Source organism: Bufo gargarizans, chromosome 10 (genome assembly GCF_014858855.1).
Source record: "Bufo gargarizans isolate SCDJY-AF-19 chromosome 10, ASM1485885v1, whole genome shotgun sequence".
Classification (NCBI taxonomy): Eukaryota; Metazoa; Chordata; class Amphibia; order Anura; family Bufonidae; genus Bufo; species Bufo gargarizans.
The window spans coordinates 124,335,751-124,479,929 of record NC_058089.1 but is presented as its reverse complement, the minus strand read 5'-3'; the positions used below and the strand labels follow the sequence as shown (position 1 = coordinate 124,479,929).

The 144,179-nt window shown below is 43.6% G+C and overlaps 2 protein-coding genes across 2 annotated transcripts; both read right to left on the bottom strand.

Annotated features, from left to right (window-relative positions):
- Window positions 1-28,971: 28,971 nt before the first annotated feature.
- Window positions 28,972-50,260, bottom strand: CTSF (cathepsin F). Its single transcript, XM_044270845.1, has 14 exons — window positions 50,011-50,260; window positions 49,020-49,133; window positions 46,744-46,825; window positions 46,618-46,670; window positions 46,465-46,540; window positions 46,259-46,372; window positions 44,643-44,788; window positions 44,230-44,326; window positions 40,155-40,235; window positions 37,800-37,919; window positions 35,985-36,049; window positions 31,246-31,336; window positions 31,108-31,166; window positions 28,972-29,400 (listed from the first exon to the last, which is right to left on the bottom strand). The coding sequence occupies exons 1-14, from the start codon at window positions 50,206-50,208 to the stop codon at window positions 29,326-29,328; spliced, it is 1,371 nt and encodes a 456-aa protein (XP_044126780.1). The 5' UTR covers window positions 50,209-50,260; the 3' UTR covers window positions 28,972-29,325.
- A 10,757-nt stretch (window positions 50,261-61,017) lies between these two features.
- Window positions 61,018-136,373, bottom strand: ACTN3 (actinin alpha 3). The gene is made up of 21 exons (XM_044269664.1): window positions 136,044-136,373; window positions 97,432-97,546; window positions 93,146-93,265; window positions 88,636-88,722; window positions 85,116-85,203; window positions 78,764-78,842; window positions 75,952-76,033; window positions 75,785-75,870; window positions 74,569-74,661; window positions 71,519-71,749; window positions 71,242-71,389; window positions 68,951-69,101; window positions 68,248-68,356; window positions 67,991-68,131; window positions 65,477-65,659; window positions 65,262-65,396; window positions 64,435-64,614; window positions 63,656-63,802; window positions 63,299-63,364; window positions 63,043-63,201; window positions 61,018-62,067 (listed from the first exon to the last, which is right to left on the bottom strand). The coding sequence occupies exons 1-21, from the start codon at window positions 136,173-136,175 to the stop codon at window positions 61,909-61,911; spliced, it is 2,691 nt and encodes an 896-aa protein (XP_044125599.1). The 5' UTR covers window positions 136,176-136,373; the 3' UTR covers window positions 61,018-61,908.
- Window positions 136,374-144,179: the final 7,806 nt, after the last annotated feature.

The window sequence follows — 144,179 nt, the reverse complement described above, 5'->3', positions numbered from 1 at the left end:
TTTCCATCCACAGGCAGCATTCTGGTGCACATGTGAGGCCCGGGCTATATCAGCCAGTCTTGGGTGGGGCTCAGAGCTCTCTGCCTCCTCCCATTGTATGCATGGTCACATGCTGGAGGTTACTGGGAGATTGCTTTGAGTCGGACCTTGCGCACCTGTAATTCGCCCACTGGCTCCTGGTATTGCCCATACGGCCCAGGTAGGTTTAGCGTTAGGTTCCCGAGCTACTTGAGAAACCTTGGCGTGGTGCTCGGGCTCAGACATGTCCTCCAAGCAGGATATGTTGGCTAATTCTCAATTTTACATCAGTATGAGGGTTAGTAAGACCACATAGTGCACCTGTCTCTGTTTTTGTTATGTTATTTTGACTGTTTATCACATCCACACAATTGCTATCCTGTGTAGGATGTCCATTGTGGTACTTGTGGTCCGCTGCAGGCATCCTCCATTGTATGCATTTTTGCTGGGGATTGCCATTAGCAACGGGCCACAAGTGCAGGATCTGCCCCCCCAGTATAGATGCACTACTGCATATGGGGTTGAGCACTTCCTGCCTTTTAATACCACACCAATTTGTAGTTTGTATTCTGAATTTCTGGAGGTGTAGAAACTCCTAGTCTGAATGTGCCTTTATTTCCATCCACAGGCAGCATTCTGGTGCACATGTGAGGCCCGGGCTATATCAGCCAGTCTTGGGTGGGGCTCAGAGCTCTCTGCCTCCTCCCATTGTATGCATGGTCACATGCTGGAGGTTACTGGGAGATTGCTTTGAGTCGGACCTTGCGCACCTGTAATTCGCCCACTGGCTCCTGGTATTGCCCATACGGCCCAGGTAGGTTTAGCGTTAGGTTCCCGAGCTACTTGAGAAACCTTGGCGTGGTGCTCGGGCTCAGACATGTCCTCCAAGCAGGATATGTTGGCTAATTCTCAATTTTACATCAGTATGAGGGTTAGTAAGACCACATAGTGCACCTGTCTCTGTTTTTGTTATGTTATTTTGACTGTTTATCACATCCACACAATTGCTATCCTGTGTAGGATGTCCATTGTGGTACTTGTGGTCCGCTGCAGGCATCCTCCATTGTATGCATTTTTGCTGGGGATTGCCATTAGCAACGGGCCACAAGTGCAGGATCTGCCCCCCCAGTATAGATGCACTACTGCATATGGGGTTGAGCACTTCCTGCCTTTTAATACCACACCAATTTGTAGTTTGTATTCTGAATTTCTGGAGGTGTAGAAACTCCTAGTCTGAATGTGCCTTTATTTCCATCCACAGGCAGCATTCTGGTGCACATGTGAGGCCCGGGCTATATCAGCCAGTCTTGGGTGGGGCTCAGAGCTCTCTGCCTCCTCCCATTGTATGCATGGTCACATGCTGGAGGTTACTGGGAGATTGCTTTGAGTCGGACCTTGCGCACCTGTAATTCGCCCACTGGCTCCTGGTATTGCCCATACGGCCCAGGTAGGTTTAGCGTTAGGTTCCCGAGCTACTTGAGAAACCTTGGCGTGGTGCTCGGGCTCAGACATGTCCTCCAAGCAGGATATGTTGGCTAATTCTCAATTTTACATCAGTATGAGGGTTAGTAAGACCACATAGTGCACCTGTCTCTGTTTTTGTTATGTTATTTTGACTGTTTATCACATCCACACAATTGCTATCCTGTGTAGGATGTCCATTGTGGTACTTGTGGTCCGCTGCAGGCATCCTCCATTGTATGCATTTTTGCTGGGGATTGCCATTAGCAACGGGCCACAAGTGCAGGATCTGCCCCCCCAGTATAGATGCACTACTGCATATGGGGTTGAGCACTTCCTGCCTTTTAATACCACACCAATTTGTAGTTTGTATTCTGAATTTCTGGAGGTGTAGAAACTCCTAGTCTGAATGTGCCTTTATTTCCATCCACAGGCAGCATTCTGGTGCACATGTGAGGCCCGGGCTATATCAGCCAGTCTTGGGTGGGGCTCAGAGCTCTCTGCCTCCTCCCATTGTATGCATGGTCACATGCTGGAGGTTACTGGGAGATTGCTTTGAGTCGGACCTTGCGCACCTGTAATTCGCCCACTGGCTCCTGGTATTGCCCATACGGCCCAGGTAGGTTTAGCGTTAGGTTCCCGAGCTACTTGAGAAACCTTGGCGTGGTGCTCGGGCTCAGACATGTCCTCCAAGCAGGATATGTTGGCTAATTCTCAATTTTACATCAGTATGAGGGTTAGTAAGACCACATAGTGCACCTGTCTCTGTTTTTGTTATGTTATTTTGACTGTTTATCACATCCACACAATTGCTATCCTGTGTAGGATGTCCATTGTGGTACTTGTGGTCCGCTGCAGGCATCCTCCATTGTATGCATTTTTGCTGGGGATTGCCATTAGCAACGGGCCACAAGTGCAGGATCTGCCCCCCCAGTATAGATGCACTACTGCATATGGGGTTGAGCACTTCCTGCCTTTTAATACCACACCAATTTGTAGTTTGTATTCTGAATTTCTGGAGGTGTAGAAACTCCTAGTCTGAATGTGCCTTTATTTCCATCCACAGGCAGCATTCTGGTGCACATGTGAGGCCCGGGCTATATCAGCCAGTCTTGGGTGGGGCTCAGAGCTCTCTGCCTCCTCCCATTGTATGCATGGTCACATGCTGGAGGTTACTGGGAGATTGCTTTGAGTCGGACCTTGCGCACCTGTAATTCGCCCACTGGCTCCTGGTATTGCCCATACGGCCCAGGTAGGTTTAGCGTTAGGTTCCCGAGCTACTTGAGAAACCTTGGCGTGGTGCTCGGGCTCAGACATGTCCTCCAAGCAGGATATGTTGGCTAATTCTCAATTTTACATCAGTATGAGGGTTAGTAAGACCACATAGTGCACCTGTCTCTGTTTTTGTTATGTTATTTTGACTGTTTATCACATCCACACAATTGCTATCCTGTGTAGGATGTCCATTGTGGTACTTGTGGTCCGCTGCAGGCATCCTCCATTGTATGCATTTTTGCTGGGGATTGCCATTAGCAACGGGCCACAAGTGCAGGATCTGCCCCCCCAGTATAGATGCACTACTGCATATGGGGTTGAGCACTTCCTGCCTTTTAATACCACACCAATTTGTAGTTTGTATTCAGTCCACTTCTACAAAGAGGGGAAGGTGGTTAGCCCTGTTCCTGCCAACCATTGCCAATCATTACCTCCCCTGTTGAAATAAATGGCATAGTATCACATTACATTACATAACATTGCTTGTAAAACATTACACAATTAAATGTGAATGAAAGGAAGTGTTTTTTCTATGCAGAAAATATTTATTGCTCTCAAGTTAACCATAGTTTATGATCTATATTACTGTAAAGTGATTCAACGTCTAGACTTGCCAATAAGGTTTTTTCGTTAAGGACTATATCATCAATTCTGGTGACCGCATCCCCAGTGTCACATGTACGAGGGCAGGGAGGTGACGAAGGGCCTCAGGATCACATTGATATATTCACTGGCTGGTTCGGTCAAAGCATCATTACCTGAGACTATTGGTCCCCCGGTATGGGTACCTTGTTCTTAAGCACTTTGGGCAATGCATAAAAAAGTGGCCACTGTTGGGTATTTGTTATATAGCTAATCTAATTTTTCTTTAGATATTAGCCCATCCTTTTTAGCTTTTTTAAGAATATTGAATAGTTCTTTAAGGTAATCCATCAGTGGATTGCTAGGTAAGATGGAATACATTTCAATCACCACATTGCCTCCTTTATCACTTGATTTTATTATTACAGAGTCATTTTTTTTAACTCATCAAGGGCTGCCTACATTTCAATAGTAAGATTAAGTATCTCCTGAGGTCTCTTGGTTGACAGCTTCTCGATGTCACCACACACCAAATCGACAAACATCTCAACATTTTTAAATTGTGAGAAGGGCGGAGTCCATCTTGATCCCTGCTTCAAATTGGTTAAAGGGAGGTCAATGTCTATAATATGTCCCTCCCCCTCCATTTGCAGTGTCTCAAGAGTCAAAAAAATCACTAAAAAATAAAGATACAAAACATCCTGCACGATATAATAGTAAATATGCAGAAAATAATGCACTAAAACATGAATAGAAGCTTCTATCCTGGGAGTAGCATTCATGTGCACTTTTGCTCCACCTATCTAATAGGTGACCTTGATTAGGTGGTACATATAGCTGTGCGTGCTTCTCCTCTCAACGGTTGCTCGATGCACACAGAGGTAACTAGGAGAAGCACACTATATGTGCAGGGTCTGTTCTCCTGAATATAGATGCACAACGAAATAGGTAGGTTTAGCTTAGGACCTGCCTGACTGAGACCACCGTGGCGCGGGTAGGCGGGCACAGATGTGTTTTGATCAAAATATATTGGCTAAGAGCCTTAGATTTTATCAATAGAGTGAGGGCTTAGTCCATATATTATATTGGCATCTATTGTTTTAGTGCATTATTTTTTGTGACTGTCTAAAGAGTCACTAGAATTCTTTTGTCCTTATCAAGGCGTTTACCAAAGTCCTGTGTATCTTTACTATGTTGTTTATGTAAAACTAATTTACGTGAAAATTCACATATTTGATCCATGTGAAGTTATCAAATGTTACTATGGGTGTAAATGACAAGCCCTTTTGTAGTAGTGAAACCTGTGCTGACCTTAGTTCTGTGGTGGAGAGATTAAGTATTTGTGTTATATTGTTACTTTCCTTATCAGGTGGGGTCACTGGGTTTGATCAAGTTAGGGATCACTTCACATTGTACACCCGCCTTACTCTGTCCCTCAATTGGACACCCTGCTACCCTAAAAAAAAAGGAGGGGAAATAGGTAGGCCTCAAACAGGGTTCATTGATGGGGGTCCTGAACTTACTCCTCCCATGTTTAGCTGAGAGAGTGGGTAAATAAGAAAATCGGTTGGGGGCACTCAAATATCAGTATCTACATGGACCACTAGAACATAATTTAGTTAAAAAATAGGAGGTTCATTTAATATTAAAAAAGAAGTGGCACATATAATAAGAATAGATGTGGGTTTAGACAATTAGATGTTGGCTAAATCATATATACATACACTCACCTAAAGAATTATTAGGAACACCATACTAATACGGTGTTGGACCCCCTTTTGCCTTCAGAACTGCTCAGGTAGCCCGTGGCATTTAAACAATGCCAATTGGCACTAAGGGGCCTAAAGTGTGCCCAGAAAACATCCCCCACACCATTACACCACCACCACCAGCCTGCACAGTAGTAACAAGGCATGATGGATACAGGTTCTCATTCTGTTTACGTCAAATTCGGACTCTACCATTTGAATGTCTCAACAGAAATCGAGACTCATCAGACCAGGCAACATTTTTCCAGTCTTCAACAGTCCAATTTAGGTGAGCTTGTGTAAATTGTAGCCTCTTTTTCCTATTTGTAGTGGAGATGAGTGGTACCCGGTTGGGTCTTCTGCTGTTGTAGCCCATCCGCCTCAAGGTTGTGCGTGTTGTGGCTTCACAAATGCTTTGCTGCATACCTCGGTTGTAACGAGTGGTTATTTCAGTCAACGTTGCTCTTCTATCAGCTTGAATCAGTCGGCCCATTCTCCTCTGACCTCTAGCATCAACAAGGCATTTTCGCCCACAAGACTGCCGCATACTGGATGTTTTTCCCTTTTCACACCATTCTTTGTAAACCCTAGAAATGGTTGTGCATGAAAATCCCAGTAACTGAGCAGATTGTGAAATACTCAGACCGGCCGTCTGGCACCAACAACCATGCCACGCTCAAAATTGCTTAAATCACCTTTCTTTCCCATTCTGACATTCAGTTTGGAGTTCAGGAGATTGTCTTGACCAGGACTACAACCCTAGGTGCATTAAAGCAACTGCCATGCGATTGGTTGACTAGATAATCACATTAATGAGAAATAGAACAGGTGTTCCTAATAATTCTTTAGGTGAGTGTATAATACGACTAAAAACATAAGACAGATTACACAGGCTAAAGAACTCAAGGCTGCAGACAAGTTAAAATGAAAGACATAGTCGGATAAAATGGAAATGGACAAAAAATATGGGCATAAAATATATTTAAAAAGCGCAGTTGTGCATATGGTAGTGCCCAAACATCAAAGGAAGAAACTGCAGAGAACCTATCCGGACTGAAATAATAGTTCTTAAATTTTAGATATAGAGGGAGAGGGTTCCGTTCAGCGGTTAGTACTGGCTTGTTTGTGGTCCATCAGAGCTATAATCCGCTCTAGTGCGGATATCAACAGTTCGCACAATTATTGCAAAAGGAAAGAACAAGGATTATGTCTATTGATTGTTCAGCAGGTCAATAATCCCCTACTAGTACTTAGGGTAACAGCGTGTTATTAGTAAACAGTCATTTCCAGTTTAAAAGAAATCAAACAGAAGCAAGACTCATTGATTAAGCTGCATCAACTATTACTTATACCCCAAGTAGTCAATCATGTACCATATCGCTGGGCCAGATTACCATAAAATCAGAGGTTTAGTACTTTACTGCTCCTAAAGGTTTTCTCTGGCGCTTGGTAGCTGGATTCAGGGATCGTGGCTTCCCACGTGTCCCTGACGTCATACGTGGCATCCCACATGATGTGAATGGTAGAAGATTACTGGTTCCTTGCAAGCGGGCTTGTTTGAATCGTAGAGGTCGGCTTGGGCGAGCCTGACAGGGGTGGAGAAGATGATAGTCTTCAATAGGAACACATATAAAACTTGTTCTTTGGAGTTTTCATATGTCACTGTTAAGGTCACCAAACGCGTTTCGGAGCCACAATGCTCCTTCCTCAGTGGTCAACAGTGAGTATTTGGAGACCTCCTTTTATAGGAAGTTAAATAGGTGGGAGGTTCCTTTCAGTAAACATTAGAGACCTTAAAAAAGCGGACTGGATCTGTCTGAAATATGTGTGCTCTCAATGAAAGTACCTAAATAGGCAATTTCGATGGCATATCTTCTAGTGCTTGCCCAGTAGGTGGATCATATATTTCAGTCTCAACACATGTAGAGCTTTAAAACTTTACAAGAAGTCCAATGCAAATACTAAAAATTGCACGGAAATACAAAAGGAACGTACATAAAAACATAGAAATAACATTTAAATGCAATTGTTGTCAAGAAACGCAGTAGGAGAAAGAAAAATGCACATGCGGTTTAGGTGCATTTTGCCTGCGTTTTCCATGATTTTCACTTCATTAGTTAAAGGGGTTCTGCACCTTAATTTAACTGATGATCTATCCTCTGGATAGATCATCAGCTTCTGATCGGCGGGGGTCCGACACCCGGGACCCCCGCCGATCAGCTGTTTGAGAAGGCAGTGGCGCTCCAGCAGCGTCGCTGCCTTCTCACTGTTTACCGCCGGGCCGCCCGCCCACTGACGTCACGACTTGTATCAGCTAGAGTGGGCGCGGCTAAGCTCTGTTCACTTGAATGGAGCTTAGCCGCGCCCACTCTAGTTGATACAAGTCGTGACGTCAGTGGGCGGGCGGCCCGGCGGTAAACAGTGAGAAGGCAGTGGCGCTGCTGGAGCGCCACTGCCTTCTCAAACAGCTGATCGGCGGGGGTCCCGGGTGTCGGACCCCCGCCGATCAGAAGCTGATGATCTATCCAGAGGATAGATCATCAGTTAAATAAAAGTGCAGAACCCCTTTAAGTTGAAGAAGTCAAATATTGCATACTGATACCAAATAATTATAAAAATCTGTGGATAGTGGAGTTGTTGAAGATATATATATATATTTATATATATATATATATATATATATATATATATATATAAAGAACACTGGTGGGTGTCCTCACCAGTATGTATAAAGCACTGTATAGTTCTAAAATAAAGGAGGAGACATGGATATGGGAGAAAGCATGAATAGGCAGCGTAGAAGTAGGAATGTAGATACAGGGACTAGGTCCAGCCGGAAAGGAGAGATTGACGTACTGGTAAAAACAGACTGACGTTGATGTCTCATCTCCGACCGACCCAAGGCCCAAATTTAAAGGAAACCAAAAAGTTCAATTTCGGAGTTGAGGTCTATCGAAATCATGGTGTCAAAATCGAATATCCTCTTGGACTCTCGTCTTGACATGTTGGCAATGTGATTGCCCCTCCTCCATGGTCTATTAATCTTCTCTAAGGCTGTGTATTTCAGTGTCCAGGGGTCACTATTATGATAGTCTCTGTAGTGTTTTGAGACAGAATGCACTTCAAAGCCCTTCCTAATGTTGGCCGTATGCGATCCTTCTTTTGAGAGGATGTTTCGTCCTCCCGACATACTGTTTGTGACAAGGACATTCTAGTAAGTATATAACGTCCTTAGAGTCACAGGAGAGACTATCTTTAATCTCCAGGACAAAAGTATTGTGTGTGGATGAACCCTAGTAGTTTTTTTTCGGAATGTTGTAGTCCTACAGTTCTGGCAACGTCCGCATCTATCAAAACCTTTGAATGACAGCCAATTAGATGTAGTGGCGGGTGGCTTCTTGACACTTGGGTCTATTTGCAGGCCTAGGTTTGGGACTTTTTTATACACTATTGTTGGAGTACTCAAAAGTCAGGGACCCATGATTTTATCCATTAGTAAATGATGCCAGTGTTTATTGATAATTCTTTCCACAGTTCTATATTGGGAGTGGAATGGTAAAATAATTTTAAGGGTGTCATCCGATTTGGTTTATGTCCTAGATATAAAGAAGTCTTCCCTATTCATGGACCTCACTCTTTCGAGTGCATTATCAATGATGTGGTCTGGATAGTTATTTTCCAAGAATTGTTTGAGATCCCTAGCTTCACATTCTAACTGTTCTTCATGTGTACAGTTACATTTATTTCTTCTAAACTGGCTAACGGGTATATTTAGGAGCCATCTGGGAAGGTGGCAGCTGGTGAAGAGAATGTAACAGTTTTTCATCACGGTTTTACGGTAAGGGTTACATATTAGTCGCTGATTGTTTATTTTAATTGTTAAGTCTAGAGATTCTACATTTGTTTTCTGATGGTGGATGTAAATCTCAGATTTCTATCATAGATGTTTATGTATTTTAGAAACACTGACAAGTTTTCCTCTGTATCCTGCCAAATTAAGATGGTGTCGTCTATATAACACCTCCATAGCACCAGACCTGTCCCCAGTCTCGGTGTAATCATATCTGCCTCCCATTGGGCCATAAAAAGGTTTGCATAATTGGGGGCAATATCTGTGGTATCTTTGATGTAAGATGGAATTGTTCTCATTATTGGTTGTAGTAGTCTATCGATATACTGGGATAGGTTAGAGGTTATGGAACCTATACCCGATATAATCAGTCTATCTGGCGGGTTATTGTAGTTCTTATGTATTTTCGGTAGGCAGTAAAAAATAGATATCCTTTTTTGAGACTCAACTATATATCTTAGTTCCTGTTCTAGTAGAATACCTTTATCTAGATCTATATTGCCATCTAGAGCTTGTTTCAATCTATCGTAAGTGTCCCTGTCATTCAGTTGTCTTCTGCATTCTAGTAGATATTTTTCAGTGTCTTGGATAACTATGGTTAGGAACGTTCAGCACTTTCAACCTTGCAAGACGCCCGCAGGGGAAGGGAAGATCCACAATGTAGCAAAGAAATCCCAGCGGGTGCTAATTCTTCAGTTCATGTATCCTTTATTTCATCTTGGTAACAATGGACGCATTTCGTCCATTGTTACTAAGATGAAATAAAGGATACATGAATTGAAGAATCAGAGCCCGCTGGGATTTCTTTGCTACATCTTGGGTAACTATCCCCCCCCCCCTCCCTTTGTCTTCAGGTCTAACTGTAATATTGTTATATGATTGTAATTGCTTTATAGCCTCTATCTCCTTTTTGGTTAGGTTTCTCCTTGTTTTGGTGTTCCTCAGCCTTCTTAAGTCAGTTTCTACATTCTTAAATGTCGCTATTTCCTGGCTAATTTCCTGTTTAGGATATTTTTTTTATTTCACTTTCAAATCTGTGTGTTCATATAGATCATGATTATTGATCTCTCTTTCTATCAGATTTTTAATGTAATATTTTCTTAAACACAGTAGACTGAAAAATTTCTCAATTCTGATGTGTGCGGAGAATTTATCTATTGTGGTAGTAGGTGCAAATTTGAGACCTTTGTTGAGTAATGATGTCTGTGCATCGGTTAATTGAATTTGACTTAGATTCACTATTGTTGACGTGTCTCGGGCTGTCTGTGTGGGTATCTTCTTGTTTGAGTCGCTTCCCCTACGTATCCTTATCTGTTGTCGTGTGCTCGTGTCCTTATTGGGGCCCTCGTGTTGTGCTCTTATGTTTGAGAGTAGTGATTCTAATTTGGCCTCTGTGTGGACTCCTCATTGTGTTATCTATGTGGTTGTGTTGGCGTTGCCTCAAGTTGTAATCGTGGGTGTACTAGGGAGTTCTCTTTTTTTTTCCTAATTGGGGTCGGGTAACCTGATTGTCTTAGTCTTACCCTGTGATGTGGAGGGGTCTGATAAAAAAAAAAAAAGGTGAAGTAAAATTTTCATATCTGTTGGATATGGGTACATTATATAAATTGGGGGGTCTGTCCCTAGGTGTTTCTTTAGTATGTTGTGTTTTTGATGTCACTTGTGAGAGGTCTTCATTGGTATGTGTCCGTTTGTTGTTTATCTGGCTCCTCTGTCTGAACTTTTTAGATTTTTAGTTCATTATTTCCTTTTCTAGCGAGTCTAAATTCCTACATATCTTTTCTTGCCATTTTTTAACTGAGTCGTCTTGTGGAAATGTATCAGTTAATCTGGAGATCTGATCCATAATATCTTCCAGAATCTGTGTACGTCTGTTGATAATAATCTGAATTAGGGCAAGTGATTGGGTTTCAAGAAAAATGTCCCATTCTTTCCTGAAGGTCTCATTTACCAGATCCTGTGCAGATTCTTTGTTTAGCATTAGACCTTTCGGTACAATACCACTATGTAGGAACTGCCTTAATGATTTAATCTCCCATCTATTTCTAAGTTGTTTATGTAGGAGTTTTTTTAATTCCTTGAATGTGTCATCTATTGTTCTCAAAGAGTTATTGGTATCTTGCGTAGTCACCTCAAAAGAATATGTCTCTATCATCTTACATTTAGCATCCATGAAGTCCCAGATATCCATATTGGTCGGAGTAGTTGCTGTCATCTACCGAATGAAAAAAAAAGAATCTAGTAGTAATTGTGTACAAGACAACCCGTTTCAGCTCACAGCTACTGTTAAAGGAGTTTTCCGAGTTATGAAAAAAAATATATAGCACAGAAAATCTGATATATAACTGAGCTAAGCAAGGGTTCTTTTCTGGCCCTTTGTTTACATGCAATAAAAACAATCTCTGCCCCTCCCCCTGCTCTGCTAAGGGAGTGAATACAAGAGCTGCCCTGAGTGACATGTCTGCCTGCTGGGAGACTCTGCAGCATGTTGTATGTGTAGGACTACAAGTCCCAGCTGTATAATGACACTGCTAAGGGAGTGAATACAAGTGCTGCCCTGAGTGACATGTCTGCCTGCTGGGAGACTCTGCAGCATGTAGTATGTGTAGGACTACAAGTCCCAGCTGTATAATGACACTGCTAAGGGAGTGGATACAAGAGCTGCCCTGAGTGACATGTCTGCCTGCTGGGAGACTCTGCAGCATGTTGTATGTGTAGGACTACAAGTCCCAGCTGTATAATGACACTGCTAATACACACAGGATCTTCCCCCTACCTTCTTGTGCAATGCTCTCTCTAGTCATTCAGCTCCAGTGCGCAGCATTATGTCCTCACTGCCTGAAGAGCTGTGCAGCTGAAGGGGTTAAGAATCCTAGCAGAGAGTAGACGGCAGTGAAGGGGGGCGTGGCCAGCACAGTGACGTCTCGTTTACAGGCTTGTAAACGACCTTTATCAGAGCAGGGAGAGAAGCTGACATCACAGGTCATGTGACCCTCAGTGAAATCTGAGAAACCAGCCACTGGAGATAAAGGGAGTGAATTGGAAAGCTGCTACATTTGCTTAGTTAGGAACATAGAAAGAACAAAAAAATAACTCGGATAACCCCTTTAATGGCCCAGGTATAAAATGGAAACCTCAATTTAGAAAACCGGTCATGTTTTTAGGATTTCCTTAGTATTCAGCAGATGATACAATTAGTGTTGATGCATCAGGACTTACCTCAGGCATTCATTCTGTGGGATATTCTCAAATCATGACCGGTAGGTGGGCCCTCAGGACTGGAGTTGGGGAGCACTGGTCTAAATGACTTCATTGAGGTAGGGTCCTGCCTTTGCTTTTTAAAGGCATACTTAATCACTGGCTGCAGTGGATAACGTGTCCCTGTGTCGGGCTGTTGTCGCTGCTGCAGTAAGTAGAGAATGGCGGGGGATTGTTATTTTAATTTTCACCCCTCTGAACAGCTGGGTGGTTAATTTCCCCATTTTGACACTGGCGATGCTGATCGCCAAATTTCCCAAAATGGCACATATGCATGTGTTTCACGTCCTCCCCCTTCCTTTCCTGGTTTGGGTTGAGTTGGCTTGGCACCAGTTATTGGGAGGAGTTGACCGTCTTCCTCATGTTTATGACCTGCAGATACGAGCATCGGTGCGATGAGCACATTGTGTACACGGCCAGTCAGTACATGTGTATTTGAACAGTCCAGTCTAGGACCCTCTCTCTTACCATACCACACACACATCATGTCTGCAGATGGTCCCTAAGGGTAACTGCACACGGTGCAGTGATGTGCATCTGCACTGATGTTTGTTCATAGAAACGTCAGCAAAATATAGTACCAGCAAAGTGAACGAGATTTGACAAATTTCATGAAACTGACCTGACGTGTAGATTTTAAAATCTGCATGTCAATTGTTTCAGCGATTCTGTAGTGTGGTTTTCCCCATAGGCTTCAATGGTGTAGTTAACATAAACAGAAAATCTGCAACAAAAAACATAAAAACTGCACACAAAAAACACAAACAATAAATAATGCAGATTTGTGTGTGTTTTTCGTGCGGTTTGGTGTGGATTTCATGCAGATTTTCTGCACACATACATATGCCCCGTGTACAGGTACCCTAAGAAGGACCTGGGACCTGGGCGCACTTGTTTATGATGAACCCTATGGTCCACTGACAGGCCCTATACTGTACCATCTCTGGTCACGGACCCTGTATCTGCTGTACAATCATGTCCCCATCATATCCACGCTCCAGTCTTTAGATGCATGACAAATACGGCATAGGAAAGCACAACATTTGCCCTGTTGCACAGGTTTAAACCTGTGAAGTTGCCTAAAACAAATTATTAAGTTATTTATATAAACAAAATAGAGAATTTATTTGTGTCTTGGACATGTTTTATAAAAAATAAAATCAAAATTATAATTGATCAGCCATAAAGATGAAAGAACTCGTTCAAAAGATGTAGATTGTAATGCAGCAAATTTATGAGAGGATTCGTAGTATAACAGCAATTATAGAGCAGAAAAGTGAAACCACCTCTGACCATAATGTAAAGCCAAGATTGTATTACTGCTTCTCTAATTGTTTTATTCTGTGGTTGCTTCTAACAAGTTTCTCCGGCTCGGCAGATTTGCGATGGGGTTAAGGTCAGGGCTACTTCCAGGACATCCGAGCAGTGTAATATTATCCTATTTTGCACACAGCAGCCACATGACATGGAGCTGAACCGGGTGAAATAGAAGAGCTTCTTTACTTCAGAAAAGATCACGTGCAGAAGGATTTCATTTATGTATTTTCCGCCATGGACAGTCCCATTACTCGTACATTCTGCCCACACTTTTCCATACTTCTCCAGATCATAACACGGACTGGGTGCTTCATGGGAGCGGTAATGCAGTTTGGGTACAAATCTCATACAGTTCATCTCATTACTCCAGATCATTCTGTCCATTCTTCCTCTGTCCAGCTAACATGGGTTATAGCCCACTGTAATCTTTTCAATCTTTTTTTTGGGGGGTAAATTATAGCTTTTACACCAAATTTTTCCTGCCTGCCCAGAACAGTCTTTGCGCTCAACTTCTAACCACATTGTGACAGTTCACTTTGTATAGACACAGATGATTATCTTCTGTTGCCCAGACACAGTCTTCCTATATACAAAGTACCTCCTTTGGTGAGGTTTCCTCTTTTCTGCTAATCTCATCATGAGAATAGCCTTGTTCGCAGAAAATTACTATTTTACATCTGTTTCTGCATGATCAGTCAGCTCTTTTCCCCATTAGGGTACTTTCACACTTTTCTGGCATAGAGTTCCGTCCTAGGGGCTCAATACCGGAAAAGAACTGATCAGTTTTATCCCCATGCATTCTGAATGGAGAAGTAATCCGGATGCAGCAGGATGTCATCAGTTCAGTCTTTTTGCCTGTTCAGGACAGAGATAATACCGCAGCATGCTACGGTTTTATCTCTGGACCAAAAAATGGAACACTTGCCTGATTGCTGATCCGGCATTTTTTTTCCATAGGAATGTATTAGTGCCGGAATATACCACAATGCCGGATCCGTCCTTCCGGTCTGCGCAACGACAAATGGACAGACGGATCTGTTCTTGCAATGCATTTGTGAGATGGATCCGGATCCGTCTACAAATGCTGTCCGGTTGCATGCAGACGGAACTGCTTGCTGGATCACTCTGCCGCAAGTGTGAAAGTAGCCTTAGTTTTTCATTTTACCAAGTTCTATAAGCTCAAAGAAAAACAAAACAAAAAAAACAACTTGACGATTGCACAATTTGTTCCTAATAGGACACATGACTATAAAAGGGTAACAAGACACTGTGCAATAGCTCGGCAGGATGACAAGTGCAGGAAGTACTTTTATATAATGTTACATAAGCACGTTATGGTTTATAGCACATTTTGGAAATTAATAGGATGTGCTTTGTTTAAAATAGGCCGAGGTAGCTTGCTTGTAATAAAGAAGATATGCGGATACACTAAGTTCTCCTAGGTATATACCATGACATGAAGCCAGAAGCATTTGGATCTTCTTAGTAATGTGCTGCCACCTCATGGTCACATTGTGCGCCGTGTCCCTGCATGGTGCTGCACAGTGACTGTTCCACCGCAGAGCACATTACAATGAAAGGTTGACTTAATAAAAATGTTTTCTTTTTAAATGTAGGCAGAGATAACCCACCGCAGTCCACAATGAGAGTACATGAAAGGGGTCAACAGATATGACCATTAGACAGTTGGGGTTTTCACTCAGGAAGTGGAAGATACTGTCTGCAGGTACTGTTCCAGCTGCTTAGATCCCACGACGATCTGAGTGGCTAGTATAGGCATCCACCCTTCATGGAGCACAGCCTATCCCTACTTTTGTGACTATAAAACAATGCCCTCTGCCTCTTAGAACAGCCAAGGAGAAGAGACTGTGCACCCTCCGCCCCAGGGTCCTCTCTGCCTCTGTACCAGTCTAGTAATAACTTAATCTTCATTGTATTTCTTTTACATTAGATGTACAGCACATGGGAATTAATGGCACTTTCAGGTACACAATAATAAGCCTACCAGAGGTGAGATGCCGGTAAGTACAAACCGGATTCCAAAAAAGTTGGGACACTATACAAATTGTGAATAAAAACTGAATGCAATGATGTGGACATGGCAAATGTCAATATTTTATTTGTAATAGAACGTAGATGACAGATCAAACGTTTAATCCGAGTAAATGTATCATTTTAAAGGAAAAATACGTTGATTCAAATTTTCACGGTGTCAACAAATCCCCAAAAAGTTGGGACAAGTAGCAATAAGAGGCTGGAAAAAGTAAATTTGAGCATAACAAAGAGCTGGAAGACCAATTAACACTAATTAGGTCAATTGGCAACATGATTGGGTGTAAAAAGAGCTTCTCAGAGTGGCAGTGTCTCTCAGAAGCCAAGATGGGTAGAGGATCACCAATTCCCACAATGTTGCGCAGAAAGATAGTGGAGCAATATCAGAGAGGTGTTACCCAGCGAAAAATTGCAAAGACTTTGCATCTATCATCATCAACTGTGCATAACATCATCCAAAGATTCAGAGAATCTGGAACAATCTCTGTGCGTAAGGGTCAAGGCCGTAAAACCATACTGGATGCCCGTGATCTCCGGGCCCTTAAACGACACTGTACCACAAACAGGAATGCTACTGTAAAGGAAATCACAGAATGGGCTCGGGAATACTTCCAGAAACCATTGTCAGTGAACACAATCCACCGTGCCATCCGCCGTTGCCAGCTGAAACTCTACAGTGCAAAGAAGAAGCCATTTCTAAGCAAGATCCACAAGCTCAGGCGTTTTCACTGGGCCAGGGATCATTTAAAATGGAGTGTGGCAAAATGGAAGACTGTTCTGTGGTCAGACGAGTCACGATTCAAAGTTCTTTTTGGAAATCTGGGACGCCATGTCATCCGGACCAAAGAGGACAAGGACAACCCAAGTTGTTATCAACGCTCAGTTCAGAAGCCTGCATCTCTGATGGTATGGGGTTGCATGAGTGTGGCATGGGCAGCTTGCATGTCTGGAAAGGCACCATCAATGCAGAAAAATATATTCAGGTTCTAGAACAACATATGCTCCCATCCAGACGTCATCTCTTTCAGGGAAGACCCTGCATTTTTCAACAAGATAATGCCAGACCACATTCTGCATCAATCACAACATCATGGCTGCGTAGGAGAAGGATCCGGGTACTGAAATGGCCAGTCTGCAGTCCAGATCTTTCACCTATAGAGAACATTTGGCGCATCATAAAGAGGAAGGTGCAACAAAGAAGGCCCAAGACGATTGAACAGTTAGAGGCCTGTATTAGACAAGAATGGGAGAGCATTCCTATTTCTAAACTTAAGAAACTGGTCTCCTCGGTCCCCAGACGTCTGTTGAGTGTTGTAAGAAGAAGGGGAGATGCCACACAGTGGTGAAAATGGCCTTGTCCCAACTTTTTGGGGATTTGTTGACACCATGAAATTCTGATTCAACATATTTTTCCCTTAGGCTACTTTCACACTTGCGTTCAGTACGGATCCGTCTGCATTATATTGTTAAAAAAATTCTAAGTGTGAAAGTAGCCTCAGACGGATCCGTCCAGACTTTACATTGAAAGTCAATGGGGGACGGATCCGTTTGAAAATTGAGCCATAGTGTGTAATTTTCAAACGGATCCGTCCCCATTGACTTACATTGTAAGTCTGGACGGATCCGCTTGCCTCCGCACGGCCAGGCTGCAAGCAGCGTTCAGGTGTCCGCCTGATGAGCGGAGGCCAAACGCTGCCAGACTGATGCATTCTGAGCGGATCCGCATCCACTCAGAATGCATTAGGGCTGGACGGATGCGTTCGGGGCCGCTTGTGAGAGCCTTCAAACGGAACTCACAAGCGGACACCTGAACGCTAGTCTGAAAGTAGCCTTAAAATGGTACATTTTCTCAATTTAAACTTTTGTTCAGTGATTTATGTTCTATTCTGAATACATTTTTGGAATCCGGTTTGTACATATATTACTTTCTCTGTAAAAAATGTAAGTTGTTACGTCCTTCCACTTTCAATGCAAATAGAATACCGTTTTCAAGTAACTCACAAATATCAATTCTCATCAATGCAAGTGTACCAGAACACAACGCGCGACGAGTCAGTTAACGTTCCCCGTATCATCATTTACTGGATGTGCTATTTGGCAATGTTCTTTATGTCCGTATGTAGTGAGTAGATGTGCTTTTATATGTTGGAAGTGCGGGCTCTGGGGCACACTGCCAATGAAGCAAGGTGAGGCGAGTGATTCAGGTGGCGTCAAGTAAAGACAAGTTGGTGGCAGCTGCAGGGCCGTGGGCAATGCAAGCTTCCATTGTGGAATCGCTCATCTTTCTATATTCAACTGTTCAATGCTGTGGCGGAGCATGTCTCCCTGCCCCGCTGTTATAGGCACTAGGCCTACACATGGTGTGCTGTCCGCATCTTTTGCAACCCCATTGAAATTAATGTGTCCGCACTAATTCTGCTAAATTGCGGAGCAGATGCACACCCATTAATGCGGTGGTATGTAGTGTTTAGTGAATGCTTTATGTCTGTATAATTTTGGGACATGCCAGTAATAGCACGGTGCTGTATGTGGTGGTAATATTTAAGCAGTGTATATTGACATTATGTCAGTATTATTATTTGTATGACTTTTTGGTGGTATTTACGGTAAGCAGCGGTTATGGTATGGCCGATATATCACACTATGGGATAAACAGTATGTAGCAATTTTGAAAACTCCCAATATCATGCTATTTTGGCTGTGTCCAAGCCATCATAGAAAGATTTTGGTTTAGGTGCAACTCGGGCCCCTGCAGTAGTGATTTGCGCCATTGTTTCTCTGGCGGGTTGTGAATGGACATTGGACCGGTTCTTTTCTCGTGTATTGCAGGTATTTCCGACTGCTTGTTTGGCACAGACACTGCTTTATAATCATCACTTAGTATACACTACTACCTTATGATCTTACCTATTAGATATAATGGGATTTTCAGTTGTCCCGACAAGAAGCCTGAGAGAAGACAGCAGGATCATTACACAGCGTGCAACACTAAGACACTAATACTGCATCCAATTACCTGTAATTACACTGGGGTGGGAGTGTATAGGAAAAAGACTCACTGTTCTCTTATGAACTTGTAAACCTTTCAGGAAAATGGCACAATAAACGTCAGCCGAACCCCAACAGATCAAGTGGCGTGAGCCCTGCATGCTGCTTGGGTAGGATTACTTATAATTACCCTTTGTGCCACTCTGCCGCCCCTATGTGCTCCTCATCCGTGCAGCAAGTGGCCTTGACCTCAGCAACAGCCTATGTGGGGGGCAGACTACAGCTCCCATCATCCATTGCTATGTATAGGACAGGCTGTTCTCACCCCCCTGGCTGCTGTACATTAATTCCTCCACCCCAACCCCGTGTGTTTTATACTGCGCTCCCTCACTGCTGTGAGTTATTGCCTCTCGTGACTCCCTAGTACTAGAACTGAGCATGCTCGACCAGAGAAATGAAGCCAGCTGAACTACAGGACATAGACCTAGGCAGCAAGCTAGAAAAATCTTATTTTGGGCCAGTAAGTCATGAACGATTATGCGGGGAGACAAGTGAAAAAATTTAGGCCCTGATTTATTAACGGAGGACAATTTGAAAGTTGTCTTCACATTTGTCTATTGGTATAAAGGTAAAGGCCTGTGAGAGAAATGTATGAAAGTGGCACACAACACTTGTTGAATAATTTAGAATTATTTCCACCTGCCACAGCTATGACCGGTAAGGAGGGGAGTGCAGTTTAGAATTTTTGAGACAATTCTTATGATTAAAAAAAAGCCAAAAACCAATGTGCTCCACAGGAATGCCCACAAACACCTGGACATCTGAAGCTGGAGCAGAAAATAATTTTGGCCTGTAACACGCTGTTGCTGAATGTGTTTAACAAGTAAATTGAAGGAAAAGTCAGAATTTATCCCAAAATAAAGACAAAACCAGTTTGATATACAGTTGCAAGAAAAAGTATGTGAACCCTTTGGAATTATATGGATTTCTGCACAAATTGGTCATAAAATATGATCTAATCTTCATGTAAGTCAGACAATCACAGTCTGCTTAAACCAGGCATGCTCAACCTGCAGCCCTCCAGCTGTTTCAAAACTACAACTCCCATCATTCCCTGACAGCCTACAGCTATCATCCTACAGAAAGGCATCGTGGGATTTATAGTTTTACAACAGCTGGAGGCCCGCAGGTTGAGCATCCCTGTCTTAAACTAATAACACAAAGAATTACATGTTACCATGCTTTTATTGAACACACCATGTAAACATTCACAGTACAGGTGGAAAAAGTATGTGAACCCTTGGATTTAATAACTAGTTGAACCTCCTTTGGCAGCAATAACTTCAACCAAACGTTTCCTGTAGTTGCAGATCAGACGTGCACAACGGTCAGGAGTAATTCTTGACCATTCCTCTTTACAGAACTGTTTCAGTTCAGCAATATTCCTGGGATGTCTGGTGTGAATCGCTTTCTTGAGGTCATGCCACAGCATCTCAATCGGGTTGAGGTCAGGACTCTGACTAGGCCACTCCAGAAGGCGTATTTTCTTCTGTTTAAGCCATTCTGTTGTTGATTTACTTCTATGCTTTGGGTCGTTGTCCTGTTGCAACACCCATCTTCTGTTGAGCTTCAGCTGGTGGACAGATGGCCTTAAGTTCTCCTGAAAAATGTCTCGATAAACTTGGGAGTTCATTTTTCCTTCGATGATATCCGTCCAAGGCCTGATGCAGCAAAGCAGCCCAAAACCATGATGCCCCCACCACCATACTTCACAGTTGGGATGAGGTTTTGATGTTGCTGTGCCTCTTTTTCTCCACACATAGTGTTGTGTGTTTCTTCCAAACAACTCAACTTTGGTTTCATCTGTCCACAGAATATTTTGCCAGTACTGCTGTGGAACATACAGGTGCTCTTGTGCAAGCTGTAAACGTGCAGCAATGTTTTGTTTGGACAGCAGTGGCTTCCTCTGTGGTATCCTCCAATGAAATCCATTCTTGTTTAGTGTTTTACATATCGTAGATTCGCTAACAGGGATGTTAGCATATGCCAGAGACTTTTGTAAGTCTTTAGCTGACACTCTAGGATTCTTCTTCACCTCATTGAGCAGTCTGCGCTGTGCTCTTGCAGTCATCTTTACAGGACGGCCACTCCTAGAGAGAGTAGTAGCAGTGCTGAACTTTCTCCATTTATAGACAATGGGCCAGATTTATCATGACTCTGACAGCTCACTCCACTTTAACATATGGCTAAAGTCAGTTTTAGCCAAGTCAGATTTATGATTTATCCGTCAGTAAGCAGCTTTACAAAAGTCACACATCTTTACAAAAAGGTTGCACGTTTTTTTTATGAAAAAGTCACATGTTCTATTAAAAAGTCTCATAAGATAAGCATGGGCCTCACTGGAGTGAAATTGCGACTTTTTTTAAATAGTCCCAATAGTCTAGAGATTCATTTACATAAGAAAAATCGCCCACTTTCAGAAAACTGGCGAGCATAGTGCAGAGCAGAAAAAAAGTCACAAATTTGTGCGCAGTTTTAGCGTTTGGGACTTTTTTACTCCATTATTCTGACCTGAGCTAATGATAAATCTAGCCCAATTTGTCTTACCGTGGACTGATGAACAGCAGGGCTTTTGGAGATACTTTTATAACCCTTTCCAGCTTTTTGCAAGTCAACAATTCAAACAATAACACCTCCAATCTCATCTCATTGATTGGACTCCAGTTGGCTGACACCTCACTCCAATTAGCTCTTAAAGATGTCATTAGTCTAGGGGTTCACATACTTTTTCCACCTGCACTGTGAATGTTTACATGGTGTGTTCAATAAAAACATGGTAACATGTAATTCTTTGTGTGCTATTAGTTTAAGCAGACTGTGATTGTCTATTGTTGTGGCTTAGATGAAGATCAGATCACATTTTATGACCAATTTGTTCAGAAATCCATATTGTGCTGCTACACAGTTAAATTTATATAGTTTATTTCGTTGAACCATTCATATATTTTATATTTGGTCATATGCTCCCATCTAGTGGTCGTTCTTGGTATTGCACTTTGTTTTTCTGTTCATGATCAGTTGTTTCTTTCTTTGCTCCACCCCTTCTTCTGTGTACCTCACTTCCTGTATATTCATTCTGCTCCAGGGATTCAACAGGTACACATGTATTCTCATTCAAGCATCATCTTTTGACCGCACAATATCGGAATCAATCTGTTCTGCTGTACTCTGTTATCTGGCTACAGAATAAAGCAACTTACCCGGTGTTGGTGAGTTCAAGCTATCTGATAAGGATTGTCCGCAGTGATTATATCTGCTTATACAGGCCAGGCATAGAGGTCGCACTAGGGATAAATCGCTATTACAACAATCAGAATATATCATTCCAAAGGGTTAACATACTTTTTCTTGCAACTGTATCAGGGCATTAAGCCCTTAAAGATCAGTTTTGCTCCTTTATCCCCACCTTCCAAGATCCGTAACTTTTTTTTACCGTGACCATCAACATAACCTGGTGAGTTTTTTTTTTTTTTTATCAAGAGAAATTGACTTTTTTAATGGCAGTAATTAATGTCCTATCGCATTTGTGAAATAGTATTTGTGGGTGAAATGAGGCAAAATTTTGTTTTTGGAAGTTTGCTTTCTTACATTGTTGACCGTACATCACCGAGTGCCAGATTACAGTTCCCCTGGTTTTCTGACAAGAGGGCATGAACCTGGTGTAGTCTAGTATCTGCAAAGTTTTATCCAATACCTCTCACACACTGCAACGTCATACTGGTCAGAGCCACATATGACCAAAGTGTGGTCTTCTTGATGGGCATGTCTAGCGTGTCACAAATTACCTACAGGCTCCCGTGATCGACATTTACTACTAGAGCTTACTAATAATATGTTACATGGACATAATATTAGAAATGGAAGCCCCAGCCCAGAGGATAGTACTTCTCATTTATAGGCAAAATAACTTACAGTCTATGCTTTATATAAAAATCTTGTACAACCCCTTTAAGACAATTGGTCAATCTTCCCTGAAAATTGAAATAAACAAGTCAAAGAGGCAAATGTATTTTATTGCAACGTTAAGTGTGAAGGAAGACCATTTGCTATAACTTAAGACCACAAATGTTAAAAGTAATAACGTATAATCACTGAGGTACACACCAGAATGTAGCTTATACCGTACAATACCCAAACCCGTTTTGTGCAGTTAGAAAGGTTTTAGTTTGTTTGCATAATGCAAAGCTTTATTACAGTTATATCACCTAGGTAGCATTGTGCAAGACAGCCATACATGTAACCTACGTGGCCATATACAATTATTTCTTGTAGCTACTAAACATCATTTGAAGGAGCCAAACAATTTGGGAGAACGCTTCTTGTTAATGGCAGTATGAGCTCCTACGTACGTCCTTTGTGCAGTCTAAACTATCAAAATGTCTGTGCATAAAACTAATAAACGCTTCTTTTCGGTCTTAAATACATAAAATTATGACTTTCTTCAGACATGTTGGAACTTCATTCACACTGAGGTCTGACCAAGCTGTAATATCCAGTAACAGGATGTGCGTACTGCTGATGTATCCTTAGGGCAGAGGCACACCCAGCGCTGAACAGCAGAAACCACGTAACTCCAGAGGGGCGCTTCCAAATATAGGGGTTATGCTATACGAAGAGAGGTTCCCTAAAGCTGGTCATACACCACGTGTGTTGGGCTCACACATTTTCAGTTGATCGGCCTGTGTAATCAGGGATCTGCTGATCATAAAGCAATGATTCTCTACGGGACGAGCGATTGCAGCAGTGATTTCTTGTTCCCATACAGAGGAGATGACTGCAGCTGTCAGCTCCTCTGATGAGCAAGCAATTATCAGGAATGACCAGATTGTTCCCAATAATTGCCTGCTGAGTCAGCCCGTAGGATATGGTCCCACGGTGTGGATTTCCAGTAAAACTGTGCAGCCACTGGCTGTCAAACATGAGCATGGCTTGGCCACATACAACACTCTATACAACTACTTTATGGAAGTTTTATTAGGTTTTTTCAGGTCTGACCAAGCTGTAATATCCAGTAACAGGATGTGCGTACTGCTGATGTATCCTTAGGGCAGAGGCACACCCAGCGCTGTACCCTTGAGTACTTGCACATGGGTGTGCAGAAAACACACAGAAATTTCTACGCAGATTTCTGTACGTTTCTGCACCCAAAGCGAACCAAAAACTGGAATTTCTAATTATGTCTGTGTTGCGGATTTGATCCGGATTCTGCTGCAATAAAACCCACAAACATAACTGACATGCTGCAGATTTGGAAATTACCATACAGAAAAAAAAGCCGCAAAGTGTACATAAGATTTGTTTAATCTCATACACTTTGCTGGTACTGCGCTACGCTGCGGTTTGTCCACACCGGAATCTGTCCACTTCAGTCAGTCACTTCTCACATAAAAAAAGTCAAAAAAGACAAACAACTTTACCTGAATAGTTTAACCAAACTTTATTAAATCAGATTCTAAATGTACTAAAATATATTTTTTGCGATACACTTTATATATTTTTTACTTTACCATGCAAAATAGGCACTTGAAGTTCAGGTGCCTATTCGCGCTTTAGAATCCGTACTATCATACAGCGCTGTGTATGGGAATACAGACTCCACTGCAGCCGCACTTAGCGCTAGTACAGGCAGGAGCACCGATACAGAATCTATATTTAAGTGCATTACAAAAATTATTTTTAGGACATTTAATAAAGTTTCGTTAAAAGGGGTTTTCCCACCTCAGACATTGGGGGCACATCGCTAGGTTATGTCCCCAATGTTGATGTGCGGGTACCATCTCCGAAACCCGCACCTATACTTAGAACCGAGCCTGCGAAGTGCTGGAGGGCGCACCGTGCATGCGCAACTGCCCTCTATTCATTCCTATGGAGGTGCTGAATATAGCTGAGCGGTGCGTGCTCCGTTCTAAAGATAGGTGCGGGACCTACACCTATCAGACATTGGGGGCATATCCTATCAATATGCCCCCAATGTTTGAGATAAGACAACCCCTTTAAAGGTTTAGGCACACTTTAAACGCACTTCAAACCTGACATGAAGTCTCAGCCATCCTTTTTTCGCAGGTTTTGTGTAATCCCTGCAGAATCTTGTTCTGTTTAATGGTTATTTGTTCTGGAGAGATGCTACTATGTCTTCTGTGCATCACTGGTCATGGATGTGATTTATAATGGGACCAGTTGGGAATTGCTGCGCGGTTCTGATATGCGTTAATGAATAATAAGCATCGTAATAAATTAATGCTGGCACTAGCAAAATGCTTTAATGACTGTAGATGAAGCGTTCAGCGCTGCCGTACCTTTCTTGTTATTCAATGCAGTGGAAAAATGAGCAACACATGTTACACTGGTGGATGAAAAATGAATGTGTCTCCTTAGTGTATAATTACACGGGTTCTGACTGTGTCGTGGGACGGCTACATGGAAATATCTGCAGCCATACACACTACATGACCAACACTCTACTCATTGATTCATTTTATCTGAGCAGCTGCAGCTGCAAGGGTTTTTCCAGCGGAACAAAAAAAATAAAAAATAAATCAATATTAAATGAAAACTATTTATTTATTTTTTTGCATTTTTCTTTTACATTTCGTAATGACATTAAAAATTCAATAAAAAAAAATATATATTCTCCTTCTGTAGCAGTCAACACAAATGATAAGACTTCCTATAAAGATTGGGAATAATGCTTTTGTAAGTGGAAGATATTATCTGAAGGGTAATCCTCGTGATAATAGTACATGTAAAATCTGAATAACAGTATGACAGCTCTGTTGTTCTCTTGTTCGGGGTAGATAGAGATGCCCACAGGGGAGCAGTGCCTTGGTGAAACTTATAGTACATGGGTAGATAATCGTTCAGATCATCGATAACAAGCATTCGTATGAACACTCATAAGCGACAAGCTGGCAGTGTGATACTGCAGCCGATTACCCGATATAAATAAAAAATCAAATGATTGCTTGCCGGCGGCAGGCAGTGCTGTGTAATCAAGATCTGCTGTTGGCAAGTGATTCAGTATGGGGCGATTGATGGCATTAACGATCTCTACTCCCTATACTGAGGAGGAGATTGCTTCATGTAATAGCAGCAGTCTCCTCTGTTGACGAGCAGGCGATTGCCTTGAAGATTTGCGAGTCTAATATAAGCCTTAAAGGGTTTCTATCAGCAGAGAAATGGGTATTAACCTGGCTGACATTAGTGATGTGCTAATGAACATAACTTTATTAGGCCCATGTCACTATGTGCCGCCGTTATTTAGAAAAAATAACTTTTATAATATGCAAATTAGCCTCTAGGAGCAGGAAGGGGCTCCTAGAGGCTCCGCTCTCCCACATCTGGGTACGCCCTGCTACACTTGAACGACAGGGCCAGGCCGCGTTTATGTCCTCCTGCCTGGCCCTGAGTTCGGGTGCAATCTTCAGCCGTTTAGTATGCGGTGCAGGCATGGTGAAGAAGGGATGCTCGTCGGCTGTGGACTTCCTTACTGCGCCACGTACATCGCAGTACACCCGGAAGAAGAGCGTTGCTGGCATCAATGAAGGAGAGGGTGTACTGTGATGTAAGCGGCTGAAGATTTCATCCAAACTCAGGGCCAGGCTGGAGCACGTAAACGCTGCCTGGCCCTGTCAATCAAGTGTAGCAGGGTGTGGCCAGAGGTGGGGGAATGGAGCCTCTAGGAGCAACCAGCAATATCCAGAAAACTATCAATTTTTTTTATTGAAAAAACAACAGAATATTCACATATAAGCTATTAATATGTGATAAAATTTTTGATGGAAGTTTCTATTTAATGGCATTCTCAGAGTGGCTTAAAAACATAAGTACTAATACTCACCTGCACTGTCCCAATGCTGCAGAGTACCCGTTGCTCTCTACTTCCTGCCATACAGGAAATGCCCACTCAGCCATTCAGTGGCCACAGTGATGACCCACCTCAGCCAGTGGTTGTCTAGAGAGAGCAGCAGGGAATTGGTTAGGTGAGGAATCAGTTCTTTTATGGTTTTAGACCACTCAGCCTGGTGCCACAACTTTTTGTTGGGCTGGAAAAACCATTTATGCAACTCCGCACTGATGCGCTTCCAGAGTTTTTGTTATTCCTGTTGTAAACGCAATAAGACTATGCAGCGGTAAGGGTGTCTGAGGTCATTAAAGCAAATGTCTTATACCGATGACCTATCCTCGGCCACTTGACGGCGCTCACTGGAGGCCTCCTCAAACAGCTGGAGTATTAGTTTGTAAGCCCTTGCATTACTTTTCATACATAAGTGCCAATGTTTTTATACACATAGCAGCTATTGTAAAAGGATCTGGGTCCCTCAACACTATGGAGCATACGGTGGGAAGAAAAATGTGCTGAAAAGTGGTAGTCACCCAGTGTGTAGGCCATATATGTCTGGACCATAAGGGTACAAGCTCATGGGGCAGAGTTTCCACTACTGAACTGCTGCATGCAATCTGTGGCTAAGTCAGCATGTGTTACATACAGATTTGTGGTGGATTTTGGTGCATACTTGATCCTATGAATTGCAAAGGGTAAAACCCGCAGCATGAATTGACACACTGTTGATTCAAAAGCGTTTTCTAGTTTCAGGAAGAAACTGAACAACATATGGGATCCTCCTGGTAAGAAGAACCGAGCGTTACTCACCTGACAGATCCCAGGCTACTGATCTGCTTCTCTCAGCCAGGCCAGGTTTACCCCGCTACAACAGTGACGTCACATCAACAACATGTGACAACTGCAGCCAATCACTGGCCTCTTTGGTACACTGCTAATGCCTCTGATAGGTTGTAGCGGTCATGTGATGTCGATGTGACATCACTGCTGCAGCCGGGATCTGCTAGCTATGTAACCTTCAGTTCTTTTTTACAGGAGGAGCCCATTTGTTGTCCGGTTTCTTCCTGAACACGGACGGCCCAATTAAACTCTTAAAATCTCATCCACTTTGCTGCCACAATCTGCAGCGTATCCATCCAGTGTAAATGTAAGCCAAAAATACCTTTTATCAGGCTGTTATAAAAGAACATTTATAGTTTTCAAGCAAGTTCCCAAATAAGTCTGACTAGATCCACACTGGATTGCTCCATCTCCATGGATTGTGTAACGGACAGCCAATGGTAGGTTCTTTACAGTGTAATGCCTGGATCACTTGACCAGCATACCCAAATGTTTGTCACCATTATATCTATCCCACAGCATTAATATAATATAATATATATTTTTTAATTTGTTTTAGCTTATGCAAAGATTTGATCCTTTTTTTATGACGACTGTCTGCCCGGTGGACAACCATGAAGGCCTCTCTTGTCCTTGTTTTGTTCCAGTATCAGAGACCACACAGGAAAGAGCCATCATGGATGCTATATCCTCTCATACACTTTACATTATGGCAGCAGCCCTTCCATTTACATGGCCGTTGTGCTGCAGAAAAGATGCCATCAGCCATCAAGCATCTGCTCATTTCATGGCTGATTGGGGCAACAATGGGAAATAAGCGCTCCCGGGACTGGCTTTCCAAATCAGATTGACACACGGCACCCCTGCCAATCAGCAGTTTGGGAATAGTTCCATCGCCAAAAACAGGGTCTGGAACTACAAAGCTCTGTCCATTGTACAGCTACTGCAGTACTGCTCCCATTCACTTCCCAAACAGCTGATCGGATATCCTCTGCTGATCAGATATTGCTGGCATACCCTGATGATCAGCCATCAATATGAAAATCCAGGAAAACCCCTTTGAAAGGCATCTGTTGGCAGATTTGTACCTATGACACTGGCTGACCTGTTCCATGTGCACTTGGCATCTGTGTTGGTCCCATGTTCACATGTGCCCGCATTGCTGAGAAAAATGTTTTTAAGATGTTTTAATGTATGCAAATGATCCTCTAGGAGCAATGGGGGTGTTGCCGTTACACCTGGAGGCTCTGCTCTCTCTGCAACTGCTGTGGCCTCTGCCTTTTCAATGACTAGGAGAAGTCAGAGCCAGGTGCGATGATGCTTTCACTGTGTGGCCCTGTCAAAATGCAGAGGGTGCAGAGAGAATGGGGCCTCTAGGAGTAATGGCAATGCCCCCATTGCACTTAGAGGCTCATTTGCATACATTTAAAACCTCATTTTTCTCAGTAATACAGGTACATATGAACATGGGACCAACACAGATGCCTTCAGCTGCACATGTAACAGGTCAGCCAGTGTCATAGGAATAAATCTGCCAACAGATGCCCTTCAGCATCTAGACAAAATGCAGATCATACATGGATCATGTTCGAGCCATTCAGAACCACCCAAGACAATTACGGGTACATATATAAAAACAGATTGCATTTTAAAAGATAAAACAGATTTGCTTGAACAATACACAACGTATATGGAATATATATTATACCTGAGCCCACTTATGACCGCTATCTGCTGCTACATACAATAAATCTGACACTTCATAGCTGACATACCCAATTCTGCTACGTGTAGCCCGCAGAAGACATCAACATTGAAGTCATTTAAAATTACAAAATATTAAAAACATATAGTAAAATATATTAGTTAAATTCATTCAGTGCTATTGTTAAAACAGACTATTAGTGAAGAATTGATAACCAGAGGTATATACATCACTATAATCACACCCTGTGGGGAACCTTAGCCTAGTATGCTGAAGTACACACTCATCCATGTTGGCTGGAAGATCAGTAGGATTCCTTCTGGAGAGGACTCTAACCTATTACCGCAGAGCTGCACATGGTGTTCATTCCACATGACCCAGTCCCACGATGCAGATAATAATAACCCTACAAAAGACAGAGTAGCAAAATATTTTCTGATTAAAGAATGTAAAAACGGAAATCTTATAATAAAAAGGCACGGCACTTGTTGGGAAACCCGAACTTGGATCCTCACTGAGGTAACGGCGCTGATGTATTTGTTCATCATAGAAGTCTCTGTCATAAGCCCAAAACTGAACCTACAGATGGCCACAGATGTTTCACCGTGTGTAACATCCCACAGTATGTCACTAAACTCTGTTTCCCTGCTACAACATGTCAGGTGTATATTTATTACCATCTTGTGTAATCTAACCTTGCATTTCCCTGTATATATTATATTCTATGCCTGTTTCATATATCATGCTGTAATTTCCCTGTACACCAGCAGGTGGCAGCAATATGTTCAGCAGACCATAGCCAGTTTAGCATATCTAGACTGGAATAGTACATTCCGGTCTAGTCTCCCCTGTGTGAGCAGAAGTGGGCTGTTCTCATGTCCTGTCTCATGAGGAGGAGAAGGAAGTTAGTTAGTGTACCAGCCACCCCTGCTGGGGGTAGGTTGTGTTGGTAGGAGCTCCCAGCTACAGGGATCCCAACCTAGGATCCAGCCTCGGCTGAGGCCAAGGATCACTCTTCCCAGCCTGAGCCATCTACCTCAGCTGGTGACAAGCAAGCAACCCTTCCAGAACTACAGATCTCCAGGAAGAATCATTCCCTGCGAGCAGTCCTGTGAGTACTTATCCAGAGTCCAGGAGAAGCCAAATTCCTTCTCAGCTAGTCAGGCCCACATCAAGCAGAGGACAGACAGAGCAGAAGATAAATACCTGCCAGATTCTCTAGGCATATGACAAGCAGCAGAATATATATAGCTTCCTGCCCATATTGCCAATACCTGCTGGGACCTAATGACTATTGCTGTACTCGTATGGATTTATGTTGCCATCATCAAGTAAAGACAAGCTGCATTATACTTCAAGTCTGGATCACATTCATTCCTCAATTACTCCTATTAACAACACTCAATTTATTGCAAGTGAGCCAGGATCCAGGAGTCCAGCCGTACCAAGGTAGGAGACAACGTTGACACTACAATACCTACTACACAGAGACATTATCCCCCTCTGGCATTCCTCACCTGGTACGTGAGCTATAACATCTTAAAAGGGCCCTGCTACAGTACCTGCACAAGCTGCAATTGGCGTCACGAACTACTCAGACTTTCATACACATATCCTGACCTACTGCATTGTACTAGTGTCCTGCTCATTGCACGTGTCTGCTGAGGGAACTGCTGCTCTAGGAGTTAAAAGGGTTTGTCCAATCTCACCATTTCCATGGCAAGATGGGCCAACATGCCGGCCATGGGGGCCAGAGCTCAGAAGACAGCCAAGAGTCGGTGTAACTTGCAGTCTCTCAGCCATTTTCGTCTCACTGGCCAGTGCTTAGTCCCTTCTCAGCCATGGAAATGGCAAGATGGGACAAACCCTCTAAGGTCAGACACACATGAGCGAGTTCAACGCGAGAAACTCGCTGCGTGCGACCCCGTTCAGTCCTCTGACAGGATCGCACAGCATTAAACTGATTTATAAGGCTGTGTCCCCCTGTGAGACCTGGGATCTACTGAACTAAACGGACATAATGCTGCCTGTGAACATGCCCCGATGTATGTTGTGTGAATTATGACCGAAATAGAAAACCTTGGCTCCACAGCTCAGTAAGCAGATGGATTACCTCCTCTCCCCAGTCTGTTCCCCAGCTGTTTTTGATCGCCCAGAAAGGCTTGCCGTCACCTATAGAGACATAAAGGTGAACTGTAATAAAGAGCACACTGTATCGATAGGAGAATAAAAGGCAGAAATTACCACTTACGATCTCCATAGCCCACTAAAAGAACAGCATGGTCGATCATCCAAGGGTTACAAAGTATGCGGAATGGATAGGATATGCCTTTACGATAAAACTGAAACAAGTAAGAGAACAGAAAAGCATCAGTAATGGGACCAGTAGTCGTTCTGGAGTGGAGAGCTGTATACTGGATTGTGGAGGACGCATCAATGTACAGAACGGCTTTTACTGTGTAGATGCTGAGAATGGAGGGGGTGGAGCGGTAATTTACTAATGGAGGGGCAAATAGGTCATCACAAATTGGCAGTATTTGCATACAGGAGTAGTACTGAAGATAAAGACTCCAGACCGGTGCGTTTTATTTTCAAGCTGTCCCATCTGTCTAAATATCTGTAAAGAATAAATCAAGACAACTGGACTTACTGTAGATTTCTTGAAAACGTTTCCCTCGTTCTTCCAACGAGCTTTCTCAATTCTGAATTGAAGAACGAGGGAAACGTTTTCAAGAAATCTACAGTAAGTCCAGTTGTCTTGATTTATTCTTTACAGATATACCATGACCTGGATGAAGGAGAACCTTCACAGACACCTGTCTGTCTAAGGCTACTTTCACACTAGCACTTCTATTGTCCGGTATTGAGATCCGTCATAGGATCTCAATACTGGAGAAATACGCTTCCATTTTGTCCCCATTCATGGTCAATGGGGAAAAAACGCAACTGAACTGCTCCAAAAAGCATGCCGGTCCATTACGATAAAACTGAAACCGCATGCTGCGGTTTGCTTTCCGTCCTAAGATGTGGAGCAAGATGGATCAGTCATGACCCACAATGCAAGTCAATGGGGACGGATCCGTTTAACTCTGACACAATAGAAAACGGATCCATCCCCCATTGACTTTCAATAGAGTTCATGACGGATCCGTTAAAGATAATATTACCGGATCCATTCATAACGGATGCAGATGGTTGTATTATCAGTAACGGAAGCATTTTTTGGTAAACCCTGCCGGATCCAGCAAAAACGCTAGTGTGAAAGTAGCTTTAAAGCGGCTCTGAAATCCACGGTCCAAACTGCTGAGCTTGCGCACAGAAACGAGGGGACTCCTCAGCCGAGTTCAGCAGTCCGGAACAATGTACAGCTGCGTAGCGTTGAATGGGGAGGGGGAGCAGGCTGAAGATAAAACACATAGCGATCTGGACTCCTTACCTGCAGTGCTACTCCTGTATTACTGCAAATAATACTCGGAAATTGTGGGGACAGATTTCCTTTAAGGCGTTTTCCAGGTTATAACATTGATGGCCTTTCCTTATACAGTGAACACTGAAATGTTTTAAGGGTCAATGTACTTAAACATACTTATATGATTAAAGAAGATCAACAGAAAAATATAAAAAAAATGTTCTGAAGTTAGCAAAGCTTAAAAACAGATCACTAAAAGGAATCTGTCTTCGAGAAACCCACTATTAAACCAGGCAAGCAGCCTTGTAGGGCCGGCTCAGATGAATGTAATCCATGGCTGCATTCTGGAGAAAAGGTACAATTAACTGATACGCAAATTAGCAATTAAGTGCACCAAGGGCGGTCCCAGGCCACTCTGTGCACCCTTGCTCCTCCTGTTTCCTGTCAGCCCCTCCCTCTTTCCAGATTGACAGGGCAATAGCAATTGCTAGTTCTCATACTGTGGAGGTGATCGCAGCATGTAGACACAGTGCATCACCTCTACCGAACGAGCAGCCAGTTGTCAGCTGCCTTAAGGGGTAACGGGGAAGATTGTGTAAATGTCATTACGCGTAGAGACCGGTTTACACGGTCCTAGGAGAAGCTGATTATTGGGAAGGAAGCATTTCTTTCTGACAACCAGCTGCTCTTTCAGTGTAGGGTAAACAGCTCCATTTCCATGCGGTGATCACCTCCACAGTATGAGAACGAGTGACGTCTACCGTGATGGCTCATCCTCATACAGCTGCATGGTTTCTGGGCAGACCGCTGGTTAGACAGCATGGTCTGCTGCCCAGAAACCATATATTACTAGTCTGCACAAGCGTCTGGCTCGTTTATCAGGCGATCGGCTGCACCTTTAGCCGGGCAGATTATCAGGAATGAGCACTCGTAGGAATGTTTGTCCCTGATAATCTGCCCGACAACGGGCCATGTAAACCCACCATTCGCCAGATGTTTTCTTCCCAGGTTTTTCTCCTGGATCAGATAGCCAAATCCGAGGATGAAGTGAATGTGACCATATAATGTGTTTTATGCAGAATCCCACTATTTCTATACTCATCGTCTCCTTTTTAGGAGCACAGTACTACTAGGAAAACAATAGTGACAGGAAAAAACTACACTACTAAACGACACTTTTTCACAAAAGAGATTTTCAGAACGAGGCCCATTAGATCTCCCCTCACCAACGTGGAAGCCCAAAAACACCTACGGGGTAACTATTCACTGATTGTACTACAAATCAATCCTGCAAAAAGTGGCTTCTCTTCTAGCAGAACGAAATGTGATGAATTCTCCCGCAAGACGAAGAGAAGTGCAAGGTTAGGGTCCATTTACACGTCCGTAGAATGGGTCCGGATCAGTTCAGCAATGTTGAGGAACAAATCCGGACCCATAAAAGGGTGAATAGCTTTTAAGCACTTAGGGGCACGTTTATTAAGACCAGCGTTTTAGACACCAGTTTTTAATAAAGGCCCAAAGTTATCCAGGCATCCAGACCAGTTCTAAATGTGAGACAGCTTCCGAGCTATCTTACATTTAGACCATTTTCTATGACTAGAAAACAGGTGTAGAAAATGTTGAACAAGACAGGCCTGCCGCCATTTGCACCTGAAATACGCCTAATTTAGGCGTATTTCAGATTTGTAAATGGCCCCCTTAGTGCTGCAGACAGTTCCGGCCTTTAGGACACAGTGATTCTTTTTGCTTTTCATGTGAGGGCTTGTTTTTTTTGCAGGATGACAGTTTTTATTGATAGAATTTTGTGGTACATACAACTTTATCACTTTTCATTTTTGGAGGTGGGCTAAATGAAAAAAAAAAATCTTATCCAAGTTGGAACTTGGGCTACTACCAAATGCACAGTGTGCATCAGGTAGTCTGGGAAGTGGTGGGACCCTCCTGGATGACAGAAAAGGAGACAGGGAATTTGAGGATTTGCAGCTAAAATGATGAAAAGGAGGTCAACATATAAGTGCTCCCCAGTTAAAGGGGTTGTCCGGGATTTTACTATTGATGACCTATCCTCAGGATAAGTCATCAATATCAGATCATCGGGGGTCCGACACCCAGCACCCCTGCCAATCAGCTGTATGAGGAGACTAACACACATGCAGTCTCCCTTCTCTCTTCCTGTCCACTGTTGCTGTCTATGGTCTTTGCCATAGACAGTAGCAGTGAACAGGAAGAGAGACAAAGGATTGCACGCAAGCACTGCGTGAGCCGTCTCCTCATACAGCTGGTCAGCAGTGGTGTCAGCCCCCCGCCAATCTGATATTAATGACCTATCTTGAGGGTAGGTCATCAATAGTAAAAGCCCGGACAACCCCTTTAATGTGAATTCTTTTTCTTGAACCTGAGGTTCACTTTAAGGTCTTGCCACAGCAGTGGGATTCAGTTCAGGACTTTGATTTGGCCACTCCAAACCCTTAATTTTGTTTCTTTTGAGCCAGACGTCAACTTGCTTGTCCATGATCATGACCATGGATACCATTTTTGTCCAGAGTCTTTCTTTCTGTGTACAGAATTGTGTACAATGACCTTAAATAAGGCAAGTGAGGCCTGCAGTTCTTCTGATGTTCATCTGGGTTCTTTTGTGACCTTCTAGAGTCAATGTGCTCTCTGTGAAATTCTGCTGCGGTGGCCAATCATGGCAAGGTTCACCACGGTCCTAAGTTTTCTTTATGTGGATAATGGCTTTCATTGTGGTTTCCTGGAATCCCAGTGCCTTATCATTGACTCCGTAACCCTTTCCAGACTAGTAGAGTTCAATGATTTTGTTTTGCATCTGTATTTTAATCTCTTGAAATGGAACTGAATTGCACTCTTGGTGAAATTTTGGTAGGCCTGGGAAGGTTCTATTTGTAGATAATGGCTCTCACTGTGGTGTGCTGGAGTCACAGCAGATTTTTATGTTTCACATCTTTCTCTGAATCTCTTTAGAACGGGGCATCAAGTGCTGCTGTTTGAGACCTTCCAGCCTGTTTCACATTACCAGACAGGTTCTTTTAACATAATCTCAATCTCTTTAGAACGGGGCATCAAGTGCTGCTGTTTGAGACCTTCCAGCCTGTTTCACATTACCAGACAGGTTCTTTTAACATAATCTCAATGCCTGCCCCCGGGACTCTGCGCCTGGGATATTTACTGGAGGCTCTGCCAATTCCCAGCATCCTTTCAATATATGAATTAGAGCTCATTCAGATGACTGTATGTTCTTTTGCTGTCCGCAAAAAAATAAATAAAATGATTGCATTCCGCATTTTTACGGACCCATAGACTTCAATGGGACAAATTGCAGATCATATGTGGAAAGCAAAATACGGCCATCTGAATGAGCCCCTATAATTGGCGTATTGTGTAACCTCATATTTACTGCTGAGGAACTGTAAATGTGATTATAGTTTTCACTGAACTAATCATCAAGCTCCAGCCGATTGACTCAACCAGAAAACTTTATTTTCTATGTTAAAGAAGCATAAACTGAAAGATGTAGGAGCCAAGGCAATAATACAAAAAAAAATGCATTCGGAGGGTCTTACCTGCATTGCAAAAGCATTGAGAGCTATGGATATCGGCCCATTTTGTGCCAACCAGGCTGCAATCTCTGAGAAGAAATGACACCATGACATAAAAGAATACTTATTGCAGGATAAGCTGTGTGTACATGAGATATAGCCCTAAATATGCCCATTAGATGACGTATATGGAACTTTCACCAGTTCCCCCCTCTGCAGGCTCCATCTCTTACTCAGTTGACTCTGAGCTGGTGATTGGAGACTAGATGTAATGATGTCTCCCATACACTGCACACATAGATCTATCTCTCTGCAGCACATCCTCAGAAGCGGCATGGAGGATATTATACAGCAGTAATGAGCCGTACTGCTGTGAATCTAGTACAGGGAAGAGACAGTAGAAGCTGATGTGCGTCTCTTGTTTTCTGCAACTGCTACCTCCCCATCTCTATAGACTTCTATGGGCAGCAAATGTTACCTGATTTCTGAATGTATGGACTTTCGTGTCTGGATTTTATTAGTGGATTGCAAATGAGTGATCAGTGCGGAAGGCAAGGTGAAGAAAGAGGAGTCTGATAAGTAAAGAATAATTTTTTTGTAATAAAATATATTACAAAGTTTCTTATCTTTGCTTATACTATTGATTTCTGAAAATAAATGATATCTTTTAAAGGGCTTAACCCAAGAAAAGTGTTTTTATGCAATGGATAGGGCATTTCAATTGAAGTATTATATACCATTTTGCCATGTATTAGTGGAATTGCTGGAGCTGTGTATGGAGGACTATTTTCTATGCAGGAGAGGAAGAGGTTAACGAGAGCTGACTGCAATGCACTCCTGGGAGATACATGTACCTGACGGTCACATGGGGTGACAGCTGCTGCCCTCCCACAAAAACTGAATAGACAAGACTTCAGAAAGGAGAGTAAGGCTTCTTTCACACGGTCAGTATTTTGCATCAGTATTTGTGAGCCAGAACCAGAAGTGGAATCTACAGAGAAGAGGTATAATAGAAATATTTGTGCCTCTTTTGTGTTTTGGACCGACACCTGGTTTTGGCTTACAAACAACGATGCAAAAATACTGACCAAATACTGACCGTGTGAAAGAGGCCTAAGGGGGAAGTTACACTACAGTTTTTTGTACTAATGTAGTTACAGCTATTGACTTCCAGGCTACTTTTGACCAATGCGTATGTAAGGCGATTATATGACACTTTTACTAATATAGCCTTTGTTGATGTTCTGTGCCGTTTGCTATACTTCATAAGTCATGTCCCCTTGTTGGGCAAATCGTCACAGAAGTCCTGTCCATAAGAGGCAAGCAAAAATAACTCCAGACACATCACTCAACCTTCTCGGCTCAAATTCAACATATATGCCCTCTACACTTGCACTTTTGAGAGTTTAGTGCAGGTGTGGTTTATTTTAATGGTGGAGACTGACCGATTTGCCTGGTCACATGATCCTCCATCAGCAGCCATTTTATGGACAGGACTCCTGTGTGGACAGCACAAAAGACCCAGCCAACAAGGGAGAATACCTTATGAAATATAGAAAATGCCACAGGCTTTATTAGTAAGTGCCATATAATCATCTTACAAACACATTGGTCATCAGTAGCCAGAAAGTGGCCAACCCCTTTAAAATAATCCTGTGCAGTACTCTGCATATTGCTACTTTTTAATTCCTGGTATAAGCCCTTTAAGTAAGAGTCGTTTTCTGTGAAGGAGGATCTGGGTTCTGTAAACAGACTTCCACCTTCTCATCAATAATACTCAGGTCTTAGCTATTAGAATGTCTATTTCCAACCCAGGAGCACGAGGCACCTTCTACTTACGGGTCTCATCTTTTGGGATCTCCACGGAGCTGTTGATATAAGCAGAGACCTTGTTGGTGGAGAAGCTGCACTGTTCCTTGTGGCCCAGGTAGCTGTAGTCTTGTTCTGACTCAAGCCCTCCTACATAATACAAAGGAATATACTGTGAGAGGGCGGCCATGGAATACCGAGATGTAAACCCCCAGACAATACTGAAATGACACAGTTATGGTGGTTGAAAACCCAGTTATATTCAGACAACGGTTTTTCCAGCTGGATTTTAGGTGCATATTTGCCATAAAATCCGCAATGCATGGTTCTCAATGGGAATCCGCATTGCTGTTTGTTTAGATGCAAATTTTTTCTGCGCAGATTTCTTCTTGATGAGGTTTCTGAGGGGGATGTGGAGGGTTAGCCACATGTGGTTTTTTTTCCATTGAATGGGCCAAATCCATGTCCGGACCCACAGCACTTCAAACTGCAAATCTGCAGACGGGCTTCTGTCGCAGATTCCATGTCGGATTTTTCCAAACGACATAATATTCTTGCAAATATACACTATCGTTCCTGTTCTCTGCTGGAAACCGGAATTATCCATGGATCAACATTCTACATTCATAACCTTGTATATCTGCTGTTACAAGGAAGATTTTGCTATATTAACACTTGGGAAACCAATGTGTGTGTTCGATAGCTAATTACTGTGTCGTGTGATTTGGGTTTTCAATGTCATGCCATACTGTTAAGACCCGAAACAGGTAGGCGACTCAATGTGTCCATGATGTTCCCGGTTTGGTTTTCAGGACCCACAATAAAGTCCCCATGGTCTTTTCACCGGATGCTGGACTTTGCTGCTGTAGTTTCTTAGATGGCGTCACTTTTATGGAGTTTCTACTCTAGGGGTGCATCAGGGAGGCTTTGGTTTTCAGGACCCACAATAAAGTCTCCATGGTCTTTTCACCGGATGCACCCCTAGAGTGCATCCGGTGAGCAATGTAGTGGGACTGGGGGAGGAATGGATGGTTGCAGCTGTGCTTTCCTACATTCTCTGTGCATCCGGGACGGTGTAGCAGGCGAGCTGTATAAATACTTTTCTGAGAAGTCAATCTTTAATATGATGTAGGGATAGGAATATTAACATTTTTGTAATATACTTTATTAGTAAAATAGATTTCTTTTCACTAGAAAACAAGGAGAGCCCATCTTCAGTCTTTAGCATTCTACTGAGCGCTGAAGACGCCGGGGTGTAACCTACAGAGGTTTCCAGCCTGTCTCCTGTCACTACCCCAGTCCCTGCCTCGCTATATGGGCCCTATCTCTACTGTGTCCTTGTCTGACGTGCGACCAGCACTAACTGCTGGCAGCTCCGAAGTTTAGGTCTCTCTCCCTTGTGCTTCTCTGTTAGCAAGTGCGGGGAAGAGGGGGGCTTCCAGCCTTCAGCGATGAGAGTAGGTGTACAGTAACGTAGCACATCTACTGTCAGTGCAGAATGCTGCAGTCCCGCTCCACTCCCTACCTTCCCAGGAGCACGGGCGCAGCGTTCTACGCCGACAGTAAGCGTGCTATGTTTCTATATACTTACCAAAAGGCAGCATTCATAGCAACGCTGTTTACTTCCACTCTCCTGCTCTGTTCTAGGAGCAGATGATTTGAATGGCGCCAAATGAAATCCACTGAATATTACGGGTTCCATTCTGGAGCACAGAACTTGAGCAGACAAAAAGCCCTGCATGGAGGACTTTTGTCTCATCTCCGGTATTTTAAAAGGAATTTGCAAAAGGCCCAAATGGAGCCTCTGGCGCAGATGTGAACTGTCCTTAGATGGCTGGCTGGTCAAGATTAGATAATTACCAATTTCAGTGGGACCAACAGGCCAGCGAATGTGTAGGTGGGCCTCCAGACTCTCCCTATCGCACATGTCAGGGGAGGACATTTGAATTTCAACTTGATCCTTTTGCAAAGCCACTGCTAGGGGTGTCTGATCACAGCCTGTATCCCTCTCCCCATTATATATGATGCTCGGCCTAGCCTAACAAGTATGTGTATGGGGTCGTCGGGAGAGATAGCTGTCCCACCAACACATTTAGCCGACAGCTAATAAGTATGACCAGCCCAACATACAGGACCAAGAACTGTTCATGCTGCTCCCAAAATATTGGACCTGGAAAGTGGAGCCTAATATCATTTAAAAGCTTATTGCAGCCATGTCAAGCATGAGAAGTTCTGAAGAATTTGTCATAACATCAGACCACGTCTGTAAGATTCAAATTAGTGAGGGTTTGAACAAGTCTGGCGTTAGGACAGATAGCCTTTATAGAGATCAATATGTGTCCTGCCCACTCAAGGATTACCGTGATATGTGACATGGGCACCTACCCAGCTTCTCAATAGCTTCATATGCATTTGATGGGAGACCTCCTCCACAGGCCATATCCACACCATCACAATCCACCAGCTCTGAAAGAAAGAACGCATAGGATTTGCAGTCAGTGGCATTACAAGTATCCGGTAATGGATTGTACAACCCAACTACAGAAATGATGACAAGGTCTGGTCGCTCTGGTTTTAGTCACGGTTACTGCTCCAGTGATCTGAAGGTAAGCTCGTGGATCTATTATGACGGATTGGGAACCATGTTCCATGAAAGCAAAAATATCACGGAGTCTGCATAATTCACTGCACGTTACCACGAAAGCTACTTATGTGAAATCAGTTTAAAGAAAGAAAAAAATAAATAAGAAAACAGAGGGCGGCTCCTTTTCACACCTGTGTTCGGTGCAGATCCGTCTTGTATCTGCACAGACGGATCCGCACCGATAATGCAAACGCTTGTATCCATTCAGAACACATCCGTTTGCATAATCCGTCATGACTTACATTGAAAGTCAATGGGGGACGAATCCATTTTCAATTGCACCATATTGTGTCAGTAAAAACTGATCCGTCCCCATTGACTTACATTGTAAGTCAGGACGGATCCGTTTTGGTGTCCGCCTGACGATGCAGAGCCAAACGCTGCAAGCTACATTTTAGTGTCCACCTCAAAAGCGGAACACAGACCAAACGCAGCCAAATTGATGCATTCTGAACGGATCCTTATCCATTCAGGATGCATTGGGGCGGAACTGATCCGTTTTGGGCCGCGTGTGAGAGCCCTGAAACGGATCTCACAAGCGGACCCAGAAACGCCAGTGTAAAAGTAGCCTCATGCGTCACGTCTCTTCCTCCAATCTTAAAGGGTTATTTCCGCCTCAGCCTTTCACTGCTATGGGAGCTACAGTATCAGCATAGAACAGCCCAGTTTCCATAACTCCGGATGGGGCCCTGTCAGCTCTGTAGTTTGTGGTCCTTACTAACTGCTGAATATACAAAGGGCAGATGTACTAATGTGGTCTTAGACCGTATAGACTTAGAACAGACAATCTATGTGCCAGGTTTATCACAGTGGCTGATGGTGGATGATACATTTGGTGCTCCTTTACACCACCTAATAGTGTCACAATCTTTGCGCAATTTCGGTGCACATTATTGAATCTTAGGTCACACCCCTTTCCATCAGACCATACTATTAGGTAAAAAGATGACTGAGGCAAAAAGGTTGCCCAAAACACTAAAAGATTCTGGCTATACATGAGCAAATCTATTCTAAAATAATCAAAATCGACTCGAATTTTCCCAAAATTTAGGTCAAATCCGAATCAGGCAAATTTCAAAATGGTATCAGCAGTTTCTTTATAAAGAGCCTGTTTCCTACTACCTGCAGCCATCCGCTTACCATAGCCATATACAGTGGACATAAAAAGTCTACACACCCCTGTTAAAATGTCAGGTTTCTGTGCTGTAAAAATAAATAAAAAAATGATCTTTAATGTGACCTATAAACTGTACAACTGAAATCTTTTAGGTGGCGGGAAGAAAACAAAAAAACTAAAATAATGTGGTTGCATAAGTGTGCACACCCTCTTATAACTGGGGATGTAGCTGTGTTCAGAATTAAGCAATCACATTCAAAATCCTGTTAAATAGGAGTCAGCATACACCTGCCATCATTTAAAGTGCCTCTGATAAACCCCAAATACAGTTCAGCTCCTCTAGTTGGTCTTTGCTGAAATTCTCTTAGTCGCATCCCACAGCAAAAGCCATGGTCCACAGAGAGCTTCCAAAGCATCAGAGGGATATCATTGTTAAAAGGTATCAGTCAGGAGAAGGATACAAAAGAATTTCCAAGGCATTAGATATACCATGGAACACAGTGAAGACATCATCAAGTGGAGAAAATATGGCACAACAGTGACATTACCAAGAACTGGACGTCCCTCCAAAATTTATGAAAATACTAGAAGAAAACTGGTCCGGGAGGCTACCAAGAGGCCTACAGCAACATTAAAGGAGCTGCAGGAATATCTGGCAAGTACTGTCTGTGTGGTACATGTGACAACAATCTCCCGTATTCTCTATGGGGTAGAGTGGCAAGACGAAAGCCTTTTCTTGCAAAGAAAAACATCCAAGCCAGGCTACATTTTGCGAAAAAACATCTGAAGTCTCCCAAAAGCATGTGGGAAAAGGTGTTATGGTCTGATGAAACCAAGGTTGAACTTTTTGGCCATAATTCCAAAAGATATGTTTGGCCCAAAAACAACACCGCACATCACCAAAAGAACACCATACCCACATTGAAGCATGGTGGTGGCAGCATCATATTTTGGGGCAGGAACTGGGGCCTTAGTTAAGCTAGAGAGAATTATGAACAGTTACGAATAATATTGGCACAAAACCTTCAGGCTTCTGCTAGAAAGCTGAACATGAAGAGGAACTTCATCTTTCAGCATGACAACGACCCAAAGCATACATCCAAATCAGCAAAGGAATAGCTTCACCAGAAGAAGATTCAAGTTTTGGAATGGCCCAGCCAGAGCCCAGACCTGAATCCGATTGAAAGTCTGTGGGGTGATCGGAAGAGGGCTGTGCACAGGAGATGCCTTTGCAATCTGACAGATTTGGAGTGTTTTTGCAAAGAAGAGTGGGCAAATCTTGCCAAGTCAAAAAGACCGAGTGCTGTAATAAAATCAAAAGGTGCTTTAACAAAGCATTAGTTTAAGGGTGTGCACACTTATGCAACCATATTATTTTATTTTTCTATTTTTTCGCCCTCTACCTAAAGATTTCAGTTTGTTTTTCAATTGAGTTGTACAGTTTATAGGTCACATTAAAAGGTGGAAAAAGTTCTGAAATGATTTATCTTTGTCTCATATTTTTTTACATCACAGAAACCTGACATTTTAACAGGGGTGTGTAGACTTTTTATATCCACTGTATATTGCAGTCTCTTTAAGGTTACTAATGCTGTCTTGGCGCTAAAGAGCTTCAAATAATTTGCGTAGAGTCCTAGGAGACCTCAGGGTGTCACACACAACTTTTAAGGGCAATTAGAGCACTTTTGATTAGGGTCAAATGTATTTGAACTTGAATCAAATCTCCTGACAGATTCAGCTACATTGAATGTCAAGGACTTCGCTCATCACTAATTCCATTAGTTAATCTCCTCTGTGTCTTACAATATTTAAAATGCTGTCTCTCACAGGTAATCTGTTCCGATCACTGAGGCACATCCCAGTGACACCGATCTGTTGACCACACATGACTGGTGGCTTTAATATGTCCTCTGCATTCATTTTATTTTAAAGGGTCACTGAGTTTTCACAAAACTCATAGCGACAGTGGGACTGAGTGCGGAGACCCCCACCGATCTCTAGAAGAAGGAGAGAGAAGCACTCACACAGCAGCGTCTTTCTTCTCGCTGCAGAAGAGGAAGAGAGATGGACTCGCTAGAAAGTCTATGAGCCCCTTATGCTTCCGTCTTCAGCAGCGACCAGAGAGAGCGAGTTATGCGTGTGCTTCTCTCTCCTTGTTCTAGTCTCAGTACTCAGGCCACCACTGGTCAAAGCATATCAAAAGTTTTGCGAAAGCTCAGTGACCCTTTAATAAACAGGCAGTAAAAATAATGTAGTATACTATTGCAGTCTATGGTATAAGCATTGGACAATAGCATACTCAAGTCCCCTAAGGGGACTACAAATTAAAGGGAGCAAAAAAAAAGTGGAGGTCATATATTTTAATAGGTTGGAGTCCAGGTGCTATGAGGGGGCAGAATCATTCCGTTTAGAGCTGCAACCCCCTCCCCCTGTTTTTTCAGACAGTAGTCTACTGGCTACAGAAAGTATATAGCCCAAACATCGCTGAACCCCACCTCTTGGAGAGGAAAATTCATAAAAGGCAAAGTGTTAAATACTTCCACCCCTTCATTCTAGCAATTTGTGTGGATTTCAGCACAGACCCTACTGATTAAAACGTTTGACATGTCTCTATGACTTGCCAGAAGTTGAAATAAAAAGATGTGTACACTCTAAATGCTAAGGGAACATTTGTGCCATTGATTTCACTCTTACAGTACCTTGCTCAGAGAGGGAGATGAGTGACCCCTTCTTCAAAAACCACTGCCCCTCAATATTTCCAGTTACGGAGAATGCCCAGCATGAGCCACACATGCCCTGTACAGGAAGAAGACAGACACTGGTAGCCATACAGTAACATAGGACGATGCAGAGAAGTAATAAAGAACTCACAGGGACATGATTTCCCCTTTCTTCTGCATGTGCTCTATAGTTGATGCAACGCGAGAACGTTAAGAACTGATTGCAAGACAACTGTCCAAACAGCAAAGCTGTGCAAGTCCTTACACAACGCGGTTTATGTAACGGTTGTGAAAGGAATAAAGAAGCAAAACAAAGAAAATGTCTAAAACTGACCTAATGCCCAACCTTTGTCAAGATATAAGAATCGATGTGTCAGAAATGTGGGAACTACCTGGTTCTTCACTTCGGTTACCGCTCCATGTTCTCTCCAATCCCACTGTGCAGGAGGCGGATCGGTTGGCGCCAGAGCCATCTTCATAGGACGAGAAGGCTGGCTAGACAGCAATGGATTCAGATACAGAGTCCTGAACTCTTCCTCTAAAAGTTATAGACAGTTCATGTGAGTAACACAGGTTATGGATTCAGGTCCTACCAGACCAGCCGCTCTGCTTATTTCAGGGGCTGCCCTGTTCTTGGGATTGGTTGTGATTCTATTTACATTACTCCTCCCCGGCCTCTTCCTTGGCCCGCCCTGCAAGTCCCTTGTGTCATACACAGGACCGGCCGATATACTGTGCGTGCGCAGTGCACCGCCGGCGCGAGCATGCGCACTGTGATGCCCACTGTGGGCACGGCATCGCTACATGTAGTGCGCATGCACCGGCCTCCACTCCACCTGTTTGCTTCTGGTCCGCCCTCTAGTCACTGGTTTCATTCCTGTGCTGGCGCATGCGCACTACATGTAGCAATGCCGTGCCCACAATTGGCATCACAGTGCGCATGCTCGCGCCGGCGGTGCACTGCGCACGCACGGTATATCGGCCAGTCCTGTGTATGACACAAGGGACTCGCAGGGCGGGCCAAGGAACAGGCCGGGGAGGAGTAATGTAAAAAGAAGGCAGAGCAGCCTGGGCACCTACACAGCGAATGCCGCCCCTGGGCACTTGCAAGGGCTCATTTGCATATGGATTAAAATGCGTTTTTCCTGCTGGTGAAACTCAAAAGAAAATTACAAAGGTACCATTTGAATCATGGATAGGTGTGCTAGAGAGCCATGTAAGTGGTGTACAATGTCATATTTTGGTGACAGACTCCCTTTAAGTTATCCACTATCCACAGAATAGGGTTAAACTAGCTGATCACTTTGGTTCAACCACTGGGACCCCCACCGATCACAACAGGGGTCCCCTTCCCCCGTTCTGATGAAGCAGCAGGTCGTGCATGCACACCGACGGTCCATTCATTGTCTATAGGAGCGCCGGAGGTAACAGCTGTACTCACTATTTCTGGCGCTCCTCTAGAAAATGAATGGAGCGGCCGTGTGCATGCACGACCTGCTGCTCCATCAGAATGGGACCTTTGTTCTTCTGATTGGTCGGGGTCCCAGCAGTGATTAGCTAGTTATGTCCTATCCTGTGGATAGGGGATACATTGAAGACTTGGCACTAAGCCTTTAAAATGTTCCTGTTATTTGGAAAAACATAGAAACATATCAAAGATTTGAATCGGTGGAGGGTCTGAGAGCTGAGAAGCCCACCAATCACTACAATGACGAGAGACAAGCGCTCATGTAGACCGCTTTCTCTTGACTGCAGGAGATGGTCTACTCTTGACTAGGTCTCCTGCAGTGAGGAGACAGCTCTATAACGCGAGTGCTTCTCTCTTCTCATTCTCGTGACTGGTGGTCTAAGCACTCAGGCCCCCATTGATCAAACCCTTTGACACGTCAAACGTTTTTTCAAAGTATAGGGACAGTTTAACTAACATCACTACTGGCGGGGTATTGCAGCATTTCCTATTTTCTCTGTAGTCTACTGTCTTCTCCTCCAGAGGGTATCCAGTTCCTACCTGTGAGGTCACTGAATTTAGTGACACCATATTCAGCAGTTCCCTGGTCCTTTTCCTGAATCTCCTTTGCTTTTTTGAAATTTTGAGAAAATATCTGTAGCCTCATCAAAGCCTCTAAAAAAACAAGATTAGAAATGTGAAGAAATCAAATTATAGCAATGGATCCGGAAACATGACAAACGAATCCAAGATGCCGGGGTGCTCACCTTCATCATCTTTGTATTTCTTATTGTAGGTTGTCACAAAGTCCTTGAATAAAGATAACGTTTCCAGCAGCTCGTCCTAAAACAGGAATCACCAATGTAAAGTCCACCACAGAGAGATATCAGGGTAGGGAACATGGGTATGTTGGACTGTACCTCTGGTTTCATGGAATCCACGTCCTGGTCAGAGGAGGGTTCAGCGCTAACACCTACAGAAGGAGAGTCATGAGATTACACAGGAGAGGACACTGATTGCACATGTGGACATGGAGATCTACAGACCTTCTTCAGAACATGTATGCTCCAGCACTTTAGTCTCATTCACCCATGGAAACACCAACATGGAATATCTGCACTGTATTTCCTAGAAAACAAACCATTCAGTTCATCAACCCCCAGTAAAGAGCCGGACACCTGAAGAGTGAAGACCCCATTACTCTCCATATAAAACCAGTAACTAGAAGCTGCTGAAAACCGCACATCCTATTACATTCCTATTAAATGGAAAACAAGCTTTGTTTAGATCAAGTTTTTATGTTAAAATTATTTTTGGTGACCGTTTCATTAAATTTTCCATGTCATTATAGAAAAAAAAATTGACATTTTGCAGTTTTTATTCTGGCCACTCAGCCGTACCAAAGGGTGACACTTATGGGGTTATTTATCAAACTGGTGTAAAGTAGAACTGGCTTAGTTGTCCGTAGCAGCCAATCAGATTCCACAGCTCCTTTGGAAAATGAAAGATGGAATCTGATTGGCTGCTAGGTGCAACTAAGCCAGTTCTACTTTACACCAGTTTTAATAGATCTTCCCTTTAGTGTTCTGTAGAGATCTCTTTTCAGTAGTCATCCCATTATCACCACAGGCAGAATTACAATGACAGATAACACTTATATTATAGATCTGGAGGCAGATAACATAGGATCCACTACTGACAATAGGTGACGGTGACAGATCATCTCCTCCCTGCACAATGACCTCTACATAGGTCACAGAGCATGCCTACAACACTCTCCCACAGATGTCTATCAGCCATATCCAGGCTACAGGTTTCTATGGTTCAGGTGGATGCTGTAAGACTAATCTAAAACTCAATATTAATCTACAATCAGATATTAAAATCAGATTTAAAAAAAGAATATGTATTTGGTTTTAATTATTAAAAATATAGATGACACTCCCTTTAAAGTGTGTCGCCAATATTACTCCCCCCCCCCCCCCCCTCCAATATTCAGGGCATGGGGAGATGCAACTGCATGCTGGGTAGTACAACTCCTGGCGATACTGTGCTCGGATCCTATTCAGATTCATAAGCGCCCACACAACACTGGGTATGGTATGCCAAGGCTGCTGCACCACCCAGCATGTGAGCCCGATATTACAGTATAACATTGGGGGGACACGGTGAGCCTCCAGGGACCCACACGCCTCCATGTTTGTTCATGTCCTTAAAGGGGTTGTCCGGGTTCAGAGCAGACCCCGGACATACCCATAATTTCACCCAGACAGCCCCCCTGTTGTTAGCATTAGAGCATTTCATGCTCCGATGCTCTCCCTTGCCCTGTGCTGGATCGTGCAGGGCAAGGGCTCTTATTTACAATGCCACACTGCCGGGAGGAGGCTTCGGCCCAGCAGTGTGTTCGGTGACGTCACCAGCTCTGATGGGCAGGCTTTAGCGCTGCCCTAGCCGTTTTACAGGCTAGGGCAGCTGTAAAGCCCGTCCATCAGTGCCAGTGACGTCACAGGGCTCACTGCTGGGCAGAAGCCTCCGCCCAGCAGCCCCATGGAGAGCCCGGTTCATCACTGGAACTTAAAAAATGCCTTTGCCCTGTGTGATTTAGCGCAGGGCAAAGGAGAGCATTGGAGCATGAACTGCTCCGATGCTCAAGTCGGGGGGGCTGCCGGGGTGAAAATGGGGATATGTCCGGGTTCAGCTCTAAACCTCGACAACCCCTTTAACATGAGTAAGGCTTACTTCACACCTGTGTTGACTGCTCCTCAGTCAATAATTTCGGCAGATTTGTTGGGAAGAATAGTAATGCATGGATCTTCTCATCAAAACAGAACCCGACAGGCCCCTTTATATAAAAAAGGTATCGGTGGTATATCACCGATCCAGCACTGACACCACAAGGCAGATAGGAAGTCCCTTCTGGGACAATTGTTTGATGAAATGAATGTAAGAGCACAAAATACTGGGGGTAAATGATCAGAACTAAATAGGCGCACCCCTAGCTGTCAGTATTAAAGGGGAAAACGTGCAGGGGCATCCATTTTTCTCCGTACTGTGTAAAAGGATCTGCACCCATACCCAGAGTACCAGCAGGCGATCGCTGAACACTGACTCTTATCGCAGTCGGCATGTTCAGACGCCACCTGATGTTTGCAGTCCCTCCCAGAGACTGAAAAAAGTCCACATTCCACAAGTCACCAGACCATCAGCTGACACGAGTGGTGAGGATGAGCCCAGGATCAGGCGTGACCAGTTATGCTGCACTGTCACTCCCAGCCTTTGCTTTATGTAAGCAGCCGACGGGCGGCCAGATCTCGTGACTTACCATCAGTGACGCCAAGCTGTGGAGACTACAATTATCCAGGACCTCCTCGTCTTCCTTCTTACACAATGTACGTCCCAGGAAGACAGTGAAATCGTACCTTATACCTGACACCAACTGCAAAACACAACAAGAAGATGGTCTCAGATAGAAGTAATATCGCACTATATAATACCGTATATAACACTAGCAGAAGTCAGGAGCATTCACCACCGCCTCGTACACTGCATGTACTGGTATTAGAGGGGCAGCTGATCCCCAAACTGAACCCACAGCGCTTCTTAAAGGAATTAGAGGGGCAGCTTATCCCCTATCCACAGGATAGAGGACTATAGAAGGGTGGGGGTCCTACCCCATTATATGAAAATGAGTCCTTCGGATGTCAGTGGTATCCGTTATGCGACAGATCATGAGAACGTGGGTCCCGTACCCCGTGGAATCCCCTGAAATGGACAGAGCGGCTAGTTGGAAATGCACATCGCCGTTCCATTCATTTCTATGGAGATAGCCGAGCACTGTAACGGGCGCTCCCATAGAAATCAATAGAGCAGTGGCACAAATTTCTAACCAGCTGCTCTGTCGGTTTCAGGGAAGGTACGGGGACCCATTCACATGACTGGGGGGGCACCAGCTGTAGGGCCCCCACCGAAGTAATATCCTCTAGCCTGTGGTTAGGGGCTAACTTTCTCTAACCAGAGCACCCCTTTAATATCTGGGGTGGGGTTCCTTCCACTGTGCAGGGAAGAAGAGACCGGACGGATCCGGCATACCGGACACCACTGGGGGATGCAACCGGCTTCTCGTACAGACTACGGCTGCAGCAATGTTCGGTTCAGGACTTTTGCAGATGAAATCCATGTTTAGGCTCCGTTCACACCAGCGTCTATTGCAGAAGCCATGACAGTGTGACAGAGCCATGGGTGACACTCCGGTACAGCATGCCCCTTCTCTATAGTAAGCGTGCATGCTGGGAGTTGTAGTGCCGGCTGATCACCTGTCTGCGGAGGTCGCGGAGGCGCAGTGCCCGGTACACGTCCTCCCGGCCGCTCACGCGGTTGTACTCCCGCTCCGCCAGTCTCAGCACCGTCTTCATCTCGGTGTCCTCGGGGTCTTCCTGCAGCCACCGCACCGGGGGGAGCCCGCTCACCAGCCCCAGCAGCAGGAGCAGCAGCCAGCAGCCGCCCGCAGCCATCGTCACACAGATCCGCCGCCGGCAACTGTGCACAGAGGATGTAAACAGCGGTCATGTGACAGCGTCATGTGACCTACTTGTGGGCGTAGACGTGCTATACATGGGGCTGGCGGTACAGCAGGGTACAGCGTGTGCGGCTCAATAAAATACAAATGCGATTCTACGTTTCGCCGCTAGGTGGCAGCGTTGTCGCCGTAATAGTAATAAGGCTTTTATTCAGACGACAACATTTACGGCCTGTGTACCCGAGCTGTACCGCATACACAGGTGCGGGGGGCACTTTACTTGTTCCTTTTATGGCCGAGACTCATTCATGTATTTTTTTATCATTTATTTTACACACTTGTATAGCACTGACGTATTCCGTAGCGCTTTACAGATTAGCATCACTCACTGGGGCACATTTATTATACAAGTTGCAACTATTTTAGTCGGAAAATAGTTGCAAGTCCCCTTTTTAAATATTATCGAGCGGCAGTTTTTATAACATTTACTAACATTTAGGCATCTTTCACACTTGCGTTATCCGGATCCGGCGTGTACTCCACTTGCCGGAATTACACGCCGGATCCGGAAAAACGCAAGTGTACTGAAAGCATTTGAAGACGGATCCGTCTTCAAAATGCTTTCAGTGTTACTATGGCACCCAGGACGCTATTAAAGTCCTGGTTGCCATAGTAGTAGTGGGGAGCGGAGGAGCGGTATACTTACAGTCCGTGCGGCTCCCGGGGCGCTCCAGAATGACGTCAGAGCGCCCCATGCGCATGGATGACGTGCCATGCGATCACGTGATCCATGCGCTTGGGGCACCCTGACGTCACTCTGGAGCGCCCCGGGAGCCGCACGGACGGTAAGTATGCTGCTCCCCGCTACACTTTACCATGGCTGCCAGGACTTTAGCGTCCCGGCAGCCATGGTAACCACTCTAAAAAAGCGAAACGTCGGATCCGGCAATGCGCCGAAACGACGTTTAGCTTAAGGCCTTCAATGGGCATTCATTCCGGATCCGGCCTTGCGGCAAGTCTTCAGTTTTTTTGGCCGGATCAAAAAGCGCAGCATGCTGCGGTATTTTCTCCGGCCAAAAAACGTTCCGTTCCGGAACTGAAGACATCCTGAACGGATTTCACTCCATTCAGAATGCATTAGGATAATCCTGATCAGGATTCTTCCGGCATAGAGCCCCGACGACGGAACTCTATGCCGGAAGACAATAACGCAGGTGTGAAAGAGCCCTTACACCTGGAAACAAGCGTAAATGTTGGTTAAAAAAAACAACGCCAGCCCCTGTTTTATCGCCAGGCACAAGGACCAATCTTATGGCAGCAGAAGACGGGCATAAAAAGGCAGTCTTAGTAAATGCGCCCCATTGTCCCCAGTGGGGCTCACAATCTAAGGTCCCTATCAGTATGTGTTTGGAGTGTGGGAGGAAACCCACGCAAACACGGGAAGAACATACAAACTTCTTGCAGATGGTGTCCTTGGTTGGATTTGTATAAATCACTGAAAAAAGGTGCACGACAATAATATGCGACTGACCATACCGGCTAGACCCTCACGCTGATGTTAAAAGCTGAGACTTTAGCCAATATCAGTCAGGAACATATCGGACCCCTGCGCACCCCGTCAAGGTATCTCAGAGTACCACTAAACTACCTATCGTGTGTGAACACAGTCTGATAGGTGCTGAGGACCGACTCACAGCCGAGCTCCTACATAGTAAGATCCCTAACACAATGGGAGGGAGGAGGAGGCTGCGAGCCCACCTATAACCGGCCACGTGACACAGGCTGCCAGGTGCACCACAAATCAATGACAAGCATTAGCCCATTCAATACATGTAGAGAAAGATCACTGAATAAAGTGGCCTAATCGGGGGAGCAACCTTTTTTCAGTGATTTATGTATTTTTATATTTGCATCCACACACTACTCCATCTTGTGTAGGATGCCATTGTGGTGCATGTGTCCGCTGCCGACATCCTCCATTGTATGCATTTTTGCTGGGGATTGCCGTTAGCAACGGATCACATGCAGAGGAATTGCTCCCCCGGTTATAAACACGCCACAGTGTTTGGTTTGAGCATTTCCTCCCATTTAGGCCACTTTATTTTGTGATTTTTCTTTACATGTATTGAATGGGCTAATGCTTGTCATTGATTTGTGGTGCACCAAGTATCCTGTGTCACATGGCCGGTTATAAATGGGGCTCGCAGCCTCCTCCTCCCTCCCATTGTATTTGGGATCTTACTATGGAGGTATGTAGGAGCTTGGCTGTGAGTCGGTCCTTAGCACCTATTAGACTGTGTTCATACACGATAGGTAGTTTAGCGGTAGGACCGACGCCACACTGAGATACCTTGACGTGGTGCACAGGGCTCTGATATGTTCCTGACTGACTGATATTGGCTAAAGTCTCAGCTTTTAACATCAGCGTGAAGGTCTAGCCAGTATGGTCAGGTGCATATTATTGTGGTGCACCTTTTTTCAGTGATTTATGTATTTTTATATTTTCCTCCACACATTATATCATCTTGTGTAGGATGTTTTTCTGGTGCATGTGGTCCGCTGCAGGTATTCTCCATTGTACGCATTTTTGCTGGGGATTGCCATTGGCAACGGATCACATGCGGAGGAATTGCTCCCCCGGTTATAAACACGCCACAGTGTTTGGGGTTGAGTATTTCCTCCCATTTAGGCCACTTTATTCAGTGATCTTTCTTTACATTGTTGGATTTGGACCTAGGACCCCATAGAAGTAATGCTAACCACTGAGCCACCGTGCTGCCTTTAAATGAATTCCTCTGGATGCCATAAAGACTTCAAGATTAGAGATTGATCGGATTCACGTTTGGATTCTGGATAACTTGGGGGAGATTTTTTCCAAGTGTGGCGTTTTACACCAGTCTTTGAAAGCTCCTGTGTTGCCGGAGGATGGGCACATCATGCGCCAGAATGAAATCTATGGCAGCTCAGAGCTGCCCTAGTTTTCTGTCTTTATTTGCACCAGAAAACTAGCACATATGAAGATAAATGTGCCAGGTCCGCTTGCCGCTCCCCTTCCTGGCCTCACCATGCCCCCATTTTGGAAAATAAGGTGGCTTAAAAACACAACTTGTGACAAATTTTTGCTACTGGTGCAGTGAGATGATAAATCTCCCCCTTGTATCAAGAGCATGGGTTTAATGACCTTACTGCACCACAGCATATGGATCTAACCATTGGGCTGGGACAACTTATACAATTTGGATGTGTGAATTAAGCCTAAATGTTGCCTTGTGGGTCAGTTTGATACATATAAACCCCTAAGTGGGGCTGCTTTAAACTTTCTCAGCTAGAAATATGGGCTTTGTATGGAAGCTAACAATCTAAGCTTTAAAACAAGACCAGGATCTAAGCATTACCTGCAATAGGTAAAGAGATATAGCATTTAGAAATCGAGTCGGGAGTGGAAGCAGCTGAAATCTGCTTTTACTTTCAGCTGCTATCACTCCCAACCTGATTTCTAAAGGCTATATCTTCTGATTTAAAGGACATAATGCTGCGTTCCTGGTCTTGTTGTACAGCTTTGATTGAAATCTTTCAACAAGACCAGCTACACAGCCCCTGTTATGAAGGGTTAAAACAACCCCCCCATCCTGTTGCTCGAGCCCAAGCAGAGTGTGTGCAAAACTGCTTAGTTGGGTCAGGGTGCACACACATGCTGTATATTTTTTTTTTTGCAGAAATATAAATTCCATTCACCGGAACAAAGCTTGCAGAAATCCACGTGCTTGCTGCCCCATTCAAATAAATTGAACTGATTTTCAGTCGCAGAATTTCAGCAACACAGTCCACAGCTTGTGAGTGCACCCTTATTACTAAGGCCACTGATTGGCTAAACAGGCCTTTGCTGGCATTTACGGCATGTCGATCCAGGGAATGGAGCAGAGGAGACCAGAGCAGCATCAGCGTGGCAGAGGCAGCAGACAATGCTTTTTTGCAGTTTTTAACAGTCTGGCCATTTTTTTTATTTTCTCCTTGGAAAACCCTTTGCTATTCATTTATTTGTAGAAAGCTTCAATAGAAAAAATAATTTTACAACAAAGCATTTTTTATAACATTTGAGTACAATATTATTATTATTTTTTACATTAATTGACATTACATGACTCCTATTGTCTCCCTCTGACGCAGTTCACATTACCATTGTGATGCATTCCCTCGTGTAAAAGGCTAAAATAAGTGTTGTCCACATTCATTCCTATGATTAAGGACATGTAATATGTCCAAAACGTGTTTACAGTCGGAGTGCCGTGATTATTTGTATGTGCTTGCTGTACTCAAAAATAAAGGATCGTCACAGCTTTTAAGAAGGTGCTGGTTTTTACTTTATGATAAACATGCAATGCCTCAGACACTTCTGATGCCCATCAACAAATGAATTGTACTGTTCTCTACCTGGACACCAGGTGAACCCAGCTTCATTTTATTTTTCTGATACATTGTATACTGTATGGGATCCTGAATAAGATCCTGTCCTCATCATAGAAAGGGATTTAAAGCTTTCAGCATCTATTCCTGATTTTTGCATGTAATTTTTTCGCTCGACAAGGTGCACTCCCCCCCCCCCCCCCATGACAGATTGTCTTATGGAACGAATACTAATGACCGAGGCGCAAGAAGCGATGAGTGTAGTGCTGTTCTGGCTCCGCACTGCACGTGTCCTGTCTGCATACAGCGTCAGGGCATAGTGCACAAAGGCACCCACCAAAAACTGATACTGTGTGACGTCAGGTCACATTGCAGCTTTAGGCTGGCTTGGGGATCTTATCTGAGGTCTGAGGAAGAATGGGAGTATGATCTGAGGTCTGATGGAGCTTGGGGTCTGATCTGAGGTCTGATGGAGCTTGGGGGTCTGATCTGAGGTCTGAGGAAGAATGGTGGTATGATCTGAGGTCTGAGAAGGAATGTGGTTCTGATACAAAGGTCTGATGGAGCTTGGGAGTCTAATCTGAGATCTAAGGAAGGTTATAATGGGGGTCTGATCTTGGGAGGAATAAGGTTCTGATACAGAGGTCTGATGGAGCTTGTGAATGTGCTCTGAGGTATGATGGAGCTTTGGGGGTATGGTCGGAGGTCTGATGGAGCTTGGGGATATGATTTGAGTTCTGCTAAAAATATTTTTTATATTATTTTCCTCCAATATATACTATGGTCTAGTGCGTCTTATGGAGCGAAAAATATGGTACCTGCTTTATCCGTGTCCATTATCTGTATATTATTCCTTAATCTTCATTTTCTCGTACCTTAGAATAACATTTTGGGGCTTTGGAACCAATTACTATTTTTCAATACAATTATGGTCTCAAGTTAAAATATAAATTGAGGGACCACTTGTATTGTTATGAAAAGCAATGAGAGGTGGTGATATTAGAATTAGGTAAGTTATGAATGTCAAGGAAGGAGCGATGATTGATCCGTTATGACATTTTTGTGGTGAGGGGGAAAGAGGATCATTACAATGTTGCTCTGTTGACATGCCAAAATCCCATCCATCAAGAACATTGCTGAAAATGGATGCAGAGGAATTTAAAGCATTAGATGCTAAAAGATTCTGTTAACTCATGGGGTGTACGTATCTCCTCAAAAAAGCTTCTTAATTGGCATATCTTCATCACATGTATGGCCCAAATGCTGAACTCTAAAAATAGATCTTCATTCCTGTCTATTATTTTAAACCATGGTCCAAATCACAGATCCTCAGTAAACCCTTTAGTCTGAACAACCCAATAAAATGTATCCAACTTAATGGAGGCTGAGTACAGGGCCAGCTCGAGGTATATGAGGGCTCTTGAGTCTCAGTCACAGGGGGCACCTAGTTTACCCTACTTTTTGCTTGATAAGTGGAGTGTTTAACGTGTCTTGTGGCCCATTGGGCTCTGGTATCTGCCCAGATGTACCAAATGATAGCCCTGGATATGTGCATCAGAGAATTCTGAGAGGTATCATGGGTTGCAAGGGCCTACATGAAGCTGAAGTGGCACAAAATCACTTTGATTGATGTAACACTACAGGAAAATAAATAACCTACCAGTGTTTCCGTTTGGGTTGGTTTCACAGACATACTACTATTCAGGGGCGTAGCTATAGGGGGTGCAGAGGTAGAAGTCGCTACCGAGCCCAGGAGCCTTAGGGGGCCCAAAAACCCTTGTGCCACATAAGACACTGGCATTATAGAAAGTGCATGCTGGTCAATTTACACCTCTGGCTGGAGGGAAGGGGTTAGGTCAAGAATTTAGATTGCGGGGGTGCCCTTTCAATGTTTGCTTCCAGCAGAAGGAAGGCTATGTGCTCCCCTGCCCCCTTGCCAACAAGCACTAAGGGAAGGGGGGCCCAAGCTGAACTCTTGCACCAGGGCCCATGAGCCTTTAGCTACACCCCCGCTACTATTGCACATCACAAATTCAGAAATGTTTCCACAAAACTACAATTTATGTGATGCAGCAAATAATATTCAAAATTTTTCATACCAGCGCCTGGATCTGATTACTATTGTAATTACATGTAATTAAAAATTGAGTACAGTACTGCAAATATGCCGAGAAGTGGCCAGACAAAAACCGCTGGAACGAGTAAAGCCAGTGTGAAACAGGCCTTAGATGCTGAAAAGGCCTTTGATCATCTGAATTGGTCTTTTATGTTCTGGTCCCTTCATTGGCTAACACAATGGTCAGTCACGTAGGAGATTGAGCCATGTGTTGCAGGTGAGTCGCGACTAGGAATAACAGAGTTCAGCAGAGAGGTATAGAACTCATGGATGGATCAAGCCCCTTTATTTATACACCTTCCAACAGGGTGTGACGGGTGTAACTTCTCAAAGTATCATCATAATTGGTTAATACTGAAGCCATAATTTGCATAATTCATTATGGCTAATTAGCCTATTACTAATACTAACACAGCTTTTAAGCAAGTCACTCAAACTAGCAGGTGGACAGTCGCCATCTTCTTATTGGGCACTAAGAAATTAAACACAAAATTCTGTCTTGAACCAGAGTCTCTAAAATGGCTGCCAGAGGAAAGCTGAAAACTTCTTTATCACAACCATATGATCTTTGTACTCCCTCCCTACGGCAGCCATAAAACTTCCTCATGCAACGTCCTGCCCATTTAGAATTTATAACAATACTTGGCAGGGTTGCCCTTCCCCCCTTGTTTTCATTTTATGTATTTAGCCACTGGAGTGCTGCGGTACGCCTACATTCTGATATACAAGGGGTTCTGGTGCAAGACAAGGAACTTAAACTTTCTCTTTTTGCTGACGATGTTCTCCTCTCCCTCACTAATCCACATGTCACTGTACCTAACTTACCTTCTATCTTAGATAAAGTTGGCTTTCTGGTTATAAAGTGAACACAACTTCCAAAATGGAAGCTCTACCTTTAAATCTACCAGCCAATCAATTAACCTCTTTGAAACATTATTTTCATTCCCATTGATGTGACCAGTCCTCCCACTACTTGGACATCCTCATATGACATGCCCATAACGTTCCATCTTTGTTTACTGAGATTAGACGGCTTCTTGACAGATGGAATGCTTTGCCGCTTTCATAATTGGGCTGCATATCTTCGGATGAGATGTCTCTTTGAAACTCTTCTCATTGCAGTACCACTGAAAGATTTAAAGGCAATTCAGGTATCCATCCTCCGTTTTATTTGGGCTGGTAAGAGGTACAGAATATCACGATTAGCGCTCTTGTCCCCCAAATCTGAGGGTGGTCTAGCTGATATTCTTAAATATTATTGGGCCACACATCTCTGGAGAATTAAGGCTTGGTTGGCCCTTTTAGCTTACACGAAATGGATGGAGATTGAGAAACTTTGAAATTCTCCTGTACATCCTAACTTTTTATTATGGGGACTATTGTGTACAATGCGAAGACTCCTACTGTTAGGTCCCATGACTTTTATGTGTGCGACGCATCTTCCAACACATTTGTAGGGCGCTCACTGGCTGCCGACTTTCTTACTGCGCCTGCGTGAGATTTACCATGCACTCGGGGCCTGCAGGAGGATGCCAACGCTGCCTGGGCCTCTCAAATAAGACTTGGAGAGAAGTGACAGAGGTGGGAGAGCGGAGCCTCTAGGAGCAGGAGCAACGCCCCCCCCCCCCCCCCCCCCCCTGCTCCTAGAGGCTAATTATCATATTATAAAAGTTACATTTATGGAGTAACGGGGGGGGGGGGGGGTGGATAAAACTAGGAATAGGCTAATTAGGTTCAGCTGACATTAGCACTTCACTAATGCCAGCCAGTTTAATTTAGGTATTTCTGGTGGCAGAAACCCTTTAAACATTTTTTTATCACTCTAATTGGGGGACAACCTGTACCTTTGGAAAGCTTTGTAAGATGTATACTTCTACCAAAGGCCTGATTTCAGCTATATATAATATTCTTACTTTTCCCTTTTTCAGATCGTCTCCCTAGACATTACTATATGACCAAGTGAGAGACCTCCCCGGGTTGTACTCTTCCCCCAGACATGTGGTGCTTTATTTGGAGATGAGCAGCTAAGGCTACTATCACACTGGCGTTTTGGTTTCCGTTTGTGAGATCCATTCAGGGCTCTCACAACAAGCGGTCCAAAACGGATCAGTTTGCCCTAATGCATTCTGAATGGAAAAGGATCCGCTCAGAATGCATCAGTTTGCCTCCGATCAGTCTCCATTCCGCTCTGGAGACTGACACCAGAACGCTGCTTGCAGCGTTTTGTTCTCCGTCTGATGAAACTGAGCCAAACGGATCCGTCCTGACACACAATGTAAGTCAATGGGGACGGATCCGTTTTCACTGACACAATCTGGCACAATAGAAAATGGATCCGTCCTCCATTGACTTTCAATAGTGTTCAAGACGGATCCATCTTGGCAATGTTACAGATAATACAAACGGATCCGTTCAGAACGGATGCAGACGGTTGTATTATCATGACGGATCCGCACAAAACGCAAGTGTGAAAGTAGCCTAAGACTTCGCTGTGTTCCACCTAGAGGGATAATCAATATAAATTGGTAATGTTTTGGTACCAGATTCACCTAATCGTTTACACCATCTACAATTCTGGATATTTGCTGGAGTTGTGGTGTGTCTGGGGACCACTCCCTAATTTCTTTTGGTGATGCCCATTGATTCCTTCATTTTGGAGTGAGGTGAAAGGGCTTATCAGTCAAGTAGTACAGGTGAATCCCCCACTCACTCCCCTAAACTATCTTTTTGATATTTGCACAGAAATCACAGCAGTTTTATTCTGCATATTGTTACTGCAGACAGTAACAATCGGCCACTACCAAGCATGAGTTATGGTTTGGAATAACGGATGAAGTATATTCCTTATGGGATAATTATCTGATATTACATGCTGATGATGCAACCCTCTAACTTGTGCCAGTTCCTGTATCTAAGGCTCCTTTCACATCACCGTTTCTCTCCTTTCCGTCCTCCGGCTCCGTTGAGGAGCAGGAGAACGGAAAGGATGGATTCTGCAGATAACTGACACCTAACTGAGCGCAACGGAGCCTAAAGACCCCATAGACTATTATGGGGTCCGTTTGGTGTCCGCTCAGAACATGATTTTTGAGCGGAGACGAAAGTCCTCCAATATTTCTGCCAATAAATGTGTTTTTCAGCAGAACTATCTTTTTCTTTAATGTTTCTTTTTCTTTGTGGGAACATTTATTTCAGTGGTCTGTATAGTCAAAGTTTCAGACATTTCCCATTTACTTGTCACCATGCTTTGTAGCTTTATGTGGGGGCTGATATAGGTAGACATTATTCATTTGTGGTTTCATGTTCATATGTAAATAGACGATAATAGTGGCAAACGGGCTGGCACTCGTATCTTCAAGTGAGGAGTATTGGAGCCCAAACTGAATATAACCTGTAGGCAAATATTACATGTCAGTCTTCCTTTGCACATTGTTTTGACTTTTTTTTTGGGTAGAGTTTTATTGAGGCAGTGTTTACCATGCATTTTTTTTTCAGGCTTTTTTCAAGCCCAATGGTCAAGCCTATCGTGGGACACCTGAAAAAACTCCACACCTAGAGCATGCTGCAATTTAAAAAAAAAACACCACAGACCAAAAAGTGCTGGAAAATGCAGGAAAAATGCAGCATGTTTATTTTTGGAAAAAGCTATTTGTGAACCCACATACACTTAAAGGGGTATTCTGATTACATCAAGTAATCCCCTATGACCTGGATAGTTGAAAATTATTAGACTGATGGGGGTCTGACTGCTGCAAGCTCCACTGATGATGGCAACAAGGGGCACTTATCCCAGGAGAACCCTCAAAATGAAGGGAGCGGCAGATTGAGCATGCGCCCTCCTGCTTTATACATCTCTGTGGGAATGCTGCACATAGCCAAGTGCTTGTAGTCGGCTATCTCCCATAGTCCCATAGAAAGGAGCGACATTGCCAATGTTCAGTTCATTTTGGGATCCCCACAGTGTATAAAGCACCTGTTCTTATTATCAGTGGGGTTCCCAGTGGTTGCACCCCCACCAAGCTAATCGTTATCCTATAGCCTGTGGATAGGGGTAACTTGATGTAACCAGAATACCTTTCTAATGATATTTTATTCTGTGTTACCATCCTGACGAAGCACATACCGATACTTGTCTTGCTTTCCTACTAACCACAATTCTAGTCTGTCATCTTCATGTCGCCATTCTATAAATTTGTGTTCCTATTATATAATAATTATCCCCAGTGACGTAGGCAGCTCATTTGTCTGGACGATTGGTCTTTAAAGAAGAACAATACAATCGACAACCATTAAATATTCACATTTATTTCCTCTGATATTTAGAGGAGGTTTTCGGAGAGTAGGTCAGAGAAATGGTTGACAATGTTATGTTTTTAAAAAAATGAGTTCCCGAACCATAAGCACACCACACTGGGTAAACAGGCGCATTACTAATAGGTATTGGCTCAGCGAGAGTTCACCAACCTGGATACTAAGTCCCACTCTTTTTATCACTTTCAATAACCTCTGTTGCTTCAAGGATTTGTGCACATTATAAAAGTATCATTTATGCTTGCCGGAAAAGCCAAACTACAAAATCTACCTTCATGAAAATACAGCAATCCTTGATTTAAAATGTATATATACACTTATGGGGTTCAGATAATTCATTCTGTAGACATGGTGCCCTAGAGAACTCCAAATAGCAGCACAGTCCAACATTTATTTGGATCATTTCCAGTCATTACCATTTGGATGAGAGCAGTAACACAGCCTGGTGCACATTCTGGTGATACCATAAATAATTTGAGATGACTAATGTAATATGTTTTTATATTTTTTGGAAATAGGTAGAACTATGATAATGAATAAAGGTGCATCCAGGTTTGGTGGTTCTGGAACATAAGACTGTAGAATAATCTTAAGAATGTCAAATATGTCTAAAATTGATAATGCCACAGTGTTAAACTCCATTGAGCATGAAAATGAACAGAATAAATACCCTAAATGATAAACCTTTCATTTAATGATGTTTTGATGATATATGAGGTTGACATATTTTGTTTAGTAAAGTGTATATATACATTTTATTTGGTTCTTTGCTACACTTTAGGAAGGTCATTTTGTCTTTAGATAAATGACTGAGATACAGGGAAGGGGAGTAGAGCTTGGGAACAGTCAAGGGGAAAGGTGTTTTTAAAGATCACTCTCTCCGTAAAGAGCACTGGAGAAGGACATATAATCTAGAGATCCAGAAACACTATCGGAACCCATGTATTTTGTCATGCGGCTGATGCAATATTCGGCTTGTTCGGGGGGCAGCTCTCTGCGAAGTTCTTCGATGGTGATGTAGCTCTGAAAATCAAAGAAGATAAGTCAGACTAATGTAACGCTGCCAACCACCAGTTTTTTAACAGATAAGCTCATTTATTTGCTCACTTCACGTACATCTTACCCATACTTTTTTTTCCAATTTGGAGTATCCTGGCCCGTAAACCAATCCCTCTGGTTTTTTTCCATCCTGTATGTAGCCCTTCCTGATGCTGTATCCAACCAAACCCATGATACACTCCCCCTTTCTCTGCCACATCTGATATGGCAGTCTGATCTAAAGTCTGACATGAGGATCCAAGGTATAACATGGGGGTCTCATCTGATATGGATATCTGAGGTCTGATGTGGGGGTCTGATCTGATGTGGGGGTCTGATCTGATATAAGGGTCTGATCTGAGATCTGATGTGGGGGTCTGATCTAAAGCCTGATATGGGGATTTGATCTGAGGTCTGATATGGGAGTGTGATCTAAGGTCTGATGTGGGGGCCTGATCTGACGTCTAATATGAAGGTCTGATATGGGGGGACTGATCTGAAGTCTGATGAAGATTTGGGGTCTAATTTGTGAATTTGATAAATATGGCAGTCTGTTCTGATGAAAAATATTTTTTTCCTATTTTCCTCCTCTAAAACTAGGGTGTGTCTTATCATCAGATACATTACAAAATTACAGCTAGTTTCTTAATTATTTTAAAGGATGTTAATGCAAACCAGAAAACCCCCTTAATGTATGAGCGATTAATGTTTGTGTATTGAGTGTGAGTTGTAGATTTTTTTTTTAGCCACCTTTACTCAGGCCCTAAGTAAAAAAGTTGGAACACAATAAAGTTTATTTGTTTTTAAGCATTAATTTTGTTGGTCTGATGCGTTAAATGTTAAAATATTTTGAAAAGGTTTGGCTAAAAGGGCCAACAAATCTAGGAATGGGTTGATGCACCTTGCCTGAGCTTACGATGCTATTAATACACTTCTAGGCTTGTTTTATTTTGTACCGACCTTATCGGATGCAAGGATCTTGAATGAAGCCATCACTTGTTCGGCAGTGTCTGTTTCTGCTGTCTCCCGAGTCATAAAGTCAATGAAGGCCTGGAAGGTCACAACTCCTGTGTTGTTAGAATCAACCAAAGTCATAATGCGAGCAAACTCAACTTCACCCTAGGAAATTAAGGAACCAAATTTAATAATTGTGAGTGAAATATAGAAATCAACTAAAGCCATTTACTACTAAGCTGTTTTTTGTTCACAGCCTTACCAGATCATAACCCATGGAAATCAGGCAAGCACGGAAGTCATCTGGGTCCATCATACCATTCCTCTTCTGTAGATAAAAGATAATCATTTTTTTTTTAACATAAACAATGATAGGAATTGCAGGTTCTTACATAACAAGCGACTTATTTCTTTTTAGCCTTTGTTTAGCTGTTCTATGTGTGCCTCTTTCTAGTTGTGTACAGTGAGGGAAGGATTAATTATTTGAAATTACAATATCTGTGGATAAGGGATTTGATAACTTCTGTGGCAGGAAAGTTGAAATATGATATTCATCTATAAGTATGTAAAGACTAATTTTGTTTAGCCAACTTGGTCTTCATGATTACGGACTACTCACCCTGTCAAAGTGGTTGAATGATGCACGGAACTCATTCATTTGTTCTTGGCTGATGCCCTTAGCATCACGGGTCAGAATCTGGTTCTCAATTTCATTGATGGTCCTAGCAATTGTAGTGAGGAGCTGCTCCCATCCCACACGGACGTGCTGAGAGAAAACGTAGGAGATAATATAGAAAGGAATGAGAATGGAATCAAATAAATATTTAGCTAACTTGTTTGATTATAAAAAATTTAATGTACAGAGTTGTACGATGAAGAATGTAGTAAAGTATGTTATCTACATAATGGGGCATACAGTAGCTTAGAAACTGTAGAATATAATATTTTCTTCAAAGATTCTTTTGTCCACTTTGGGCAATTTATTAGTAGGTTCCCCTGACAAACAACTAATCACAGCATGTCAACTTCTGGAACCTTCAGTGACCATCATCAATCTAGGGATGGACCTAGCAGCAAGTGTAAAATTTCCTTGCAGCGCCACCATGGGGAAATTAAGTATTACACAGTTCAATGGGTTGTCTAATTATGCAAAGGTAGGCTGGGTCCTCAAACCAAAAGATACTCTTTGTAGCCACTCTACACTCTGCTATTAGGAGGAAGCCCTGAAGAGGGAATCTCCTCTAACAAAAATGTATTTTTTAAAACCCGACTATTAAAGTTAAGCTGATTATTGTAATATTCTTATTATAACTCGAACAAAATGATAGTGCAGTTATTATAAATTATTATCTTAATGTACTCTTCAAAGACATGTAAGTCTTTTGTGACTTTCCTTACCTCCATACTGTAGCTGGTGTGTTTGTTGTCAAAGATCAAGGACTCTTGGATGAGTTGATGATCTCCCTCAAGTTTATCAATGTTGGTCTTGTAGGAGATGATATTCTGTTCATATTGCTTAAGGTGGTTCATCTGGTCTTCTAAAGAACTGCTAATGTCCACGGATATGCGACCAATCTCCTAAATATAGGTAATTCAACAGAAGTGTCACAAGTAAAACAAAATTATCATGACCAATAGCATGTTTTACAGAAATGACATACTCTCAGTGCAAAAAATGCTTTGCTAACTTAGAATTGTGTATGGGGGGTGTCTCAGCTCCTGGCAAAGTAGTGACCATACATGTACAATCACTCTCTAAATTCAGGTTCAAGTGTCAATGAAATGTACTCAGCTGTCTCTGCATGAACCATTCATCTCCTCCGTTCTCAGGGTTGGCTTAATATTGTGTGGGAAAATTCCTATAAACTAGTAGTTAAGGGCTCCTTCTGGCATCTAACTAAAAAGAACATTTGGGTAGAGCATCCTTTTTAGCATTACTGGGAATGTTAGCATTATTGATAACATTCCCAGTAATGCTGATTTGCTAAAAACAGCTAACTTACTGGCAACAACTTACAATACTCTTCCTATATGTACTTTTCAACTAGATGCTGGACACAACATATATTCCATCAAACTCTTTTCATAGCTGTATGGTGGGGTGCTTAACAACTGGTAGTATAATTCACAATGTACCGTTGTTTAAAGGTTCCTTGTCTTGCAACATTTAGGAGAGGACAGTGCATTAGTCTTTACCATCAAAATGTTAATGCTGTTGAACCAACCTCCATCTTGGTCTGGATCCAGGGCCCAATGACATTGGCTTGTGCTGCAAACTGGCGACGCAGACGTTCGTTAGCCTGTTGACGGGCCAGCTCCTCCTGCAGGGTTTGGTCTCGGTGGGGAACCAGTTGTTTTACCTGTTGATAGTGAAAAGGTCTTAAGCATTTAAGCTTCAGAAGTATTCCTTAATATACTATTTTAAACTCTGTTTACTTACCGACTCCCACTTAGTGGCAATATTAAGGTGGGTGAGGTTGGTGTATGGGTTAATTCCAGATAACTTGATTCCATAAGTCTGAGCAATTTTCTGAATTTCGGCCTGGATGCCCAAAATTGACATTTTTTCCTTGTCAGCCTCAGGGAGAGTTGCCTTGAATTGTTCATGTGCTGAAATAAGGCTCTGGAATTAAAATAGATTAAACCAATATTAACAGAATGCTTAAAATATTAAAAATGCTTTAAAGAGGACCTTTCACCTCTCGTGACATGTCTGTTTTAGTATCTACTTGTACTCTCTGTGCAATAACAATTTTGGAGCATTTTTTCTTATAACTCTATGTTGAGCCATTCCTTTATTATTACTGCTAGAAGTTTAAAAATGAATTGCCGACTGCCCGTTACCAGTTGGGGGGGGGGGGGGGGGGGTCCCAGCATAGTCTAACACTATCCAACCAGAGCTGACACTGCCAGACTGTACAGAGAATTACAGGGCCAGACAACTCACCTGGCCCTGACAATCTGAATAGTGGCGCAAGCGCAGAGGCTCTCCTTATGTTTTCGAAGCAGAGACTGTTCATGCACCGCTACCCATAAGTGTAGTGGTGCATGCACAGTTGCTGCTCCAGTCGGGGGAAGCAGAGCTTCTGCACTTGGGCTGATACTTGGAGCAGTGGCAAAGGTACAAGATTGTCAGTGCTGGGCAAGATGTCTGGCCCTGTCAATTAAGTGGCATGTGGGTTCTTCTTGACTTGCGGGGACAGCCCGTTGTAATTGTAGAACACACCAATATGGATATAATATTGTTCTTTTGGAAGTTCTCCTCTATGGAATACATTTGAATCCCATTTACAGTTTACATATATAATAAAAGTATATACAATGCACTCAGAAAGACCCTTTCACTTTTTATACATTTTGTTGTTGCGGCCTTGTGCTGAAACAAAAAAAAAAATTTGTTTTCCCCCATCAATCTGCACTCAATACACAATAATGAAATTTTACAATCTCATTAAAAAGGAAAATCGAAAATTCTACATAGACGTCAGTATTCAGACCTTTGCAATTACACTGGAAATTTATCTTGATCATCTTTGAGATGTTTCTACACCTTGATTGGAGTCCATCTGTGGTAAATTCAGTTGACTGAACACAATTTGGAAAGACACAGCCCTGTCTATATAAGGTCTCACAGCTGACAATGCATATCAGAGCAAAAACCAAACCATCAGGAGGAAAGAACTGCCTGTAGAGCTTACCGACAGGATTGTGTGGAGGCACAGATCTAGAGAAGGGTACAAAAATGTTCTGCTACACTGAAGGTTTCCAAGAGCACAGTGGCCTCCATAATTCTTAAATGGAAGAAGAGCTGGCCGCCCTACCAAACTATGTAATTGGGGGAGAAGGGCCTTGGCAAGAGAGATGACCAAGAACCTAATGATCACTCTGGTTTAGCTCCAAAGATCCTGTGTGCAGATGGGAGAAACTTCCAGAAGGTCAACCATCACTGCAGCACTCCACTAATCTGAGATTATGGTAGAGTGGCCAGGAAGAAACCTCAGAGAAAAATACATGAAAGTCAGCCTGGAGTTTGCAACAAAAAAAAAAGCACCTAAGAGACTTTCAGACAGTAAGAACCAAAATTGAACTTTTTGGCCTCAATTCTAAGCATCATGTCTGGAGGAAACCAGGCACTATCATCCCTACAGTGAAGCATGGTGGTGGTAGCATCATGCTGTGCAGCATGCTGGTCAGGATTGAGGGAAAGCTGAATTGAGTGTATGGAGCAAAGTACTTACTACTGAGATTTTCTTAACAAAAATCTGATACAGAGTGCTCTAGACCTCAGACTGGGCCGTAGGTTCATCTTCCAACAAGATAATATTCCTAAGCACACAGCCAAGACAACATACTGTAGGAGTGGCTTAGGGAAAACTCTGTGAGTGTTCTTGAGTGGCCCAGACAGAGCTTTGAGTTGAACTCAATCAAATATCTCTGGATAGATCTGAAAATGGCTGTCCACCTATGGTTCTGATCCAACCTGACAGAGCTTGAGAGGATCTGCAAATAAGAATGGCAGAAAATCCCCAAATCCAGGTGTGCAAAAGAGTGGAGGCTGTAATCGCTGCCAAAGGTGCTTCAGATAAGTTCTGAGTAAAGGGTCCAAGTACTTACTGTATGTCAATGAGGTATTAGTGTAGACTGAGTAGACGAGTGTAGACTGATGAAGGAAAATTATATATATATTTTTTTTTTTAACATAATGTTAAAGTGAAAGGGGTCTGAACTGAAGACTTTCCAAATGCATCATTTATATTTATATCGTGCTTAAGATATTGGGTAACTTTCTATGTTTATTCTGCTGTTCTGCTTTTCAGGCTATGTTATAGTCCAGCGTGACCTTCAGATTCCTGCTGGTTGCTACTCATACCTGTCTGTGCTGCATTCTAGGACAGTTTACTTTTCAGATTACTATACCACGCCCGATGTGGTGATACTTATTTGCACTTCTCACCTGGATCTCTTCAATACTGTGTACAATGAACATATCCTGCAGATCCTCTGTAGCGCCATCCATCCAGTTATTAAAAGGAGCTGCTCTCTTGGCGAACTCCAGATACAGCTGGTCAATGGTTTCCAAAAGCTTTTCTACACGCTGGAAAAAAACATTATATCTGCATTGTAAGTTTGAAGATAACATTATCATTACATCATGTTCTTTCCTTTTAAGATAATATTGTCAGCTTCAATATTATTTATCAGTTATTTTACCTCAAGAGCATCTCTCCTCTTTTGTGTGAGGGTACCGAGAGTGTCCCACTGGTCACAGATTGCCTGGCAGCGGCTATTGACAGCAGCAGCATCATGGTAGTCAAGCTCGCTGTTGGGGCACAGAATATTAAAAGCTTTATATACAGCAACAGGAGACTGCTATGGTATGAATACATGCAACTGACAAATCAGTAGAAGGTCTGCATGAAGAACCAAGACTAGGTTTATGTAAAATATGAAGAAAAGAATATTTAAATAAATAACATATAAATGTGCATAAGACTAATCACACACTGATGGAAATTTACTAAAACTGACATTTCATACGCCGGGTTTTGTATAAAGTCCACTAGTGTAAGATGTGATAAAATTATTAAGAGATTCCCCACACATTACGAGAGGTCTATGCGCCACAAGATGGCATCTACGCCAGGTTTAATCTTCATTGTTTACTGATGTAAATTAACATAAATCTGTTGGCACCTTCCCCGCCAACCTTTTAGAAAAGTGGAGTGCGATGTAAAACTGGGAAAGGTCGCACATTGCTGTGCAAAAGTGGGCTTACAAAAAATGTGTGACTTTCTACTCCAGAAAACAGGCCCAGAAGCCCCCCACAGTTTTAAGTCTTTACATACGGCAGGACTGCGGTTTTCACAATTGTTCAGACAGGAGTATACAACAGAAAATGTAAGGCTAAACTCACTTCAGCTCCTGGGCAATGGCTGCAATCTGTTCCACACGGTCCTGATGGGCAGCCAGATCACTCTCAAATGCTTCATGTTTGCGCACAAGGGCTCTAATCTCCATGAGAGAAGCTGATTCATAATCTCTCTGAGAAAGCAGTTCTTCCTTTCCTGCACAGAACAGAAGGGTAGATATTAGAAGGAAAGTCTTCAATCCGGTCGTCCTACTTAGGTGTTTCATGTGTCTGTTGAGTTATTTGGAGGAAATAGTTGAAACTATAATATTGAGTTGATTGGCTTATGATGCGTCCCATACGTATGCATGAATGGTGGACAACTGGCAGCCAGTTGCTCACCCTGCTGCATTTGGCATCCTTTTTCTATCTATGTAATATACAGTATTTGTATTATCAGATTTATTAAAGAGGTTGATAAGGTGGGGGGTCTGATATCAAGAGCATGAGTCCAAAATCCCCCATTCGCAGATTAAATTTTAGGTGGGAACATAAGGCACTGAATGTAATGTGTGGCCCTTGGATCGAGTTAAAAAGGTTTTCTAAGATTTACTGACCTATCCTCTGGATTAGTCATCCGTACATGATGGGTGTCACGGCCATGGCCATGACCGTGACTCCTGAACCGCATGCGGTTGTCAGCGGTTTGGTTTCATTGTCAATCACAGGTGAGGGCAGTGGTATTTGCCTCACCTGTGGTTGCCGCTGGCAACGTTATGTATGTGGCAGCTTTCTATGCTGTGCATGCGGTTGCACCTAGCACCTTTCTGTTAGGTGTGTGTGTATGTGTGCACTGTGTTTTATGTATTGTGTGCACTTCCCTTTAATGTGTGTTTCCCTTCTCTGGTGCTGGAAGGGTTAACTCCCTTCCCAGTGTGTGTGTGTCACTGGGTGTGTTCGACTGTGGGGTGTGGCTTCTTGGCCTATAAAGCCTCACTGTTTGCTCAGGTCTGTGGGGTTGTTTCAGCCATGCTTGCTGGAGCAGCCTATTGTGTTTCTATCTGCCAGTGAGAGCCACCCCTGTGGTCATAAAGAGAATGTCACTTTATGTTTTATGTCATGTTGTATGTGATGTCCATGTGATGTACTGTTGGGACCTTTGTTCGTTTGGTTTGTGCAGCTAATGGTTCTGGATTCTGTGTGTGCTCTGGGATCCAGTCAGCAAGGCTGTGACAGGTTGGTGGAACTCCTTAGTTCACCTGCCATTTCCATTAGTCTGTTTCGGTTCCCCTTTTTCCCAGCAGCTTGGCCATTGAGACTCCTGCTCCTCCGTACCTTGGAGGAGTAGGTAGTCTTACCCATCTCCTAGCTCAGGGATCTGCGGAGGGTAAGTCAGGGCTCCGAGGTTCCTGCGCATGGGTCCTCCTACCTTAAAGGTCGGCCCATGCAGGTAGGAGTTAGGGTCAGGTTAGGGATGCTTGAGGAGGTGACCTGCTCCCTATCCTGTTCTCCTGGCCGAGCAGCCACAACATCAGCGGGCATCGCACGGCTGAGGGTTTTACCCATTCTCAGCCGTTAAAATGGGTGGGGGTCCGACACCTGAGACTCCCACCAATCAGATGTTTGAGAAGGCAGCGGTGCTCCTGTGAGTGCCACAACCTTCCCTGGGCTCACTAAAGCACAGCACTGTACATTCTCTAGCGGCTGTGCTTGGTACCGCAGCCCAGCCCCATTCACTTCAATGGGGCAGAGCTGTGCCTGGGGCATGTGACCAATTTACGTGTCGTCACTCGGCCAAGGAAAAGCTGGCAAAGGTCGCTGCCTTCGAGTGTTGGACCCCCACCAATCAGATACTGATGACCTATCCAGAGAATAGGTCATCAGCATTTAAGGCTCAGAAGAGCCCTTTAATGTCCTCATAATGTGGCAGAGAAATCAAGTCATTTTCCTCCTACTTTACTTTCTTTACTATAATTGCAACCAACAACAAATTCATAAAAAAAATATCTGGCATGTGATAAATCTCAGTATATCTTTAGAGGGGTCTGATCTCCATTTTTTTCTCTAACAGGGCTCCAAGTCCCTTCACGTAGTCATAGAATAAAATAACAAAATTCTGGTTGTCTGAAGGTGATACTGGGGGGAAATTACAGCATACAGAGTCATGCAACTGTTGCAGTGAGCCCCTTTTGGTCTGTGTGCTCCTATATGATGCCTCCATATTGATACTGTTGCAGTCACACAACGGACAATGTCACATTTTTTTCTCAATGATTCCCACAGAATCCAAGAAATCATTAATAAATTGCATGCGGTAAGCTTTCCTATGTCATTAAATGAAGCAGTTGTCCACCTACCTCTGGTCCAAGACTCATGAAGCGTGGCCTTCTGTCTAAACTTTTCGGCCAGATGCTCCAGTCTCTCCAGTCTTCTGATTTCTAGAAGAAGCCACTCTTCATAACCCTTTTCTACTTGCTCCAGACCTTTCCAGGCATTGGCAATATCCTGATGTAAAATATCACCATAAATGATTGTTCTCAAAAATTCGGCAATAATGGGTATTTAATGTGTTTTTTATAATTGAATAAAATATGTAGCATGACTCTATTTCTCCTCCTATTCTATTATACTTACAGAAACCATCTTGCCCTCTGATGGCATGAAAGCAGGACGGTTGCTGAGCCTCAGCTTGGTTTGCAGGGTGTTAAAGTTAATTTCTAGCTGACACTTCTCCTGAACACGGGGTGGCTTGTGAACTCTTCGGTAATCTCTGAAGTCCTCCAGTTTCTTCTGCATTGCAGCCATTGATATTTCAGGAGTTCTGTTTTCCAACCATGGGATAGTACGGCGAATCCATTCCAGGAGCTAAAGAATGTGAAGACAATTATTTTAGTTACAACATGAATAGTGGTCAGAACAGTAATGTCAGGATCACACTGGTCCATCAGAGTAACAGTGGATCCTTTGGTGGGCCCGAGCTTTACACAAATAAAGAAGCCCTAATAAAACAAGGGGCTCTAAGGTCTAGCAGAAAACAATATAATTTGGAGCTAACCTTGTAATAAGATCAGGAGTAGACATCCCATATATGTAGCCTAGGCAGCAACAGAGGAACCCATTAAGCGAACCATCATCTTATCAAGACAACATGAAGATACCCTGAGGTCTACTTTATTGCATGTAAAGGACTGTTTAATTACTGTCATAGCTGTTAATGGTGGATTAGAAACCATAAGTAAAGCTTGCTAGAAAGGAGCTCTATGTTAAGCTCCTCACTCTCAACAAACCAGCTGTTATAGGAAAGGGTCCCACATACTTTTCTAGCAAAGTGACCCTTTGCAGTCTTTGACAGTAGGCCCGGAGGATCATTTGTAATCCCTCAATTTAAAGGGGTTTCCGGTAAAACTTATTTTTGCCTTACTTACCTGCTCCACACCATTCCAGTGGTCTGCGCTGCCTCCACTTTCTCCATCTTCCGGTCCTAGCACTCTTTACATCTGGCTGGCTATGGGCATGGTCACATGCACCACTCCAGCTAATGACTGGCTTCGGCGGTGACATGCAGCTTGTGGCCAAATCACTGCTCAAGTGGTGCATGACCATAGCCACCCGGATGTGTACAGTGCTCGAACCAGACAATGTAGAGAGCGGAGTCAGCGCAGACCACCGGAGCAGCATGGAGAAGGTAAGTATGTACCTTCTATTTCAGGGACCATGCTGCAGGAACTTGTTAAAAAAAAAAAAAACTTTAAGTGCTATCATTTCTAAGGATATTCCACTGTAAAGGCTTTATGCTCCTGATATTTGCAGTTTTTCCATATTTCTTATGTGTTCACATAAAGTGGCAGCTGTTTCCATTACACAGATTTTTCCAGGCCAGAAAAGTTGTCTGCTATATATTAAAGGAATTTTTTCAGAATTTTGATACTGTCAGCCTATCCTCCGGATCAGTGTGGGTCCAACACCCGTGAGCCCCGCTGATCAGCTGTTTGAGAAGGCACCACTGCTCCCGTGAGCACCGCGGCCTTCTCTGCGCTTACCAAACACAGCGCCATACATTAGATAGAGGATGTGCTTGGTATCGCCTTTAGCCCCATTGAAGTGAATGGTGCTGAGCGTGATACCAAGCACAGACACTATACAATGTACGGCGCTGTGTTTGGTAAGCTGTGAGAAGGCCGCGGTGCTCACAGGAGCGTCTGTACCTTCTCAAACAGCTGATCGGTGAGGGTCCCCAGTGTCGGACCTCCACCGATCAGATACTGATGACCTATGCTCAGTATTAAAATCCAGGTAAAACCCCTGGACATAGAGAAGTTGGGGCCCTACAGAAAAATGTACAGTGGCACCCGTCCATGTTTTAGCTCATTTGTGGTCAGAGGTATACATAGATCTCACAGAACCCCATGGACTGCAAAACTTAGTTCATCTCCCCCCTTCTCCAGTAAGATTCATGAGTTGTAGGATTTTCTTTAAGCCACTCTCCACCTTACCCCCTTTTCCTTGGGAAAAAGTGGAACAGATCACCCTGGTCCCCATAGCAGTTGTGTGCTCGGCTTCCATGATAAGTACGCCACTGTTTGTGGTCAATACTCAATACTTTTTCAACAACCTGACTTGTTATGTTTTTTAAGAGCGTTGGCAGAACACCCACCCCTTCCCCTTCATCTATTTTATCCTGCTTTGTTTGCAGTTGTAGAGTGTGTAAGCTTCCCTTCAATAATTGGGGTTCTCCTCCCCAAGGAACCCTGTTGCAGTTGAATGGGATGTATCCTTGATAATTGTGCCCTTGTTTTCTACACTATAAGTAAATAAGCAAAGCAGCAGTACTCAATGTCAGGCAGCAGCTGTAAATAGCAAATTAGATGTTGGGTGTATAAAAGGAGCGATATAAAAGTGTAATCCCAATGTAATATTACCCCTCCATAAAGCCTCATTCACACGTCAGTGTTTCACGGACTTGTGCTGTACGTGTTCCCCGCGGACAGCACACGTCCCCATTCATTTTAATGTGTGTATTCAGACATCAGTGTTTTAGCACGGTCCGTGGATCCATATTTTCAGCACGGATGCATGCTCTATTTTGTCCATGTCCACGAATCCATCACGCCCATTATAGTCTATGGGTCCTTGAAAACCATGGATGCAACACAGATGCCATCCGTGTTGCATCCGTGTTTCACTGATTATTAGGAAGAGATGCTTTGAAAATTATTTTAGCTGTTCAGTCTCAGTGGCAAACAGACAGCAAAAAACAAACCCACGGACCCAACACAGATCCTTCACAGACAGCTTCACGGATGCATCACTGACCACCTTCTCACGGATTTGAGCACGGACACGGACGTGTGAATGAGGCTTAAAACCTTGGTAAGACCACATCTTAAATATGGGATTCAGTTTTGAGCTCCACATTATAAAAAGGATATGAGAGCTGGAGAGGACTCATAGTTGGCTGACTAGATTATTACATGGTAAGGGACTTCACCTTGCCATGAGAGGCTATAGAAAATCAGACTTTTGTGTGGTCAGTACAAATAAATGGCACATGATTTACTCATGCCAGCACTCCAACAACAGCAAAGAGACATTTTTTACATGTGGAGTAATAGATCATCAATATAGGAAAGGGTTCTTTACAGTTAGTGTAGTGAAACTAAGTAGCAGTGGAGTGTTAAACTAACCTCACTTGCTAACTTTTCATATTCTTCCATCAACTTTTCATTTTCCTGGTTCACTGCAAGAACCTTACAGATCCTGTTTGCTGCAGTCTCAGCCTGTGGGAAAGAAAGATATATTTAGTAGTGTTGAGCGAGCATGCTCGGCCGAACACCAGTTCAGCTTGAGCATCACTATGCTCGGCCGAATATCGAGTGTGCTCGAGCGCGATGCTCGAGTCAGTGTATTTAAATCTAATTTAGCCTCTATTTCTGAAAAGTTTCTGGTGGGATTTTAACTCACAACCTTCTACATTACGGCCAAGAACCTTAACCACTACACTATAGAGCTGCATGGCCAGTTACTAAAAAAAAAAAAAAAAAAATATGAGACTTCTGCTGTATAGCAATACTTACTAGTAGTAAGCATTCATATACAGCAGAAGTATTATTATTTATTTATTTATTTATTAGTAACTGGCCATGCAGCTCTATAGTGTAGTAGTTAATGTTCTTGGCTGTAATGTAGAAGGTTGTGAGTTTAAATCCTGCCAGAAACATTTCAGAAATAGAGGCTAAATTAAATTGTTTTAGCCATAATATATTTACATATAGTATATTATATATTCTAAATATATAATATATATAATATATGTAAATATATTATGGCTAAAAATAAAATGTAGCCTCTATTTCAGCAAAAGTTTCTCACGATATTTGAACTCACAACCTTCCACATTACAGCCAATAACCTTAACCACTATACTATAGAGCTGCATGGCCAGTTACTAACAAGAAATAAAAAATATGAGATTTCTGCTGTATAGGAATACTTACTACTAGTCTCATATTTTTTATTTTATTTTTTATTTATTTATTTTAAATAACTCGCCATGTAGCTCTATAGTGTAGCGGTTAAGGTTCTTGGCTGTAATGTAGAAGGTTGTGAGTTCAAATCCCACCAGAAACTTTTCAGAAATAGAGTCAGAATTATATTTAAATACACTGAGTGTTCCAAAGCACTGACTCCATATATGGACATAGCTATATATGGAGTCAGAGCAGGGACTCCTAAGCCGAACTAGAGTCCCGACACCCTCCCCTTTTCAGAGCAGGGGGTGCCTGGTTAATGCTCGGGTTCTCTGTAGAGCACTTTGGTGCTCGATCAACACTAATATTTAGGTGAAATGAAGAACATCAAAATACTGCAAATAGAATTGCACATTATGAAAAATATGATTACCTGTTCAGCTCCAGCAAATGCATGGTAGAAGCAGGACACATATGTCATGATTGCCTTCTCATCTGGCTTGGGAGTGTTCACAATATCTGAAGAGAAGAATATCAATAATGTATACCATCGCACGCAGACGTTTCAGTCCTCACCTTTACGTTTAATAAATCACACACCTTCTGCGTCCAACATCTTGGGAATATCCAGGTACTTTTCTGCTACTTCAAAGGCGGTGTTCAGGTTACCAATGGGGTCATCCTATAGGGGTTATCAATTGAGGTATTTTTTAGCATGGAACAATAAATGTGCAAAACAGTATATTAGGGGTTGTCTGAGATACATGGCTGAAACTGCTAAGGACAGTGATTGGCTGCAGTGGACATGTACTATATATCCATATTTGACTGTTGCAGTTTGTGAAGAAACAAGGACCGAGCCAGAGGTACAGAGAACACCGCTGGAGAAAGAGGTGAGTATGTGATAATTTTTTATTTTAAAGCATTTTGGGTCATTGCTTACCTTTCTTATTATCTCGGACAACCCCTTTAAGGGGTCTATCCAGCTCACGGCATAATTTTACAGATATATCCAAAATATATCTGAAAATTCTACATAAATAGATTAGTGCTAAATGCTAGTGTTAATAAATTGTACCCGCAACAATTCAGTTAATTCAGAAGGGGGTGTTCAGAGAGCTACAGCTCTGATCATCAGCGCTTCCAGGGGGCGTTGCTAGGCTCTTAAAGGGAATCTGTCACCTCGATCTTGGACTATTATCTGCAGTACTACATGAATGGTACTGCAGATAAGGAGTCCAGATTGCTATTTTATATTCTCCTATTCCCCCCATTACCTCTTTTCCAAAAGCATAGTGACAAATTCCCTGGAAATGAACAGGGACACAAGGCCCAAGGAATGCGTATCCCCCCCCCCCCCCCCCCCACTATACTGGCCCCATATAATACCACTTCATATTGACTCAATAATATCACTGTATTGTTACTTAAGGCTACTTTAACACTCGTGTTTGATGCAGATCCGTCATGGATCTGCACAAACGCTTCCATTCAGATAATACAACTGCATGCATCTGTTCAGAACGGATCCATTTGTATTATCTGTAACACAGCCAAAACGGATCCGTCTTGAACACCATTGAAAGTCAATGGGGGACTGATCAGTTTTCTATTGTGCCAGATTGTGTCAGTGAAAACGGATCCGTCCCTATTGACTTAAATTGTGTGTCAGGATCCGTTTGCCTCCGCATCGTCCGGCAGACACCAAAACGCTGCAATGGAGGCAAACTGATGCATTCTGAACGGATACCTATTGATTCAGAATGCATTAGGGCAAAACTGATACATTTTGGACCGCTTGTTGTGAGAGCCCTGAAACGGATCTCACAAACGGAAACCAAAACGCCAGTGTGAAAGTAGCCTTAGAGAAGACTATACAAAGACTAATATTTTCAATGATATTACTATGCAAGGTCTAAAAATGATTTATATACAGTTACAATAAGCAAAAATTATCACCATACCAGGACTAAATATTACCACCATACAGTGATTAAATATTACCAATATTACACTAACCCCATTTTGCTGGTACCCCCAATTCTGTGCTCTTGTTGGCCCATTTCACCCTATTACTGTACTTGCTGTGTGGCACAGTCCCCCCAAATACCTGTATTGCATAAATAATGTCATAAAGATGGTGACCCCCTGAAACATAGTGCCGCACAGACTCTAATGCCAAATACCGTCCCCAAAACTAATAGTGCCAAATAGTGCCCATATTATGAGCTGGACATCCAGATATTAGTTTTGCCCCATACAGTAAAACGACATCCCCAACAAAATAATAGTGCCACACACAGCAATAATCTTTTTTGGAGCCTACAAAGTATTAATGCTCTCCTACAAGATAATAAAGGTGGCCATTTTTATCTTTCAGTCTGGGGGCATAAGGCAGGTTGTTAATAATATTATAGGGGTTTTATAAGATTTTTATATTGATCTATACTCATGATAGGTCATCATTAGGGATGAGTGAAGCGAGCTTCGAATCCTACATCCAAAGTTGCTTCACTTAAAACTTTGGATTGATACTGTGCGGAGAGCCGTCTCTGTACAGCATTGAAATGTCCGAAGTCAGTTATTCCTGAAGTGTTACGAGACTTCGATGAATAACTTCGGTATTTGATTTTTAAATTGGAAAACCACTTTAAAACTTGGATCCGAACTCAAGTTCGGATCCAAGTTTTAAAATGGTTTTCCAGTTTAAAAATTAAATACTGAAGTTATTCACCGAAGTCTCGCAAGACTTTGGGAATAACTGACCACCTCATTGGATGCTGTACATTTTAATGCTGTACAGAGACATATATCATTAATCCAAAGTTCTGAGTGAAGCGACTTCGGATCTAGGATCCAAAGCTCACTTCGCTCATCACAAGTCATAATTGTCAGATCAGACCCACGACAGCTACCCTGGACCCCCATGATCAGCTGTTTGAGGATGCCTTGTTGCTCTTGTAAGTGACGCTGCCTCCTCACAACTCACCAAGCACAGTGCCATCCATTGAATAGCGGCTGTGCTTGGTATTGCACCTCAGCCTCATTCACATGAATGGCACTGAGCTGTGCCTAGGCCACGTAACTGATAAACGTGACGTAATTGGCTTCTGTTGACCGGCAGAGTTGCTGGCAGTCAGACCTCCGCTGATCTGATATTGCAAACCTGTCCCGAGAATAAACGTTTCCACATGTGTTTAACTTCCTGACATTAAACGTGGTTTCTTAGGCATAAAGTATCTGACAGACTATACAGAAGTATACAGATAGATTCAGTATATTTCAGAATTACTCTGAACCTTTGGAAACTGCGGATTCTGACTTGAAGTCTAGTGAAAGTCCAGCAGGAACATGTACAAAATCAGATGTTCTTTCCCCTAGTAACGATGAGTATAGTCAAAGCTTTCTGTACCTTTCTCAGTTTGGAGTAGTCAATGAGGTCAGGCCTGTGTCTATGGATGAGAGCGCACAGTGCAAGGCCATCCTTCCAGCTTTACAGAGGAGAAAAGGGAAAGAGAACAATGGTGAGTAAGCTTCTGAGGCAAAGGACTACTTGCACAGAGGATACATATAATTTATACAGCGTCCACTGGTGTTTAAGAGAAGGAGTAGAAAAAGAAAGGTACAAAGTGCTAAAAATTTAAGAAAGAACTAATTCCAGAGTCTGACCCCTAAGGATAGGTCATCAATATTGTACTCCCAGATAACCCCTTTAAAACATGAATGGTACTCATACATTTATAGAACACAGAAATGCACTTTAGCAATGATGTAGAAAGGTTGGCATCAACCTAATAGCTCTATACACAATATTCAAGATATTGTGTGGCACAGTAAAAAAATCACTGTAATATACATATGGAGCAGTTTTTAAAGGGAACCTGTCATCAACTTTATGCTGACCTCACTGAGGGCAGCATAAAAAAGTGACAGAAATGCTGATTCCAGCGGTGTGTCACTCATGAGCTGATAGTAAGTGGTTGCAGACAACCAGCATCATAATCATTGCAGCTCCGGCCTTGAAAAGAGTCAAATCTACTTGGGAAGAGTCATGGTTATTCATAATCTCCTGCACTCTCACCTGTCTGCTGATGATTGACAGTTCTCTACTAGACAGAAAGGGAGAAAACTAGGTAGATGTCACGGGAGCCAGGACCCCATGCAAACGCAGGTAAAATAAAGTTGTTTATTTAAAGGAACATAGATAAACATTCATCAGGGACAGCGAGGTAAGGAAGAAGCCAGTCAAGACCAATGCAGGTAGTCGTCCAAGCCAGAATCAGGAACAAAGCGGGTAGTCGTCTAAGCCGGGGTCAGGTCCAAAGCGGGTAGTCGTCCAAGCAGAGATCAGATCCAAAGCGGGCACGTCTGCCGATGCGGGGTCGAGAGCCAGAGGAAACGTCAGCCAGGCCAGATTATACACAGGAACAGACAAGGAGCTCAGACTGCCAGATATGCACCTTGGAGCACAAACACAAGGGCAATGAACCTGAAGCCTGAGCAGACTGATATAGTCAGGTGTTGCCACATCATCACTGTGCGACGCCCAGGCAGCAGGCAAGTGATGATGCACTCAGAGGTTATAAGAGACTGCAGTCTGCACATGTCCAAAATGGCAGCCACCATGAGGACAAGGTAAGAAATTGAGAGTACCCTTCCCTCAATGGCCCCTCCTCCACGGAGATAATATCGGTTCCTGCGGAAAGCGAGCATGGAAAGCACGGAGAAGGGCGGGTGCTTGAACATCAACGTTGGAAACCCAGGAGCGTTCCTCAGGACCATAACCTCTCCAGTGAACCAGAAATTGGACTCGACCTCAGAGAAGACGAGAATCCAGGATGCTGATAATCTCATACTCCTCATGATTGCCCACAGGAATGGGACGAGGGCGAGGAAGTGAGGCGGTATAGCGATTGCAAACCAGTGGCTTCAAAAGCGAGACGTGGAAGACATTGGAGATACGCATGCCAGGAGGAAGGTCAAGGGCATAGGCAACCGGGTTTACCTTACGAAGGATGCGAAAAGGTCCAACAAAACGGGGGGCCAGTTTCGGAGCAGGCACCTTGAGGTTAAGTTTATAACCACACCCTCTCCCCAACTCGGTACGAAGGAGCAGGCAAACGCCTCTGGTCCGCCTGGAGCTTTTGATGTCCTGCAGAAACCCATAACGACTTTTGAATCCGCACCCAATAGGAACGGAGGGCACGAAGATGATCCTCCACAGCTGGAATGTCCTGTGGCAAGAACGACTCAGGCAACACAGAAGGTTGGAAACCAACATTTGCCATACACAGAGACATTCCGAAGGATGAATTGATGGCAGAGTTCCTGGCAAACTCCACTCAGGGCAGCAGATCAACCCAATTGTTATGATGGTCAGAGATATAGCAGCAGAGAAATTGCTCCAGGGCTTTGTTGGGACGCTCAGCTGCACCATTAGACTGTGAATGGTAGGCTGAGGAGAAGGAGAAGTGAACACCCAACTGATAACAAAAGGCACACCAGAACCTAGATATAAACTGGCTCCCGCCGTCTGAGAATCTCCTTAGCCAACCCGTGTAAACTGAAGACCTCTCTGACGAACACAGAGGCCAGCTCCTGAGCGGTAGGCAGCTTCTTAAACGGAACACAGTGGCACATGTTGGGGTACCAATCGACAACCATGAGGATAACCCTGTAACCTTGGGATGCAGGTTCCCCAATAAAGTACACGGCCAGGTGAGACCAGGGACACTCCCCATTGGGAATGGGATGCAGTAGACACAAGGGTAGGTAGGCAGCGAGAAAATTTGTTCTGCGCACAGACAGAACACACAGCCACATACGCGGTAACATCAGTGCGGAGAGAAGGCCACCTGAACTGACGTGAAACAGCCCAGGACATCTGGTTCTTACCAGGATGACCGGCAGTCCTTGAATTGTTGTATGTGCACAGCAGCTTGATGCGCAAACCCTCAGGCTCAAAACATTTGCCAGCAGGTCTCACTGTGGGTGCATTGGACTGAGCAGCCAAGATCTGTTTCCCAAGAGGAGAGGTCAAGTTGGTGCGGATAGCAGCCAGGATATGATCGGAAGGTATGACTGGCGTCGGCATGGAGTCCTCCCTGGACAACTCAGAATACTTGCGCGACAAGGCATCAGCCTTAAAATTCTTGGAGCTGGGCACTCAGAGGTTATAAGAGACTGCAGTCTGCACATGTCCAAAATGGCAGCCACCATGAGGACAAGGTAAGACCTTGACAGTAGAAGACTGTCACTCATTAGCAGGTGGACAGGGAGAGCAAGAATTCATGAATGACACTTCTCAGTTCGTGACTCTTTTCCAGGCCCAGTCTGCAACGATTGTGATGTTGGTTCTCGGCAACCACTTACTTTTAACTTATAAATGACCGACCGCTGAAATCAACTCACCTGTCTCTTCTTTATACTGCCGTTAGTATTGGCAGCATAAAGTTGATGACAGGTTCACAATGTCATATGAAATCAGAAAAAGTCATTAAAATGTAAAATGTTTTTTTAACTTTTAAGTGTCAAGCAAAAGATTGCTGCATCGGTATAATGTTAAGAGGGTTGTCCAAGATAGTCAAAAATCTCAGCCATGCCTCGAATGCCGTAAGATAAAAAATAATGGTATAAGTGCATCTTTTTCTGGAGCAGAAAACTGCAACATGCAAGTATACGGCACTTGACCACTGCAGCCAACCACTGTTCTTGGTGGTATACCACTGAGGACAGTGATTGACTGCAGGAGTCATGTGCTGTATACCTGCATGTCACCACTGCAGTCTAAAAATAAGCAGCGGGAGAAGGACCGGACTGGTGGCACAGAGAATGTGGGTCGCAGGAGGTGATCTGGTGGGTGTTTTGAGTTTATCCCATCCGGCACCTCCTGGGTGAAGTGAGTTAAAATTGTTTTTATTTTCATTCATTTATTTATTTATAATATGACATCATAGCCGCCATTTGAGCCTGTGAATATATGTACTAGGAATTTTAATAACACACTAAACTTGAATTTTAATAACTTATCAAAAAGTGAAAGTTTTATTATATATTTCTCATCTAAGGGATGGTGGCGCCGTGTAAAGGGGTGAAAAACATTTTTTTTGTTCTACCTCTTGTGCTTATACCTCATCCACTAGGGGACTCCCTTGATGGTTTCTTTCCCCCTGGCAGCCTAATATCCCTCCAACAGCAAAAATACGAAAACACATAACACTTTTGCCTTGGCTAAATACATTTTCAGGTCCCTCCCTTGGCGCCCTGCTGGATACTCTCGAACTTTCTTTGGGAAGAATAGAGATTACCCCCCCCCCCCCTTCTATTTTTATCTCCTCTATCCCACAGAGAATGATGCCAGACAAAAAGGTAAGTATACCATAGTTCTATTTTATGGCATTTGGGAACATGTCTGAAATTTCGAATTATCTTGGACAACCCCTTTAATTAACATAATGCGTTCTAACACAGTAACTCTCATTATGAGGATCCAGCCCTTGAAGGGTTTGCGCCTGGGGAGGGGGCATCTTTACAAATGGCTTGGAGTGATATAAAAGAAGGGATACTGACATACTGACCCTCACTAATCTCACCACCATTTCGATGCTTAGTGAGTCCTTGATGGTCTCTACTTCCTGATCCTGGCTTGACATTCAGGAAATGCCAGAGATTCCTAGGTGTCAGGTTTGGACCTATAGGTGCTGAAGAACCAGTGATGGTGAGTATCCCTTCCTTTATTTTTTTATACCACTCTAAGCTGTTTTTAAAGAAATCCAACCCTTCCACAGCCAGGCAACCCCTTTTGATTGGCTGAAGATTGAGCCAATTATTGGGAACAAACTCTCATACTTCTTTCGTGCAACACCCTTATTTGCATGTGTAAACAATATGTGTGCAGCTATGCAATATGCCAAATGAATGGGGCCCGAACAATCGTAATAGTGATCATTCTTGCATCTGTCCTGTGAAAGACCTTTTAAACGAGTGGCAATTGACTTATGTCATCGATTGGCGTGGCCCATCAAACAGGACCCATGGGCACAGTTTAGTTAATCTAAATGCTGATTAGGTTCCTCAGGAATGTTCTCAATAGGAAATATTAGGCTCTGAAAAGTTCTGCATATTTGACTTGTTTTCTGCCATCCCTGATATAAAGAGAATGACATTAGCTACAGTGTGGGGTAAAAATAGTTGTCCTGACTGATGTCAGCAGATGCGCTCTGTAGTTCCCTCTCATAAGCAAATTCCAGAGACGGCTGTCAGAGGGCAGAGCTTATTACAGCAGCCAAAATCAGGACGGGAATGGAAAGCCGTCTTTGATCCTGGTTATTGGGAAGGAAGAATGTGTGAAGAGTTTAGAGTCTTGGCACCTTGTAAATCTGCCGCTTTGTATAGAGAGGTAAATGTTGGTTGAATTACTCACAATTTGTGTAAAAGGTCTGAAACAGTTAAAGGAGAATTTCTCCCAAAAATGTATATGTAGACACAAAGCACAGTAAGAATGAATATACATGGGCTAAGAACTTCTACAACAGTTACTGGATCCAGCACAGCTATCTATAAGGCCTTATTCACACAGGGCAATTTTAGGCTTTGCCCACAGGGTACGGATCTGAAGAAACTCCATGGCAGAAATCGGAAACTAAAACGTGGATTTCTGCCATGGATTGGTTAGTGGACCTGCACATGTATTAGGCCCATTGTAACACAATGGATCTAATCTGTGGCAACAACGAACCGGTTGATTTTGAAGGGAACCTGTCACCACAAATAGCAGCGCAGTCTGCAGGCAGCGTGTTATAGAGCAGGAGGAGCAGAGCAGGCTGATATATAGTTTTGTAAATTAGAAGACATGTTGTAGTTTTATTCCGGCTGCTTCTCGGCATGTTTGCAGTGGTGCGGCTGGACCTCCGGCCTGCCCCCATTATAGTGAATGGGGCCAGAGCAGACTTCCAGCGGCAGGGTGCACTAGCGGTAGCACGGATCCAGCAGGCAACCTGCCGGAGAAGGCTGCTGCTAGTGTGAAAGTAGCCTTACAGGATCATTACATCCAGGATAGCGATAAGCGAATCGATTTGTCTCATCACCAGGAGTTCTTTACCTGCGAGGGGGGTCCCCACTGCTGCAGCAGGCCCTCCTGCCGCTTGATTGACATCTCACCTATCCCTGACAATCTCCTGCTTGTGTTGCTGCTCTAAGTATCAGCAGAAGTGCAGAGGATAACCTTCTGCTTCTGTAGCAGCGACTGTTCATGCGCCACTACCCAAAGTGTAGCAGCTCATGCATAGTCGCTGCTCCAGTAGCGGAAGTAGAGCCTGTGCATTTGCGCGGCTACTTGGAGCAGCAGCGCATGTGCAGGATTTTCAGGGCTGGACAAGATGTCTGGCCCTGTCAATCAAGCTGTAGTGGGAGCTTCTTCAGCAGCAGAGACAGCCTCTCACACAGGAAGTACTCTTCTTGATGAGACAAATCAGTTCGTATGAATCATCTCTATTCCAGGGCTTGTATAGCTTTATAAATAAGGTTTTGCAATGATCAGGTAAAATATTAAAAGCTTGTATTATAGTGTCTGTGGGGCCCGTGAGGGTCTACATCCCATTATGTCTCACAATTACTGTAGGACTGGCACACTGCTGAGGGATCTTCCGTGGTTAGCACTCCATCGTTGTCAAGTTAGCAGTTGGACTTACACTTCTTGCTTCCTTTCTAAATGTTCATATTGCTGCAAAATATTTGACATTTGCTTTTCTTTCATCTTACATTACCTGATGTGGAAGTTTTGCACATTGACATTCCTGTAAGGAGCAGTCTTCCTTTGACACCAGAGGAGCAATCCTTCCTTAGCGGATGTTTCTGAACACAATAAGGTTATATTACAATATGAAACATGAGCAGGGTGGATCACCCTAAGAACTATTTAGGTTGGGAAAATAACCTAAGCCGCATGAGTTTAATGTCTTATGTCTGGTTTGGCACATCTAAAAAGGACAACTAACAGAAATAAGTGTAGAGCATCATACAGAGAGCATGAATTTTACACACTAATATATTTGACAGTCACCACTCCACTATAATCACTCCAATCAGTGCAACATACATGGTCGAGTCCCATTATTATGACCACTTCCCACTTTCAATGTCAGCAGCATTTAGCTCATGAAGGATGTCATGTGTGGTGAGCCATCTTGGTGGGTATATAAGGTGTGATAGGCTGTCTGCACACATATCCCTCATTGGGTATATAAGGTGTGTGATAGGCTGTCTGCACACATATCCCTCGGTGGGTATATAAGGTGTGATAGGCTGTCTGCACACATATCCCTCAGTGGGTATATAAGGTGTGTGACAGGCTGTCTGCACACATATCCCTCAGTGGGTATATAAGGTGTGTGATAGGCTGTCTGCACACATATACCTCGGTGGGTATATAAGGTGAGATAAGCTGTCTGCACACATATCCCTCGTTGGGTATATAAGGTGTGTGATAGGCTGTCTGCACACATATCCCTTGGTGGGTATATAAGGTGTGTGATAGGCTGTCTGAACACATATCCCTCGGTGGGTATATAAGGTGTGTGATAGGCTGTCAGCACACATATCCCTCGGTGGGTATATAAGGTGTGTGATAGGCTGTCTGCACACATATCCCTCGGTAGGCATATAAGGTGTGTTATAGGCTGTCTGCACACATATCCCTCGGTGGGTATATAAGGTGTGATAGGCTGTCTGCACACATATCCCTTAGTGGGTATATAAGGTGTGTGATAGGCTGTCTGCACACATATCCCTCGGTGGGTATATAAGGTGAGATAAGCTGTCTGCACACATATCCCTCGTTGGGTATATAAGGTGTGTGATAGGCTGTCTGCACACATATCCCTTGGTGGGTATATAAGGTGTGTGATAGGCTGTCTGCACACATATCCCTCGGTAGGCATATAAGGTGTGTTATAGGCTGTCTGCACACATATCCCTCGGTGGGTATATAAGGTGTGATAGGCTGTCTGCACACATATCCCTTGGTGGCTATATAAGTAGTGTGATAGGCTGTCTGCACACATATCCCTTGGTGGGTATATAAGGAGTGTGATAGGCTGTCTGCACACATATCCCTCGGTGGGTATATAAGGTGTGTGATAGGCTGTCTGCACACATATCCCTCGGTGGGTATATAAGTAGTGTGATAGGCTGTCTGCACACATATCCCTCGGTGGGTATATAAGGAGTGTGATAGGCTGTCTGCACACATATCCCTTGGTGGGTATATAAGGAGTGTGACAGGCTGTCTGCACACATATCCCTCGGTGGGTATATAAGGTGAGATAAGCTGTCTGCACACATATCCCTCGTTGGGTATATAAGGTATGTGATAGGCTGTCTGCACACATATCCCTTGGTGGGTATATAAGTAGTGTGATAGGCTGTCTGCACACATATCCCTTGGTGGGTATATAAGGAGTGTGATAGGCTGTCTGCACACATATCCCTCAGTGGGTATATAAGGAGTGTGATAGGCTGTCTGCACACATATCCCTCGGTGGGTATATAAGGAGTGTGATAGGCTGTCTGCACACATATCCCTTGGTGGGTATATGAGGTGTGTGATAGGCTGTCTGCACACATATCCCTCGGTGGGTATATAAGGTGTGTGATAGGCTGTCTGCACACATATTCCTTGGTGGGTATATAAGGTGTGTGATAGGCTGTCTGCACACATATCCCTCGGTGGGTATATAAGGTGTGTGATAGGCTGTCTGCACACATATCCCTCAGTGGGTATATAAGATGTGTGACAGGCTGTCTGCACACATATCCCTCGGTGGGTATATAAGGTGTGTGACAGGCTGTCTGCACACATATCCCTCGGTGGGTATATAAGGTGTGTGATAGGCTGTCTGCACACATATTCCTTGGTGGGTATATAAGGTGTGTGATAGGCTGTCTGCACACATATCCCTCGGTGGGTATATAAGATGTGTGACAGGCTGTCTGCACACATATCCCTCGGTGGGTATATAAGATGTGTGATAGGATGTCTGCACACACATCCTTGGGTGGGTATATAAGGTGTTCACGCCAAGTTTGGCAGAATTTCTAAAACTGTGCAGTTTGTGAAGTGTTTTCGTGCTGGTGTGGTGAAAGTGTATTATGAGTGGACAAATGGTATTACCAGAGATGTGTCTTAAATAACAGTTCGGCGAACCCTACTGTGTATGGGGCTTCAAAGCAGACAGATGTCACTGCACCTCTGCTAACAAAGTTGTATCAGCAGAAAAGGCTTCCATTTTCGCAGCAGTATCAGTTTTCTGCTTCATCAAACGGCTAGACGTTGGCATGTCAGGCAAGAGAACAAACACCCAGCAACCATTGCTGGAAGAACACAAGCTGGTAGTGGCAGCGTTATAGTCTGGGGAATATTTTCATAGCATTCTCTGGACCCACTCAACTATGTGGAAGGCACTCTCAACTGATTTGGGTATGAATCCATTCTTGCAGATCACGTACACCCATACATGCTGATTGTCTTCCGTGGGGTGGATGGGATTTTCCAGCAATACAATGCGACATGTCACACGGCTAGAAATGTCCTACATTGGTTGGAAGAGCAATACTTCCAAGTACTACCCTGATCCCCTAATTCCCCATGCTTGAACCCAATTAAGTATCTGTGGGACCAAAACCAAGTCTGTGGATCCTCTCCCATGGACCCTCCAGCAGCTGTGGGATGCACTGTAGTCTCCATGTCTCTAGATACCTGTGGTAACCTACCAGTCTAGCTGCTGTCTGTGAGTCGGTGGTTACTCAAGATATTAGCTGGTGGTCATAATGTGAATCGACTGTGCATAATCAAAGTCTAATAAGAAAATGTATGAGTGATCAGTGGTAGACGTGTCTGGCATGAGTTTAACCTTCATAATCGACAGTTGTATAAAAGCATTTAACAGAAAAGTATATAAAATAGTTCAATAAAATCAGGTAAGCAGTTTTCACAGCAGGGTTTTTGTTTTCATTGTTCTGCTACAGGAGCAGAACAATGAAAAAATGTGAAGTGCCATATCTGGCACATAACTGAAACTAATGGTGAAAGATAGAACCTATTGACCATAATAGGGTCTTCCTGGTTGCCGTTAGGAAGACTGACATTTTATCGGACAAAATAGCGCAGCATACAGTTCTATGTTTTCTGGTGTTTTTGACACAATCTGGAATGGAGGCCTCTAACGGCACCTTCAATGCAGATATGAACAGTCCTTAATAATGGCGAGTGCAATGTATTATATTTACCTTCAACTGAAATGTCCTGAATAGCAAAGCGCAGGATAATAGTCCAGATCATACCCAGGGTCATCTTCAAATTTCCATCAACAATTTCTGTAGAAAGGATGCAGTACATTAGAAAACAATACATTTGATTCCATCAGTACATGTTCTTCAAATTTACCATAGGGAATTTGTCATGGAAATATGAGCTGCTGTAGTCATTCATCTCTTATCTTCATGACCCTTCTGGGTGTACAAGCTTATGGCCAAGGCATTAAATGGGTTGTGCAGCATTAGTCCCCTTTCACACGAGCATGACGGATTAGGTCCTGATGCGTTCAGGGTGCGTTCAGTGAAATTCGCACCATTTTGCAAGCAAGTTCAGTCAGTTTTGTCAGCGATTGCGTTCAGTTGTTCAGTTTTTTCCGTGTGGGTGCAATGCATTTTGATGCGTTTTTCACGTGCGTGATAAAAAGCTTAAGGTTTACAAACAACATCTCTTTGCAACCATCAGTGAAAAACGCATCGCACCCGCACTTGCTTGCGGATGCAATGCGTTTTTCACGCAGCAGATAAAGATGTGAATATCATTCTGTTTCAAGGACTACGTAACCGGATGATTTCTATGTAGCTGCTGGAAACCGCCTCTTCCATATCACAAGTGCCTCGGGCAATATTATCTGCTCATATTCAGCCTAATGCTTCAGAACTCATTGGACGGCGCTTCACAGTGCAGATGGACAATGACCCAAAGGATACTGCAAAAGCAACCAACGAGATTTTTTAAGGGAAAGAAGTGGAATGTTATGCAATGGCCAAGTCAATAACCGGACCTGAATCCGATTGAGCTGCATTTCACTTGCTGAAGACAAAACTGAAGGGAAAATGTCTCAAGAACAAGCAGGAACTGAAGACAGTTGCAGGAGAGGCCTGGCAGAGCATCACCAGGGATGAAACCCAGCGTCTGGTGATGTCTATGCGTTCCAGACTTCAGGCTGTAATTGACTGCAAAGGATTTTCAACCAAGTATTAAAAAGTGAAAGTTTAATTTATGATTATTATTCTGTCCCATTACTTTTGGTTCCTTAACAAGTGGGAGGCACATGTGCAAACTGTTGTAATTCCTACACCGTTCACCTGATTTGGATGTAAATACCCTCAAATTAAAGCTGACAGTCTGCAGTTAAAGCACGTCTTGTTTGTTTCATTTCAAATCCATTGTGGTGGTGTATAGAGCCAAAAATGGTAGAATTGTATTGATGTCCCAATATTTATGGACCTGACTGTATATTTGAAATGGAAATACCCCTTTCATTATTTTTGCTTGTTTTGATTATGTTGTATGAGTTAAAATAATTGTTACCTTCAAATCTGTGAACTTTATTATTTTTAATGAAACACCTATAAAAAATGGGCCTTTTAAAAATACAGACCCAGTAGGTGCCGCAAACTCCAGCCCCAACACGTTTGTGGCGCCTACTGGGTCTGTATATCTGTATTCCTCCATTGTGGCCTTGTTACTTATGGTACTTGCATTTTATGGCGTGTACGCATTTGTCCAACTGTGTTATTTTGGCCGTAGTAGGTGTCTTGTCATGTGGTGTTTGAAGTATTTACCAAATATGTGTTATTTTCACCTAAGATGTGCAATAAAGCTGATATTTTTAACATATGGTGTTCGCAGTGCACTTTTCCTCTTCGATGTTCTCTCATCTCTTTTATTATTTCTAATGTCCATCTGGGTGGCCATGGGTGCATATGAGCATTGAGTCTAGTATTGAGAAAATCGAGGTTCACGAAGTGGACTTTGATCCGAATTTCAGGAGAAATTCAATTCGTCATTTGAGCTGCCACAGCCATCTTGCTTGAAGATCCCGCGTGAAATCTTGTGCGTGGTGAAGTATGATGTCACCATGCCGGCCAACGTGATGACGTCATCAAATGCAAGATTTCACCCTGGATCTTCAAGCAAGATGGCCCGGCGGCCTCTTCGTAATCAAATGGATGAGGTAAGTATGATAAAAAAATTTTTTTTTTTTGCAAACAGTAAAATGCTTTAATATGGACCTCAGATGCCGCAATCAGAGAGGTTTAATGACAGGGGGGTGAATCGCAATTGCTGTTCCACGTCATTGTGCCTGCTATATACAAAGAAATGTGCTTTGTGGCTAAGTAATTAGAATTTTAGATACCTTTGCTCATCTCCAAATGAGTCCATAGATGCTGCCCATCCCAGTTCTGTACAGCAGCCACGTGACCTTGTCATGTGGCACACAGACATCATCTGTGTCTTGTGGATACGTGTTTTGAGGACCGAAAAGCAGATACGGTCGTGTGTATGAGGCCTAAAACTCTTTTTTTTTTTTTGGGTTGATCTGAGGCTCCGTTAATGAGTTATGATAATTATTCTTAATATGCAAACTAGACCATTGGTGCAATAAGGGCATCACCTAGGGTTGCAACCCGTACGGGATTGACCTGGACAGTCCGGGTTTGTAATCCTGTGCCCGGGTACAAGCCTTTCTTAGACCGGGGCACAGGATTCATTCAAACTGCACTCTCGTCTCACCTGACTGACAGCTGGCGATGAGCACTAATGTGGACTGTGGAAGTCCGACGGTCCGAGACTCCGATGATCTGATCGGATAAGTTGTTACTGCGGTGGCCGGGTGATCAGCTGAGCGCAGCGCTCCCCGAGTCCCTCCCTCCTCTACAGTCTACAGTGACTGTACAGCGCAGCCTCAGAGTCAGAGCGCTGTGTTCACTGTTCAGTCTCCGGTCTCCTTGCTCCTCCCCTGCCTGCCTCCCAGTCCCTCCCTCCTTCTCTCTGATAAGGAAGTCAGGTCCACAGGAAGTGACATCAGAGAGAGAGAGGCAGGGAGCTCCATGGGAGAAATAATTCTTCTTCTCCAGTCCAGCAGCCTGCCCAAGTAGTGCCCAGCCCAGCGCCCGCTGTGCCCTGCCTGCAGACAGTGCAGCAGTGCTTTTTTAACCTGTGTGACCAAGACAGTCCTGTCCTAGATAGTCACTTCTAAAAAGGTATATAAAACATTTGAAGTGTGTAATGTAACAGTGTTTAAACAGGTTTCTAAATCTGTCAATCATCAGAAAAAATGTTATGTTATGTAGCTGACTGACATTAGCGATGGGCTAATGTCAGCAGTACATAACAGTGTGTTTTATAACTCCCTCCCTGCCTGCCGCTGCCGCCGTTCTCTTATAATAAAGACTTATAATATGAGCAGTCTGGTCTGAAAGGAGAAGATGAGGAAAGAGAACATCTACATCAAAGGAGATGTCACTGGATGTAAGAGGTATGGGGCGCTGTATTTCTGTAGTGACGGGATCAGGGGTGCGGTGTGACAGCAACCAGGGGTGGATGCGGGACATGGGCGTGGCTGGAGGCGGGACATGGGTGGGGCTGGAAGGGGGCCCTCCCGCCCTTCTGTTCGGGTTTGGCTTGAAGAAAAGGTGGCAACCCTAGCATCACCATTACTCGTGTTGTACCCAATCTCCACTCATTTTTGTGGCCAACCTCTCCCTTAACGCTTTGCCACAGGGAGGGTCTGGCCATAAAATGTCATTCTAATGTCCTCTGCACAGGTCACAGATCATGCCTAGAAGACTCTCCCATGGAAATCAGTGAGGTCCCCTCCAGACCATTGTGTCTATGGCCTGTGTGGCTGCCATCAAACAATTTTCTTAAAGGAGCTGTGTCACAAATAATTGTATCTCCCAGTTAAAACCAGATAGTTACACATCTCCTTTTTCTAATCTGTTTTTATTTTCTGATTGTAGATTTTTCATTTTATTTCCTGAACATGATTATGGGGGCGGCCATCTGGTCTAATCTGTTCTTAACAGCATTTACACAGCATTAAAAAAATTGCTTTATGGCAGCCCCATGGGCTATAGACACAATGGACAGGAGGGGACCCTACTGATTTCTATGGGCGAGTCTTCTAGGCATGTGTGAGCTGTGCAGAGGTTGTACAAGGAAGCAGGGGTGTAGCTATAGGGGTAGCAGGGGAAGCAGCTGCTTTGGGGTACGAACTCAGAAAGGGGCCCACCCAGGAGGAGAACTAAAAGATTTTATTGTCAACAGTATTATACAATGACATTATATACAGTGACTGTAAGAAATGGACGGGTCTTATTTGAGAGACTGATCCTGACTAGCCTCAGGAGTGGGGGTTTCACGGCAGGAGGAGGGGGTTGTGAAGAACTTTTTTTGGGGGGGGGGGGGGGCGTTCAAAAATTAGCTTTGGGGCCAAGTCATTTCTAGTTACGCCAGTAGTTTCTTCCCTAAATTTATTTCTGTCACCCACCTCTTTGCCTGCTCCAGTTCATGAACACAACTAAATGAAAAATGTGAATGGAAGGAATTGTTATGTAAGTGCTGTATGAACTATACAGGTATATTCTGATTAGTATACAGTATAACCACCTAAACATCAGATAACCTCACCAAATCCAACTCTGCTTTCATTTGGCACCAGAAGATGGTCAGTGATCGTTCTGAGCTACAACTCACCTTCTGCACCAATAGAAACCAATTTCACTCCTTTGCTGGCAATAAAGTCAAGAGCCTTGTTCACATTTGCAATCTTATGGAAGCGCATTTTTCCTTTGTCTGGTTTAGGCAGTCTCTCACCTGTAACAGAGCAGTGAAGGTCAATTCAACATTTCATACATTCTGACACAATGGGTAAGGTTGGAAACGGACAAAGCCTGATGAACTTCTAGTCAGTGTACTGATCCATAAATATACAGCTGTTCCTCCTTTTAGGCCCACGGTTCCACAAGTTACTCAAAAAGTCTTAGGCTGGTTTCACACGGGCGTTGCGGGAAAAGGTGCGGGTGCGTTGCAGGAACATGCGCAATATTTCCGCGCAAGTGCAAAACATTGTAATGCGTTTTGCACGCGCGTGAGAAAAATCGGCATGTTTGGTACCCAAACTCGAACTTCTTCACAGAAGTTCAGGCTTGGGATTGGTGTTCTGTAGATTGTATTATTTTCCCTTATAACATGGTTATAAGGGAAAGTAATAGCATTCTGAATGCAGAATGCATCGTACAATAGCGCTGGAGGGGTTAAAAAATGTTTTATAATAATTTTATTCACCTTAATCCACTTGCTCGCGTAGCCGGCAACTTTTCTGTCTCTTTCTTTGCTGATTGCAGTCAAAGGACCTGTGGTGACGTCACTCCGGTCATCACATGGTCCGTCACATGATCTTTTACCATGGTGATGGATCATGTGATGGATCATGTGATGACCGGAGTGACGTCACCACAGGTCTTTTGACTGCAATCAGCAAAGAAAGAAACAGAAAAGATGACGGCTGCGCGAGCAAGTGGATTAAGGTGAGTTAAATTATATATTTATTTTTTTAACCCCTCCAGCGCTATTGTACTATGCATTTTGTATTCAGAATGCTATTATTTTCCCTTATAACCATGTTATAAGGGAAAATAATAAAATGATCGGGTCTCCATCCCAATCGTCTCCTAGCAACCGTGCGTGAAAATCGCAGCGCATCCGCACTTGCTTGCGGATGCTCGCGATTTTCACGCAGCCCCATTCCCTTCTATGGGGCCTGCGTTGCATGGAAAACGCTGAATATAGAACATGCTGCGATTTTCACACAACGCACAAGTGATGCGTGAAAATCACCGCTCCTGTGAACAGCCCCATAGAAATGAATGGGTCAGGATTCAGTGCGGGTGCAATGCGTTCAACTCACGCATTGCACCCGCGCGGAATACTCGCCCGTGTGAAAGGGGCCTTAGTGACTTGGATGTGATTTTAAGTGTTTTCCTACAGGCAAACATGCTGTAGAAAAAACCTTTGCCCATTTTAGATTTTTTATTTTTTTTGCAAGTTCGCTGACAAATTTATTTCTCATTAGAAAACATTGAAGTTGTGCGCAAAGTGCGGCAATTCTGCTGCAAATCATGGGCCACTCCAAGTTGCTAGGAAGCCCTAGCTGTAAAGAGAATCACATGACCATAACAGTTCTATAAAAAATAAAGGTTGTGGCTCTCTCCCACCTGATTAACATACTGTTCTTAAAAGGGTATTCCAGTTTTTATATTTTTAATTTATTTGGTTATATAATAGAAAATTATACAATTTTGAAATATTAAAAACTTTGCTTACATGCCTTTCTTATATCAGGTTGTTGACAGCACAGCAGAATGGTATAGCCCATCAATCAGTCAGTCCTATGTAATGCATTCATGGCCTAACTGAAATGTAGGCACGCAAGGAAGAAAAAAATGTTTTTCACCCCTTTAGACGGCGCCACCGTCCCTTAGATGAGAAATATGTATTGAAATATCCGCTTAATAATAAGTTATTAGGATTTAAGTTTGCTATGTTATTAAAATTCATATATTCAAAGGCTCAAATAGCGGCTATGATGTCATATTATAAATAATTAATAAAAAAATAAAAACAATTTTAACTCACTTCACCCAGGAGGTCCCGGATGGGATAAACTCAAAACACCCACCGGATCACCTCCTGCGCCTGGGTCGCCTGTAGAATCTCACGAAATGACAGCAGTCCAGTCGAGCTTCTTGTCAAACGTCTTTATTTGAACCACAGGGTGGGGTGAAGGAAATCTTGCTCTACGCGTTTCGGGGTATAAGAGACCCCTTCATCAGGAGCATATGCTCCTGATGAAGGGGTCTCTTATACCCCGAAACGCGTAGAGCAAGATTTCCTTCACCCCACCCTGTGGTTCAAATAAAGACGTTTGACAAGAAGCTCGACTGGACTGCTGTCATTTCGTGAGATTCTACAGGCGACCCAGGCGCAGGAGGTGATCCGGTGGGTGTTTTGAGTTTATCCCATCCGGGACCTCCTGGGTGAAGTGAGTTAAAATTGTTTTTATTTTTTTATTAATTATTTATAATATAACATCATAGCCGCTATTTGAGCCTTTGAATATATGAATTTTAATAACATAGCAAACTTAAATCCTAATAACTTATTATTAAGCGGATATTTCAATACATATTTCTCATCTAAGGGACGGTGGCGCCGTCTAAAGGGGTGAAAAACATTTTTTTCTTCCTTGCGTGCCTATACTTCATCAATTAGGGGGTTCCCCTGTTGGTTCTTTCCCCCTGGCAGCCTAATATCCCTACTACAGCATCAATACTAAAGTACATCACTTTTTTGCCTTGGCCAAATACATTTGCAGGTCCATCCCTTGGCGCCCTGCTGGATACTCTTGAACTTCCTTAGGGAAGACTAGAGATTAACCCCCCCCTTCCTTTTTTTATCTCCTTTATCTAACTGAAATGTGGCATCAGTCATGTGCAGGGGCAGCTTGGCCATAGACCTTACAGGGAGATTCCCTGGTGGGCCGATGCCCAGGGGGCTGCCTGAACCCTCCTCACGGCCGGCCAGTGGTAATTTTTGGGGATGTATTTTGTGCTGATGGAGGCAGTATTTTGTGTATTTGGCTCTTTTGGGGTGGTATAATGTGCCATAATATGGTATTGCCGATCCTGCCTTCCATCAATTTGGACACGACTACAAAACGGGGCCACTTTTAGAGGTTTTTCCAGGGCCACTTTAAGCTCCCAGTCCGCCCCTGGTGATGTGACACCTCACTGACATTCAGTAAGCAACATTGTTAGTTGACATATATGTTCTGGGTCAGCACACAGGACATTTCCTGGGATAACTATGTAATAATAATATTTATTTGTATAGCGTCACCATATTCCGCAGCGCTTTCAAATTCAGAGGGTTCATGTACAAGACAATGTTACTGGTTAATATACAACTGAGACACTAGGAGAGAGGGCCCTAGGACTAATGGTGGTCATTGTGGCTATTACAACAACTGCTTCACTGTATGTGTGTTTACATGGCTGCCTGTTTTTAAGTATTTTTTTAAATGGCTGCCTGTCTTTAGTTGATGTTGTCATGTTGTTAATAAAGTAACTGTAAAAAGAAAAATACAAACACACAAACATAACACATATAGGGGAGCTGGAGAACATTGTTAGATGTGCTTCTACCCGGACACCGACAGACATGATGAGGAGGCAATAATACCGTATATACTGCATACATATGTGCTGCATCTCAATAAGCTACTATTCACCTGCTAGATATCTGGACAATTAACTGAGTGCCAGAGGTCACATGACAGGCTTGGGGGCCACATGATTGACGCCATCTTTAATCCTATTCGGATCTCTTACAGATGCATTTTACAGGACTAAAATGGGCTATTGTGCAGATATAATAAAGGTCTGCGAGCAAAATTGTACATACAAGTATATAACTGCCTATTCTGCCTAAATGTAATCATTAAAGCAGGAATACCTCTTTACGACATCTAAATCTGAGGCTACACACAGACTTATCACAGCACGATCGATCACATGCTGCTTAGGGTCAGGTCACTGCTGAGTTCAGTGATTGGCTGCAGTGGCACATATATGACCTCCATCTGGAGCTTCACTGGAAGATCACAGAATTGCTCTGTGCAAATGCTTGTTCATCTGGTGAGAGCATCATTGATGTAGACACCTAAAAGAATGTGTTTCTGCTGCCCAGAATCTGTATGCGGACAAGAAATAGCAGCGGCCATCACTGATCCCCATACAGTGGAGGTCATTGCTGCATGTAAATGAAGCTTTCACCTCCTTTGATGCACAGGCAATTATTGGGAACACAGGTTTTATTCCCTATAATGGTTTGCAAAGTTGGCCTACGTAAAGGGGCCTTCATGTGTGTGGCCACCTTTATCTGTATCACTTCAGTAAGGTGTCTCCTCATCTACCACTTACCAGAGATAACCTCAAGCAGTAACATCAGTTTCAGGCCATTTCTGAAATCTTCCTCTATGTTCTCAATTTGTGTACCGGCTTTTCTAAGGTGAGAGTTGCACCAGGCTGTGAAGGTCTGTGGAGACAAAATGAATGACGAGTGAGTTATTCAGCCTATTACTTAACTGATTTCAAGTGGTCCCTCAAGTGACAATGGCCCCATGTTGCAGTATTTTCAATATACAATGGTTTTTGCAAATTCAACATTCAATGCCACAATTCAATGCCACAAAGCCACAGCTAATAAGTGCACGCACTTGAGTAATACAGGTGTTCTACCAGCGAAATGCCCATGCTGATTGGCTGGATCTGCCAACTACTCTCTCTGCGGCAAGAGAGAGAGTAGTTGGCACATCCAGCCAATCAGCATGGGCATTTCGCTGGTAGAACACCTGTATTACTCAAGTGCGTACACTGATTAGCTGTCTAGTATCGCCTCTCTACACTATAGTGATTCCCATTTCACCACTGTGGTCCTGGGCTCTGTTTCTGTAGGTGTTATTGCTTCTGAGGATTCCGCTCCACAGCTTCCACTCAGCCTTGGACAGAGCATGAGTTTGGCTGGTTTCATGTTACACTGCTCTAAGGGCGGAGCACATCACTCCCTGGGCTGTGTGGGTTAGGTCAGGTGACCTCGCTGACCAACTTTGGCTCTCCTCTATATATTTAAGTGGCTCAGCCCCCTTCCCAGAGGCCTCAGTGTCAAGGTCCTTGAGTTTGCCGGTTCCTGATACTCTTGTGTGCTCCTGATCTATACTTCGTTCCTGGACTCTGCTTATCGTCTGATCCCCACCTGCTTGCTTTGACTCTCCTGTTGCCGATCCGGATTGCCTGACCTGTTCCTCTGCCGTCTGCCCTGACCTATTGCCTTTCTGACCACATATCTGCCTTATCCTTCGGTTCTGCTCCATTGCTCCTGGTAACGTCTCTGCCCACCTGACTACATTTGTACTTTTGGTACCTATTCAGGTACCTCATGGTCCGCCTGGACCGGCTGCCACTAACTCTGGGATTGCTCTAGAATAGCCCGTGGCAACTACCCTAACGGCTCAAGTCTATCCTCACCATCAGAGGCTCTAGTGAAAACCAGGTAGTTGCTTAGACACGCCCCTCCAGAGTATAGCCAGTCAGTGGCACAGTGGGTTCACACTCGCTGGTTCATGACAACTACATGTTCTGTGCTGCTTCTCTCCCTCTACTGCATGCCCCAGTTCATTGCAGCCAGCCTAGCCAGATATTTATATACACCTCCAGACCCCATTCACTTCAATTGGGCTGAGCGTGATGCCAAGCACAGCCGCTATACAATGTATGGAGCATGGACAAGGCCACGGTGCTCACAGAAGCACCGGTGCCTTCTCAAACAGCTGATTGGCAGGGTTTGCAGGTGTCGGGCCCCCACTGATCAGATACTGATGACCTATCCTTTAACAAGAGAGGGGTCTTATGGAAAACCCTACCGATGCACTGTGGTCTTTTTCCCACAACATTGACAGTTGTGCGCAGCTGTTTAGTGATGCCACCCTATCCCATAGCTCCAATTCCAGAATCAGATGGTTTGGCACTTTTATTCAGATACATAGTTGGGATAGGGAACAATTAAAAGATAAGCGAATGTCGCGGTTGTTGGTATGCACAGGAAATACCACAAACCAATCATTATTTCAAGGATATTCCCATATTTCCCATATTGCCCCCAATATAACCAGTCGCACTTGAAACTAAATTATTGGTAATGTACAAAAGTTTGTTTTTGTAAAAAAATATAGGGCTAATATATATAGATTATAATCAGTATCCATTGATTTATATTGGGTTATGACTATGATTCGTTTGCGTTCATCTCCATTCTGGTTCGTTTTTATGTGTTTGGTGGCAGCTTTGCAATTTTCATTCCCATGGAAGACATGTTTGCATTTTTGCAATGCATTTTTGTATACCTCTAAGCATCCTTCATAAAAGCATAATTCACAGGAAAATTATAAAGTTATTCATATTGTATATTAGGACTTAGAGTACCTTTCTCCTGTACATATTGTAGCTCTGAATGTCCTTCTCATGCCAATATGCTTAGAAGTAGGAGCTAAGCCCAATGACATCAACATGATTCATTCAATTCTTTACATGATGATTGTTGTCTTTATGATATCCCCTCTAGTCCTGAAATGTTTACATTTATGTATGTCACTATCCTGAGGGGGCAGAATATCTGGCTTCATATAGGAGAAACAAAGCTCGTATCCTCAATACTAGAGATGACCAACTCTGAACAAAAGCCCATTTTCATTGGCCAGTTATCATTGTGTTGTTAGCTTCTGACGACTGTGAATGCAGGTCTAATATCATTGATAAAACTATGGTTGATCTTGATCGATTGTGCCGCAATACTGTCACTCAGATTTACCTAAAACATGGTTAGAAGGACTTTAAGGATATGTTCACATCTGGTATAAACACCGTGGATTTTAAAGTATCAGCAAAGTGGATGAGATGTGATAGAAATTTCAACCACTTCCTGGCAAAAAGTAAATTGACCTATAGTGCAAATTTAAAATCTGCAGCATCAATTTATGCTGTGTATTTCCACCACAAGTTTTTCTCTTCGTCATGAAGAGGGTGAACACACACCCATATCCGCAGCAAACTCGGAATGTAATTCATGCATATTGTGCTGCATATTTGTTGTGGATTTTCCACTGCATTTTATCCATTATGTGGAGTTCAGGGGCAGACTGGGAACTTAAAGGGGTTGTCTCATCTCAGACAATGGGGGCATATCGCTATAAATCCTAGCGATATATACCAATTGTCTGAGATGAGAATAACCCTTAAAAAGTGGCCCTGGAAAAAAACTAAAAGTGGCCCCATGTTGTAGGCAGGTCCAAATTGATAGAAGTAGGCAAGGCCACCACAGGTAGGCAAGGCCAGCAATATACCGCCCCAGAAGAACCAAATACCACATTGCAGAACAAAACACTGCCGCCCTGGCTGTGGCAGTCAACTGTATCACCTTCCTGAGGACAGCAATACAGTTGAATTCAGGATGGCACCTGTGGACACTGGCCAGGTGCACAATTACTTGATGCTCCTAGCATTAATTAATGCTGAGACCATCAGATCATTATGTACCTGGCCAGCGGCTATGAGGAGGGCTGAAGTGGACCCCTTGTTGTTGGCCCACTGAGAAAGTTCCCTGTAGGGTCTATGGCTACTCTGTACTCTAACAGCTTGACAATTGCAGGGCCTATATTTACTAGTGAGCTTTTATTTTGTAGCAGAAAATGTTCTTTAAAGCCAGTGACATATGACATTGATATATTTAGGATGTTACAAGTTATTAAATCCATTAATTATCCATTATTAAATCTATTAGTTATCCATTATTAAATGGAGAAAATTATATTAGCAGAATGCCATCATAGATATAAAAAAATATATATTAGGCCGTCATTAGTCCTAGTATTCTAAAAAAAAAAAGATATATATTTGTGCCACAGTCCATTAGTTTGTCTATCTTACTAGTAGCAGTAACCTTTTTTTCAGGCGTCTGGCCAAACCCACAGATCTGTCAGCTTCCTAGAATGCTATTTTTAGGGTAACGATATCCTGGAGAGTCCCAAAGAGGCTTTATGGGATGTACACTGTACATCATCTTGGAATGAGGGAGCTTGGCTATCCCATACCAAATGGAAGGACAGGTGGAAGATCCTATTACTGTTTGCAATGTGCTGGTAACATCTTCCTGCAGCCTTCATGGCAGAGATGGTCTATTTAGGACACTGCATACCTCATGACACCTCTACTTCAGCCATAAAAAACTGCTCGATTGTATAGACAATGCATAGATTTAAATCACTGTATTTCTAGCCACACTATCAATGCGCTTAAGTCATTCATCAAAATCTGACTTATGTCATTTATTGGACTAAGAGGCACAGAACAACTGACCACCACAGCATTGTATGCCCACCATGGCCAGAGTTTGGTGTACATGACAGTCCAAATAATTTCCATACCTTCTAGATTATCGCTGCATGGACTGGAATAATACTGTGCAGGGGGGATTATCACCCTTCATCCAGGATCACTACCATGGGAATGGTGATCAGGACCATATACCCTGATAGCAGAAACAGATTTATCTTACCCATAGAAGGGGCAAGTAAACATAACCCACGTCTATTGAATTGGTTTCCTCTAGGCCTTCTAATGACAAAAACTGAAACAACAGCACCAGCAATGGCAGAAGTCCAATCCTCATGTTACCACAACTCTTTGATTCATCTGTGGGTACATTTCTTTTTTATCTGTATTTCACAGACGTATTTCTTCTTTTCAGTTTTTTTATTTTATTTAGCAGATTCTTCAGGTCGGCATACACAATAGTCTAAAGTTGATCAAAATGGACAATTTAAATCAAAATGAATGTTCATCAGGTCGTTTAGCCGGCTGATCACAGACCATTATCGTCTAAAAAGAAGTGGGCCATGTTTGACATTTTTAGCCAATGAAAGGTCTTTTGTTCAAAGAAAGATTGTTCCTGGATGAAAGATCTTTCTTTGAAAGAATATTCCCAAAAATATAATTCGGCCATTGCCCGGTGTCACTGAACATGAATGGGCAGTATGAAGAATGGTAACGGCCGATATGGACTAGAATGTGCCTTAGGCAAAATGATCTTTCAGCAACTTAATTGTTCTTCAACTGCTCAACCATAACCAACTTCTACCTAACGTGTATGGCCACCTATAGATTTTTTTTGTGGAAAAGCCAGTGGCAGCCATTGTGGCCATTTTACAGGTCTGATAAGAGTTGTCGCTCAGCTTTTCAATACTTCTAAAAGGAAATCTGCCAAATTAAGCAATGATGAGGAATTTGTAAACGTATTGTAAAGCTTGAGGTGCTGCCTCAGGTAGAGAGTTTTTTTAATAATATTTGAAGCCAAAATCAGTTGTGGATCATACAAGGAAACAGAGTTTAAAGAACATTTGTCAGCAGGATCAATCCTAATAAACCAGGTATAATGCCTGGTAGGGTTGATCCTGCTACGTAAACCCATACCTCATTTATGTTCTTCCATTGCACCGTTCCTGAGAAAAATTACTTTTTATTAATATATATTCGGACTCTGATGAACTGAGAGGTGGCCCCGAGTCCCGCAGAGCAGCTGAGCTCCTCCAGTCTGCACTAAGAGCTACTCCCCCAAGCCCATGATTGACAGGGCAGACATCTCGCCTGACCCTGTAATCGTATGCCTGCATCGTAGTGTACAGTATCTGCATAGATGACTACTATGCACAGACCAATGATCTCATCCTCCACCCAAGCAAAGCCGAGCACCTCCTTTTCAGGATGGAGGATCCCGTAGTTGGTGCATGCACAGTAGTCATACTAGACCCAGAGAAAACTGTGATTAATCCCCTGTGCAGCTACAGTATGGTTAGATTATATCACCCAACTTTCCCTGAAACAGAATATAACTAAGACATGTCTTTTAACAACTTGACAGAAGAGGACAGCTCAAGGACCTGTGTTTTAAGCAGGAATATCCTTTTAGGTCAGTGACTACGACCAGTTAAAGTGCCCATAAACAGTATATCCATTTGATGTGGTCTCCATAAATACAGTGTGTGCTTATGTACTGTACATCGGTTGACCCATTATGGCAGTTGTGAGGGTCAGTCTTGAGGATAAGTAAAGGCACCGTCCAGTGAATGGGGGGATGCGTCTTAGTTGGTTTGCCCTGGACACAGATTCGGACAGGCTTTCCTACATGAGCTCCATTTTCAATTGCCGCTACCTTCTTTGCACCTGTCAGCTTTTTGTCAAATATATGGTGATAAAACCAAGCTGCAATCTGCACAAGTTGTTTTCACGAGTCATGCCATAGCTACACGATGGGAGTTGTAGCTTATCGACATTTAACATATTAAACATCAATTAATTTTGTGCTACAGCTGTAATTTTTATTGCAATAAAGCTGCCTCTTTACATCTGCTACTTGCTAAAAATCTCCCTGATACTAACCATAGACAAAGACGGAGCTCCAGTACAAGACCATTCCAGTCCCTTTATAGTAAAAGGGAATGTGCAAAAGGTATCTCCCAATAAAGAGAACCATCTCGCCAGCGCCACCTATTGGAAGTGGCCCCCTATGAATCAAGATCTGACGTTCCAACAAGCCCTGGGACTTGGCAAGGGAATATAGCCAAGCCAGATAAAGCCAAGCTATGTTCCCTTGTCAAATTCCAGGGCTTGTTGGAAAGTCAGATCTTGACTAATAGGGGGCCACTTCCAATAGGTGGCGCTGGTGAGATGGTTCTCTTCATTGGGAGATACCTCTTTTCATATTCATTTCCCATGGAGCATTGCCAATAAGTCTCCATACAGGACTGATCTCTTGAAGGCGATTTAGCTCCCTGCCTAAGCTGCTAGTAAAAGGGAACAAATGCTTAAATATTTTGAAAAGACTACTATGTAGTCGAAACATTGCACTTTCTGGCATTATTTGCACATTTTTTCATGGACCCACTGTAAATAAAATTCACTTCTGGAGATGCTGCCGTCAATTTGTTTTGTATGCTGATCGCATGACCGAGGTGGATCCGAGGATGGGCTGATGCATTCCAGTTAAAGTCTACACGGTATTGATTGCTGCTCTAAACATTATATTTGATAGACATCATCTTGGACACCACCAGCATTAGGCTACTTTCACATTGACGTTTTGGTTTCCGTTTATGAGATCCGTTCAGGGATCGCACAAGCGGTCCAAAACGGATCAGTTTTGCCCTAATACATTCTGAATGGATAAGGATTTTCTCAAAATGCATCAGTTTGCCTCCGTTCTGTCTCCATTCCGCTTTGGAGGCGGACACCAAAACGCTGCTTGCAGCGTTTTGGTGTCCGTCTGACGAAACTGAGCCAAACATATCCGTTTTTTGCTGACACAATATGGCACAATAGAAAACTGATCCGTCCCTCATTGACTTTGAATGGTGTTCAAGATGGATCCGTTTTTGCTATGTTAAAGATAATACAAACGGATCAGTTCTGAACGGATGCATGCGGTTGTATTATCTGAACGGATGCATGCGGTTGTGCAGATCCATGACGGATTCGCACCAAACGCGAGTGTGAAAGTAGCCTTATTCTGTGTCCCAAATCTCATTTCTGACCAAATATTGGTCAAATAGGGCAAAGAAGATAAATTTTATGTACTAGGGCTTCATGCACACAGCAAACAGCAGGTCTGCAATATGCAGGCACCGACTGTGTGCTCCCCGCATCATGGATGCAGACCCATTAACTTGAATAGGTCCGAAATCCGGAGCTGCGGTGCGGAATGGAGGCACGGGACCCCACGGAAGCACTACGGAGTGCTTCCGTGGTGTTTCTGTCCGTGCCGCCGCACTGCAAAAATATAGAACATGTTCTATTTTTTTGTGGTGCGGATGGATCACGGACCCATTCAAGTTGAATGGGTCTCGATCCGTCCCGGCTGCCGCATGGACGTTGCCCGTGCATTGGGGACCGAAAATCGCGGTCCCCAATACACGGAACAGCCGCACAACGGTTGTGTGCATGAGGCCTTATAAATAGTGTTCAATAAAAGTGCCACTCCACGTGCCTGCTGCTCCATTCAACTCTATGGGGTTGACAGAGAGTACAAGCATCCAGCTATCTCTGGCAGCCCCCACAGAGCTGAAAAGAACGGCTGCACTCTTATGTGACAGCTGCTCCATTCAAACCGGGTCACACAGGCCCCAGTTCTCATAATCAGACAATTTTGCCCTATCCTGTTTATAGTGGATACATTGCCCTATTGGGACAAACCCTTTAATGTTGGTGTAGAGTGGATCTTAACTGTCCACCAAGGTACTTATTTTATAGAGTATTCATAATATCTTCATAATCTACTTTCTTTCCTTTTCTTTGACTATCTTTCCACATGTACAGCATGTCATGTACTGCTACTGTTTAGGGTTATGCAATTTAAGAATGGGCACCACTGGTAACCAAAGTCTCTTCCTAATTATATAAAGCTTCCAAGATCTCCTCAACTCACCCTTCTGTTACAACCCTTAAATGTTTCTTCGTGTCTCTTATATACCCTAATTAAGACAGATCCTCCTTTAGAAATACACAAGTGACCTCAGGCCCTGCGTTTCCTCCATACTCACCCCTCCTCTACAGTGTCGGAATCTTGAGCTAATTTAGACATTACCATTAAAGGATCCGCAGTCTGGAATAGCAGCTGTTATATGATGCTGGATTCCTCCTGCTACTCCCCTTACACACGGAAACCATTATAGCTCAGACACGATCTTTATATGATGGGTTCTCAATAACTGTATGTTCAAAATGATAGACTTTTCCATGGCATATTTATTAGAGATACTGATTGACCGATAACGAAGATGCTTTTATTATTCACCAGCAAAAAAATTGTAAACATATACCAAAATTTCAAAAAATAAGTTTGGAGTATTTATAGTTTTATTGATAATTTTAATAACTTTTTATTAATAAAATGTATAAATGTCACTTGATAATGTCAGATGGAGAGACAGGAATATTGGTACCAGTTTTTAAGAATAGCTTTAAAGGGGTTTTCCAGGCTCCTGATATTGATATTAAGGACAGGTCATTAATATCTGAGATGAAGGTTCGACACCCGACACTGCCACCGATCAGCCGTTCCCTGCAGCCTCCAGTGCTAGAACTAGCACTTTGAATGGAACAGGAAGCACAGCTCCGTTCAAAGTGTAGTGGCCATGCTGGGTTACTGCAGCTGAGCTCCTATTCACTTCAATAGCAGCCAGCAACTAGAACTAGCACTTTGAATAGAGGAAGTACTGCTCCTTACAAAGTGTAGAGGCTGTGCTGGGTTACTGCAGCTGAGCTGCTATTACAGTGAAAAGAAGCTGAGCAGTAACCCAGCACAGCCACTAGACTTTGAACGGAGCTGTGGTTACTGTTCCTTTCAAAGTGCTAGTTCATGGAGCAACGGAGGCTGCAGGGAACGGCTGATCGGTGGTGGTGTTGGACCTCCACTGATCGGATATTATTACATTATTATTGTGTCCAATATATTTTATTGACATTATCAAAGGGCTTTTTGTTGGACAGTTACTTACCACGGTTGAAGAAAACAAAAATGCGTGTCAAATTCAACTAGAGTAGAAGAAAGAACGTGGATGCAAAGTAAAAGGTAAATCTTAGGTACATTTATTCACCAAATTGACCCAACATACCGGCGTGGGGTAGGCAACTTTTCTATTCTATTTTATTTGAATATTCGTGCTCAACACTACTCATTAGTTTAGTTGCTCCCATTTGCACTTTTTCGAACTCCAGAGCATCCTTTCTATGAACTGCATGTTCCAGATGAATATGCAACTTTGTAAATCAGTGAGATTATGTCCATCTCTGGCAAGTCCATGCCTCTCTTAATACAGGATTTGGAGAATATAATATCTCCTTGTGGAGAGAACCTTAAATGGCGTGAGGAGTCTTATAGGCCATGCACACTCTTCTGGAATTCTGGGAAGAGGGAATGCAAATGAGGTCTTAACAAGCTCTGACTCTAATTCCACCAGATATAAGGTAGCTATCCTATAAGTCAATGTTCAACATTTTAAAAGACCTTGATAAATTAATTGGATAATAATTAAGCCAATATCTCATCTGCAGACAGTTGTTTCTAACATTACTTATTAGTTTAGTTGCTCTTCTTTGCACTTTTTCGAACTCCAGAGCATCCTTTCTATAAACTGCATGTTCCAGATGAATATGCAGCTGGATTTTCCAGCATCTTGGAGACATTCAGGATTACCCAGTTCACAATGTATCTAATGCCTATCTTCATATGCATTGTCATTCCTCTTTTTTTCTTTTGTGTATTTTTTTGTGGGATTATATAATTAATTATTATCCAAGTCATGTTTCAATAAAGAGGAGGGGTGGGGCGGTCATCTGTATCTGGAGCCCAGAAAACCCCTTTAATAAGTGAACCATCTGTGTAGTGAAAACGATATAAAAAATGATATCAGCTCTTTTTCAGCAATGTTTGAAACATATCAGAAACAAGTAGCTTTCAGGGTCAGGGGTACCACAGTAGCAGCACACAATACACACTGGTATATAAGACTAAATTGGTGCATAATTAACTCTTCAACTACTCTGATGGCATCTGCTGGGCAACAGTGAAGAATTCTCCACAGATCTCTCCAGCTTGTAAAGGGATCATGTAAGTCTCTAATAAAATAAGTGGCTTCTAACTGGATCAGAATAGCTGACATACTGCATATCCCAAACCTGCAGCTGGTCCAACAGAAACATTTTTACCATAGCATGCCATGTTTTTATAATCTATGGGCACATACACATGATGGGTTGATGCACAAGAAATGTTTTCTAATGGAAGATCACTATGTGCAAAAAAAATTGACATGTTCTATTATCTTTGTGGTCTTCACGCAAGAAGGACCCCATAGAAATTAATAGGTCTATGTGAAAAATGCAACCAAATTAAGTTCTGTTTCTCACACTGGACTTGCCCGTTTAAGTGAATGGGTCAAGGTAAAAAAAAAAAAAGGACCAGACTGAAGGACTGTCTCTTTTTCACTGATGGTTGCTAGGAAATGCTGTAATTCTTCATTTTTTCATGCATGTGAAATACCCATGAAAACTGATGACATCCATGTAGAAAAACTAAAAAAAAATTACAGAAGCAAAGAAAACACTGAAGCAAACCTGAGGGAACTAAGTTTTTTTTACTGACAGAACTTGCTCGAGTTTAAAGGGATTCTCCAGGAATTATTTAGAATGGCTGCCAGCAACCTGTCCTAGAATGTGAGTAGGACTGGTTGCTACCACTTGAAGAGCTGTCTGGGGTGGGGGTGGGGGGAGGGCTTGTGGCCTCACTACACACCACACTGCTCTAGATTAGATGGGAATGATGTCCTCTTGCCTATGATATGCCATCATGGCTGAGCAGCCTGATAGGAACACTCACCAATATGTAGCACATGCAAGTGCTAGAGCGTAATGTGTAGTGAGGCTCACCCCTCACCGCTCAGGCAGCTCTGCAAGTAGTGCCAACCAGTTCTCCTTACATTCATTACTATTGTACAGTTGGTTTATAACAGAAAATATATATATATATACAAACCGGATTCCAAAAAAGTTGGGACACTATACAAATCGTGAATAAATACTGAATGCAATGATGTGGAGGTGCCAACTTCTAATATTTTATTCAGAATAGAACATAAATCATGGAACAAAAGTTTAAACTGAGAAAATGTACCATTTTGAAGGGAAAAATATGTTGAATCAGAATTTCATGGTGTCAACAAATCCCCAAAAAGTTGGGACAAGTCTGGATGGGAGCATATGTTGTTCTAGAACCTGAATATATTTTTATGCATTGATGGTGCCTTTCCAGACATGCAAGCTGCCCATGCCACACGCACTCATGCAACCCCATACCATCAGAGATGCAGGCTTCTGAACTGAGCGTTGATAACAACTTGGGTTGTCCTTGTCCTCTTTGGTCCGGATGACATGGCGTCCCAGATTTCCAAAAATAACTTCGAATCGTGACTCGTCTGACCACAGAACAGTCTTCCATTTTGCCACACTCCATTTTAAATGATCCCTGGCCCAGTGAAAACGCCTGAGCTTGTGGATCTTGCTTAGAAATGGCTTCTTCTTTGCACTGTAGAGTTTCAGCTGGCAACGGCGGATGGCACGGTGGATTGTGTTCACTGACAATGGTTTCTGGAAGTATTCCTGAGCCCATTCTGTGATTTCCTTTACAGTAGCATTCCTGTTTGTGGTGCAGTGTTGTTTAAGGGCCCGGAGATCACGGGCATCCAGTATGGTTTTACGGCCTTGACCCTTACGCACAGAGATTGTTCCAGATTCTCGGAATCTTCGGATGATGTTATGCACAGTTGATGATGATAGATGCAAAGTCTTTGCAATTTTTTGCTGGGTAACACCTTTCTGATATTGCTCCACTATCTTTCTGCGCAACATTGTGGGAATTGGTGATCCTCTACCCATCTTGGCTTCTGAGAGACACTGCCACTCTGAGAAGCTCTTTTTATACCCAATCATGTTGCCAATTGACCTAATTAGTGTTAATTGGTCTTCCAGCTCTTCGTTATGCTCAAATTTACTTTTTCCAGCCTCTTATTGCTACTTGTCCCAACTTTTTTGGGATTTGTTGACACCGTGAAATTTTGAATCAACTTATTTTTCCTTTAAAATGATACATTTACTCGGATTAAACGTTTGATCTGTCATCTACGTTCTATTACAAATAAAATATTGACATTTGCCATCTCCACATCATTGCATTCAGTTTTTATTCACGATTTGTATAGTGTCCCAACTTTTTTGGAATCCGGTTTGTATATATATATTTATATACAGTATCTTACAAAAGTGGGTACACCCCTCAAATTTTTGCAAATATTTTATTATATCTTTTAATGGGACAACGCTGAAGATATGACACTTTGATACAGTGTACAGCTTGTATAACAGTGTAAATTTGGTGTGCCCTCAAAATAACTCAACACACAGCCATTTACATCTAAACCACAAATGGCCAAATTGTGCCCAAAGTGTCAATATTTTGTGTGGCCATCGTTATTTTCTAGCACTGCCTTAACTCTCTTGGGCATGGGGTTCACTTGAGCTTCACAGGTTGCCTCTTCCACTCCTCCATGATGACATCATGTAGCTGGTGGATGTTAGAGACCTTGCGCTTCTCTACCTTTCGATTGAGGATGCCCAAAGATGCTCAATAGGGTTTAGGTCGGGAGATATGCTTGGCCAGTCCAGCACCTTTACCCTCAGTTTCTTTAGCAAGGTAGTGGTTGTCTTGGAGGTGTGTTTGGGGTCGTTATCATGTTGGAATACTGCCCTGCTACCCAGTTCCCAAGGGAGGGGATCATGCTCTGCTTAAAGGGTTTCTACCACTTCGTTTTCACATAATTAGGTGTCAGACATTAGCGATCAAACGGACGACTTCACGCGCATGCGCCGTGCGCGGCTGTATTCGGCGCATGCGCAGTGAATGTCCGACCGCTTCCCTGCTCAGACATCTCCACTGCGCCTGCGCCGATGGAGCACTATGACGTGGGGCGGCGGCATCTTGTGAAGGTAGACCGATGCTCTAGGTGCTAATAATGCCCCCATAGCACCTAGAGGGTCATTAGCATATCAATATAAGTTCTTTTTTTAGGTAAACGGCTGCCCCAAAAGCTATTATAGCAGGATTGTTTGGCAGAGCAGACACTAGCGGATCGCTAGTGTCTGAAAGCTAATTATGTGAAAACGAAGTGGTAGAAACCCTTTAAGCAGGTCACAGTACATGTTGACATTCATGGTTCCCCCAATGAACTGTAGCTCCCCACAGGCGGCGGCACTCATGCAGCCCCAAACCATGACACTCCCACCTTACCACCATGCTTGACTGTAGGCAAGACACACTTGTCTTTGTACTCTTTACTTGGTTGACACCATTGTAACCAAATAAGTTTATCTTGGTCTCATCAAAGCACAGGACATGGCTCCAGAAATCCATGTCCTTAGTCTGCTTCACTTCAGCAAACTCATCTTTAGAAGAGGCTTCCTTTTGTGCAGACCAATTTGTTGCAGTGTGCGGCGTATGGTCAGAGCACTGACAGGCTGATCCCCCCCCACAATGCTGGCAGTACTGATACGTCTATTTTGAAAAGACCACCTCTGGATATTACGCTGAGCACTTGCACTCAACTTCTTTGGTTGATCATGGCAAGGCCTCTGCGTGGAACCTGTCTTGTTAAACTGCTGTATGGTCTTGGCCACCGTGCTGCAGCTCAGTTTCAGGGTGTTGGCAATCTTCTTATAGCCTAGTTCAGTGCCATGTTCAACTTCCAGTGACCAGTATGATAGAGTGTGAGAGCAATAACATCAAATTAAACACACCTGCTCCCCATTCACACCTGAGTCCTTGTAACACAAATGAGTCACAAGACACTGGGGAGGGAAAATGGCTAATTCGGCACAATTTTCACTTAGAGGTCTACTCACTTTTGTTGCCAGTGGTTTAGACATTAATGGCTGTGTGTTGACTTATTTTGAGGGCACATCAAATTTATACTGTTATACAAGCTGTACAGTGACTACTTTACATTGTATGGGCTACAATGAGAGCTGTATGGTACAAAAGCATTGGTAAACAAAACATCTTGCAAAAAAAAAAAAACACATATGGCACTTTTTTTAAGCTGTAAAAAATTATGGAGGTTTATGGGAGCAACACTCCAGGCAGTGATGGAAAAAACACCAGACGAACAGCATGCTGTGATTTAAAAAAAACATGCCATTGACCCCCCAAAAAATGACACTACAAAAAGTGCTTGTTTGTCCTGCTTTTCATATTTCCCATAGATTTCCATCTAGAGTTGAAACTTTTGCCTAAGAAATATGGCATAAAAGGGCAGCAAGAAAGCAAGAAACGGAAGCATACAATAATGTTTAAACTGTAAGTAAATAAAAATATTGTGGCTGGGCATTACATTTTCAATAGATGTTTCCGCAAAAACTGAATGGATACGGAAGAAATACGGATGCATTCCTCCAAATGCATCCCAAAACCATCCCAAGACGCCAGCAGTACCTGCGTGTAGCGAGCAGCGTGTTTCTGATGATGTCTTTCTTCCTGAAGGAAGATGCAGCAAAAGTACTGAAAACGTTCTTTAATCCCCTGCCCGGCGCGCTTCTCTAGACATGCTTGAAGTCACGGAGGCAGCGGCCTCCTTGCTTCAAATCACGGTAACCGCGCAACCTTCCCTGCCCCTTCGCTATGACTGACAGCGCTTATGCACGAGAGATCGGCAAAGCCAGCCGAACTGCCAGCTGTCAGTCACAGCGAAGGGGCACGGAAGGGGGCGCGGCTGCCTCCTTGACTTCAAGCATGAGTGGAGAAGCGCGCCAGGCAGGGGATAAAACGTTTTCAGTACTTTTGCTGCATCTGCCTTCAGGAAGAAAGGCATAATCAGAAACACACTGCTGGTTACACGCAGGTACTGCTGGCGGCTTGGGATGGTTTTGGGAGGTGACGGGTTCCCTTTAACCAGACATGTTGCAGCTGTTACTACATGTAGCAGACAGGATGCAGTCCTGCACACCAGTCCTGGGCCTTTACATCTCACTGGCTAATAATAACCCGGCCAACTGTCTGCTATCTTTCAGCATGTACCTGATCTGTTACCACAGTCCTCTGTGACCCTAGATAATAAGACATAGCACTTTGGCACTGATTTGTCAAGACTACTGTGGGCTACGTTGGTCTTGATAGGGCCTGTGTCACAGGAGGTAGCATTTACAGTAATTTATGGCTAATTAATTATAAATTCCCCCCTTTGTTTCCTATGGTCATCTTTTTCCAACTGGCTTGTGAATGTACCATGTAGATTTTTGTTAACATGACATCTTCAGCATCATCAATTTACACTAATCAACAATTTCTTCTTTTTTAAATAGAGAATCATTAATATGTAATGACAAAAACAATTGAAGGTCTATGGGAGTAAAATGCCAGATGAGGAAAAAAAATGCCCTGAAAAAAACCAAAAAACTAGAAAAGCTACAATTTCTGGGGATATTGTGTGAAGTGTTCTTGCCTCCGCCAGTAGTCTACAACTGGAGTGGGCGGAATAACTGGGGGCAGTGTTTGGAGTGAGTAAAGATAGTAAACATTACACTAACCAATTGATTGATCAAATTTAAAAAATGCACATGGCAAGCTTGATAGAGCGAGAAATGCATTTCAACTTTTATTTATTTATATAGCACATTTAATTGCAATGTTGTTGCCCAAAGTGCTTCACAGTTACATTAAAACATACAGTACATTTATAAAAACATTAGCATCTGATTTGTGCAGGTGGGCTTGAAAATGAGGGAGTGGTGGTAGTTTAGGAATCATGTCCTGATTTTCCAGCTCACACTCTAGCTTTTGTCACTCTGCTGGCTGCTCTCACACATGGGTTCCTATGGCAACTTACTCTACAGCAAGGGCAGAGAAGAGCGGTTAAAAACAAACTGCTCCAACTTGCTCACTTCACTGGAGGTTGCCATGTTCAAACGGTTGTAGTTTAAAAATTATAAATCCTACAGCGAAGAGCTTAATATTGTGAGAATCACAAGACCCAGACCTACATTTTGATGCAGTATGTCTCTGGAATATTAAAAAATGAAGGCACAGTCGCAGTTAGTTTCAATGAATGTCAATAGGCGGCGTGAGTTGCAAACAAATGGTCATATTCTGAAAACTATCAGGCCTATGGCTTAGCCGTGGACAGCAGGGATAGCTGAACGTTTTCATATAAGATTTGTGTAGGTGGGCTTGAAAATGAGGGAGTGGTGGCAGTTTAGAAATCATGTCCTGATTTTTCAGCTCAGACTCTAGTTTTGAACATTCCACCATTCATTCCTATGGGACCAATTTCGCCACAAAAACGCAGATATTTTGTGAACCATTCGGCGAACGTTCCACAAAGTAATAGCACACCAATTGGGAACAATCCGCACGTTTCTGTATATTACTGCCTATGTAGTGTAAAAACTGGGGGAGGAGTTAGGGTGGTAAATTTGGCTATAATAATAAGAATATATATGAGAGATAACAGTAAGTGGTCTTGCCATGCAAGAACACTTAATAAATAACGGCACCACAAAAACACCTGTTTGTCTTGATTTTCATATTTCCCATAGCCTTCCATAAACCTGGTGTTTTTGTCTAAATACAGGTCCTTCTCAAAAAATTAGCATATTGTGATAAAGTTCATTATTTTCTGTAATGTACTGATAAACATTAGACTTTCATATATTTTAGATTCATTACACACAACTAAAGTAGTTCAAGCCTTTTATTGTTTTAATATTGATGATTTTGGCATACAGCTCATGAAAACCCCAAATTCCTATCAAAAGAAATTAGCATATCATGAAAAGGTTCTCTAAACGAGCTATTAACCTAATCATCTGAATCAACTAATAAACTCTAAACACCTGCAAAAGATTCCTGAGGCTTTTAAAAACTCCCAGCCTGGTTCATTACTCAAAACCGCAATCATGCCGACCTGACTGCTGTCCAGAAGGCCATCATTGACACCCTCAAGCAAGAGGGTAAGACACAGAAAGAAATTTCTGAACGAATAGGCTGTTCCCAGAGTGCTGTATCAAGGCACCTCAGTGGGAAGTCTGTGGGAAGGAAAAAGTGTGGCAGAAAACGCTGCACAACGAGAAGAGGTGACCGGACCCTGAGGAAGATTGTGGAGAAGGACCGATTCCAGATCTTGGGGGACCTGCGGAAGCAGTGGACTGAGTCTGGAGTAGAAACATCCAGAGCCGTGTACAGGCGTGTGCAGGAAATGGGCTACAGGTGTTGTCAAGCCACTTTTGAACCAGAAACAGCGGCAGAAGCGCCTGACCTGGGCTACAGAGAAGCAGCACTGGACTGTTGCTCAGTGGTCCAAAGTACTTTTTTCGGATGAAAGCAAATTTTGCATGTCATTCGGAAATCAAGGTGCCAGAGTCTGGAGGAAGACTGGGGAGAGGGAAATGCCAAAATGCCTGAAGTCCAGTGTCAAGTACCCACAGTCAGTGATGGTCTGGGGTGCCATGTCAGCTGCTGGTGTTGGTCCACTGTGTTTTATCAAGGGCAGGGTCAATGCAGCTAGCTATCAGGAGATTTTGGAGCACTTCATGCTTCCATCTGCTGAAAAGCTTTATGGAGATGAAGATTTCATTTTTCAGCATGACCTGGCACCTGCTCACCGTGCCAAAACCACTGGTAAATGGTTTACTGACCATGGTAATACTGTGCTCAATTGGCCTGCCAACTCTCCTGACCTGAACCCCATAGAGAATCTGTGGGATATTGGGAAGAGAAAGTTGAGAGACGCAAGACCCAACACTCTGGATGAGCTTAAGGCCGCTATCGAAGCATCCTGGGCCTCCATATAACCTCAGCAGTGCCACAGGCTGATTGCCTCCATGCCACGCCGCATTGAAGCAGTCATTTCTGCAAAAGAATTCCCGACCAAGTATTGAGTGCATAACTGAACATAATTATTTGAAGGTTGACTTTTTTGTATTAAAAAAACTTTTCTTTTATTGGTCGGATGAAATATGCTAATTTTTTTAGATAGGAATTTGGGGTTTTCATGAGCTGTATGCCAAAATCATCAATATTAAAACAATAAAAGGCTTGAACTACTTCAGTTGTGTGTAATGAATCTAAAATATATGAAAGTCTAATGTTTATCAGTACATTACAGAAAATAATGAACTTTATCACAATATGCAAATTTTTTTAGAAGGACCTGTATACGGTGAAAAATGGCAGCAAGAAAATAAATATGACATTCTCTATATAAAGAAAAATAGTTGATTAGTTAAAATTGATGATGGCGATGATGTCATGTTAACAAAAAATCTACATGCTATATTGACATTTAGTGGACTACTGGAGAGGATACTGCAGAGGATTAATGGCTTATCTAGTGAAGGACTCATCACTGGGGTTCAAGCTTTGCGCTGTGTTATGGCCTGAATGGGGGCTGTTTAGCAGTTCTCGACAAACCATCTAGTAAGGAATGTCGCTAGTTTGGGCACGGTCCCTTCATTTTAGGTTTTAGTTGATGTCCCTTTGGTCAGACAACAAAGAGAAAAACCTCTTTAACTGTTTAAATGGGTTTTCTGATCGATTATTGCAATTTTAGAACTATGCCCAATCCATTTCACATGACATTTTAGCAATATCCAATTTCAGATTTTCAAGTTATATTTTACCCTTTTCTCAGTGCCTGCACTTTGCGCTGCTTTGTTGACATTAATGCCTCTTTATTTACGGTCTATCAGTCTAACCAAACCCATGATTATTGCTCCTCTGTGTTTCCATTCCACAGTACATCTACAAAGTCTGGCCTTCAATGATACCTCCCACTCCTCACCACCCCGAATGTACCATGCCACCAATATATGCGCTGTGGATGACAAGGGCTCAGAGGATAGAGAATGCTGGTTCCCCAGGTGTATATACACTGCTGCGAGAGACATGCATGTGATGTGGTGACATGCCTCCAGTCAGCAAATTAAGAAGAAAGAGGCTCTATTTTTGGATCTGAAGAATTAATTACATTGCAATGGATGTGATGTTGACGTGGTTCCGTGAGTGGATGGGGTCATGCAACTCGATCTTGAAATCCAGACAGAAAAAAAAGTCAATAAAGTGCATTAGAAAATGGAAAGAATAAAAAGGACAAAGTGAATTCTAGAGAACCCCTTTAAAATAGGTCATCAATTTATAATTGGCAAAAGTCTAAGTTCCTGTACCTTACAGAACATAGAAGCTCTCTAGGGAGTACCACAGCCCCTTCATTCTTTATACAGACACAACAGTTTGCTTGTATATGCATCTGAGCCTTGGACTTCAAATAATGTGTTCTTCTGATCAGTGGAAGTCCCGGGGGCCAGACCTCAAGATATCAACATATATTCCCAGAAAAACAGTTTGAAGACACAGCACATTTTGGCTTGGAATAAGGATATCCAGTCCTAAAGGTCTTCTGATGGGTCGTACCGTAGTTACATGTGAGAATATTGATTAAGCCTGTTATCTGGGACCACCACTGTTGTTGGTGGCATATAGCATTGAACCCCCTTTGGCACTGCTCAGAACAATTTTGTTCTGGAAATTAGGGTCCTATAACACAGGAGCATTCCAGACCAACAATGATTGCTGATCAACGATATACAAGTTGATCGGAACTCAGTTAAAGGGCCTTTCACACAGCCCGTATGTGATCTTCTCAAATGTCTCAATGATATACCACAAGACGTCAGAGATCATGAGAATAGAGTTTTCCCAAGTAAAAAGAGAGGTAGTGCACATATAATGACCGCTCCTTCACTGCCAGAGATGGCGCTAAGCTCTATCTCCAACAGTCCCATAGAAGTGAAGGTCTCACATGTGCACTATTCACTAGGGAGACCCATGGACCTCCATACTCATGATCACTGGGGGTCCAGTGGTCAGACCCCCAATGATAAGGCACTTATCCCCCTTGTGTATAGGGAATACATGTTATATGTGGAAAAAAAACGTATTTATTTACATTATGGAGAAATGCTGAAAGAAAGCTATCTCCACATTGTGAATGTAGTTCACTGATAGACCGAAAGATATAGATAGATATACGGTACATTTTGAGGTGATAGGTTCTCTTTAAAACATCACCATACATTGTAACAGACAACACTTATGGGCATGTTTCTACCACTTGTATATGATAATATGGAGGTCAATGTAATTTTAATTCTTCTTTAAACTATAATATACTGCCATATATATGTACTATAACAGAAACAATGTGTTCTTTTTGCTTTCCAGAGCTTTGTATCTTCCTAGAGGACCACATTTCTTATGTAAAGAACGCTCACATGGTAAAAAACGAATGGAACAACATGTATACTAATATTTCACTAGAAACTAGTAATATTAGTGACATACGACCTGGGAAGTATTCAGGCCATAGACAGGAAGACTTGCCCCAAGTGGTCATTGTACATTGTACTATATTGTATTACCAGCAAGAAAAGCTAATTCCACACTAAACTAGACAAAAATGGAAATATAGTATTATTTAGCATACTGCTATCCTGGGGTTCCTTAGGATAGGCCATCCACGTGTAATCGATGAGATCTGCCCCCTGGGGTTTTGCTGCCCCGTCATTCTGCTCATTATTTGTATTTACATTGATGGCCTATCAGTAATTTTTCCAAATTTATTTTTTCCCAGAAAATAAATAAAATAGGATGAGATGGAGAGGTTGATGTCTTTATCTTTATATACACTCATTGACAAAAAAATATAATGCACCAAGAAGGAGTTGTACTGTAAATGGAATGAAGCTTTCTATGTGTGAATGTAATGATCAAATACACATGTGGACAAAATTGTAGTTACCCTTCCATTAAAGAAAGAAAAACCCACAATGGTCAATAAAATAACTTGAAACTGACAAAAGTAACTTAAAAATTGACTGAAAGTCAACTAATGAAAGTCATAAATTGCTTTTGAATTGTGGTTCAACAGAATAATTTATAAAACAAACTAATGAAACTGGCCTGGACAAAAATGATGGTAACCCTAGAAAAGATTAAAAATAATAGGGAGATGTTAAACTAAGGTATGTCCTGTAATTAGAATCATAGGTGTCTTCAAACTTGTAACCAGCCAGTCTGTCTATTTAAAGGGTGAAAACTAGTCACTGTGCTGTTGGGCTGTGTGTAAGTGATTACAATATTAGAGCGAAAGGGTAAGTTTATTGGGGAAAACAGTATAATAGAAAGTAGGCTCTCGTACCCTGGTGGGCTGCCTCTAACCTGGATACAAGATGAGATATGGTTGGGCATGGAGGCATACAGGTTCCATATGGTATCCTGCAGCCCATTTGCTCACAGATGTTGCAACTGTGCCTGTAGATCCTGCACACTCATAGGTTGCCAAATCTTGCATTTGAGCTGGTCCCATAAATGCTCAATTAGCAATTAATCTGGCGACCAGTCAGGCCAAGGAAGGGTGCAACCCTTGCTGTGTGTGGGTGAGCATTATCCTGCTGAGAATGCCAGTAGGAGGCCCTGTCATGAGGGACAACACATGTTGAAGCAGGATGTCCTGAGCTGAGCTGTTAGTGTCCTACGTATCACTACTAGGGAAGACCGACTGCCGTATGTAAGATCATCACACTAGTAGTTGGGGCAGTGTATCCCTCCACAGCAAACGCAGGATTGAAGCACTCAGCAATCAGACCATTGTCAGATCCCAAACAGAACCTAGATACGTCGCTAAAGACAATACGGTTCCAGTCGCTGGCTATCAAAGACAGGACATGTAATGGGCACCTCCACACCAAATTTCCTTCTGCTAAGCGCCTGGAAATGGTCCGGACAGAGACAGGCGTATGTAATGAAGGTGCCTCCTGTATCTGGATGGTGGACAACAAAACTGTGATTGCTGCTTGTTGGTGAATCAAACAATCCTCTCTACTAATGGTCTCTCTGGGCCATCTAAAGCCTGTGTTTGTGTGCTTTCACATAACCACCTCTTAACATCTAGGTCAGAACGGCCTAAATGGTGACCATCCTGCTTGTGAAATAGCACCTAAAGTCGTTTAGAAAAGTCTTTTGTCTTTCTAGCTTGGCATTTTGTGAGGCATTTTGACATCAATTTATAGGAGAAAATATTTGACATCACCTTCTCTATAGGATAAAAATGCCATCAAGAAAACGCTATTGAGTAAACAAGCTGCAAAGAATGTCTAAAGAAAGCGACAAAAAAACACAGGTGGCCAAAAAAATAAATTTACTTTATCTGGTATTTTTTTTTACTGGCAAAAAAGTGCCAGACAAAACTCATATTTGTAAGGACCCTTAACACAGCTAATAAAAACAGAGGTAAGGCTCATGCAACTGCATGGCTGCATACAGTGTATATTCTCACAGATGATCCAAGTCTTGTCTTATTAGGCCAGTATCTGAACTGTGATTGTGCTGCTTGAAAGATTAAGGCTCCATTCACACGTCCGCAATTATCCTTCCGCATCTGTTCCGCAATTTTGCGGAACGGGTGCGGATCCATTCATTTCAATGGGGGAGTAATTGCTGTCCGCATCAGCACTTCCGTGATGCGCTTCTGCCAAAAAAATGAAGCATGTCCTACTTTTGGCCGCAAATTGCGGTCCGCGGCCCCATTGTACTCAATGGGTCCGCAAAAAAGCAGATGACATGCGGAAAGACACCAAATGTCTTCCGCATGTCATCCGCATATCATCCATATTATGGCATGGTACCCTAGCAGCATGTATTCCTCCTTCCTTTTTTATTTCTGCGGAAACACGGAACGGATGTGGATGCACTTTTGTAAAAAACTGAAGGTTTTTACGGAAACATGGATCCGCAAAAAAACGGACCGTAAGGATAATTTGCAGACGTGTGAATGCAGCCTAAAGGGGTTGTCCACTTTTCACCTCCGCCGATCAGCTGTATGAAGAGAACGTAGCCCTCGTACGAGCACTGCATTTTCTTCATACAGCTGATCAGCGGGTGTGCCAGCAGCCAGGACCCCACCAATTTGATATCGATGACCTATCCTTGTTACTCTGTGCATTTAACAGAGTTCTTTATTTTCTCATTGACATGGCTATATGAGGCCTTGTTTTATGCATGAAAAATTGTATTTTTTATTTTTATTTTTTACTGAATTGTATAAGGGTACACGAGTTACTGCATAATTTCTATAATTTGCAGGATGAATACTAAAAATAGTTTTCTGCATATACAGTTGCAAGAAAAAGTATGTGAACCCTTTGGAATGATATGGATTTCTGCACAAATTGGTCATAAAATGTGATCTGATCGTCATCTAAGCCACAACAATAGACAATCACAGTCTGCTTAAACTAATAACACAAAAAGAATTAAATGTTACCATGTTTTTATTGAGCACACCATGTAAACATTCACAGTGCAGGTGGAAAAAGTATGTGAACCCCTAGACTAATGACATCTCCAAGAGCTAATTGGAGTGAGGTGTCAGCCAACTGGAGTCCAATCAATGAGATGAGATTGGAGGTGTTGGTTACAGCTGCCCTGCCCTATAAAAACACACACCAGTTCTGGGTTTGCTTTTCAAAAGAAGCATTGCCTGATGTTAATGATGCCTCACACAAAAGAGCTCTCAGAAGACCTAAGATTAAAAATTGTTGCATAAAGCTGGAAAGGGTTATAAAAGTATCTCCAAAAGCCTTGCTGTTCATCAGTCCACGGTAAGACAAATTGTCTATAAATGGAGAAAGTTCAGCACTGCTGCTACTCTCCCTAGGAGTGGCCGTCCTGTAAAGATGACTGCAAGAGCACGGCACAGACTGCTCAATGAGGTGAAGAAGAATCCTAGAGTGTCAGCTAAAGACTTACAAAAGTCTCTGGCATATGCTAACATCCCTGTTAGCGAATCTACGATACGTAAAACACTAAACAAGAATGGATTTCATGGGAGGATACCACAAAATTACTGCACGTTTACAGTTTGCACAAAAGCACCTGGATGTTCCACATCAGTACTGGCAAAATATTCTGTGGACAGATGAAACCAAAGTTGAGTTGTTTGGAAGAAACTATGTGTGGAGAAAAAGAGGCACAGCACACCAACATCAAAACCTCATCCCATCTGCGAGGTATGGTGGTGGGGGCATCATGGTTTGGGGCTGCTTTGCTGCATCAGGGCCTGGACGGATTGCTATCATCGAAGGAAAAATGAATTCCCAAGTTTATCAAGACATTTTGCAGGAGAACTTAAGGCCATCTGTCCACCAGCTGAAGCTCAACAGAAGATGGGTGTTGCAACAGGACAACGACCCAAAGCATAGAAGTAAATCAACAACAGAATGGCTTAAACAGAAGAAAATACGCCGTCTGGAGTGGCCCAGTGAGAGTCCTGACCTCAACCCGATGGAGATGCCGTGACATGACCTTAAGAAAGCGATTCACACCAGACATCCCAAGAATATTGCTGAACTGAAACAGTTCTGTAAAGAGGAATGGTCGAGAATTACTCCTGACCGTTGTGTACGTCTGATCAGTCAGGCCGGACGAGGAGCGCAGCGGTGGGGGAGGCCGTTCATGAAGAGGTGATGGCAGCGAAAGGACAGGTGAGGTAAGGGTTAAGTGGGAGACTGGGTCAGTTAGGCGCGAGTTGTCAGGGGAGCGGGAGGGTGTGGGGGCGTGGCTAGCGCTTGCGAGGGGAAGAGGCGGGAGAGAGAGGACAGTGCGGCCAGGGCAAGCGAACGGAGCGGACCTGCGTTAAGATGTCGGCTCAGGGGATGTCGGTGGAGCAGCTGCTGGAGTGGCTGAGGAGAGAGGCGGAGGTGCGGGGGCCTGGCTGGCTGCAGGAGCAGGTGGGTGCGTGCGGAGTTTTGCCTGCTCCTGTGGCTACCCCTCTTGAACGGGCGGCACGGCCGCGGCGGGGTCACCCACCGGCGCGCCTCAGCCCTGAAAGCACCCCCCGGGCCCGGCGCCGAGTCGGGAGCCCCTCTGCGGACCCTCCGCGGCGGAGGGCGGCCGCTCGGCCTGCAGTGAGTCGCCCTCGCCGCGGGAGGAATCCCACTACACGGCGGGGCCCTGAGAGGAGCGGGACGCCCCCTCCCCCGCTCCCGGCGGCGGTCTTGATGGATGCGGGACCAGGAACGGTGGTCCGGCCTGGGCCTTCTTACAGCGGGCGGTCCACTCGGCGGCAGGATGAGTTCCAGGTGCTTCGGGCTGCATGGGATGGAGGGGATTCCCCGTGCAGGCCCAGAGAAGATCGAGGCGGTGAGGTAGAGGGTCCCCTCGTCGACACGGACGCCGCGGTTCCGGCCCGGGGGCCTTCCAGTGTGGTCCAGAGGGTCGTCCAGGTGGTCCAGGAGGAGCAGCCGTCGACGTCTGGGAGCTACGCCAGTGAAGTGTCGGTGCGGCGGGAGTCTGGATCAGCGGCAGCGGGAGTCACAGCGCCCGTGGTGCCTGGTGAGATTGCATGGGGACCCATTTTAGCGCAGGGCTTCCCGGTGGGGGGGGCTGGGGGTGGGGCGGCCATGGGTGAGTTAGGTAAGGGGTTGGGGCAGTTGTTGGGGGGGCTGGCAGGATGGTTGTCTGGGTTGGGGTCCGGAGGGGGGTCGCCATTGCAGGGTTGGGGAGTGTTGCCGGGGTTGGGGGCTGGGGCGTCAGGGGGGGCGGCTGGGTCAGTGTCGGTGGAGACGCAGGTTGGGGGGGATGCGGAGGGGCAGAGGTTGGATGACAGGGCGCGTGGCGAGGTGTATGTGTGCTTTGAGGGCCCTTTGGGGGCTCATTTGAAGCAGGAGGTGCGGGAAAAGATATGGAAGGGGGAGTATGTGGAGATTTTTTCGCTGCTCCCGTTGGAACGGTTTAACTTGGACAGGGGGAAGAAGGATGAGGGTAAGAAGGTGGAGGAGGAAGAGAAGCGGCGGCATCGGCTGATTCCGCGGACATTTGCTAATTGGCTTCAGGCGTTTGCCATTTTAGCTAGTGTCATTGGGGAACGGTCCCCGGAGTGCTGTTCGGCGCTGTTTTGCTATCAGGACGCCATAGGGGAAGCGTATCGGGTTTACGGTGGGGTGGGCTGGCTCCGGTATGATGAGCAGTTCCGGCAGCGTAAGGCGGTTAGGCCTGATATCCGGTGGGATCACAAGGACATCGGGCTGTGGCTGAGGGTGACGGCGGTGCCTAGGGCTGGGCAGTCCTTTCGGGGGGAGCCGGGCGGGTCTTCTCCAGGAGCGTTGGCGGCTGCGTCGGCAAAGGGGCTGTGTTTCCTCTTTAATGAGGGAAACTGCAGGTTTGGGGCAAAATGCAAATTCAAGCATGAATGCACTGGGTGCGGTGGGCCCCATGGAGCGAGCCGTTGCTTTAAGGGGGGACGGCAGCGGGGGGGTGAGGGGGCTGGAAAAGGGACTGACTCCGGTGCGGGTGGACGTGATGCAGGAGTTTCTAGATAGATATCCGGATCGGGAAGCGGCTAGGTTGTTGGGGGACGGTTTTCGTTTTGGTTTTCGCATTCCCTCTGTGGTGGCGGCGGGGCCTGTTGTTCACAAGAACCTTAGGTCTGCGCTTGAGCATGGGGGAGTGGTGGGGGACAAGTTGCGGAGAGAGGTTGAGCTGGGGCGGATGGCGGGTCCGTTTAGGGAGCCACCGCTCCCGAATCTGAAGGTGTCTCCTTTGGGGGTGGTGCCGAAGAAGGAGCCGAATAAGTTTCGGCTCATTCATCATTTGTCTTACCCCAAGGGTGCGTCGGTCAATGACGGTATTGATCCTGAGATTTGCTCGGTGGTTTATACTTCCTTTGACGCGGCTGTGAGGTGGGTGAGGAGGTGGGGGCGGGGGGCGCTGTTGGCAAAGGTTGACGTTGAGGCGGCTTTTCGTCTGCTTCCGGTTCACGTGGAGAGCATGGGGTTGTTGGGCTGTTTTTGGGAGGGGGCGTATTTTGTTGATCGGTGTTTGCCTATGGGGTGCTCTCTTTCGTGCGCGTACTTTGAGACTTTTAGCTCGTTTTTGGAGTGGGTGGTGATCGAAGTGTCGGGTTGTAAGTCTGTTATACATTACCTGGACGACTTCTTGTGTTTGGGGCCGGCGGATTCGCGGGTGTGTTCCTTGTTGTTGCACACGTTGCAATCGGTTTTTGAGCGTTTTGGGGTGCCGTTAGCGCGGGAGAAGACGGTGGGTCCGGTGACGGAGTTATGTTTTTTGGGGATTGTCATAGATACGGAGCGGATGGAGTGTAGGCTGCCGGAGGATAAGTTACTGGATTTGCGCTGCGGTATTGAGCGGGCCATAGGGAAGGAGAAGATCAGGTTGCGGGATTTGCAGTCGTTGTTAGGGAAGCTCAACTTTGCTTGTCAGATTATGCCGATGGGGAGGATTTTTTGCAGGCGGTTGTCGGCGGCTACGGGGGGGGTGTCGGCGCCTCATCACTTCATACGGTTGGGCAAGGAGTTAAAGGGGGATTTGAGGGTGTGGGCGGAATTTTTGGGGCAGTATAATGGGCGGACGCTGGTTATGGGGGGGTTGTGTGATTCCGTGGATTTCGAATTGTATACGGATGCGTCGGGGGGGTGGGGTTTGGGGCTTATTGCCAGGGACAATGGTGTGCGGGCAGGTGGCCGGAGGCATGGGTGACCCGAGGATGGGTGAGGAATCTGGCGTTGTTGGAGCTGTTTCCGATTGTTATGGCGGTAGTGTTGTGGGGTGAGAGATTTGGGAATCGGAAGGTCCGGTTTCATTGTGACAACCTTGGGGTGGTTCAGGCTATTAACAGTTTGTCAGCGTCTTCCCCGCCAGTGGTTCGGCTGTTGCAGTTTTTGGTGTTGCGTTGTTTGTCGATTAATGTTTGGGTGGTGGCGGAGCATGTTGCTGGTGTGTCTAATTCAGTGGCGGATTCTCTTTCTCGTTCGCAGTGGGAGCGGTTCCGGCTTCTAGCGCCAGAAGCGGAGGAGGAGGGTCTGGAGTGTCCGCCGTGGCTCTGGGGGATCCTGGAGGAGAAGTGATGGGGTTGTTGAGGGATTCGCTGAGTCCGGGTACTTGGAAGGAGTATGGTAAGGCGTGGACGACCTGGGAGTGTTGGAATGATGCCAGGGGGACGGGTGTTGGGGGCGGGGAGGTTAGGCTGTTGGAGTTGCTGGGTTGTTTGAAGAGGGAGGGGTGGACAGTGTCCAAAGTGAGTCGTTTTATGGCAGGGGTAGCTTTTGGGTTTAGGTTGAGGCGGCTGCCTGATTTGACGAAGGGTTTCCTGGTGCGGCAGGTGTTGAAGGGTTGGCGCAGGGGGGAGCCCAAGGTGCCGGATCAGAGGAAGCCGGTGTCTTTTGAGTTGCTGTTGCGGGTGGGCGTGCAGTTAAGTATCATTTGTAAGTCTGGTTGGGAGCTGGGGTTGTTCAGGGCGGCTTTTGCATTAGCGTTCTTTGGAGCGTTTAGATTAGGGGAGTTGGTGAGTGGCAGTGTTCGGAGAGCGGGGGGTTTGCGGTGTGATGATGTTGAGTTAGCGGTGGACAGGGTTGTGGTTCGGATTCGACGGTCCAAAACGGATCAGGAGGGCAGGGGGCGGCAGTTTGTGTTGTTTGCGGTCCCGGGTTGTGGTATGTGCCCGGTGCGGTGTGCGGGCGCTTACGGCGCGGGGATTACCAAGGATGCGCTGCCATTTCTTCGGCATGAGGATGGTTCCTTTTTGTCCAGATTTCAGTTTCTGGCAGTGTTTAAGAAATGTTTGAGAGGATTGGGCGTGCCGGCGGAAGGATATGCTGGGCATTCGTTTCGGATTGGGGCCGCGACGGAGGCGGCTAGGTTGGGGGTCAGTGCGGAGGGGATTAGGAGAATTGGGCGTTGGGAGTCGGCGCGGTTTAAATCGTATGTTCGGTTGGGGTTTTTGTAAGGGGGAGTGTGTTGGTGTGAATTAATTTTTTCTTTTGTTGTTCGCAGGTGTTGCGGCGGCCTTGGTGTGGATCTTGGGTCACTCCTATGTTTTTTGGGGGGCGGTTAGAGCGGATGTGCGGCCGTGCGGGCGCCAGTTGGGTTTTAGTCCGGAGGTAGCCACGGTCCGGTGGTTGGGGGTTCCGGGGATGTTGTGGGGGGGAGTGTTGCGGGAGGTTCATCGCTTTGCGCGGTTGGATCGCCCTCCGGATGTGTTGGTGCTTCATGTAGGTGGCAACGATCTGGGTAGGAGGCCGTTTAGGGAATTGATTAGGGACGTCAAGTTCGATTTGTTGAGGATTTGGGCGCTGTTTCCAGGTATAGTGACGGTTTGGTCGGACATTGTTCCGCGGTCGGTTTGGAGGGGGGCACGGTCGGTGGACAGCATTAACAAGGCCCGGATAAAGGTGAACAGGGCGGTGGGTCGTTTTATGGCAAAGAATGGGGCGGTGGTGGTGCGACATGTGGAGCTGGAGAAGGGTGAAGGGGCTTTTTGGAGAGCGGATGGGGTCCATTTGAATGCGGTGGGAACAGATTTGTGGTCTCTGGGGCTCCAGAGTGGTGTGGAAACGGCGTTGGGGATGTGGAGGGACGCGCAGGCTTGAGGAGGTCAAGCTGCGCGTTCGTGGAGGCGGGGGAGGTCCTTGAAGTGGAAGAAGATGGTGGTATCTGAGGATGGGAGGGCCCCGCGGGAGGGGCTGGACTCTCATTGAGGAGCTGGTAGTAAATAACTACGCGTCCATCAGTTGCTGCCTCCGAGCTGGGTTCAACGGCTGGGGGCAAGATGGAGACGCAGGTTTTTAGTGGTGTTATGAGGTTATTGGGGCTTCTAGGACCTCCCCTCGTCCTGGGTTAATTTATATGTTAATGATGTTATGTATTTATTTAATAAACGGCTGCTGTGGCCGATTAAATCCAGGCAGTGGTGTTGCGTATTTATTTCTATGGGATTAGGAGGGTAGTTCTGGTATGGTAGGTGGTGTGGTGGACCGAGCGTATTGCCATTGCCCTCTTCAAGTCAGGCCGGACGAGGAGCGCAGCGGTGGGGGAGGCCGTTCATGAAGAGGTGATGGCAGCGAAAGGACAGGTGAGGTAAGGGTTAAGTGGGAGACTGGGTCAGTTAGGCGCGAGTTGTCAGGGGAGCGGGAGGGGGTGGGGGCGTGGCTAGCGCTTGCGAGGGGAAGAGGCGGGAGAGAGAGGACAGTGCGGCCAGGGCAAGCGAACGCCCACCCTCCCGGCCCTTTGGTGATAGGGTATGGGGGGGGTCTGGGTTGGTTTCCTTTGTTATTTTGTCGCGGCAGTCGTGGAGGCGGGGGAGGTCCTTGAAGTGGAAGAAGATGGTGGTATCTGAGGATGGGAGGGCCCCGCGGGAGGGGCTGGACTCTCATTGAGGAGCTGGTAGTAAATAACTACGCGTCCATCAGTTGCTGCCTCCGAGCTGGGTTCAACGGCTGGGGGCAAGATGGAGACGCAGGTTTTTAGTGGTGTTATGAGGTTATTGGGGCTTCTAGGACCTCCCCTCGTCCTGGGTTAATTTATATGTTAATGATGTTATGTATTTATTTAATAAACGGCTGCTGTGGCCGATTAAATCCAGGCAGTGGTGTTGCGTATTTATTTCTATGGGATTAGGAGGGTAGTTCTGGTATGGTAGGTGGTGTGGTGGACCGAGCGTATTGCCATTGCCCTCTTCATGCAACTACAGGAAACGTTTGGTTGAAGTTATTGCTGCCAAAGGAGGTTCAACCAGTTATTAAATCCAAGGGTTCACATACTTTTTCCACCTGCACTGTGAATGTTTACATGGTGTGTTCAATAAAAACATGGTAACATTTAATACTTTGTGTGTTATTAGTTTAAGCAGACTGTGATTGTCTATTGTTGTGACTTAGATGAAGATCAGATCACATTTTATGACCAAGTTGTGCAGAAATCCATATCATTCCAAAGGGTTCACATACTTTTTCTTGCAACTGTATATTTTTTATTTTTTTATGCATTTACGTTTCACACCAAATCACTTATGAAATTCATTCTTCTCATGTTATCATTGTCATCTGGATAATAGGGTTGGGCGGTAGTTAATGGGTTAATGGTATTAATGGTGGGTTTTTGTAACTTCTAAACTAATAATTGTGACATAATGTTTTTTACTACTTTTAACTTATTTCTAACATGTTCCCAGTTATTCTAGGCTTTATCAATCTCTAGATAGAAGTCACACCGTGGCCCTGATGCCTCATAAGAAGAAAATCACCTTTTTCCACATACAATAAGTGACACTAGTATTATTGGTAAATCACCTCTCCCTAATTACACTTTTCATTAGCTTAACCCCATTATCTTCATGTAACACATGTATGTTAGAACATTGCAGAAAAATGCAACATCCATACTCTGTTAAGTCACATCTAAAATCTGGAGCTCCAGAGCTGTTGTAACCTGATATAAGCGCACATTTGGTGAAGCCCCTATGAAAATCAGCCCCAAACACAGAGTGACCGTCCAGGCAGTAAAACGTGTAAATGTATGTGCTATGTAACTAGCAAGGTTAAATATAGATATCTGGTACATATTTGGGATACAGGATCAATGTCATAGATACATCTGTCAGAAGTCTTCACACCTCATCCAGTGAACCTTACAGGACAGCGTGACATGCTATATATCACATGCCTGTGCCAATTAAAGGATTAATTCCATATAGGAATGACTCATGCTAATGACAGTCATAATAGTGATATATGAAGCCGGAGTCTCCTCACCTGTTCGTTCCTTCTATGTCTACTTACTGTTAGCATAAACGTTTATGGCAATAGGCAGTGGATAAGTGGCTGACAGGCACCTCCAGAACCTTTTGATATTTAGGTGGGTACAAAGGGATGAGTATCTTATCCACTCTGCCTGATCACTTACTGACAGCAGGCATTGGTTGGCACCTATGATTGTCAGTGGATCCTGTCAACAGCAACAGGATCCATTGACAGTTAAAGGGAGTCTTTCACGCCGATTCACCCTATTAACCTAATAACAGTGTTATGTCCACGGCATCCCCCTATTATAACTGTTCTTACCGTTTGTTCCTTGCTATCATCGTTCTGCAGAAAAACACTTTTAATCCACATGCAAATTAGGCTGTGAAGGTGCCCAGGGGCGGAGTTACAACGGCCGGTGCCCAGGCCCCTGGCTCATTTTCATATGAAGCCACTCCCTCTCCGCCACGTCTGCCCGCCCTTAGTCTCTGCTCTAACCTCCCTCCTATCGTCTGTAATCCCGCGCATGCGCCGATGAACGTGATATCGGCGCGTGCGCATTGAATGACCACAGTCGGGCCGGGGCATCACAGTTTACCCGGCGCAGGGCGCCAAACTTCAGAGGGGCACCCAGTCTCTGAGGCACATTGAAACCAAGTATTTCAAACACCATCACTACTCAGTGAATGCATGTAGTGCGCTGCCTCCACAGAGTGAATGGCAGGCTGCTCACTATGTGCAGGCTGGTTCAGGCTGCAGCCTACAAGAGCGTCGGGCACATGTCCACTGACGAGTCATCAGGGTGCATGTGCCTGACTGTCTTGTAGGCTAAACCAGGCAGGGTGCATGCCACCCTAGTGTGGAGCAACAACAGACCAGCATGCAGGAAGGGCAGCGAGGACAGGGTGTTTCTTTCCTTTTTGGTTTAAGGGGTGCACCTGACAGCACAGGGGGAGTTTTAGTGATGGGCTGCAAGTGCCAGCCATGGCCCATCAGAATTCTGCATGGTAAGTCAGGGGGGGGGCTGGTTGGGCTGTGAACCACGTGAGTGCCTTTTCAGCCCCATGTTGGGGCCTAAGATGGCTTAATATGGAGGATTATTACTGTGGGGGCCTAGATGGAGTCTGCACATCAGGCCCATGGGAATTGTATGAGTACTACTCTGAGTAGCACAAGTAAAGTTCCCATGGGCCTGCTGTGCAGACTCCACGTAGGCCTCCACAGTAATATTCCCCCTTATTGAGGCATTCCCAATTCCACTAACAGTCAGTGTATGAGGTTAGGGAACGCAATACTTGATTCACCCCGGGTGCTGACCACCCACGTTACACCACTGACCTTCAGCCGTACAGTGCAAGCATTAGAGCTATGTAGCAGAATTCTCTGTTACAGAACACAAGTGATTGTGAGCCATAACCAGATGGGGGTCAAATACACAGAACGGGAGCAAATCATTCCATTATACCTAATCTCTGTGTAGGCTCCACTCTTATGCTGCATTTACACGAGACAATAATTGTCCAGATTATCGGGAACGACCGTTCCTGCAAACAGTTGTTCCCAACAATCTGCCCGTGTAAATGTGCCAGGGATCACCCGATGAATGAGCAAAAGGCTTGTTCATCCAGACCCCACCGATCCTAGTTTCTGGGCAGCAGATTGTGTGGTCTAAACAGGGATCTGCTGCTCAGAAACCATGATTCTGTATGAGGATGAGGGATTGCAATAGCCTTCCCCCGTCTTCATGCAATGGCGGAGATTGCTGCATGCCTTTTCATGTGTGTGAAGAAAACCCATTGATTTTAATTTGTCAGTGTTATGTCTGGGTGCTGTCCATTGTAAAAATGGTCAGCGCCCAGACAGAAGACCTGCCCATGTACAATTAGCCCAGAGGTGATGGTAATTACATGTATAAATACAGTTGTGGTCAATACAAAGAACTGGCACAGGAGTTATTTGTGTCAAGTACTTTAGGACCAGGGGACATTGATTATGTGTGAAAGAAAGATGATTTATATTTTTTTTACTTCACTTTTATTTATTTATTATTTAAAACATCCATTTTTTTTTTTTTGTTATAGCCTTTATTTTTTTAAATAAAAAAATGTAGTTAGAATCGATTCCCTATTTTTATTTTATTTTTTTCAGTTGTTTTGCCGGGGTTAATCAGGGTGGATATGGTGGCAATTTGGTATATTTTACATATTTCTATAGTTCTATAAATACATTCAAACTCTCTCTCTCTATATATATATATACTGTAACTAGAAAATCCATGGGAGCCCACTGCTCCAGTGTCATGGCCTATTCAGGCGTCCATTGTAGCCTGTTAGAGGACACTTCCAGTCTCTGACCTAATCAGCCTAATATTCACCTCAGTGCAGTGAACACTAATGAAGCTGTGTGGCCCTTTACTTCCATGTGGGTGGTTTGGGGGAGGGGCCCTCTCCCAACTGACAGGCATTTACTAAAAATATTATTTAAAGGTCATAGGTGAAACCCAACCTTCTGCCTGACGGGCAGCTTATTTACCATCATACTATAGAGGTACACTGTACTACTAAATAGTATTATTATTTTATTTCACAGGCATAATATTAAGTAAACAGTATTACTAAAATACAAAAAAAAACACAATTTTTATTTACACTGTTTACTGATCGCCATAAGTAATGTGTTCACTAAATTGTATGGTTTATTATGACTACAGTGATACCAAATGCAATTTTGTGATATTTAACAGTATGTTACAAATAATGGAGCAAAACACATTACCATAAATGCATTTATGGTAAACATACTGTTAAAGGTGTATTCCAGTTATATTGGGGTCCCCATTCTCATGATTGGTGGGGGTCCCAGTAGTAGATCCCCCAACGATCTAATAGTTATCCCTGATCCTGTGGATAGGGGATAACAATATAACCAGAATATCCCTTTAAATATCAAAAACAGTATGTGGCATCCCTGAAATCATAATAACTATAAAAACCCACACAATATAGTAAACAGATTCAATAAAAATGGCACAAATTTTTTCCCTTTGTTAACCCATAATTAAAGCTGACCACACAGTTTGCCTGTCAAGGACCCTGAAATTCCTATTGGCAGCCCTCTTCACACGGGTCAGATTTGTAGAATGAACTCAGTGGTCAAATCTCTACACAATTTCTGGCAAAATTGGAATTGTAGAGAAATCTATGGTGTCAATTATTTGCAGTGTGTGGAATTAACCTTAGGACTAAAACCTTAACCCAGTGATTTCCATCTGGCAGTATTCTTGTGTCTGCTGTGAGAATATGACAAAACAAGAACTGCAGTACACCCTAAGGGCAAAACTACACCCTAAGGGCTATTTACACGCACAAGTTTTCTGCCGGAAGCCATGCGAGCAGTGAACACATAGCAAGAGGTGGACTGGCCATAGCGCCTACAGGGAAATTTACAGATGGGCCATTTAACCGAGTCCTCCTCACGAACACTGGCCAGGTTCATAATGATCTGATGCTCTCAGCATTAATTAATCCTAGGAGCATCAGATACTTATGCAACTGGCTGGTGGCCACAGTTGCCCTCCTGCCTTCAACTGCATTGCCATCCTCAGGACCATGATACAGTTGAATACTGCGGCAGGAGTGGTAGTATTTAGTGCTGCACTATGGTACTGCTGGCCCTTCCTACTTCTGTTGGCCCTGCCTTCTGTCAGTTTGGACCTACCTACAACATGGGGCCACTTTTTTTTTTTTTTCCAGGGCCATTTTAAGTTCCTAGTCTTCCACTGTGCACAGCATCCGGACTTAATTCTGACCCATTCATTTCAATGGGTCTGTGTACATGAGCATAGTTTTTCACGCATTATCTTTGCGTTAAAGAAAAATCGCAGCATGTTCTACATTGTGTATTTTTCACGTAGCCCTGGCCGCCATAGACGTAAATGGTGCTTGCGTGAAAAACAGCTTCCGGATGCAAAGCATTTTCCACTGATGGTTGCTTAGAGATGTAGATTGTTATTCTTCAGTTTTTCTTTACAAACGTGAAAAATGCATGCAATCCAGATACAATCGGAAAAAACACACACACTGAAGGCAATCTCAGAAAAAACGTATTAAACTTGCCTGCTAAACCATGAGTAATCCTGCCACGATCCATATCTCTCGTGAGAAATTGACATGCTAAGGATTTAAAGGGTCACTATTGGTAAAACCTTTGATATGTCATAGAGACATTTCAAACTATTTGATTGTTGGGGTCTAAGTGCTGAGACCCCCACAGATAACCAGAATGAGGAGATAGGCTCAACAGAAAGTCCATGGGCCGAATAAAAAATATCTGATTTAAAAAAATAAAGTTCATGTGCCGTCTCAATTCCGTCCCCTCTGCAGCAAGAACATGCATTTACCAAAACTCAGTGACCCTGAGACCGTATCTCAATTTATGCAGGATTCTGCACAGTTTGGGTGAGATTTGTTTGCTGCTGCTGTAAAACACTATGAACTTCCCCCCTGCAATTCCGTCATATACGCCCCATGTGGTTGTACCCTAAGCAGAGCTTTAAATGAATAAAATATAAGTTTTACCGAATCTTTTCCCACTAAACTATATATCAATTTGCTCAGCTCCTTCTGTATTAGAACACAATGCTGGCAGTGATCAGACTGCATGTACAAAGTGACAGGTTCCCAGGAGGGTTGTCCACTCCTTTTATATTGATGACCTTTCCGCAGAATAGGCCATCAATATCTGATGGTCAGGGATCCAGCGCCCCACACTCCCACCAATCAGCTGTTTTCGGGTAGCTCCGATGCTGGAAATAGGCATCAGAACTCTGTCCGTTGGCTAATGGACGGAACTGGTTACTGCAGCGCTGCTCCCACTACTGCTCCTGAATAGCTGATAGCTGGGGTGCGTGGTGTTGGCTTATCAGATATTCATGGCTTATCCTGAGCATGGGCCATCAATATTAAAATCCTGCAATACCCTTTAATTTGTATTACCCCAATTACAGCCTTGTCACCTAACTGCAGTGACCCACAGTAAGGATGAAACATCCCCCCAACAGCCCGAAATGAATCGCTGCTGTTCAGTGCCATCAGTACGGTGCCATAGCCTCATGTACAACCAGCAGCAGGATAGGCAGCATTGGAAGAGAGATAGATATGTAATGTAAGTACCTGAAAACTTATGTCCACCTTTGTTCCTCCATTGTTACTACATATAAACCCTGTGTAATCTGATGTTACAGTCAGATGTCACTCTCTTCTATCTGTCCCCTACTTCTTTCCAACCAGCCAAATGTAGAAGTAAAAGAGTAACACCCGACTGCAAGGTCAGACCACACAAGGTATGTATGCATGTAGTATGTATCATGAATAAATATAGGTCTGCACACAACTGTGAGCACAAAAAACTGTTCACTTTCAATCAAGACCATTGGCAGAGTCGTTTCATTTTTATTTTATATGCACTAAAACAATAAAAAATGATTTATGTAAATTAATTTGGGAATGGAGATCTCTCAGCATGCTGCCAAACAGTGATCAAAACCTTTCCATTACATCCAGAAGCTGAAAACTGACGCAGCAAGAGGAGGCGAACGATAAGAAGATTGATGATAATTGGGTTAGTAAATAGGCGGATGTTCATCGGTTGCTTTCTCGAAATGGTTGTGGAGGTGCTGTTTTCTTTATTATTATTATCCTCATCATCACCATTACTTGTATTACTTTATATCTCTCAAACGCTGCAGATATTGGAACTTGATTATATTTATATTCTATACTATGTAATATTTCACATTAGTGAGGGTTATTAGTATTATTTTATGTTGATTGTTTATGCACAGAAATAATTAGTTTGATATTGTATATGATGGTCTGTATTCAGATAATTGAGCAGCGATTGTCATTCTGTTACTAATCTGTGACTGGAGCCCGGCACTGGTTGAGCACGTTCTGTTCCAGGGTTAGAGATGTTGGCTAAGCGCTGGGTGGCTGTATAGTATATTGATTAAGTCTGTGGAAAACTGGAGGTCACCCTCCATTTGACATAAACCAAACACTGTTTCATGCCATTCCAAACATTAATGACACAGGCAGATAGAGTGACTAGACTGATGTCATTAGAGATTTGATAACCATGCTTGCCTCTATATCTGTATGTTGAAGTCATATCCCAACCATAAAGTCTCCACTGTGCCACCTGATCACCCTCCTCATACATTCCACATAATGATGACACCTTCTACTGAAAATGTCACCAACCTATAAGGCATCAACCATACCAGGGTTATTACAAGGGACCAGCTGCTCCTTAAACCACAGATGCGGGCCCTCTTTCCCACCCCTATGCCCCCTCCCTTACAAGGATCACCTTGCATCTCTCCAACTAAACTGAAGGGGCTGGTCAGAGAATGAAAAACAATCCATCACTCTTGCTGAGCCCACTCCTTCCAAAAAAAGCATCAGTGGACATCTTGAGCCAGGCCGATGACAGGGAGGGGAGCTGCATGTGTGGGGTGGAAGAGCTCTGGTGGGAGCACCTGTTCAGAGGCCAGCTGAGCAGACTGCTAAACCCACAGGGCAGTCAGCCTGAAGCTTCCTTGCTGCTGTTAACTACTATTTCCATCATTGGTTCCCGACCCATCACGATAATAAACAAATAGATTTTTCTATGAATCTTTCCCTTATATTGAAACAATCTGTGAAAGTAATAATAAGTATGAATGTTCTACATAACATTACCTTTCTCTGTTGCTTCTCCCATGCAGGGTCTAGGAGTAGATCCCTATCCCAGTCTTCTTCCTGAGGCATGTAATCATCTTCTCCGACATTGTATGAGTTGGTATATTGTATATGTGTTTCGATGGTAGTCATCTTTGCGCTCACCCTTCCCTTGTTATCAATCTGTAATTTGTCTTGGCTTTGGAATTACAGGCTCCTGCAGTCCCTGGCCAGCAGGTAATGGCTTAAATAATGTATTGCAGTGGTAGGTTCTTGGGAGATCTAACCAGGAATCCCCTCTTTAAAATGCTTGCTTCCTCCTTACCAGCGTGCTGTCCCTGGTCAAAAAAAATACACGTGACCTATTGCACATAAGTACCATCAGCTGGGTACCATGTGGTCAGATAGGTAGCCATAAATGGTGAGTGGGTGGTCTAACGAAACCCCTCCTAGTTTATCTGCCCTATGAGTTCAGACTTGGTGAAACTTTGGACAAAAGTTTTTTATAGGGTTCTTACATTTATTTAGTGTCATGTCATATTAATAATACTAATTTTTAAAGGTCTTTGTCACATGCTTCACTTTGTAACTCCCAAGTACTTAAGATCTCTCAAAGTTACTGTATGTGACATCTGTCATGATGTCACATATACAGAAATAGACTTCTCTCTCCTTGCTATCTGTCCCTGGCATACATTTAAACTGCTAGCACTTTCAGCGTCCAAGAATAGTCTAGCAGTAAAACAAATAGTCCCCTCTAAATAGCAAGTACCGTATGTCACTTTGATACTGCATTGAAGACGTGTTATCTCTGAAACTGTTCAAATCAAAATTGAAACGCCTAATAAATTAAGATTGCATGTGTTATACTCAGTTATTAAAAGATATATCTGGAGGCAAATCATTTTCACTTTTTTTCTTGATTCAGTACAATATCAATAATGGGCATCTTAACATGACAGATATATTAGTATGTCAGCGATTTCACAGAATGTGTGCAGAATTTATGCAAGAGTAATTGCTTGTATTTGCTGCTGGAAAGTACTTTAGGAAAATAATGTGTGCGGTATTGCTTCATGAGACTAGTGGGCCTGAACACATGATGCATGGTTCCAAACCTGTGGCAGCTACAGGGCCTCTTCTTTTACCTGGAGAAGTCATGACATCAATTATTTGTCCCTCCTTATGGCATGATATGTATTGTATGTATGTACAGTTGCAAGAAAAAGTATGTGAACCCTTTGGAATGATATGGATTTCTGCACAACTTGGTCATAAAATGTGATCTGATCTTCATCTAAGTCACAACAATAGACAATCACAGTCTGCTTAAACTAATAACACACAAAGAATTACATGTTACCATGTTTTTATTGAACACACCATGTAAACATTCACAGTGCAGGTGGAAAAAGTATGTGAACCCTTGGATTTAATAACTTGTTGAACCTCCTTTGGCAGCAATAACTTCAACAAACGTTTCCTGTAGTTGCAGATCAGACGTGCACAACGGTCAGGAGTAATTCTTGACCATTCCTCTTTACAGAACTGTTTCAGTTCAGCAATATTCTTGGGATGTCTGGTGTGAATAGCTTTCTTGAGGTCATGCCAGCCATCTTCTGTTGAGCTTCAGCTGGTGGACAGTTCAGTTCTCCTAAAAAATGTCTTAATAAACTTGGGAATTCATTTTTCCTTCGATGATAGCAATCCGTCCAGGCCCTGACGCAGCAAACCAGCCCCAAACCATGATGCCCCCACCACCATACTTCACAGTTGGTGAAGTTTTGATGTTGGTGTGCTGTGCCTCTTTTTCTCCACACATAGTGTTGTGTGTTTCTTCCAAACAACTTAACTTTGGTTTCAACTGTCCACAGAATATTTTGCCAGTACTGCTGTGGAACATCCAGGTGCTCTTGTGCAAACTGTCAACGTGCAGTAATTTATTTTTGGACAGCAGTGGCTTCCTTTGTGGTATCCTCCCATGAAATTCATTCTTGTTTAGTGTTTAAGGTATCGACGATTCGCTAACAGGGATGTTAGCATATGCCAGAGACTTTTGTAAGTCTTTAGCTGACACTCTAGGATTCTTCTTCACCTCATTGAGCAGTCTGCACTGTGCTCTTGCAGTCATCTTTACAGGACATCCACTCCTAGGGAGAGTAGCAGCAGTGCTAAACTTTCTCCATTTATAGACAATTTGTCTTACCGTGGACTGATGACCAGCAAGGCTTTTGGAGATACTTTTATAACCCTTTCCAGCTTTATGCAAGTCAACAATTCTTAATTGTAGGTCTTCTAAGAGCTCTTTAGTGCATTATTCACATCATGCAATGCTTTTTGTGAAAAGCAAACCCAGAACTGGTGTGTGTTTTTTATAGGGCAGAGCAGCTGTAACCAACACCTCCAATCTCATCTCATTGATTAGACTCCAGTTGGCTCTTGGAGATGTCATTAGTCTAGGGGTTCACATACTTTTTCTACCTACACTGTGAATGTTTACATGGTGTGTTCAATAAAAACATGGTAACATTTAATTATTTGTGTGTTATTAGTTTAAGCAGACTGTGATTGTCTATTGTTGTGACTTAGATGAAGATCAGATCAAATTTTATGACCAATTTCTGCAGAAATCAATATAATTCCAAAGGGTTCACATACTTTTTCTTGGAACTGTATGCTTCAGAGGTCGTAGCTAGCAGGGCAACAGGGAGGCCACCCTGAGCCTGCTGAGCAGGGGGGCCCACCAAGGTCACAGATGCTGACTGTGCACAAGAGCAGTGTGCCTCTGCTCAGGGCCTTTGTAGACCCGCTTACAGCCACAGGTCTGGCCCTGGACTTTAGGTTATAGGTTCGGAATTCTAAGGCCACACACCTCGGCAATGCACACAATTTTGCTGTAGGCATTGCCACAGTGGGTTGCCCAAGAACTGGACACAAGTCATAATGCTTAGTCTTAACGTCTTGACGCTAATTAGCATCAAGAATTTCTGTGCAGGGCTCCAAGCTGGCACCTCCTACTCAGTGGCGTAGCTAAAAATGACTGGGCCCCACAGCAAATTTTTGAATGGGTCCACCCTCCCCCAGTAATTCTTTTTCAACCCCTTCCTTTCATGCTGCCCCCATTCCTGTGGCTAGTAAAGATCGCTCTCTCAGACCAGGCCCAGCAGCTGTTCCATCCGTTTTCTACACTGTCTATACTGTCACTATATATAATTTAATTTTGTAATACTGTTGAGGGGGCCCTGAGAAAAAATGTTTTAGTCTTCTGAGTCAGGGCCCCAAAGCAGCCGCCTCCCCTGCTTCCCCAATAGCTACGCCCCTGCTCCTCCTCACTATTGATTCCCTGCTGCTACCAGAAGAGGAGGAGGACACAACTGTAGTGCGCTAAGAAGAAGGAGGCGACACCAGTCTGGAGTCGCAGAATTGGCACAGGCCACTGCAGGTAGCATCTACTACATTATCTGCACTCAGAGAGTCATCATTGTGTTATGTGGGGTGTTACATAGGACTGCAAGTGACATCTACTACAATATCTGTACTCAAGAAAGTTATCATTGTGTTATCGGTAGTGTTACATAGGACTGCAAGTGACATCTACTACATTACCTGTACTCAGAGAGTCATCATTGTGTTATGTGGGGTGTTACATAGGACTGCAGGTGACATCTACTACATTATCTGTACTCAAGAGAGTTATCATTGTGTTATCGGTAGTGTTACATAGGACTGCAGGTGACATCTACTACATTACCTGCACTCAGAGAGTCATCATTGTGTTATGTGGGGTGTTACATAGGACTGCAGGTGACATCTACTACATTATCTGTACTCAAGAGAGTTATCATTGTGTTATCGGTAGTGTTACATAGGACTGCAGGTGACATCTACTACATTACCTGCACTCAGAGAGTCATCATTGTGTTATGTGGGGTGTTACATAGGACTGCAGGTGACATCTACTACATTATCTGTACTCAAGAGAGTTATCATTGTGTTATCGGTAGTGTTACATAGGACTGCAGGTGACATTTACTACATTACCTGCACTCAGAGAGTCATCATTGTGTTATGTGGGGTGTTACATAGGACTGCAGGTGACATCTACTACATTATCTGTACTCAAGAGAGTTATCATTGTGTTATCGGTAGTGTTACATAGGACTGCAGGTGACATTTACTACATTATCTGTACTCAAGAGGGTTATCACTGTGTTCCTTCTTGGCAATTGACTGCTCGTCGGTGGAGGAATGAGCAGCAGTTAAATGCAGCAATCGCCTCCACAGCGTGGGGAAAAGCAATCACCAATGCCATCTCTCATCCCTATACAGAATCATTGTTTGTCGGCAGCAAATTCTGTTTAGACGACATGATCTTTTGCTGGCAAACAATGATATAGGTGACTGCACAAACGATCTTATTAGGCCTCATGCACACGACCGTGCCGTTTTTTGTGGTCTGCAAAACGTGCATTCGCACAAATCGGAAGTCGCCCACGTGCCTTCTGCAATTTGCAGAACGGAACGGGCGGCCGATTGTAGAAATGCCTATTCTTGTCCGCAAAACGGACAAGAATAGGACATGCTATATTTTTTTTGCGGGGCCGTACATTGTATAGCGGCTGTGCTTGGTATCGCACTCAGCCCCATTCACTCTCATGTTGTATACTGTCCTGATGAAGGGGGCTCTCCGCCCCTGAAACGCGTTGACTGAAAATAAAAAAGTATTGTGTTATCAATACCTACCTGCTTCTGACTCCTGCTGACAGCGCCATCCAAAGGTTCATCTTTTTTCTTCTTCTGCACCATTCACTCTTATGGAATTGGGTGCAATACTAAGCACAGCTGATATACTGTACAATGTATGGCACTGTGCTTGGTAAGCACAGATAAGGCTGTGGCGCTCACAAGAGCTTTGATGCCTTCTCAAACAGCCGATTGGCGGGGGGTCCCAGGTGTTGGACCCCACCCCCCCGATCAGACACCGATGACCTATCCTGAGAATAAGTCATCAGTAGTAAAATTCCAGAAAACCCCTTTAATTCTAAACCTCAATGCTATTTGCTAATAAGTATTCCTTTTTTAAATGGTGACATAGCTTTTGCCTTTACTACCTCTTGGGAAAGGGCGTGCCACAGTTTGACTACACTAACTGTAAAGAATCCCTCTCCTATATTCATATCTAAATGACTCCACATGTTAGGCTACATTCAAATGGCCGTATCCATTTTAAAGTCCGCAAATCACGTATACAGGCCGTGTGCATCCCACGGGCTCCATTGTTAATATGCCAATTCTCTTGTGCAAAACTGACAAGAATAGGACATGTTCTATGATTTGCAGCACAGACAAGGATAGCACAAGTATGACATCCATGTGGCCCCACAGAAATGAATCCACGTGCGATCTACAAAAAATGCGGCTCAGACACAGAGTAAAAATACGGTTGTGTGAATGAGGCCTTAATGAGATCACCGCTAAGGCATCTTTTTTTCAAGCTGAACAAGCCTCTCATTATGAGAGAGATCTTCCTTCCCATTAATAATATGGTTGCCTGCCTCTGAACCCTTTGTAGCTCTCCTAAATCCTTTATATCAAATGGAGCCCAAAACTGAATCCCATATTGAAGATGTGGCCTTACGAGGGTCTTCTAAAGAGAAAATATTACATTGGGATCACAGGCTTTTATCTCTCTTTTTATACACCCTAAAATTGTATTTGCTTTTGTAGCTGCTACCAGACATTGAGTACTGCTGCTTAGCTTACTTGTAACCAGAATACCCGAGTCATTTCTCTTTCTGTGTTTCCCACGTTCATTCCATTTAATGTGTATGCAGCCGTATGATTACTGTGGCCTCAGTGTCTTATGTTGCATTTACCAACTTTACAAGTTATCCACTATGTGCTTGCCCATCAAGCTGACTTTTAATTTTAATTAATCTGTTAATATTTTTGCCTTCGGGGCGGATTGGCCATAGACCCTACAGGGAAATTTCCAGGTGGGCCGATGCCTAGGAGGGCCACCCAAGCCATCCTCACTGCCGCTAGCCAGGTTCATAATGATCTGATTCTCTCTTATGTACCTGGTCAGCAGCCGCAGGTCTCTCCTGAATCTTTTACTGTATAAATGTCCTGAGGACAACGATACAGTTGAATACTCTGGCGCAGAGTCCGTCCCTGTTTGCCTTTATACAGTATATGGTTTCAACATTTTCACCATTTATTTTAATACATGTGCAGCTCTTGCAGGACATGATCACTTTATATATACATTTTTTGCACTACTGTCATAGCAGCTGCAAGGGAAAACAGCCCTGGTAATGTGACAACTGAAATAAAAGCTGTGTTGGCTCTCGGAAGACCTAGGAGAGGGCTTCATAATTAGTCTACTTCCTCTTTTGGAGAGACAATTCTTTCATTGTAGCCAACTCCCTCCATTCCTCTTTGCTAAAATCCCTCTTTTTGGCCTGATAAATACACTCCTCAACATTGAAATTGCAGCACTAAGAAGGAAAAGTCATTGAATTATAGAAATCAAAGGATCGATAGACATGTTAATGGAAAGGTAGTAGGGAGGAATCGGCCAACTATAGGCCAGTAAGCCTGACATCAATAGTGGGGAAATTAATGGAAACCATACTTAAGGAGAGGATTGTGGAACATCTAAAATCTCTTGGATTGAAAGATGAAAAACAGCATGGGTTTACTTCAGGGAGATTATATCAAACTAATCTTATTGATTTTTTTGATTGGGTGACTAAAATAATAGATGGCGGAGGTGCAGTAGACATCGCTTATCTAGACTTTAGTAAGGCTTTTGATACTGTCCCATATAGAAGGATTATCAATAAATTGCAGCCATTGTGCTTGGACTCCCATATTGTTGAATGGATTATGCAGTATAGATGGCCTTGCGGTTCGCCCGGCGGTCGGTTTGCAGCAAACTCCGCCGAACATGCGAACATATAGCGATATTAGCGCCCGCCATATTCTTTTACATTGTGAAGAACTTTGACCCATGATACATCCATCTGGTGGTACAGGACAGCCAATTGAAAAGTTTCAGCACATAGACATACCCCCTACCTTATAAATAAACCTGATCTGGCTGCCATTTTACATTCAGTCTTTTGTCAGTGTAGGAAGAGGTTGCTGTGTGGAGCAGGGACAGACTGTTAAGAGACACAAATCGCTAGCTAATAGGTCCACAAAAGTCCTTTTAAGGACTGGTATAGGTGTACTATTGATGGGTGTGCAGTATATAGGGGTGTAATACACTTATAATATACTTTCTAACATAGAAAGTATATTATAGTGCAATTGTATTGTGCAGCAATTTGTCAATGGTGAGCGGTTCTGCAGCGATACTACAACTACAAAGAGTGAGAAACGCAATTAGAAAAAATTATTATAACTGGTGTGATATTATATACCAGTCGCCCCCCAAAATGACAGATTGAAGTGGGGTGTTATATACTATATACTTTCTTTATAGTGTATTTGGGTACTGCAGCATTTGTTTGCTGTTTTGCTGCGTTCCCTCTGCTACACACAGTGACAAATGATACTGGAAAAAAGTTATTATAACTGGTGTGATATACCAGTCGCCCCCCAAAACGACTGATTGAAGGGCCACCAAGATAAAACTTACCAGGAAAGATTAAAGGACCTTAACATGTATAGCTTGGAAGAAAGACGAGACAGAGGGGATATGATAGAAACTTTTTAATACATAAAGGGAATCAACAAGGTAAAAGAGGAGAGAATATTTAAAAGAAGAAAAACTGCTACAAGAGGACATAGTTTTAAATTAGCGGGGCAAAGGTTTAAAAGTAATATCAGGAAGTATTACTTTACTGAGAGAGTAGTGGATGCATGAAATAGCCTTCCTGCAGAAGTGGCAGCTGCAAATACAGTGGAGGAGTTTAAGCATGCATGGGATAGGCATAAGGCCATAAGGCCATCCTTCATATAAGATAGGGCCAGGGGCTATCCATAGTATTCAGTATATTGGGCAGACTAGATGGGCCAAATGGTTCTTATCTGCCGACACATTCTATGTTTCTATGTGTTATATAACAATATACTTTCTTTATAGTGTATTTGGGTACTGCAGCATTTGTTTGCTGTTTTGTTGCGTTCCCTCTGCTACACACAGTG

What these genes read in the sequence shown, in the direction of transcription:
- CTSF (XM_044270845.1), bottom strand. Translation starts at nt 50,208, where the DNA reads ATGGCTGCGGGCGGCTGCTGGCTGCTGCTCCTGCTGCTGGGGCTGGTG. An exon ending in CATCTCCCTCTCTGAGCAAG is followed by an intron (nt 40,236 to 44,229) that starts GTACTGTAAGAG and finishes TCTTTCTTTCAG; the next exon opens with AGCTGGTGGATTGTGATGGT. An exon ending in GATCCCAAAAGATGAGACCC is followed by an intron (nt 36,050 to 37,799) that starts GTAAGTAGAAGG and finishes ATTTCTTCTCAG; the next exon opens with AGATTGCAGCCTGGTTGGCA.
- ACTN3 (XM_044269664.1), bottom strand. Translation starts at nt 136,175, where the DNA reads ATGACTACCATCGAAACACATATACAATATACCAACTCATACAATGTC. An exon ending in CATTTGCTGGAGCTGAACAG is followed by an intron (nt 74,662 to 75,784) that starts GTAATCATATTT and finishes TCTTTCCCACAG; the next exon opens with GCTGAGACTGCAGCAAACAG. An exon ending in CAGAGGGCAAGATGGTTTCT is followed by an intron (nt 71,390 to 71,518) that starts GTAAGTATAATA and finishes ATTTTACATCAG; the next exon opens with GATATTGCCAATGCCTGGAA.